This window comes from Hoplias malabaricus, chromosome 4 (genome assembly GCF_029633855.1).
Source record: "Hoplias malabaricus isolate fHopMal1 chromosome 4, fHopMal1.hap1, whole genome shotgun sequence".
Classification (NCBI taxonomy): Eukaryota; Metazoa; Chordata; class Actinopteri; order Characiformes; family Erythrinidae; genus Hoplias; species Hoplias malabaricus.
The window spans coordinates 7431575-7569477 of record NC_089803.1 but is presented as its reverse complement, the minus strand read 5'-3'; the positions used below and the strand labels follow the sequence as shown (position 1 = coordinate 7569477).

The following is a 137903-nucleotide window of genomic DNA, read 5'->3' as shown; positions in this document are numbered from 1 at the left end:
TCTGAATCAGAACTCTTCAGGTCATTCTCTCTGTAGACCCTGCTGACCACATATAACCCAGACACACGTCTGAATCAGAACTCCTCAGGTCATTCTCCCTGTAGACCCTGCTGACCACATATAACCCAGACACACGTCTGAATCAGAACTCCTCAGGTCATTCTCCCTGTAGACCCTGCTGACCACATATAACCCAGACACACACATCTGAATCAGAACTCTTCAGGTCATTCTCTCTGTAGACCCAGCAGACCACATATAACCCAGACACACACATCTGATTCAGAACTCTTCAGGTCATTCTCCCTGTAGACCCTGCTGACCACATATAACCCAGACACACACATCTAAATCAGAACTCTTCAGGTCATTCTCGCTGTAGACCCTGCTGATCGCATATAACCCAGACACACACATCTGAATCAGAACTCTTCAGGTCATTCTCCTTGTAGACCCTGCTGACCACCTATAACCCAGACACACACATCTGAATCAGAACTCTTCAGGTCATTCTCTCTGTAGACCCTGCAGACCACATATAACCCAGACACACACATCTGAATCAGAACTCTTCAGGTCATTCTCCCTGTAGACCCTGCTGACCACATATAACCCAGACACACACGTCTGAATCAGAACTCTTCAGGTCATTCTCTCTGTAGACCCTGCTGACCACATATAACCCAGACACACACATCTGAATCAGAACTCTTCAGGTCATTCTCCCTGTAGACCCTGCTGACCACATATAACCCAGACACAAACATCTGAATCAGAACTCTTCAGGTCATTCTCCCTGTAGACCCTGCTGACCACATATAACCCAGACACAAACATCTGAATCAGAACTCTTCAGGTCATTCTCCCTGTAGACCCTGCTGACCACATATAACCCAGACACACACATCTGAATCAGAACTCTTCAGGTCATTCTCCCTGTAGACCCTGCTGACCACATATAACCCAGACACACATCTGAATCAGAACTCTTCAGGTCATTCTCTCTGTAGACCCTGCAGACCACATATAACCCAGACACACACATCTGAATCAGAACTCTTCAGGTCATTCTCCCTGTAGACCCTGCTGACCACATATAACCCAGACACACACGTCTGAATCAGAACTCCTCAGGTCATTCTCCCTGTAGACCCTGCTGACCACATATAACCAACACACACATCTGAATCAGAACTCTTCAGGTCATTCTCCCTGTAGACCCTGCTGACCACATATAACCCAGACACACACATCTGAATCAGAACTCTTCAGGTCATTCTCCCTGTAGACCCTGCTGACCACATATAACCCAGACACACATCTGAATCAGAACTCTTCAGGTCATTCTCTCTGTAGACCCTGCAGACCACATATAACCCAGACACACACATCTGAATCAGAACACTTCAGGTCATTCTCCCTGTAGACCCTGCTGACCACATATAACCCAGACACACATCTGAATCAGAACTCTTCAGGTCATTCTCTCTGTAAACCCAGCAGACCACATATAACCCAGACACACACATCTGAATCAGAACTCTTCAGGTCATTCTCTCTGTAGACCCTGCTGACCACATATAACCCAGACACACGTCTGAATCAGAACTCCTCAGGTCATTCTCCCTGTAGACCCTGCTGACCACATATAACCCAGACACACGTCTGAATCAGAACTCCTCAGGTCATTCTCCCTGTAGACCCTGCTGACCACATATAACCCAGACACACACATCTGAATCAGAACTCTTCAGGTCATTCTCTCTGTAGACCCAGCAGACCACATATAACCCAGACACACACATCTGATTCAGAACTCTTCAGGTCATTCTCCCTGTAGACCCTGCTGACCACATATAACCCAGACACACACATCTAAATCAGAACTCTTCAGGTCATTCTCGCTGTAGACCCTGCTGATCGCATATAACCCAGACACACACATCTGAATCAGAACTCTTCAGGTCATTCTCCTTGTAGACCCTGCTGACCACCTATAACCCAGACACACACATCTGAATCAGAACTCTTCAGGTCATTCTCTCTGTAGACCCTGCAGACCACATATAACCCAGACACACACATCTGAATCAGAACTCTTCAGGTCATTCTCTCTGTAGACCCTGCAGACCACATATAACCCAGACACACACGTCTGAATCAGAACTCTTCAGGTCATTCTCCCTGTAGACCCTGCTGACCACATATAACCCAGACACACATGTCTGAATCAGAACTCTTCAGGTCATTCTCCCTGTAGACCCTGCTGATCGCATATAACCCAGACACACACATCTGAATCAGAACTCTTCAGGTCATTCTCCTTGTAGACCCTGCTGACCACATATAACCCAGACACACATGTCTGAATCAGAACTCTTCAGGTCATTCTCCCTGTAGACCCTGCTGATCGCATATAACCCAGACACACACATCTGAATCAGAACTCTTCAGGTCATTCTCCTTGTAGACCCTGCTGACCACCTATAACCCAGACACACACATCTGAATCAGAACTCTTCAGGTCATTCTCTCTGTAGACCCTGCAGACCACATATAACCCAGACACACACATCTGAATCAGAACTCTTCAGGTCATTCTCCCTGTAGACCCTGCTGACCACATATAACCCAGACACACACGTCTGAATCAGAACTCTTCAGGTCATTCTCCCTGTAGACCCTGCTGATCACATATAACCCAGACACACACATCTGAATCAGAACTCTTCAGGTCATTCTCCCTGTAGACCCTGCAGACCACATATAACCCAGACACACACATCTGAATCAGAACTCTTCAGGTCATTCTCTCTGTAGACCCTGCTGACCACATATAACCCAGACACAAACATCTGAATCAGAACCCTTCAGGTCGTTCCCCATTTAGACCCTGCTGACAACATATAACCCAGACGTTGATGTGTTGTTAACATCACCTAAGTGTAGATTTTGAAGGCGCTGTCAGGGTCTAGGTCTCTGTGTTGCCCAAGGCTGGTAAGTTCTGTGGGCCTGCTCTCTCTCAGCTGGAGTCAACACAGCATCTTATTACAGTCAAATTGTTAAAAGAATCAATGTATGTTTGGGAGAGTGGGGAGTACTCTGTCATAAATTAATTAATTTATGAGGCCATAACATCCTATATATAACTATACAGGTAATGTCATTAAATGTTCTTTGTGCTAAGCTGTTAGTTTATCAATATTTACCCCCTGTTCTGACTGAGACGGGAACATCTGAGGATTTCCCAGGAGGAGCTAGATGTCTTCAAATCCAGATCTTGGATCCAGGTTCCAGGCTGGGGTTTAAAATGGTCGGCTGGTATGAGTTGCACATGCTACTTCACCTGACCCACCAAGAACATAACTCTGCAGGCCAGAGACCAGCAAGAGGGAGAGACATCACAGACTATGGGCGGATATCAGCCACTGGGAGGTTAGGGTTAGGGACAGGTTTAGTGTGAATTTTACCTCCCATTTGGAGCTGCCTCTGGCAGAGATCCCCCTCTCACCAGACTGGCCAGGTGTAGGGTAACAGCAGCTGGCCATTTTTAAATCCTCTCCTGGAAGCTGGATGCACGTTCTGGATTTGAAGATCTTTGACTAGAGAAAGCTGCGGGGGACAGAGATGTCTGCTTATCTTGTTCTGTTGCTACTGCCACCCTGAGTGGATCAAGTTAAGATGATCATATGGTTGTAGACCTCCACACTTCAGTGTTTTCCTGATCTAACACCTGATTCCTATACTTAAACATTTTAACTTCACTACTTTACAATTGCTAGTTATTAAAGATACTACAACGAATCAATTTATATACATTTTATTTTCACTTTCTGAAACTTATTATAACCTTTATTTATTTATTGTAATCTGTATAATTATTGGCTGATATCTAGACCGTTGTTAACAGAGGACCCATGTCACGAGGAAGGATGTTTGTTGTTTATAAGTCATGATATTTGTTCAATTCAGTAGACACGTGAGGTACAGGATAAACCCTTAACGCATGCACAGGGCGTTTCATACTAGAACCACGCTGTGTCATACTTCTCACCCCTTGTGTTTGAGTTTGTTTTCATGAGAAGTGTATCTCTGCAGGCCGGAGGCAGCTCCAAGTGGGTGCCCCTCACCCCAGAGTTTTTAAGGCATGTAAACTGGACTGTAGGGCCCTCACCTCAATTCTTAAGGCACAGATACTAGACTGCAGGGCACCTTGTACACCACAGTTCAGACAGTGTGTATAGTCTGATACTTTTATAAAACTAGGCTGTCTGGTTCACTGTGCTTTGCGTAAAATGTCCTGCACAAAATAGGTATCCAAGTTATTTTCTTTCTTCTAACAGATTTCTATAACTGATGCAGCTCAGATTGCTCTGTTTGAGCGTTGTTTGGAAGTTTAAGAGAATGTCAGTGAGTTCTTTGGTACGTTGTGTTAGATTATTGTGTGTTTTGTAGTACAGCTGTATGCCTGGTGACCATGTAATAACTGTTCTGTTTTCAGTGTTAATATTGTACCTTGTAAACATTGAGTACATTATATGGAGTACATTTTCAGCATCATGTGACTTACAGACTTGTTTGTGTTTGGCTTAATATGTGAAATTCTTGCAATAAATAAAGAGAATAACCATTTAATTGAGACCACACTGAGAATGATAATGTTTGCTCAGATATAGGCTACTACTCACTTCCTAACAAGAGACATCACAGTAATTCCTTACCTGGCATTAGGTTCATGTTTCTCTACTCCAGAGAATCCAGTTCTATTGTCAGTGTTTCTCTACAGGGATTAGAGAGGCAGTGTGTGCACTTCTGTGATAGTAACGGTTGCAACTTAATGTAGAATACATTCATTACAAACGTGTCCTCAAATATTTGTAAATATGGTGTATTTCTGAAATAAATTAAACTGAATAAATGAACTGTATTAAAATAAATTGATAGCCCTTCGGGCGGTGCGGTGGTGCGGCAGGTAGTTTTGCAGTCACACAGCTCCAGGTTGTGGGTTTGAGCCACACTCCATGTGACGGTCTGTGAGGAGTTGAATTGGATCAGCAGTTTCAGACAATGAATGAATGATAGTCCTTCTACAAATTCACATGCACAATCCAGGTAATAATAAAGGGAGGCTTTCTGACAGTCTGAGCCAGTGTTATCCAACTCTGATCCTATTCTTCCTGTTCAAACAAACTTGATTCAACTAATTTTCTGAGTAGGATGTTCCAGGACCTGGTTCTGATGCCAAATCAAAGCATGTGTGATCATCTGAACACAAAGAGTAACACATAATACTCTACAACAAGGACATACTTCTATAAAGAATCATTTAAAACCACACAGAGGAACTAAATGAAGTACAGTGAACTCCTCTGAATGTCTGTTTATATTCTTAATTGATCCAAATTTCCTGAAAGATTGCACCAGTATCTTGGAATTCATTAAACCATAACTACATTACAGTGAATTTCCATCTTATTAAGTTCACCTCACTTGTAGCTACAGGCACTGACTCTATTGTCATATACACCCACTATGACTGAGTGCTCATGGTAGATTTACTGAATATTATGATTATTTACAAATTATTAGCACCATTTCTCCCATGTCCATTAATGGAAAGGAGCTGCTTTAAATATTTATTTCTATAGTGAGCCATAAGTGTTACTTAAGGTTTACACATTTAAACTGATGGATTTCATAAGTCTGCAGTTCACCCCATAATCAGATTACCAAAAATATATATATAAAATATCAGAAGTGCTATGTAATTCGTTTTCACTGAAACCTAATATTTTAAACTATAACTAGTAGAGGATACCTAGTTCTGTTGGAGATAAACTATGCCCTTTTTTCAAATCACAAAACATCTAGATCCCTCACTTGCTGGTTTCCGCCCACTTGCGGGCCTCCGGCCTGCAGAGATATGTACTTGGTGGGGTTTTCATAAACAAGGATCTCAGACTAACGCGCATACGCCCTTAGTTGTGAAAGGGGGAAAGGAAGGAAGTTTAACACTGAGGAAGGGCGGTGGTTTGGACTGAACTCACCACAGGACGAATAAAATATCACAATCATTAAATAAATACGGACTAATTCTACGGATTATTTAGGAGTTGACCATGGGGTTCTGTATACCGTGGAGCATTATATTTCTCCTAGTTCTCAGAGGTGAGTTTTTGCTCTGAATTAATCCACTGGAGTCAAGCTATCCGCACTTTGGAAACTGACGGTCAAGCCATCCGCGCTTCAAATCCGAATGCACGTATAGGCGCGTCATTATGGTTTTTCATTGCGGAGAACACCACATCCGCTTTGGGACAGATAGAGAGTCTGAAACCCGCGTTTGAGCAGCGATGTCTCTGTTACTAAATAAATGCACGCAATGCTAAAATGGGCTAAAATTAACAAGCCATTAGGAATATATTTACTTTTAAATCTCTTTAAAGAGGCAAAACACGCTTTGATTGTTTCATATATTTACGTATTTTTTACTTTTCTATAAACACTTAACTGGCTTTGAATAATAATCCTGGTGGACATGTAAAAATACTGATTATATTTTACTGTCATTAAACAGAGGGACCTCACTGTATAATATTCTCATGGATTTATACTGAATACCTACTGTTGTGAAAAATAATTTTATTACTTTGTATTAGTGGACAAATATCCTTAAATGATGATTAGTTAAAATTAGAAAGTATAATTACATATTCATTGTATGAAACCTTGTATTCATATGAATGATTAACCAGTATTTTAACCATGCATTTAAACAGTTTAGAATCTGCACACTAACTGACATGCTGACTCAGTGTTTACACCTTTCTAATTTCTTAGATCTTTAACAGATCTGCACTCAGGCTTTTAGCATAAATTACAACTGTTAGCCAAAAGGGGGAGTTGAACTTTAGGGCACCTGAGTGACCTTAAAGTCCATTAGTGACCTTAAGACCATGACTGACCCCTCATAATCTTGGAGACAGAAAAGGAGTGTGGGTAATAAAACCTACAGAGTCAGAAGGCCAGGATGAGTGTTTTGGGGTCATAGGTGCATGCACGCAGAAACCTGAGTACTAACATGTCTAATTATGCATATTAATATATGTTAATCAGCCAGAAACGCCTTGCTAGCAGGGTATACGTCATTTGAGGTATAAAACTATGGAGTCAGATCAGGACAGGTCAGAACTTTGCGTGGAAGTGCACTAGGTTGCGTTTCTTATGTATTAGTTCTCCTGGGTCCAGTATTAAAATAAATACTTTGATTTGCTTCGAACTTCACCCGACTGGTCTTTGTAAAACTTCCGGAACGAGCACGCCTCCCTCAGGAGAGAGGGTGTATTTGGATCTTTTGGAGATCTTCTAAATTTTAATTACTTTGGGAACGGTCCAAAAAGAACATTTAATTCTTCACTACCAATATGGATTTCTCAAAAATTACCCATAATGCCTAAACCATTCCACTGTCATTAAACAGAGGGACCTCTGGGCTATTAACTGTATAATTTTGACAAAATTTCACTGTGTACTTTTCTCATAAAATCATACTGGATACCTACCAATATGGATTTCTCAAAAATGACCAATAATGCCTAAACCATTCCACTGCCATTAAACAGAGGGGCCTCTTGGCTATCAGCTGTATGATTTTGGTAGAATTTCACTGTGTACTTTTCTCATAAACTCATACTGAATATTTACCAATATGGATTTCTCAGAAATTACCCATAATGCCTAAACCATTCCACTGTTTAATGACAGTAAAATATAATCAGTATTTCTACATGTCCACCAGGATTATTATTCAAAGCCAGTTAAGTGTTTATAGAAAAGTAAAAAATACGTAAATATATGAAACAATCAAAGCGTGTTTTGCCTCTTTAAAGTGATTTAAAAGTAAATATATTCCTAATGGCTTGTTAATTTTAGCCCATTTAGTGCATTTTAGCATTGCGTGCATTTATTTAGTAACAGAGACAATCGCTGCTCAAAAGCGGGTTTCCCCAGACGTCTGTTGAGTGTTTTAAGAAGAAGGGGGGATGCCACACAGTGGTAAAAATGGCCTTGTCCCAACTTTTTTGGGATTTGTTGACGCCATGAAATTTTGAAACAACATATCTTTTCTATGTATGTATTCTCACAAAACTTCAAAAATGACCACAGAATTCACTGCTGAAAAAAAGCCATTTTTAATTGAGATTTTTTGTTCAATTCCATTTTGAAGGAGACCTCTCACATTTTTAATGTATATATAGAAGTAGATACACATAATTAAATAAAACATGAGTACATTAATGTGTCTTTAAACACATTATACATGTTTACAGAAAGAGGAGGATCTGGAAAGTTAATTTCACTATGGGTTTGTATTGACACTGATGTTTAGCCGTATTGTCACATCTTGGCACTTTCTTGTTTGTTTTCCCCTTCCATGTGGCTCTGTCTGTTTGTTGTTATTCCTATCTCCGCCCTCGTTCCACTCTAGCTCCACCTTTGTTCCGCCTCCTTGTCATTGTCCTTCGTTATCTGTGTCAGGTGTTTCTTGTTAGTTCGTATATTTAAGTCCTCTTCCCTCACTTCCTGGGATCGGTCATTTGTGTTTGTGTTGTGTTGTTATACTCGTTCGTATTGTATTGTTTCCTTCATTCTCCCTGTATAGTTGTGCCGTAGTCATTCCTACTCATTTGTGTTTGTGTTATTGTAGTCTGCGTTTCTCTAGCTTGTTTCTCGTTTCTCGTTCCTCGTTCGGTCTCCTGCCTGTTTCCTGCCCCAGTCCTGTAGTGTTGTTTCCTGCTCTTTCCTATGTTTCTGAGTAATGTTATTTCGTGTTTCTCGTCAAGTTCGTTTGTTGTGTTATCTATATATTACACTATGTGTTGTAGCGAGTGTGTCCGCCTCCGTAATTCCACTCTTCACGTCCCAGTGACACGTATGCTATTAAAAGAATGTACATAATTTATCAACGTGAATGAATTACGCCTCAGTATGTGTCACACACACAGTGTGAGAGAATAGTGATGCTTGTTTGGAATAAAATTATGAAACATTTTAGAGCATTTTATGAAATTGTACAGTAATATACATGTTTACAAATTTTAAGGTATTAAACACCAGAATCTTTTATTGTGAAAAATTCCAGTTCTAGTACTGCTGTCTTCACACTGCTCACGTAGGGCTCAACGTAGCCATAGGTCAGCGCTCAGCTCACTATGTTATAAATAATTCAGATAAAACCTAGGTAATACTTTCACAAAGGATTTATGTTTTGTGTCAGTTACAGTGTGTGATGTAAATCCTATCATGAATATGTAAGTAGGCCCGGATTTGAGGCCTCCCATTGGCGAAAACCTTAAGAAGTGTGTAAACGTGTCATTTTTGGTCACGTTATCACGACAAAGTTTTACGTGTTAACACGCAAATTTTTAATAACGTGTTAACGCGCATGTGTTCACACGTTTAGAGCCCAATGGCGTTCTATAGAATCCAAAAAGTTTAGAGACTATGGAACGCCGTTGGTCTCTAAACGTGTTGGATTCTCTGTGTTAACACGTAGCGTATAATTTCGCTAAGGTATTTACGTGTTAATGGGTTAAGTTTGTGTATTTCGTGAATACTGCCACCTACTGGTGTATGGCGTTATTGCTGAAACAACATAAAGCCTTAACTTAAATAACGGAAAAATTCCAGTGTTTAATATTCTGAACAATGTTTTTATGAGATTTTGTATAAACATTATACATAAATAAATACGTTTAAAAGCGGACACACACACACACACACACACACACGCATATATATATATATATATATATATATAAAACACCCCTCACTTCAACCACCACTGAACTGCTGAAAAAATCCCTTTTTTTTTCAGATTTTTTTGTTCAGTTTCATTTCGAAGGAGATTTAACCTCTCTTAATGTATATATAAAAGTTGATACACATAATTAAATAAAACATGAGTAAATTAATGTATCTTCAAACATATTATATATGTTTACAGAAAGAGGAGGATCTGAAAAGTTAATTTCACTATGGGTTTGTATTGACACTGTAGTGTTTAGCAGTATGCTATTAAAAGAGTACACATAATTTATCAATGTGAATGAATTACGCCTCAGTATGTGTCACACAGTGTGAGAGAATAGTGATGTTTGTTTGATATAAAACTATGAAAAGCTTTAGAGCATGTTATGAAGTTATACAGTAATATGCATGTTTACAAATTGTAAGGTATTAAACATCAGAGATTTTTTATTGTGAAAAATAAACTTCCATTTGCCATGGGGATCAGCTTACTATTGCTGTCTTCACACTGCTCACGTAGGACTCAACGTAGCCATAGGTCAGTGCTTCGCTCACTATGTTCTGAATAATTCAGAAGAAACGTAGGGACTATGTTCACAAAGGATTTATGTTCCGTGTCAGCTACAGTGTGTGATGTAAATCCTATCATGAATATGTAAGTAGGCCCGGATTTGAGGCCTCCCATTGGCGAAAACCTTAAGCGTGTAAACGTGTCAATAATTTTTAATAATGTGTTAACGCGCATGTGTTCACACCTTTAGAGCCCAACGGCGTTCCATAAGAGACCAACGCCGTTCCATACGTATATTTGTGTTAACACTTCCAGTTGCCATGGGGATCAGCTTACTAGTATTGCTGTCTTCACACTGCTCATGTAGGGCTCAACGTAGCCATAGGTCAGCGCTTAGCTCACTTACGTTCACAAAGGATTTATGTTTCATGTCACACATTATTTTATTCATTCATTATGAAATGTACACGCAGTGTGAAGGACAGCTGCTGTGTTCAGATGATGTAGTGAACTAAACATCCACAAACACAGAGATATGTGCTTTAAATTGGACAGGGATGATATATTAATATGTATATTATAATATATAATGTAATTCAGTTAGTTCATCAGTAGAGTTATTAGTGTAATGTGTAAGATTCTGTCTAACACATTATTTCTATGTTTCTATTTTCTCTACAGTTAATACAGACAGGAGCCACAGTGCAAGGAGGGGTTCTTCTGGTGAGTCCAGTACTGACTAATATTTGTGTTTCTAGGTTATTAGAAATTGACTTGTTTACAGATGATCTGATGGGGGCCCTGTTTGTCTCTAGGCCAATCGCCACTAAACACTGTCCTTTTCTTATCCACCGTATTTAGAAACACGTTCGTAATGAGTTAAAAGAAGTGAGAAAGATCTCAATACACCACACAGACAGAAACACTGAGACTCAGCAGTCCAGGGTTTACTGAAACACTGTACACAGGTACACAAACCCTGTACACAAACCCTGCTCACGCTGTGCACTGAAACAGCTGGGTACACACACACAAACACACCCTCCTTATAGTCACTTTGGGTATGTTTAACTTGTGTGAGGACTGAGTCTGAAAAATGAATACAATAAATAAAGTCAAATTTCATTGATGGTAAAAAGAGTTTATGTAAGTTTTATTGATTTAATTTGAGGCTTAATTTTTACAGTTTCTGTCTTTATATATTTATCAGTCCTTAATTATTTATTTATTCATTTCAATTGTCTGTATTTTTAAGTTTTTTTCTGTACGTATTCATTTGTACTTTGAATATAGATTATTTATTTGATTTCAATTATGAATTTTTGGTTTTATACAAAAATAATCCTGTTTAATTATACAATATGCAGACATTTTTAAAAAATAGAAATATATAACCACAGAAATGTTTTATAACTTGTGCTTAATTCAAACTCAAATACATTTAATATAAATACAAATAACATGTATGTGCATGTGTTCCTGGTTTCAGTCTGTAGTGCAAGCAGTGTGTGTGTGTATGGTTTACAAGGACTCAACACCGTGTCACTGACCAGCATTACAAGGGCACCCCAGTATACAGGGACACCCCCAGTGTCCTCGTAATTCTGAGAGTATGTTGTTTTCTGACTCAAATATGTAAAATAAATCAATAAAAACCAGTGTGTGTGTGTGTGTGTGTGTGGGGGGGGGGGGGGTTAATTTCAGTGTGTAGTGAGTGTTTCCTCTCAGTGATTTATTTGACATTTGTCTGGTGTGTCATTTCCTTGTAGAGAGGGAAGCAGACCACAGAAAAGTATCAGCCCCTGTACAGATCTGCACTGATGCTTAATATACACCCAGTTACATTTAATATAAGGACACTGATGAGTGTATAACTAATGGCCATGTGTTTCCGGTTCTGTATTGTTTTGGTTGTTTTCCTCTCCTCCTCATGTTTCCCTTAATCACGCCCCTCCACCTGTGCGTTAAGGTCATGTGACCCAGTTCCCAGGTGATCCTTGTGGTGTAATCTTGTCTATTTAAGGTTTGTCTAGGTGTCTCTGTTCATTGTAGTTTTGTTTTGAGGTTTTACAGTAATCTGTTCCTGTGTGCATTAATGTTTACTGCTTTTGTTTGTTAAAATGGTAACTCACCTCAGCAGTAGCTTTCTATTCTCAGTGTGTCCTGCACTTGCTGTGTTCATTTTCTCTGTGTCTTTTCTCTGTTCCTGGTTTCCATGTGTTTTCTTCACTGTGTTCATTACATCATCTCTCTCTTATTCACACAGTCACTCCTTTATCAGGTAAAAACCCTCTCTTTGTCAGGAGTCTCTTCTGAGTGAATTCCAGGCCTCTGTCGTTATCTAGTGTCTTTCAAGTGTGTGTCTGGAGCTCTGTGTGTGTTGTTGTGTGTGTTAATGTGTGTAGTGTTTCTCCGTCACTGAGCACAGTCAGAATTAACAGTAAGTCCAGGGTTTCACTGGAGATTCTCCTGGAGAACCACAGCAGACCTGTTAGTCCATGTTTAAAATGAAGATGTGCAGCACACTGCAGTTAAAGTAAAACTTTGAAGAACAGTTCCTTGTTGAGCTCTGAACTCTAATGTAATCCTCCCTGGTGTCACTCGCCCTGTCTCAGGCTGTGTGTGTGTTCTGAGATGAACTGACAGAACAGTAACTACAGTCTCTGCTGGTGGTGTGTGAATGTAACACAGAGTAAGAAGAGTTTACAGTGTGTGTGAGACACTAGAGTCTCTCCTCAGTTCCTACAATAAAAATCATGTTGATACAGTCACTAGGACTAGATTTACAGGTCTCTACTTTACAGTGGATTTACACCCTTCACTTGTTCCACTCTTCATTGTGTTGTGGATTTGATTTTGAAATTCACTCTTTTAACTCATCAGTCGTGATATAAACATTGAAAATGTGTTTTTAAAATGTAATTCTCCCTTTGATCGATCTCAGAGTTGCAGTGTCAGTGAAAATAAAATAGAAATGAATTATCTAATAAAAATATAATAAAACATTCAGTTTTGTAGATAAATGGCTGTATACAATAGAGTTAGAAACTATTTTCAACTTGTACACCACAAATAACGAACTTACCTTTATTAGATGTTTTAAAATAATGAACATTTTTAAAAGAGAAGAAAGTTGAACACAAACACAATACGATGGATGGAGCTGTCCACAGCTAAAGCAGTGTTTCTTCTGAAAATGCTGCTAATCAGGAGAGTGTTTCTCTTTGCTGCAGTAAGAGCTGGTTTTATTTGTGGATCACAGACACCACTCTGATTCTCTCCAGATGTTGGAGGGAGCTCCATTTCTCCAGAAAACACAGCTCCTCATTTCATTTCCTTGTTTTCTCCAGAGGACACTTGTAGCTCAGGTGAGAAACTGATCAGATCTTTATCTCTGATTGATTTACATTCATTATCTTCTGTGTGTTTAATTTAGTCATTGTTTCATGGGTTTTATTTATTTCCCCCAGATGAACACTCTCTGGTTTTCCTCTACACCGTCCAGTCAGACCTCTCTGTGAATGACATCTACCAGTTCAGTGTAGAGACTCTGCTGGACGACACACAGTTGGACTCCTACAGCAGTCGGGACGGTATCAGGACTCCTAAACAGAGCTGGATGAAGGAGATAGAGGAGAGTGAGTGGAGAACAGGAACTGAGAAGCTGAATCATGATGGGATACTTTTGAACGAGTTCTTCATCATGCAGATGAAGTTCTCTGGCCATGATCCGTCAGGTGAGAAACTGCTGCTGTTCTCCTTTTTAAAGATGTACGTCCTCCTCTCAGAGGAAGAAGAGTCTGTAGATTTACACACACTGCTCTGAATAGAGCTCTTCATTTCTTCATCTTCATCTCAGTCAGAGAATAAACACAACACACTCCATCAGCCCACAGTCGACTAACAGTGGTCTCTCCTCCTGGAGACTGTCATCATCTTCACTGGGGATTTACTCAGAACAGACCCCTCCTCAGATTCAGTTCTGAAGTGAGTTACAGTGTAGAGTTAACAGAGATTAAATCTCTCTGTCACTACAGAACAGAACAGACCCCTCCTCAGATTCAGTTCTGAAGTGAGTTACAGAGTAGAGTTAACAGAGATTAAACCTCTCCGTCACTACAGAACAGAACAGACCTCTCCTCAGATTCAGTTCTGAAGTGAGTTACAGAGTAGAGTTAACAGAGATTACACCTCTCCGTCACTACAGAACAGAACAGACCTCTCCTCAGATTCAGTTCTGAAGTGAGTTACAGAGTAGAGTTAACAGAGATTAAACCTCTCCGTCACTACAGAACAGAACAGACCTCTCCTCAGATTCAGTTCTGAAGTGAGTTACAGAGTAGAGTTAACAGAGATTAAATCTCTCTGTCACTACAGAACAGAACAGACCCCTCCTCAGATTCAGTTTTGAAGTGAGTTACAGAGTAGAGTTAACAGAGATTAAACCTCTCCGTCACTACAGAACAGAACAGACCTCTCCTCAGATTCAGTTCTGAAGTGAGTTACAGAGTAGAGTTAACAGAGATTAAACCTCTCCGTCACTACAGAACAGAACAGACCCCTCCTCAGATTCAGTTCTGAAGTGAGTCACAGTGTAGAGTTAACAGAGATTACACCTCTCCGTCACTACAGAACAGAACAGACCTCTCCTCAGATTCAGTTCTGAAGTGAGTTACAGTGTAGAGTTAACAGAGATTACACCTCTCCGTCACTACAGAACAGAACAGACCTCTCCTCAGATTCAGTTCTGAAGTGAGTTACAGAGTAGAGTTAACAGAGATAAAACCTCTCCGTCACTACAGAACAGAACAGACCCCTCCTCAGATTCAGTTCTGAAGTGAGTTACAGAGTAGAGTTAACAGAGATTAAACCTCTCCGTCACTACAGAACAGAACAGACCCCTCCTCAGATTCAGTTCTGAAGTGAGTTACAGTGTAGAGTTAACAGAGATTAAACCTCTCCGTCACTACAGAACAGAACAGACCCCTCCTCAGATTCAGTTCTGAAGTGAGTTACAGTGTAGAGTTAACAGAGATTAAACCTCTCCGTCACTACAGAACAGAACAGACCTCTCCTCAGATTCAGTTCTGAAGTGAGTTACAGAGTAGAGTTAACAGAGATTACACCTCTCCGTCACTACAGAACAGAACAGACCTCTCCTCAGATTCAGTTCTGAAGTGAGTTACAGAGTAGAGTTAACAGAGATTAAACCTCTCCGTCACTACAGAACAGAACAGACCCCTCCTCAGATTCAGTTCTGAAGTGAGTTACAGTGTAGAGTTAACAGAGATTAAACCTCTCCGTCACTACAGAACAGAACAGACCCCTCCTCAGATTCAGTTCTGAAGTGAGTTACAGAGTAGAGTTAACAGAGATTACACCTCTCCGTCACTACAGAACAGAACAGACCCCTCCTCAGATTCAGTTCTGAAGTGAGTTACAGTGTAGAGTTAACAGAGATTACACCTCTCCGTCACTACAGAACAGAACAGACCCCTCCTCAGATTCAGTTCTGAAGTGAGTTACAGTGTAGAGTTAACAGAGATTAAACCTCTCCGTCACTACAGAACAGAACAGACCCCTCCTCAGATTCAGTTCTGAAGTGAGTTACAGTGTAGAGTTAACAGAGATTAAACCTCTCCGTCACTACAGAACAGAACAGACCTCCCCTCAGATTCAGTTCTGAAGTGAGTTAGTGTAGAGTTAACAGAGATTAAACCTCTCCGTCACTACAGAACAGAACAGACCCCTCCTCAGATTCAGTTCTGAAGTGAGTTACAGTGTAGAGTTAACAGAGATTACACCTCTCCGTCACTACAGAACAGAACAGACCTCTCCTCAGATTCAGTTCTGAAGTGTGTTACAGTGTAGAGTTAACAGAGATTAAACCTCTCCGTCACTACAGAACAGAACAGACCCCTCCTCAGATTCAGTTCTGAAGTGAGTTACAGAGTAGAGTTAACAGAGATTAAACCTCTCCGTCACTACAGAACAGAACAGACCTCTCCTCAGATTCAGTTCTGAAGTGAGTTACAGAGTAGAGTTAACAGAGATTAAACCTCTCCGTCACTACAGAACAGAACAGACCCCTCCTCAGATTCAGTTCTTAAATTATTAAATAAATTAACAGCAGTAACGGATTTGGGGAAAAAAAACCAGAACATTAATTTCACACAAAAGAAATATTTATTAACACACACACACACACTACTGTAAAACAACAGTTAAAGAGAGGGTTTCAACAAGCAACATCACATGTGAGATGCAGAAATGTGACGATGTTCATAGAGATGAATATCACATTTTAATGCAGTTTTATTGTTTGAACTTTAGAAGTCACTATTGTTTAAACTCGCATGTCCCACACCACACTCCTGCCCTTGTTAGCACTGCAGTTGCTCCTATTCTGCAGAGGAACCTGGGGGAGAAGCAACTGAGGATGCCTCGTTGTGTTTTGAAATGTGGCAACATTTAGATTTCCCAGTTTCCAGAAACAAAAAACTCTTGTTACTTCAGTTTAACTCACAACGTCCTAAAGACATTTAGTTCAGTCTGAATCGATTTGAAATGTGGAGTGTTCAAGGTTTCTAGGGATAATATTTAATATGTTTCTAGGACAACAATGCACAAATGTATTTAAATATTTTGTATTAAAAGAATCTGTTTTATCTCAGCTGCAGGAGCTCAGACTTCAGGGGGTTAGCTAACACTAGAAGCGCCATCTTCCGAAACCTAAAGGCACTGAGAGCTGATGATTTGAGCGCTGTGACTCTGAGCACTGAGCTCTCTTCCCAAACCATAACCAACACCCCACTAGGAGAAGAGAAACACAGCAATCAGATTAAATCAAATATAGTGAAGATCAAATTGTTAAGATATTACGAGAAAAGAAATTCATGAATCATGAGTGTTACATTGAATCCTGAGCATAGTGCATCGTTATAACCCTAGTTACTTACACAGAAATCATCACCTTGTTTACAATGTAAAATAAAAGGTGTGTGAGTGAGGGGAGAGTAAGAATCTTTGGTGTGAACCATTGCGCTGTGTGTATATTTTACACTGAGTGTGTATGATCAGGTGTGTGTACAGTGTAGATTCTGATGGTGATTCCTGGTGAACTGTGTTCTCCTCTGTTTCAGAGCGTCATGTTCTTCAGTGGAGACTCAGCTGTGAGGGGGAAACACTTCCTGACGGATCAGTTTCACCTTTAAACTGCTTTAATGATCTTCACTACGATGGAGAAGATTTAATCTCTTATAACTGGGTCTGGGGGAAGTGGAGAGTCTCAGCCTCTCAGAGCAGTGACCTGGAGAAGAGGTGGAATAATGAAAATAGATATTTACAGGAAGCCCTCAGTGAGAAATATAACGACTGTCTGAAGTGGCTGAGGATCTATTTGCGATATTCTACTGTAACCAAACCAAGTGAGTATTTGGATTGTTCCTTTGTTTGTGTGTGTGTGTGTGTGTGTGAGATTAAGCAAATTAAGAATTGATGCCTATAATCACACTTCCAAAAAAAAAAAAAAAGATGGGACACACATTTGCAGCAGTTGTTCTCCTCAGATCCCAAACACTTAAACAGTGTCAGTAAAGGAAGTGTGATGGAGAAGATCTGGAAACTCACCTCTGTCCCACCTCTTTTAGTGAAGTGTGCTGCTGTGTCAGATTTAGCTGTGTTTATATTCACAAACACAACAGAGTTGTTCAGTGAAAACACTGGAAACCTTTACTTTATTTTATTATCATTAAATTAAACTTCAGAAGAGTGAACACAGCACGGACTTCTGTTTTTACTGCAGTTTTTACTTCAAGATGGGTGGTTACCATGGCGGCCATTTTGAAGTCGGCCATTTTGGATCCAACTTTTGTTTTTTCAATGGGAAGAGGGTCATGTGACACATCAAACTTACTGGGAATTTCACAAGAAAAACAATGGTGTGCAACAGTCTTGGAGGGATCTATACAATGTGGGTTAGTGTCAGACCAATAGCGGTGGTTTTGTTTGTTAACTTCACCATTGACATAACCGTTTGCCTCATCACTGAACAAAATCTTCTGTGTAAACTGAGGGTTCTGTTCCAGTTTTTGTTTTGGATATTCTGCAAATTCAGTGCATCGAATGAAGCTAGGACAGGCACTGATGTTTCTTCATTAGTGGCATTTTTCATGTGTCCACATTTTGGCAAATCCAACACTGAACCAGTTTCACGAAACTTGGCAAGCAGTTTCCTAACTGTAGCATGAGAAATGTGTGGTCTCGTAGGGTGTCTTGCATTGCAATCTGCAGCAATGACCCGGTTACTGCATTCACCAGACATCAACACAATTTCTATCCGCTCCTGTTTAGTATCTGTTCCTGTTTAGTCCAGGTGGACCAAAGTATAAAAAGGCTTATTACAAACCCAAAGAAGATATTTCTCACAAAAATGCTGCTTATTCCACATGATAATCATATTATATAGCATTGTTTTTAACTTTTAACATGTTTAAATTAAAATTTTATCAATTAATTATGAGAGAAAAACGTGGAGCACCTATATGCAGTATTGAAATCTGTTGCAGGATTACAGCAGCTCAGAGGGACTAAACTAAGCAACCTGCAGTTCACTACTCACCACTATGGGGCACTCAAATAACATTGTATCATAGAAGAATCCTTAGTCCCATGAAATCTTACTGTTACATGTGCACGTTTCTCTGCAATTAATATACCATTACTAAAATCCCTGCCTTTTAATTTCAAATGACCACGTTATATGTTGGCATCCTGTTCGGCTGTGGCTGCATGGGCTTGCAACTGCTACTGCATTGTTAATCAAAATACGCCACATAATAGTTAAGAAATCAGTAAAAACAGAGCGTGTTTTGAGGTTTTACAGTCTTCTGTTCCTGTGTGCATTAATGTTTACTGCTTTTGTTTATTAAAATGGTAACTCACCTCAGCAGTAGCTTTCTATTCTCAGTGTCCTGCACTTGCTGTGTTCATTTTCTCTGTGTCTTTTCTCTGTTCCTGGTTTCCATGTGTTTCCTTCGCTGTGTTCATTACATCATCTCTCTCTTATTCACACAGTCACTCCTTTATCAGGTAAAAACCCTCTCTTTGTCAGGAGTCTGTTCTGAGTGAATTCCAGGACTCTGTCATTATCTAGTGTGTCAGGGTGGTGTGATGAATAGATTCAGGGAGGCGGACACACTCGCTATAACACAGAATTTAATAAAGATGACAAAACAAACGAATTGGAGTAGAAACACGAACTAACATTACTAATAAACATGGGAAGGAGCACGAAACAACCATATAGGAATGGAGCAAGGAAAACAAACAAGAGAGACGGGTAACGGCGAGATGAGACACGAGGAGACAGGAAACAAACGACAAAGCAAACGAAATCAAACAAGGAAACAAACAAAGAGAATGACCGATCCCAGGAAGTGAGGGAAGAGGGCTTAAATACATGAACTAACTAGACACACCTGACACAGATAACGAGGACAATTACAGAGAGGCGGAACAAGAGGTGGAGCGAGTGAACATAAACAAAGCCATGTGAGGAGAAGGAAAACAACGAACAGAGCCACATGGAAGAGGAAAACAAAGCAGAAAGTGTCAAGATGTGACAGACGCCCCCCCCAAGACGCGCAACTCCCGGAGCGCGAAAAACGAGACTCTCCAGGAGCTGGCGCAGGAGGGGGCCAGAAGAACAAGACAAAAAAAACGAAACTAGAAAAGACTCAGGATGAAGAAAGGGAACAAGGAACTAGACTTTAAACGGACATTTGACTGAACTAGAGAGAAGAGACGGAGAACGAGAGAAGACAGGAGAAAACACACGTGACTGGACCTTGGGCTGAACACTGAACGGGGACTGAGACAAAACAGGAGCAGATACACGTGACTGGACAGAGGACTGGAGAGGACTAACAGGGAATTTGACATGAGACTGGACAAAGGTTTTAACTGGGAACTGGACATGAGGCAAGGGAACAGGGACCATGACATTAACAGGAACTGAGACAAACACGGTGACAGGGACCGGAATAGAAACAAAAACAGACAAAGGCACCGGGACAAGGACAGAGACAGGAACAAAAACAACTGGGTGGTACCCAGGACTGGCATGTGTCTGTGGGACTGTCCAAGGTGCCAGCCTGGGTACAGTTCTGGGGATTGGCCTCGAAGTCCTTGGGGCCGGAGCCACAGTCACAGGCTTAGAAACGGCCGGAGCCACAGTCACTGGCTTAGAAACGGCCGGAGCCACAGTCACTGGCTTAGAAACGGCCGGAGCCACAGTCTCATGGGCAGAAACGGCCTTAGCCAAAGTCACTGGAGTAGAAACGGCCGATGCCACAGTCTCAGGGGTAGAAACGGCCATGGCCACAGTCTCAGAGATAGGAGCAGCTGAGGGAGCCGTACTCACGGAGACTGGAGACCCTGCGACGACGTCCACGAAGACAGGGGAACCTGCAGTGACGTCCAAGGAGGCAGGCGGAACTGCGACAACGTTCACAGAGGCAGACGGAACTGCGACGACGTCATCCACGGAGGCAGACGGAACTGCGACGACGTCATCCACGGAGGCAGACGGAACTGCGACGACGTCATCCACGGAGGCAGAAGGAACTGCGACGACGTCATCCACGGAGGCAGAAGGATGTGCGACGACGTCCACGGAGGGAGAAGGATGTGCGACGTCATCCAAGGAGTCAGAAGGATGTGCGACGACGTTCACGGAGGCAGACGGAACTGCGACGACGTCATCCAAGGAGTCAGGAGGATGTGCGACGACGTCCACGGAGGCAGAGGAATCTGCGCCGTCGTCCACGGAGACAGGAGAAACTGCGACGACGTCCACGAAGGCAGAGGAATCTGCGACGTCGTCCACGGAGACATGAGAACATGCGACGACGTCCACGAAGGCAGAGGAATCTGCGCCGTCGTCCACGGAGGCAGAGGAATCTGCGCCGTCGTCCACGGAGGCAGAGGAATCTGCGCCGTCGTCCACGGAGACTGGAGAACGTGCGACGACGTCCACGAAGGCAGAGGAATCTGCGCCGTCGTCCACGGAAACTGGAGACAGTGCGACGGTGTCCACGGAGGCAGAGGAATCTGCGACGTCGTCCACGGAAACAGAAGAGGCGGGCGTCGCTCCTTCGAAGACAGGAGAAGCGGACGCCGCCTTCAAGGAGAGCTCCAGGCATGCCATGAGGCCTGTAAGCTTCTCCTGGAGGTCAGGAGTGAGCGCAGAGCGGTGTTTAGGAACTGGGGTCCTAGCGACGACGTCCACGGAGGCAGAAGAATCTGCGACGTCGTCCATGGAGACAGGCGCGGCCGGATGCGCCGCGCTGAGGAAGACAGGCGCGGCCGTAGGCGCTGCGCTCAAGGAGACAGGCGCGGCCGGAGGTGTTGCGCTCAGGGAGACAGGCGCGGCCGTAGGCGTTGCGCTCAGGGAGACAGGCGCGGCCGGAGGTGTTGCGCTCAGGGAGACAGGCGCGGCCGGAGGCGCTGCGCTCAGGGAGACAGGCGCGGCCGGAGGCGCCGCGCTCAGGGAGACAGGCGCGGCCGTAGGCGCTGCTCTCAAGGAGCCAGGCGCGGCCGGAGGTGTTGCGCTCAGGGAGACAGGCGCGGCCGGAGGTGCCGCGCTCAGGAGATCAGAAGGGACTGCATCGCCGTTTCTGGAAGCAGGAGAGACGGGCGCTGCACTCACGAAGACAGGAACGGCTGGAGGTGCCGCTCTTCCAGGAACAGGAGCGGCCGGAGGTGCCGCTTTTACGGGAGCAGGAGTTGAAACGCCCAGCGAGGCAGGTGCTCGTGCTGCTCGCCGAGCACGGGTTGAGGATTTATCGGGTTTGGACGCACTCTCGAGGGACTTCTTTGAACGTAGTTCCCCCGGAGATGCGTCCCTGTTAGCCTCATCTCCCATGTCCTGTGATCTGAGGCTAACAGCCCTTGTCCATAACGCCCCCCCAAAAATCTCTCCGGACCTGAGGGGGTAATTCTCTGGAGCTGGGTTTTCAGCCTGCTTTCTCCTCCGGCTCCGTCGATTCCCGCTGGAAGAATCACTCGTTTCCTGAATCGAGTCTTCTGTTCGGGAGAAATGAACCGCACCGGAGCTGAGCTGCAGCCGTTGACTCCACTCCGCGGCTGCTCTTAAAGCCTCCTCCACGGGATCTTTGGGGCCTGTGCGGAACGGAGTCCGGCGAATTACACCTCTCCTAAAAGAGAAGTCCGTGCTAGCTGTGTCCTTGTGTTGATCGGTCATTCTGTCAGGGTGGTGTGATGAATAGATTCAGGGAGGCGGACACACTCGCTATAACACGGAATTTAATAAAGATGACAAAACAAACGAATTGGAGTAGAAACACGAACTAACATTACTAATAAACATGGGAAGGAGCACGAAACAACCATATAGGAATGGGGCAAGGAAAACAAACAAGAGAGACGGGTAACGGCGAGATGAGACACGAGGAGACAGGAAACAAACGACAAAGCAAACGAAATCAAACAAGGAAACAAACAAAGAGAATGACCGATCCCAGGAAGTGAGGGAAGAGGGCTTAAATACATGAACTAACTAGACACACCTGACACAGATAACGAGGACAATTACAGAGAGGCGGAACAAGAGGTGGAGCGAGTGAACATAAACAAAGCCATGTGAGGAGAAGGAAAACAACGAACAGAGCCACATGGAAGAGGAAAACAAAGCAGAAAGTGTCAAGATGTGACATAGTGTCCTTCAGTGTGTGTCTGGAGCTCTGTGTGTGTTGTTGTCTGTGTTGATGTGTGTAGTTTTTCTCCGTCACTGAGCACAGTCAGAATTAACAGTAAGTCCAGGGTTTCTCTGGAGATTCTCCTGGAGAACCACAGCAGATCTGTTAGTCCGTGTTTAAAATGAAGATGTGCAGCACACTGCAGTTAAAGTAAAACTTTGAAGAACAGTTCCTTGTTGAGCTCTGAACTCTAATGTAATCCTCCTTGGTGTCACTCGCCCTGTCTCAGGCTGTGTGTGTGTTCTGAGGTGAACTGACAGAACAGTAACTACAGTCTCTGCTGGTGGTGTGTGAATGTAACACAGAGTAAGAAGAGTTTACAGTGTGTGTGAGACACTAGAGTCTCTCCTCAGTCCCTACAATAAAAATCATGTTGATACAGTCACTAGGACTAGATTTACAGGTCTCTACTTTACAGTGGATTTACACCCTTCACTTGTTCCACTCTTCATTGTGTAGTGGATTTGATTTTGAAATTCACTCTTTTAACTCATCAGTCCAGATATAAACATTGAAAATGTGTTTTTAAAATGTAATTCTCCCTTTGATCGATCTCAGAGTTGCAGTGTCAGTGAAAATAAAATAGAAATGAATTATCTAATAAAAATATGATAAAACATTCAGTTTCGTAGATAAATGGCTGTATACAATAGAGTTAGAAACTATTTTCAACTTGTACACCACAAATAACGAACTTACCTTTATTAGATGTTTTAAAATAATGAACATTTTTAAATGAATAGAAAGTTGAAAAACAAACACAATACGATGGATGGAGCTGTCCACAGCTAAAGCAGTGTTTCTTCTGAAAATGCTGCTAATCAGGAGAGTGATTCTCTTTGCTGCAGTAAGAGCTGGTTTTATTTGTGGATCACAGACACCACTCTGATTCTCTCCAGATGTTGGAGGGAGCTCCATTTCTCCAGAAAACACAGCTCCTCATTTCATTTCCTTGTTTTCTCCAGAGGACACTTGTAGCTCAGGTGAGAAACTGATCAGATCTTTATCTCTGATTGATTTACATTCATTATCCTCTGTGTGTTTAATTTAGTCATTGCTTCATGGGTTTTATTTATTTCCCCCAGATGAACACTCTCTGGTTTTCCTCTACACCGTCCAGTCAGACCTCTCTGTGAATGACATCTACCAGTTCAGTGTAGAGACTCTGCTGGACGACACACAGTTGGACTCCTACAGCAGTCGGGACGGTATCAGGACTCCTAAACAGAGCTGGATGAAGGAGATAGAGGAGAGTGAGTGGAGAACAGGAACTGAGAAGCTGAATCATGATGGGATACTTTTGAACGAGTTCTTCATCATGCAGATGAAGTTCTCTGGCCATGATCCGTCAGGTGAGAAACTGCTGCTGTTCTCCTTTTTAAAGATGTACGTCCTCCTCTCAGAGGAAGAAGAGTCTGTAGATTTACACACACTGCTCTGATTAGAGCTCTTCATTTCTTCATCTTCATCTCAGTCACAGAATAAACACAACACACTCCATCAGCCCACAGTCGACTAACAGTGGTCTCTCCTCCTGGAGACTGTCATCATCTTCACTGGGGATTCACTCAGAACAGACCCCTCCTCAGATTCAGTTCTGAAGTGAGTTACAGAGTAGAGTTAACAGAGATTACACCTCTCCGTCACTACAGAACAGAACAGACCCCTCCTCAGATTCAGTTCTGAAGTGAGTTACAGTGTAGTGTTAACAGAGATTAAACCTCTCCGTCACTACAGAACAGAACAGACCTCTCCTCAGATTCAGTTCTGAAGTGAGTTACAGTGTAGAGTTAACAGAGATTAAACCTCTCCGTCACTACAGAACAGAACAGACCTCTCCTCAGATTCAGTTCTGAAGAGAGTTACAGTGTAGAGTTAACAGAGATTAAACCTCTCCGTCACTACAGAACAGAACAGACCCCTCCTTAGATTCGGTTCTGAAGTGAGTTAAAGAGTAGAGTTAACAGAGATTACACCTCTCCTTCACTACAGAACAGAACAGACCTCTCCTCAGATTCAGTTCTGAAGTGAGTTACAGAGTAGAGTTAACAGAGATTACACCTCTCCGTCACTACAGAACAGAACAGACCTCTTCTCAGATTCAGTTCTGAAGTGAGTTACAGAGTAGAGTTAACAGAGATTACACCTCTCCGTCACTACAGAACAGAACAGACCCCTCCTCAGATTCAGTTCTGAAGTGAGTTACAGAGTAGAGTTAACAGAGATTAAACCTCTCCGTCACTACAGAACAGTACAGACCTCTCCTCAGATTCAGTTCTGAAGTGAGTTACAGAGTAGAGTTAACAGAGATTAAACCTCTCCGTCACTACAGAACAGAACAGACCCCTCCTCAGATTCAGTTCTGAAGTGAGTTACAGAGTAGAGTTAACAGAGATTACACCTCTCCGTCACTACAGAACAGAACAGACCTCTCCTCAGATTCAGTTCTGAAGTGAGTTACAGAGTAGAGTTAACAGAGATTAAACCTCTCCGTCACTACAGAACAGAACAGACCCCTCCTCAGATTCAGTTCTGAAGTGAGTTACAGAGTAGAGTTAACAGAGATTAAACCTCTCCGTCACTACAGAACAGAACAGACCTCTCCTCAGATTCAGTTCTGAAGTGAGTTACAGAGTAGAGTTAACAGAGATTAAACCTCTCCGTCACTACAGAACAGAACAGACCTCCCCTCAGATTCAGTTCTGAAGTGAGTTACAGAGTAGAGTTAACAGAGATTAAACCTCTCCGTCACTACAGAACAGAACAGACCTCTCCTCAGATTCAGTTCTGAAGTGAGTTACAGTGTAGAGTTAACAGAGATTAAACCTCTCCGTCACTACAGAACAGAACAGACCCCTCCTCAGATTCAGTTCTTAAATTATTAAATAAATTAACAGCAGTAACGGATTTGGGGAAAAAAAACCAGAACATTAATTTCACACAAAAGAAATATTTATTAACACACACACACACACTACTGTAAAACAACAGTTAAAGAGAGGGTTTCAACAAGCAACATCACATGTGAGATGCAGAAATGTGACGATGTTCATAGAGATGAATATCACATTTTAATGCAGTTTTATTGTTTGAACTTTAGAAGTCACTATTGTTTAAACTCGCATGTCCCACACCACACTCCTGCCCTTGTTAGCACTGCAGTTGCTCCTATTCTGCAGAGGAACCTGGGGGAGAAGCAACTGAGGATGCCTCGTTGTGTTTTGAAATGTGGCAACATTTAGATTTCCCAGTTTCCAGAAACAAAAAACTCTTGTTACTTCAGTTTAACTCACAACGTCCTAAAGACATTTAGTTCAGTCTGAATCGATTTGAAATGTGGAGTGTTCAAGGTTTCTAGGGATATATTTAATATGTTTCTAGGACAACAATGCACAAATGTATTTAAATATTTTGTATTAAAAGAATCTGTTTTATCTCAGCTGCAGGAGCTCAGACTTCAGGGGGTTAGCTAACACTAGAAGCGCCATCTTCCGAAACCTAAAGGCACTGAGAGCTGATGATTTGAGCGCTGTGACTCTGAGCACTGAGCTCTCTTCCCAAACCATAACCAACACCCCACTAGGAGAAGAGAAACACAGCAATCAGATTAAATCAAATATAGTGAAGATCAAATTGTTAAGATATTACGAGAAAAGAAATTCATGAATCATGAGTGTTACATTGAATCCTGAGCATAGTGCATCGTTATAACCCTAGTTACTTACACAGAAATCATCACCTTGTTTACAATGTAAAATAAAAGGTGTGTGAGTGAGGGGAGAGTAAGAATCTTTGGTGTGAACCATTGCGCTGTGTGTATATTTTACACTGAGTGTGTATGATCAGGTGTGTGTACAGTGTAGATTCTGATGGTGATTCCTGGTGAACTGTGTTCTCCTCTGTTTCAGAGCGTCATTTTCTTCAGTGGAGACTCAGCTGTGAGGGGGAAACACTTCCTGACGGATCAGTTTCACCTTTAAACTGCTTTAATGATCTTCACTACGATGGAGAAGATTTAATCTCTTATAACTGGGTCTGGGGGAAGTGGAGAGTCTCAGCCTCTCAGAGCAGTGACCTGGAGAAGAGGTGGAATAATGAAAATAGATATTTACAGGAAGCCCTCAGTGAGAAATATAACGACTGTCTGAAGTGGCTGAGGATCTATTTGCGATATTCTACTGTAACCAAACCAAGTGAGTATTTGGATTGTTCCTTTGTGTGTGTGTGTGTGTGTGTGTGTGTGTGAGATTAAGCAAATTAAGAATTGATGCCTATAATCACACTTCCAAAAAAAAAAAAAAAAAAAGATGGGACACACATTTGCAGCAGTTGTTCTCCTCAGATCCCAAACACTTAAACAGTGTCAGTAAAGGAAGTGTGATGGAGAACATCTGGAATCTCACCTCTGTCCCACCTCTTTTAGTGAAGTGTGCTGCTGTGTCAGATTTAGCTGTGTTTATATTCACAAACACAACAGAGTTGTTCAGTGAAAACACTGGAAATCTTTACTTTATTTTATTATCATTAAATTAATCTTCAGAAGAGTGAACACAGCACGGACTTCTGTTTTTACTGCAGTTTTTACTTCAAGATGGTGGTGACCATGGTGGCCATTTTGAAGTCGGCCATTTTGGATCCAACTTTTGTTTTTTCAATGGGAAGAGGGTCATGTGACACATCAAACTTACTGGGAATTTCACAAGAAAAACAATGGTGTGCAACAGTCTTGGAGGTATCTATCCAATGCGGGTTAGTGTCAGACCAATAGTGGTGGTTTTATTTGTTAACTTCACCATTGACATAACCATTTGCCTCATCACTGAACAAAATCTTCTGTGTAAACTGAGGGTTCTGTTCCAGTTTTTGTTTGGGATATTCTGCAAATTCAGTGCATCGAATGAAGCTAGGACAGGCACTGATGTTTCTTCATTAGTGGCATTTTTCATGTGTCCACATTTTGGCAAATCCAACACTGAACCAGTTTCACGAAACTTGGCCAGCAGTTTCCTAACTGTAGCATGGGAAATGTGTGGTCTCGTAGGGTGTCTTGCATTGCAATCTGCAGCAATGACCCGGTTACTGCGTTCACCAGACATCAACACAATTGCTATCCGCTCCTCACGTGTTAACCTCCGTGACATGTCAATGGCTGTAAGCAAAGAGAAACTTGTAAATAACTGGTGAAACAATAAAGTTACGTTAAAACCAAGCACACCATTGTTTTTCTTGTGAAATTCCCAATAAGTTTGATGTCACATGACCCTTCTCCCATTGAAAAAACAAAAGTTGGATCCAAAATGGCCAATTTCAAAATGGCCACCATGGACACCACCCATCTTGAAAGGTTTTCCACCTCCTGTATAATAATGTGCAACAAACAGGAAGTTAATATCATCAACCATTCCCATTTTATTAAGGTGTATCCATATAAATGGCCCACCCTGTAGTTTGTGGTCTGTTTTTATAGAGCTGAATTCTGACTGAAACACATTGTGTGTTTACACTGTTCCTCTCTGCAGCTGTTCCAGATGTGTATGTGTTTGTGAAGAAATCTCAGACTGAGTCTAGCAGACTGACCCTGACCTGCCTGGCCACGGGCTTCTACCTCAAAGACCTGAAGATGAGACTGAGGATATTCACCACTTCACTCCCTGATCATCTACTAACATCCTCAGGAGTCAGACCCAATGGTGATGGAACCTACCAGCTGAGGAAGAGTGTGGACGTCCAGGAGGAAGATACAGCAGGATACAACTGTTATGTGGAACACAGCTCCTTCCCTGGATCAGTGATTAAACCCTGGGGTAAATTTATCTGTGTTTGATTATCCACAAACACTGAAGAGTAGAGAGTCCTCCATTAGACTCAGAATATCACACTGTTCTTACAGTAGTTACAGTTCTTACAGGGGTTTATTTTAATCCAGAAACACTGAAGAGTAGAGAGAGTCCTCCATTAGACTCAGAATATCCCACTGTTCTTACAGTAGTTACAGTTCTCACAGAGGTTTATTTTAATCCAGAAACACTGACGAGTGGAGTCCTCCATTAGACTCAGAATATCCCACTATTCTTACAGTAGTTACAGTTCTCACAGAGGTTTATTTTAATCCAGAAACACTGACGAGTGGAGTCCTCCATTAGACTCAGAATATCCCAGTGTTCTTACAGTAGTTACAGTTCTTACAGGGGTTTATTTTAATCCAGAAACACTGAAGAGTAGAGAGTCCTCCATTAGACTCAGAATGTCCCACTGTTCTTACAGTAGTTACAGTTCTTACAGGGGTTTATTTTAATCCAGAAACACTGAAGAGTAGAGAGTCCTTCAATAGACTCAAAATATCCCACTGTTCTTACAGTAGTTACAGTTCTTACAGGGGTTTATTTTAATCCAGAAACACTGAAGAGTAGAGAGTGCTCCATTAGACTCAGAATATCCCACTGTTCTTACAGAAGTTACAGTTCTTACAGGGGTTTCTTTTAATCCAGAGACACTGAAGAGTAGAGAGTGCTCCATTAGACTCAGAATATCCCACTGTTCTTACAGTAGTTACAGTTCTTACAGGGGTTTATTTTAATCCAGAAACACTGAAGAGTAGAGTCCTCCATTAGACTCAGAATATCTCACTGTTCTTACAGTAGTTACAGTTCTTACAGGGGTTTATTTTAATCCAGAAACACTGAAGAGTAGAGAGTGCTCCATTAGACTCAGAATATCCCACTGTTCTTACAGTAGTTACAGTTCTTACAGGGGTTTATTTTAATCCAGAAACACTGAAGAGTAGAGAGTCCTCCATTAGACTCAGAATATCCCACTGTTCTTACAGAAGTTACAGTTCTTACAGGGGTTTCTTTTAATCCAGAGACACTGAAGAGTAGAGAGTGCTCCATTAGACTCAGAATATCCCACTGTTCTTACAGTAGTTACAGTTCTTACAGGGGTTTATTTTAATCCAGAAACACTGAAGAGTAGAGAGTCCTCCATTACACTCAGAATATCCCACTGTTCTTACAGTAGTTACAGTTCTTACAGGGGTTTATTTTAATCCAGAAACACTGAAGAGTAGAGAGTCCTCCATTAGACTCAGAATATCCCACTGTTCTTACAGTAGTTACAGTTCTTACAGGGGTTTATTTTAATCCAGAAACACTGAAGAGTAAAGAGAGTCCTCCATTAGACTCAGAATATCCCACTGTTCTTACAGTAGTTACAGTTCTTACATGGGTTTATTTTAATCCAGAAACACTGAAGAGTAAAGAGAGTCCTCCATTAGACTCAGAATATCCCACTGTTCTTACAGTAATTACAGTTCTTACAGGGGTTTATTTTAATCCAGAAACACTGAAGAGTAGAGTCTTCCATTAGACTCAGAATATTCCACTGTTCTTACAGTAGTTACAGTTCTTACAGGGGTTTATTTTAATCCAGAAACACTGAAGAGTAGAGAGAGTCCTCCATTACACTCAGAATATCCCACTGTTCTTACAGTAGTTACAGTTCTTACAGGGGTTTATTTTAATCCAGAAACACTGAGGAGTAGAGTCCTCCAATAGACTCAGAATATCCCACTGTTCTTACAGTAGTTACAGTTCTTACAGGGGTTTATTTTAATCCAGAAACACTGAACAATAAAGAGTGTCCTCCATTAGACTCAGAATATCCCACTGTTCTTACAGTAGTTACAGTTCTTACAGGGGTTTATTTTAATCCAGAAACACTGAAGAGTAAAGAGAGTCCTCCATTAGACTCAGAATATCCCACTGTTCTTACAGTAGTTACAGTTCTTACAGGGGTTTATTTTAATCCAGAAACACTGAAGAGTAGAGAGAGTCCTCCATTAGACTCAGAATATCCCACTGTTCTTACTGTAGTTACAGTTCTTACAGGGGTTTATTTTAATCCAGAAACACTGAAGTTTCTTCATTAGTGGCATTTTTCATGTGTCCACATTTTGGCAAATCCAACACTGAACCAGTTTCACGAAACTTGGCAAGCAGTTTCCTAACTGTAGCATGGGAAATGTGTGGTCTCGTAGGGTGTCTTGCATTGCAATGTGCAGCAATGACCCGGTTACTGCGTTCACCAGACATCAACACAATTTCTATCCGCTCCTCACGTGTTAACCTCCGTGACATGTCAATGGCTGTAAGCAAAGAGAAACTTGTAAATAACTGGTGAAACAATAAAGTTACGTTAAAACCAAGCACACCATTGTTTTTCTTGTGAAATTCCCAATAAGTTTCGTGTGTCACATGACCCTTCTCCCATTGAAAAAACAAAAGTTGGATCCAAAATGGCCAATTTCAAAATGGCCACCATGGACACCACCCATCTTGAAAGGTTTTCCACCTCCCGTATAATAATGTGCAACAAACAGGAAGTTAATATCATCAACCATTCCCATTTTATTAAGGTGTATCCATATAAATGGCCCACCCTGTAGTTTGTGGTCTGTTTTTATAGATCTGAATTCTGACTGAAACACATTGTGTGTTTACACTGTTCCTCTCTGCAGCTGTTCCAGATGTGTATGTGTTTGTGAAGAAATCTCAGACTGAGTCTAGCAGACTGACCCTGACCTGCCTGGCCACGGGCTTCTACTTCAAAGACCTGAAGATGAGACTGAGGATATTCACCACTTCACTCCCTGATCATCTACTAACATCCTCAGGAGTCAGACCCAATGGTGATGGAACCTACCAGCTGAGGAAGAGTGTGGACGTCCAGGAGGAAGATACAGCAGGATACAACTGTTATGTGGAACACAGCTCCTTCCCTGGATCAGTGATTAAACCCTGGGGTAAATTTATCTGTGTTTGATTATCCACAAACACTGAAGAGTAGAGTCCTCCAATACACTCAGAATATCCCACTGTTCTTACAGTAGTTACAGTTCTTACAGGGGTTTATTTTAATCCAGAAACACTGAAGAGTAGAGAGAGTCCTCCATTAGACTCAGAATATCCCACTGTTCTTACAGTAGTTACAGTTCTCACAGAGGTTTATTTTAATCCAGAAACACTGACGAGTGGAGTCCTCCATTAGACTCAGAATATCCCACTATTCTTACAGTAGTTACAGTTCTCACAGAGGTTTATTTTAATCCAGAAACACTGACGAGTGGAGTCCTCCATTAGACTCAGAATATCCCACTGTTCTTACAGTAGTTACAGTTCTTACAGGGGTTTATTTTAATCCAGAGACACTGAAGAGTAGAGAGAGTCCTCCATTAGACTCAGAATATCCCACTGTTCTTACAGTAGTTACAGTTCTTACAGGGGTTTATTTTAATCCAGAAATACTGAAGAGTAGAGAGTCCTTCATTAGACTCAGAATATCCCACTGTTCTTACAGTAGTTACAGTTCTCACAGAGGTTTATTTTAATCCAGAAACACTGAAGAGTGGAGTCCTCCATTAGACTCAGAATATCCCACTATTCTTACAGTAGTTACAGTTCTTACAGGGGTTTATTTTAATCCAGAAACACTGAAGAGTAGAGAGTCCTCCATTAGACTCAGAATATCCCACTGTTCTTACAGTAGTTACAGTTCTTACAGGGGTTTATTTTAATCCAGAAACACTGAAGAGTAGAGAGTCCTCCATTAGACTCAGAATATCCCACTGTTCTTACAGTAGTTACAGTTCTTACAGGGGTTTATTTTAATCCACAAACACTGAAGAGTAGAGAGTCCTTCATTAGACTCAGAATATCCCACTGTTCTTACAGTAGTTACAGTTCTCACAGAGGTTTATTTTAATCCAGAAACACTGAAGAGTAGAGAGTCCTCCATTACACTCAGAATATCCCACTATTCTTACAGTAGTTACAGTTCTTACAGGGGTTTATTTTAATCCAGAAACACTGAGGAGTAGAGTCCTCCATTAGACTCAGAATATCCCACTGTTCTTACAGTAGTTACAGTTCTTACAGGGGTTTATTTTAATCCAGAAACACTGAAGAGTAGAGTCCTCCATTAGACTCAGAATATCCCACTATTCTTACAGTAGTTACAGTAATTACAGGGGTTTATTTTAATCCAGAAACACTGAAGAGTAGAGAGTCCTCCATTAGACTCAGAATATCCCACTGTTCTTACAGTAGTTACAGTTCTTACAGGGGTTTATTTTAATCCACTAACACTGAAGAGTAGAGTCCTCCATTAGACTCAGAATATCTCACTGTTCTTACAGTAGTTACAGTTCTTACAGGGGTTTATTTTAATCCAGAAACACTGAAGAGTAGAGAGTCCTCCATTAGACTCAGAATATCCCACTGTTCTCAGAGTAGTTACAGTTCTTACAGGGGTTTATTTTAATCCACAAACACTGAAGAGTAGAGAGTCCTCCATTAGACTCAGAATATCCCACTGTTCTTACAGTAGTTACAGTTCTTACAGGGGTTTATTTTAATCCAGAAACACTGAAGAGTAGAGAGTCCTCCATTAGACTCAGAATATCCCACTGTTCTTACAGTAGTTTCAGTTCTTACAGGGGTTTATTTTAATCCAGAAACACTGAAGAGTAGAGTCCTCCATTAGACTCAGAATATCCCACTGTTCTTACAGTAGTTACAGTTCTTACAGGGGTTTATTTTAATCCAGAAACACTGAAGAGTAGAGAGTCCTCCATTAGACTCAGAATATCCCACTGTTCTTACAGTAGTTTCAGTTCTTACAGGGGTTTATTTTAATCCAGAAACACTGAAGAGTAGAGTCCTCCATTAGACTCAGAATATCCCACTGTTCTTACAGTAGTTACAGTTCTTACAGGAGTTTATTTTAATCCAGAAACACTGAAGAGTAGAGTCCTCCATTAGACTCAGAATATCCCACTGTTCTTACAGTAGTTACAGTCCTTACAGGGGTTTATTTTAATCCAGAAACACTGAAGAGTAGAGAGAGTCCTCCATTAGACTCAGAATATCCCACTGTTCTTACAGTAGTTACAGTTCTTACAGGGGTTTATTTTAATCCAGAAACACTGAAGAGTAGAGAGTCCTCCATTAGACTCAGAATATCCCACTGTTCTTACAGTAGTTACAGTTCTTACAGGGGTTTATTCTAACCTAGAAGCATTGTGTCTGTGTTGTTCCTCACTTTTTTTTTTATACAGATGGGAAACCCAGTGACTGTTCCGGTGATCTCTTTGTGATTATTGGAATATTTGATAAAGAGGTCGTGTTGTTGGTGGCTGTAGTTGTGGTCATCTTTCTACTTATAAAGAAGTGAATGAATGGTGAGTGTTGTTCACTTTAAAGATTTTGCATATGATTTAAGACATGAGAAATTAATTGTCAATAGTATAGTCAGATAATCCTTCAAAATATATTTAATTCATACACAAATATTAATTTCCTTTATATAATTTATTTGTTTCACTGGAATGTATTGCACTGTAGTGCCAGTCCAAAAGGTGAGTTTAACAAGGAGGGTTGTGCCAGGGAGGGCATCAGGCATGAAAAACTGTGCCAAATTATTCATGCGAACCGGATGAAAAGGAACAATAACCATACTTGGAAAACAGAGAGAATCTTTGAAAATCTTCTTTCAGGTGGTGTGATGTTTGTAGTTTAGACAAAGGCTAATGAAAGAAACAAAAATATAATAGCAGTTTTTTATTATCATAGAGGAGAAAATAGCAAAGAAATATCGCTTTGTTTAGTCCAGGTGGACCAAAGTATAAAAAGGCTTATTACAAACCCAAAGAAGATATTTCTCACAAAAATGCTGCTTATTCCACATGATAATCATATTATATAGCATTGTTTTTAACTTTTAACATGTTTAAATTAAAATTTTATCAATTAATTATGAGAGAAAAACGTGGAGCACCTATATGCAGTATTGAAATCTGTTGCATGATTACAGCAGCTCAGAGGGACTAAACTAAGCAACCTGCAGTTCACTACTCACCACTATGGGGCACTCAAATAACATTGTATCATAGAAGAATCCTTAGTCCCATGAAATCTTACTGTTACATGTGCACGTTTCTCTGCAATTAATATACCATTACTAAAATCCCTGCCTTTTAATTTCAAATGACCATATTATATGTTGGCATCCTGTTCGGCTGTGGCTGCATGGGCTCGCGACTGCTACTGCATTGTTAATCAAAATACGCCACATAATAGTTAAGAAAACAGTAAAAACAGAGCGTGTGTTAGTGTACGGTCGTCAGCAGTTGCTACAATTATGTACATATACCGACTTCTACTTCGTAACCATGACTACACATAAGTGGCTGCCTAGCTTCAAAATGCTACAGCAAGACCCATGGACGTACAGAGCAGGAGACTCATCCAACAACAACTTAAAAAAAATACAGCTTCCATCAAGCTTTCTCTCCAACGTTTGCTTTCTGTAGAATAAATTGATTATTTACAGCTTAAATTCACCACAAAATGAAAAATGAGAGACTGCTGCACAATAATTCTAACAGAAACGTGTTCGGGGGGCAAAGCTGAGGGGTTTGCTTTACCCATAAGTTGAAATAAATATAAATTCAAATTAAAAGTCAAAAAATAAAGTCAAATTTACAAAATATATATGTAAAAAAACTACAAAACCCAAAGTGCCTATTTCACTCTTAAACCCCCCTGCAGCTTTACAAAAAACTTGTTCAATCGGGGGAAACAGAATTTGCCCAGCAACTCATAGACCAAATAGATTCCAATCATACAAATATTTGTTCAAAAAACATTAAAATTTTTCATTTGTATATTTCAGTCAATAAAAGAATAAAACTGTTCTCCAAACAAAATGCTAGTCCAGGGGAGGAAGAGCGAAAGAGAAAAGAAAAAAGAAAAAATAGAAACTCGTCGCGTCCACTCCGGTGCTCTAAAATACACAATAAAACAGCCGGCGGTAATTTAGAAATACTAAAATTAATTTGAATAAAATGAAGTTCCCGAGCAGGAGGCTATAACCTATAGTTAACAACTAACGACTACTATTAGCAGCTGGATAGAACTCAGGCCACATCACAACATTTAAGGCTGCAGTACTCACAGAGCTCCGAGGCTGATCATAACTAGCCTCAGAGTCTGCAGCGTCTCGCCTTTGATGTGGGCGTCTGGACACTCCCCGTCTTGCGTCTCCAAGCGTCAGCAGTTCCACTCTCGGTCAGGCAGCTGCTGCGTTGGTCACTCTCAGGGTCGCTCACAACGGCTCGATTCCCCAGCTCAATCCGCCGCTACGCCAAGTCAGGTAACAGCAGGTGGCAAGCAATATATGAAAAATAAATAAATAAACAAATAAGTAAATTTACAACCCACTACAAATAATATTCACACATTAACACAATAAAACTCAATTTAAGGGTGGCAGGGTGGCACAGCAGGTAGTCACACAGCTTCACCTGAGCCTCACACACCGGGAGGAGAAGAACACTTATGTGTGGATGCTGTTCTTCGACTTCAGTATAGCATTTAACATTATAATTCCACAGCATTTGGTGAACAAATTGGAATTACTGGGTTTCAGCACCCCCTACGCAACTAGCTGCTAGACTTACTCACTGAAAGACCACAGTCAGTAAGGGTTGGACAGAACTTCTCCAGTGTCATCACCCTCAGCACAGACTCTCCTCAAGGCTGTGTGCTGAGCCCCTTGCTTATCTCTTTGATGACACAAATTCACCTGACCTGAAAACATAGCGTTACTGGTCAAGAGGGCACAGCAGTGTCTGCACTTTCTGTGTAGGATGAGGAGAGTCCACCTCCCTCTGACAATCCTCACCACATTTTATAAGAGAAATATACAGAGCAATCTGACTGCATCACTATGCAGTGTGGAGGCTGCAGAGCCTCTGACTGAAGGAAAGTGAGGAGAGCACAGAAAATAATTGGGACTTCCCTTTCCTCCATTCAGGACCTGGCATCAGTGCGCTGCATATTCTGAGCCAATAACATCATCAGTGACCCCTCACATTCTCACTGTGGACTGTTTTTCCTGTTGGCATCTGGAAAAATGTTCCGGAGCATTCGTTGCATGACCAGCAGGTTCTGTAACCGTTTTTCTTGTGCAATCAGACTGCTGAACACATAACACTTGGATGATTTAAGGTTTAATACCGGACTCTATGGCCTTCTGTCCAATCATTTATTTACATCAATTAATATTTATGAACAATTTTAATTCCATAGGTCACTTTTTTGACTATTTTTGCTGCTGTTCATTCATCCATCCATCCATTATCTGTAACCGCTTATCCAATTTAGGGTCGCGGTGGGTCCAGAGCCTACCAGGAATCATTGGGCGCAAGGCAGGAATACACCCTGGAGGGGGCACCAGTCCTTCACAGGGCAACACAGACATTCACTCACACACTCACACCTACGGACACTTTTTGAGTCGCCAATCCACCTGCAACGTGTGTTTTTGGACTGTGGGAGGAAACCGGAGCACCCGGAGGAAACCCTCGCGAACACACCAACTCCTCACAGACAGTCACCCGGAGCGGGAATCGAACCCACAACATCCAGGCCCCTGGAGCTGTGTGACTGCGACACTACCTGCTGCACCACTGTGCCGCCCCCTTATATCAATCAAATCAATCAAATTTTATTTATATAGCACTTTTCACAACAGAAAGTCATCACAAAGCAGCTTTACAGAGATCCGGGTCCAAGCCTATTATGAGCAAACCAGGGGCAACAGAGGCAAGGAAAAACTCCCTCAGCACACGAGGAAGAAACCTTGAAAAGAACCAAGACTCATACGGTGAACCCATCCTCCTCGGGTTGACACCGGAGACACAACAGAGAATAGAACAGAAGTAAAAGTGAAATGATGACAGACGAAGGGGTTATAGTAATGTGAATGTAGTATATTACTGATGTATGGGTCTGAGGAAGGAGGAGGTGATCAGTGATTCTGTGTGAGTTAAAAGTAGGTGCAGAGGTAATCTGAGATAAAACAGCATGGCCAAGCGTTATAGTGTAGATGAGACAAAGCCAGGATCTTGTACAGGATTCACAGGGGTTGGATCAGGGCAACACCTGGAGAGCAGCAGAACATATCAAGGCATGAGAGAGACAGGAGAAAGAAAACCAGAAAAAGGGAAAAAAATAAAATACAGATATTAGTAGGTTCATGGTAAAACAGGGGCAAAATTGTCCTGCGAAAAAGCTTCCATGGGTCAGGCAAGAGAACCCACCAACAGACAGCATGTTGGCGGTTACCAGAAAACATACTACCATAGCTACAGCTTTTTTTAGTTTGACAGTGTTAATACAAAGTAGGGATAATATGGAAACCAGCTCTAACACCAATAGAGAGGGAGTAACCTGCACACTGTCTATTGTCAGTGATTTCCGGTCATTGTTTTGTTGGTAAGAGCACAACAGCTGTGAAACGACTTTTTCTAGAATCTTAGCAATAAAAGGGAGGTTTTATATTGGCCTGTAGTTTGGGATATCAAGATTGTGTTTTTTAATATTTTGTTTGATTACCGCTAGTTTCAGAGGTTTAGGTACATATCCAATGTTGAGGGATGAGTTTATTATTGTGAGCAATGGTCTGTCACGCCCGCTTCTCAGGACTCCATATCTCAGAATGCCCCAGGAGATCACATGAATCCACACCGGTCCCATTCACCTGAATTCTAATCATGCACACCTGTTTGTCGCCTACTCCTCGTCTGTCTGTTCTGTTTTCCGTCTTTTGCCTCGTCCTTTCAGTATTGTTTCTGGCTCTGGACTCTGCCTGTTTTCGACTACGCTATTTGTTACATCCCTGAGAATGAGGTCTGCTCTCTGTGTGGGACCCTTGGTTGTTTTTGACTTCGCTTTTGGACTCGTGTTAATAAACTCTATTTGTGATCCGCAAGTGTCTGCTCTCGGGGCGGCACGGTGGCGCAGCAGGTAGTGTCGCAGTCACACAGCTCCAGGGACCTCCGGGTGACTGTCTGTGAGGAGTGTGGTGTGTTCTCCCTGTGTCTGCGTGGGTTTCCTCCGGGTGACTGTCTGTGAGGAGTGTGGTGTGTTCTCCCTGTGTCTGCGTGGGTTTCCTCCGGGTGCTCCGGTTTCCTCCCACAGTCCAAAAACACACGTTGGCAGGTGGATTGGCGACTCATAAGTGTCCGTAGGTGTGAATGTGTGTGTGTGTCTGTGTTGCCCTGTGAAGGACTGGCACCCCCTCCGGGGTGTATTCCTGCCTTGCGCCCAATGATTCCAGGTAGGCTCTGGACCCACCGCGACCCTGAACTGGATAAGAGATTACAGAGGGTTACAGATATTGAATGAAGTGTCTGCTCTCTGTCTGTTCGTGACAGAATACTCGGCCACACCATGCAGCCAGCAGACACAGACGCTGTAAGAAAGGCTATAACCAGTCAGGGCCAGATGCTAGGTCAACACCAGCAAATGTTAGCCAGAGTAACTCAATCGGTTGACTCCCTCGCTCCACAGCAACAGACTCAACAGCTCCAACTTTCTCAAGTGTTGGAGAGTTTGAACGCCCTGACAGCCCGTTTTCCAGCTCCTAGCTCTAATCCTGATCCACCCACAGCAGTTTTTGCTGTTGTTTCTTCATGCTATCCTGTTATAAAACCTGAAATTTATGAGAGTAACCCAGCTAAATGTAGCGGATTTTTGCTAAAATGTTCCATATTTTTTGAGAATTCGCCTCCCAGTAATGATCAGTCAAAGATAGGTTTTCTGGTTTCCCGTCTTTCGGGCAAAGCACATTGTTTGGGACAATGTAGTCAATAAAACGTACTCTGAATTCGTTACTACATTCCGTGAGGATTTCGTTCACGCTAAAGAGAGACAATCCTATGGAGAAATTCTTCTTACTCTGATGCAGGGATCTCGCACCACCGCTGCTTATGCATTAGAATTTCAGACTATTGCGGCCGGGAGTGGGCAGAATGAACCAGCATTAAGAAATGTTTTCTGGAATGGTCTCAACCCTGAAATACTTACTGAGTTGGCCTGTAGAGATGATGCTAATCTCCTTATCAATCCGCCTAGACCAACTTCTGCAGAAGAGGCCCAATACTTTGTGTCGAGCACACAATGCTGTCAAACGTCAATCCGTTCCTGGTTTTTCTTATCACCTGGCGAAGAACCCCAGTTCCATTCCCTGTCCTAGTCCCCCTCCAGAGCCCCTGCAGTGTGATGCTCTGAGACTTTCATAAGTAGAGCAACTTCATCATCTCCACTGTGGATTGTGTTTATATTGCTGTAAAAAGCATCTCTGGAGCGAGGCTCGATGCAAAATCCGGAAAGGACTTCACACGCTAACGTGGTGTAAAGGGGTTGATGTCAAAATCTTTTCTCATTCCAATCACTGTATACTGCCAAGGAAAATTGTCTCTGGAGCTGAAGGAAATTTCATTCACCCATCCCTCGTCACCCAGATGAACATCAAGTTGGATCTTTTGTGCAAGCACGTCCAGGTCCGTGCCCTAGATGGTCTTCTCATTGGAGGAGATCCTATTTCTCAAGACTGTCCCTGTTCGGCTCCAAACCAGTTTTTTACACTATGAGTACTTTCCTGATAAATTTCCTAGTATTACCCAAAGCAGACTTTCAGATTATTCTAGGATTACCTTCACAACCCTGTTATATAATCAGGGAACCATCGTGAAATTACCTCTTGGTCCAACTTCTGTCGATACAGTTGTCTGGTCCTGGGTAAAATATCTGTCCATTCCACGTCAGTAGAGAGTCCTGATTCAGATTCTCCTATACAAATTCCCCCGATATGCTCTAAGTACTCAGAGATATTCAGTAAGTTCAAAGCTACTAAGCTGCCCCCACATGGAAGTTATGACTGTGCCATAGGGAGGGTGATGTATGGAAAACGGCTTTCAGTACCACTAAGGGTCATTATGAATACTTGGTTATGAGTTATGGACTTGCCAATGCCCCGGCAGTGTTTCAGTCGTTTATCAATGACATATTCAGGGACATGTTAGGCAGGTTTGTTATAGCTTGCATCGATGTTATCTTGATTTAGTCTACAGATATTAATGCTCAGGGCGGCACGGTGGCGCAGCAGGTAGTGTCGCAGTCACACAGCTCCAGGGGCCTGGAGGTTGTGGGTTTGATTCCCGCTCCGGGTGACTGTCTGTGAGGAGTTGGTGTGTTCTCCCCGTGTCCGTGTGGGTTTCCTCCCACAGTCCAAAAACACACGTTGGTAGGTGGATTGGTGACTCAAAAGTGTCCGTAGGTGTGAGTGAATGTGTGTGTGTCTGTGTTGCCCTGTGAAGGACTGGCGCCCCCTCCAGGGTGTATTCCGGCCTTGCGCCCAATGATTCCAGGTAGGCTCTGGACCCACCGCGACCCTGAACTGGATAAGGGTTACAGATAATGAATTAATGAATGAATATTAATGCTCATATAATTCAGGTCAGTCAGGTTCTTCAACGTCTTCAGGAGAATAATCTTTATGTTAAGGGTGAAAAATGTGAATTTCATCAGCAAACCATTTAATTCCTGGGGTATGTAATAAATGCATCTGGTATAGTTATGGATGACCAGAAAGTGGAAGCTGTTGTTAACTGGCCAATTCTGAGAAATATTAAAGATCTTCAATGTTTTTTAGGGTTCGCAAACTTTTATAGGAGATTTATCAGGAACTTTAGTTCTATTGCGGCACCACTTACAGATTTACTTAAGGGTAGTCCCCAACGATTGTGTTGGTCCTCTCAGGCGCAAGCCACATTTGATGGTCTTAAAAGTGCTTTCACTACGGCCCCCATATTAAAGCATCCGGATCCAGAACTTCCTTTTGTGGTTGAGGTTGACGGCTTGGAGATGGGTATTGGTGCGGTACTGTCTCAACGTAGCGGAGATTCTTCAAAACTAAATCCTATTGCCTTTTATTCACACAAATTATCACCAGCAGAGCGAAATAATGGCATAGGAGATAGGGAACTTCTAGCTGTAAAACTAGCTCTGGGGGAATGTAGGCACTGGCTAGAGGGTTCTTTACATTCCTTCACAGTTATAACCGATCACAAGAATCTAGAACATCTCCGTACAGCAAAAAGAATGAATTCTCGTCAGGCCAGGTGGTCGCTGTTTTTCTCACAATTTCGATTCTCCATTAAGTTCCGTCCTGGTAGCCGTAACATTAAGGCTGACGCTCTTTACCGTATAAATCAGAACGGCCGAAGGGAGAACGCTGAGCAAAACACAGACCTTATACCTCCTTCAGTTTTTGTGTCAACTATAAGATGGGAACTTGATGGACAAATAGAGCAAGAAAATAGAATTAGGAGGTGCCCAGTGAATGCCCGGAAGGGAAGATGTATGTACAGGCCACTCTCAGAGATAATTTAATTACCTGGGCTCATTCGTCCCCGTCATCTGGTCCTCCAGAAGAAAGACGCACTACACAGCTTATCCTAGCACGTTATTGGTGGAAATCCATAAGAGCGGATGTTCATAAGTTTATTGCATCCTGTTCAGTCCGTGCCCAGTCTAAAACACCCAGAACTCTTCCTGCGGGTAAATTAATGCCCCTACCAGTTCCTGCACGTCCCTGGTCACACCTAGCCCTTGACTTTTCCGACCATTTTCTGACCATTTCAGGCACTACCTAATGCCTTAGATACAACTAAGGTTATATATACACATATTTTTCTTCATTATGGAATTCCTGAGGATATCCTATTTGATCGTGGTCCTCAATTCACATAACAGGTATGGAAGGCATTCTTTGAGCACTTGGGAGTTAATGTCAGTCTTACTTCTGGATGTCATCCACAGAGTAATGGTCAATGTGAGAGAGCCAATCAAGAATTAGGCAAATTTCTATGCATGTACTGTCATAATAATCCACAGGACTGGTCACAGTACTTGGTATGGACTGAGATAGCTCAAAACTCCTTGGTAAATTCTACAACAGAAATCACCCTTTTCCAGTGTATCCTAGGTTACCAACCTCCGTTAGCACCCTGGACAGCTGTGACCTCTGGAATTCCATCCGTGGATGTGTGGATGTGACGTAGCGAGGAGGTTTGGGAAGAAACCAACCAATGCATATCAGAGGCCCTTTCCGGTATAAAGAGCAGGCTGATAAGCGCTGGTGTAGTTCTCCCTCATTCCAGATTGGGGAATGAGTGTGGTTGGCTACTAAGGATATCAGGTTTGAGGGGAGATGCAGGAAGCCCCTACCCAAGTTTATTGGTCCTTTCCGTGTTTCTGGTAAAATCAATCATGTTACTTATAAGTTGGAGCTTCCTGCTCAATATCGCATTGCTAACTCATTTCATGTCTCTCTCCTCAAACCTGTGGTTTCAGGTCCCTTGTATGAGGTACTACCCAACAAAGTTCCACCCACGGCCGTTGATATAGAGGATTCTTCTATGTACACCCTGCGTGAGGTGCTAGACTCACGTTGACGTAGGGGGGTTCTTCAGTACCTTATTGATTGGAAGGGTTACGGTCCAGAGGAGCGTTCATGGGTGCCTGCAAAGGACGTCTGTGGTTATTTCCCTGCATACAAAGCATTCTCTAGTATCTGATTTATCTTGCTATCCTGTTGCCTAGTTCTCGTCTGTCTTTTCGGTTTACGTCTTTTGCCTCATCCTTTCAGTATTGTTGATCCTCTCTGGTTCTGGACTCTGCCTGTTTGCGACTACACTCTTTGTTACATCCCTGAGGTACTGTCTGCTCTCTGTGTTGGACCCTTGCTTGTTTTTAGACTTCGCTTTTGGATTTGTGTTAATAAGCTCTATCTACAAGTGTCGGCTCTCTGTCTGACATGGTCTAATGACTTTAGGTAAGATTTGTATAAATAATTGTGTTGGTATAGGATCCAATAAGCATGAAGATGATTTAGATGGGCTAATTAAACTAAGCAAGTCATTTTCATCAACAGAATTGAAGTAGTCTAAGTGCACCCCAGAGCTGGCAGGGGGTTCATCAACAAGAGCTGATGCGACTTTGGACTGATTTTGGATTTTGGGTCAAATGCAATCAATTTTATCATTAAAAAACCTGATAAAGTCATTACTACAGAAATCAGAGGTGACAATGGGGTTGATTTCCTTTTTGTTGCCAATTAAATTTGATACAGTGCTAAAAAGGAATCTAGGGTTGTCTTTGTTGTTTTCCGTAAGAGAAGAGATGTACTGTGATTTGGCTTTAGATAAGACATGTTTGTAGTTGGTGAGGCTGTGCTGCCATGCAATTCAGAAACATTCTAGTTTTGTGTGTCTCCATTTATGTTCATGGTTACGAGAAGCCAGTTTTAAGGCGTGTGCTAGTGGGGCCCCATGTCATGCACTAGGTGCCTTTTTTTTACTTGAAAGGAGAAGTGTTAAAAAAAAATCATACTGAGGCTTAACATCACACATGAATTAACAGCTACTTCTTAAAGTTAACAACAAAATCCAAAAGTCTTGAGGCAAAAAGCATATATATATATATTTTTTTTATTATTATTATTATTATTATTATTATTATATTTTTTTTTTTTCAGATTCTAAAGATATGGACCATTGTTTATATAATTTAACAACAAACAATTCACTATTTAGGTTCCAGTGTTAGGAGTGAAACTGATGAGGATGAAGCCAAGGAGAAGCAGAAAAATGAATGACCGTACGTGATTATGCACATGAAAATACAGATTTAACACAGAAATACACTGTAAAATATAAACTTCTTTTTGAAATATGGTATTGAGAGTATGAAGCCAAGGAGGAGGCAGAGCCCAACTGAATCATTTCCCTGATGAAACGGGTGGTACTGCGATCAGAGCTGAAAGTGTGTCTCTCATAAAACAAGGCCAAAAGAAAATTTTAACTTCATCCATAAACACAGGATCCATCTTCCAGAACTTACCCAGACTGCATACATGTCTCTGTATGTTTTTTTAAACAGCATAACTCATACATGTTAATTCATTCATTGTCTGTACCCTCTTATTCAGTTCAGGGTCGCAGTGGATCTGGAGCCTACCTGGAGTCACTTGGTGCAAGGCAGGAACACCCTGGAGTGTGTGCCAGTCCATCGCAGGGCAATATTATTGTGCCACCATGCTGCCCCTGATATAATTTACTCTTTTTTCATTGTGAGAGAAGCAACTGCACATATTATTAATATGTCATTAGCTAACTCCACCCTTGATTCTGCTACTTGTATTTTTAAGTAAATACTGTTTTTGTGCTCATGAATGATATATGAATATGTAACATTTAATCAAATATTTACTATGTTGTAAAATAGTGATGAATTTTTGTGCTCATTTGATGAGCATTTGATGAGTTTTTCTAGATTAAAAACCTACCTTTTCAAACAAGCTTTTGGTTAATCACTCACTTTCAGGTTATTCCTTCTATATTGGTGTTCGAGCTGGTTTTCATATTATCACTGTTCTGCATTAACCCTGTCATATCACCATAGCTACAGCATTCTTAGTTAGCTTTGTAGTAACCGCCAACACGCTGTCTGTCGCTGGGTTCTCTTGCCTGACCAGTGGAAGCTTTTTTCGCAGGACAAATTTGCCCGTTCTTTACCATGACCCTACTAAACTCTGTATTTTTATTTGTTCCCTTTGTCTGGTTTTCTTTCTCCTGTCTCTCTCTCATGCTTTGAGATGTCCTGCTGCTCTCCAGGTGTTGCCCTGATCCAGCCCCTGTGTGTCCTGTACAAGATCCTGGCCTTGTCTCATCTACACTATCATGCTTGGCTATGCTGTTTTATCTCAAATTAACTCTGCACCTAATTTTAACTCACACAGAATCCTTGATCACCTCCTCCTTCATCAGACTCATACATCACTAATATCATCATCCTCACCATTTTCATTTCTGCTTCTCCATCATCACTAATATACTACATTTATATTACTATAACCCCTTCATCGGTCATCATTTCACTTTTACTTCTGTTCTCTGTTGTTTCTCTGGTGTCGACCCGAGGAGGATGGGTTCCCCGTATGAGTCTTGGTTCCTTCCAAGGTTTCTTCCTCGTGTGCTGAGGGAGTTTTTCCTTGCCACTGTTGCCCCTGGCTTGCTCATAGGAGGCTTGGACCCGGATCTCTGTAAAGCTGCTTTGTGACGACTTTTTGTTGTGAAAAGCGCTATATAAATAAAATTTGATTGATTGATTGATTGATTGATTGAAATACTGAACATATTGAATGCAATGTGAGAATATTGAAGTTTCATTATGTTTAAAGTAATTCTGAATATATTGTACCATATATGTACAATATATTGTAAGTTTGAGAAAATTGAATAAAATTCTATATATATTGAATGAAATTCTGAATATGTCTGAGAAAGTTTTTTGAAGTTCTGAATATATTGAATAAAGTTAGAGAATATTGAATTAAGTCTGAATATATTAAATTAAATTCTGAATATATTAAATAAGGGCGACACGGTGGCGCAGCAGGGAGTGTCGCAGTCACACAGCTCCAGGAACCTGGAGATTGTGGGTTCGATTCCCGCTCTGGGTGACTGTCTGTGAGGAGTGTGTTCTCCTCCGGTTTCCTCCCACAGTCCAAAAACACACGTTGCAGGTGGATTGGTGACTCGAAAGTGTCCGTAGGTGTGAGTGTGTGAGTGAATGTGTGTGTGTCTGTGTTGCCCTGTGAATGACTGGTGTCCCCTCCAGGGTGTATTCCCGCCTTGCGCCCGATGATTCCAGGTAGGCTCTGGACCCCCCGCGACCCTAAATTGGATAAGCGGTTACAGATAATGGATGGATGGATGGATATATTAAATAGTCTGAGAATATTGAATAAAATCTGAGAATAGTTAATGAAATTCTAAATATGAATGAAGTCTGAATATATTAACTGAATTTCTTAATATATTTAATAATTGAACCATTGTTTTTCTTCGCAAACATACCGTTACACCTTAAAAGATGCTGAGCTTCATAATGTTAACAAATTGCATTTTCTCATAATCATAGACATCCCTTTTAAGTTTGCCAACTGCCTTGTAAAATCTGTATTCCATTTGAACCGATGCAGGATGTGCTTCTCCCAACAGCAATTTTAAGATTTCTTAATCTAATCTTAACATTGCTGGCCACTTCAGAAATCTCCAGCACTTTGTTTCCATCCATCTGTGTCACAACACTCTGAGGGCGCCTGAAGCGGCCTGCCCTGTAAGTGATGACTCCTGAGCGAACCCAGCCTCAGCAGCTCCCATGGGGAGAACCGGAAGAGCCAGGCCTGGACTCTCTGATGTCACCGCAACAGAACCACTGTACCTATTGGTTGGTTGATTTGTGCCAAGAGTTAGCAAGCCCATAAAAATATAATTTTCAGAAGCTGATGTCTAATTAAGTCTCTTGATAAATGTACATATTAATTAACTGCATTTAGCAACACATCTTAGTCACAAGTCATATAGCCTAGCCAATTATTAAGTCATAAGATGGGCTTCACCTTCGTTGATCCCTGTTAAGATTTTTGATAATTATGCTATGTATCAAATAATTATTATTCTTCTTCAATAAAGTATTCTTTGATTTGAAACTCTATGTAGAGTTGAAAACTGTGTAGAGTTTAATCATAAAGTCTGAAAATCCTAAAACTCACTCCCTAGCATGAATAGTATCCCAATTTCGGATAAATTATTAATATTGTTATTATCTAATATTAGTAATAATAATAATAATTTATAATTGATAATCACAACTAAGCAGAAATAATTCAAATACTGTTACCACGCTACACTTTGAAATCACCAGAAGACAAGTTTACAACAGATGGGTCAAAAGCAGGGAAGTATTTTCCCCAAGGGGATCAATAAAGGTGATTTTTTTTCTTCTAATTGTCTGGCCTTCTCCCCTCTAACTACAAAAATGTCCTCTTGACAGAGGCTTATAGAATTTACCCATCAAATAAGGTTTTACTTACTTTTATAAAGTTCTCTTTTGAAAGGCTCATAAGGTTTAACAATATAAACAAAGTCCTCAAAGTCAATTACAAAAGTCCTTAAAACAGGCTCATAGGTTTTAACATAAAAAGAAAAATATCTTTCCTTATCAATTTCTAAATCTCCCAAAATATCAAATCCTACACCAGAGGTCCCCAATTATTTTTCAAGGGCCACATCTAACCAACATTGCAAAGGCATGGGCCAGTGTATCATTCTTATGCTATTTCATATGTTACGGGACAAGAGTTTTTATTGTGGTAATCATATTATTATTTTTATGATAATGATTATTATTAAGCCTATGTAAATATGTATGCCTGACTAACTACAGTTGTTTGATTTTACTCACCATTCAATAAGAGAAGTGAGAGCGGCAGGTTGAAAGAAGAGACCTGAAATTAGGGCACTGCTCATTGATTGGTTTGCTTTTTTTTCTTGGCACCAATAGCGTTAAGCCCCAGTCACACTGGGTTTTTGCATTTCACTCTGGCTGTTTCTCAGTACTTTAAGTTTGAACTATTGAACTTGTTTGTACAAACTTTGCGAGTTCGACTCCTGAGTACAAAGTTCTGAGGATGTGAGTGCGCTGTGGTTGTTGTGATTGGAACATCATGTACTTGATGAGTCACTGTCTCCGTGGCCCGGAAAAGCCATCACGCTGAGGTTGGTGTGAAATGCATTCTGAGATATGTGTCTCTATCAAGTCTAAATAAGTCTTAACCCAGTGCCAAGTACAATTACAACAACTTGATGTGATCTTACTTGGCCCGTGTTATAGAGAATGCAGTAGCAGTGAAAAAATTGGAATTTCACACGCAAAGCAAATGTGACTGTGGCTGTGTGGGTGGTGGGCCAAATGTTTGGCTGTATTGGGGAACCCTGTTCAATGCTTACACCATTTTGTTTTGTGTAATAAAAATTATTTACAACTGAAAATGGTGTCGGTATACAGTCTTATTCTTTACCTTCATCACAACTTTTGCAAAGATAAACTACATTTGTTTCTCCAAGTTCCCATTCAGAATGCTCTACTGTGTATCCTTACCATGAAGTGATATCAGTATGATTGTTACATAGAGTTATGTTGCTTAATGGAGGTTTTTTCTTAATACTAAAGGGAATGATTATTCTTTTATGTTGAAAGCATCAAAAAGCTTTTTTGAGGCTCAGAAAGGGGTGAGAGCAAGGTCTGACTGAACCTAACTTAGAAAAACAGGACTCTACTTGGAAGAGTATGCATATGGGTGTCTGAGTCATATGTTGATCCCTCTAGTGATACTATTTGACCCTCTGCTGGTCACAAGGGTTTCCTCTGGGGGAGAGGGGAGCTGTTTTGAAAGGCTCTGGTTATCAGTTACCATAAACCATAGTTATATGAGCCCCAGAGAGACATTTTGAGTGCTATATATGTGTGTGTGTGCAGGGGGAAACTATCTGTTGGTAAGAAATTTTCTGTGTGTAACTTAATTGAATAAAATTGTTAGTACCTATAAACTGTTATGCTTATTCATGGGGGTCAATCAGTATTGAACAAAGGGAGAGTAATTAAAATATCCAAATGTTGGCTTTTATAGGGAGAAAAAAAGGTTCATGGGTCTAATTGTCATTTTTCTTGCTGGAACCTTGAGAGCAGACGCTAGGATCCACTCCTTCAGGGGGAGAGGTGAAAGGAATTTGATTCTGTGACAAACTGAAAAAAGCCAAAAAGATTGGTTTAAAAAGAACATAAGAAATTGAGTTAGCAGATAAGGGCTAAGTAAGAAATGATATAAGAAATAATATGCACTTCTCCGGTGTGTGTTATGTGATATATTAGAAAAATCATGTTATCCCATTTGGGTCAAAGCGTAATATTGTTTAAAGGTGCCAAATATACATATATATATACCACAAGAGAGGTTTTGCATGAATGTGTAGATTTTGATGGCTGTTTTTCCTACTATGTGTTGCAGTAGGTTTGTCATGTTTGGGGAGTATGTGGCTGTTGGTCTGAGTCATGGAGGTAAATGACATGGGAGACGTGTTGTTGGGTATTGTTGCTATACAGAGTGTTGTCAGCTGTGAGGTGGTTGAAAAAGGTTGGAAAGATGTGTGTCTCTAGTGCTTGGTAATTTGATTATCCTTAGATTATTAAATATAACCAGATGTTTAAGACAGACTTGCTGGGGGTGCCCTTATCCTCTTGACCTCCTTTTCTCTCCCTCTCTAGCCCTTCCTTAATTTTCCTGTAATAAACAGGGTTCCAATATCATTCTGTCTTTACAGTTTGCACAGAAAATGGGGAGTTCTGGCCACAATTTGGCCTCAAGCCACTGAAAATATATGCTGGAGCTGTCACGCCCTCGTCCTGTCAGGTTTGTTGTCCCTGCCATGTGCTTTATCCGCACATGGCTTTGTCTGTTATTGTCCTTGTCTCCGCCCTTGTCCTGCCTTTGTTCCGCCTCCTCGTCTGTGTCATGTGTTAACCCGTCCTCCTCGTTATCTGTCCAGGTGCGTCTCGTCTGTGTTGTGTATTTAAGTCCCCTTTCCTCACTTCCTGTTGTCGTTCATTTTGTATTGTTTGTTTCCTATCCCAAGTCGTGCCGTTACCATTTCTAGTCATGTCATGTTGTTTCTTTGTTTTGTAAAGGTTTGTTGTTTTGCTACGTTCAGAGTCATGTCGTGTTGTATCTTTCCCCTCTCCTAGTCGAGTCAGGTCGTTTTGTTTCCTAGTCACGTTCCTTAGTTCGGTTTGTCTGTCTTTGTCGTTTACCTCGTTTCATTTCATATGTCTTGTTTTTTCCATAGTTGCCAGTCTTTGTTTTGTTATACAGTTTGTTTAAATAAAATCCTGTGTTCTAGAAAGTGCGTCTGCCTCCGTCAGTCCGCCCCGTGATCCATGACAGGAGCTAAGATAATCTTAAAATATTCAAAGAAGGATAACTTGGTATAATTGATCTAAAGCAGGGGTAATTAATAAAAAATCATTAAGTTCCTAATTTTTTTCAAGCCAAGGTCTGGAACATAATGTATAACCTGCATTAGGCCAATATGCCATATCCTACATATTAAAGTAGCCTTGTAGCCATAGCTAAAATTTATGTTGTTAACAACTGAATTTCAAATCAAATTACTCTCTGTTACATTTCAATATACAACAAGATTTATAAATATAAACAACAAATACTCTAAATAAAATGCCCTTTTTCCAAGTTAAATTTACAAAATAAAAAAATATATATAAATGTATACATATAATGATACACAAGATAAGATGTAAAATATTATTTGCCAATGCATTAGAGCATCACATAAGGCCCACCCCACTCTCTTCCTACCTGCAGCCACATAATTTCTATTGTTTCAATCCTAAAGCTACAACCTAAGTTAGCTGTGGCCGTTCATGATCTGATCAGCAACCAGCTACCCTTAACATCTATGGTTACATATTGAGCCCAGCCCAAGAGTACACAGACCACTCACTGAAACACTAGCTCTTCACAAGGGTAATCAGGTAGGCACCTCACTTTGTCATTGTTTTGCTGAATTAAGCCCACAACACCTCCAGAAGGCTCAACAGTGAAGTCTGGCGTCCCAGAACCACCCCCCTCCTACCTTACCCTTTACCATCAACAACCATAACTCCACACTGGTCTTCCTGGTGACTAAGGCTGTACCTAGCCCCACTGGCACCGTTAATGTGCTACACCACCAACCACCACAACAGCATCTCTATAGTGCATTTCCCCAACTAGTCTGTGTTCTCCTTATCCACAACCACTGACTAGACCTTTCAGCTGTTTCTGACAGCTCCTTCACAGCTGCCCTTAGTTTCCATGACCTGATGCCGAACTGCACAAGCAGGGATGCCGCTGGTCTAACATGTGCCTGCCACCCACGCTCCCTCACCTCAGCCGATTTTTGCTCCAGATATGATATACTGACATCTCAGATGTGATGACTTATTCTGGCCAAGAGATAAGTTTTCACCTGCCTTGATCAGCCTTTAGTAAAACGCTTTACTGGGCAATAAAAGAAAATAAAGAAATAAAATTACTCGCAACCAAATCAGACTGAGTTATTTCCTAAAAGGACTTAGATAGAAGACCAAGAACAGGCTGGAGAGGCTACATGTGAATGGCCTGGGAACACCTCGGTATAACCCCGGAGGAACTGGAAGCAGTGGCTGGGGAGAGGGAGGTCTGGGTTTCTTTACTCGGACTGCTTCGCCCAAGACCCAGACTCAGATAAGCGGTGGATAATTGTTGGATGGATGGATGGACTTCAGAACTTGAAAGAGCGTCCTCTTTACAAGTTCCCACGTATGTTCTTTTCTGAACAAGAGAGATCCTCTGAGCGAGTTAGAGCCAGCACCAGCGCCCCTTTAGAGTTGGCATGCTTCAATTATTATGGGCTGTATGTAGTTCTGCCCTCCTAAGAAGGAGCTACTCTCTGATTGGCTATGGAACCTAGAGGACACGTAATCAGCCACAGTCCAGAAGCAGTGATCTAAACACATAGATTCGTTAATACAACAAAAGGGCTCTTTAATGTTATATGAGACTATCATGAGATTTGGGTCTCGAGCTTTACGTGAATTCTATTTACTCATGTTGCTTATTGTGGTGGTTAAACTGTTTCATATTTTAGTCTCAGTTTTTTTTTTTTGAAGGAATGAATTGAGTGCATTAATACAGGTATAAAAATATTACTTTAGCTATTAGAGATTAATTCATACACATTTAGATTAAGGAAGGAATTAATCTCCTTCTTGATACATTCATTCATTCATTCATTCATTCATTCATTATCTGTAACCGCTTGACATTTGGAAATCACGCAACACAAAGCAGCACATAATTGTGAAGTGGAACGAAAATGATACATCTGAAAATGACGTGCTAAAGAATACAACCCCCCATATCAATATTTTGTAGAGCCACCTTTCGCTGCAATTACCACTGCAAGTCATTTGGGGTATGTTTCTATCAGCTTTGCACATCTAGAGACTGAGATTTTTGCCCATTCTTCTTTGCATAATAGCTCAAGCTCAGCCAGGTTGGATGGAGGACGTTACTGCTTTAAAGGAGCAGTCAGTCATTTTCTCCAGTGATTCATTATTAAACACTCATTACACTGACCCCTAGTGGCCTGAGGGAATCAGATTCTGCAGTAAACCTATTGTAAATATGAGCGCCCCCATGTGGTGAGCCCTGTCTATGAAGTGTAAACGGTTTCACAGAAAACACAAGAGCAGCACGACTCAATGATGAGGTAAAAGTCTTTTTATTCACAGTGTAAAATGCATGTTAACTATGATCAATTAATAGAAAAACTATTCTCTGAGGGTGATTCTGGACATTGACTCTACAGCCCCCCCCCCCCCCCCCACACACATCAACATCAGAATCAGGATAAACAATACACACCTGAGAAGAAAATGTTCTTCAGCAATTTGTTAATAAACAGAAGCTGAGCTCAAAATGAGAAAATTACATTCAACACAAGTACAAAAGTTTAATACAAACCAATTTTAAAATATACATCTTTACACTTATATAAAATAAAAATATTATGAACAAACAGTGTGCATTAACCCTTGTTACAAAGAAACATAGATCCAAAACTAAATATATAAAGTACATGGTGATATCTGTTGAAGAATTAATGTTCTTTTTGGACCGTTCCCAAAGTAATTAAAATTTAAAAAATATCAAAAAGTTCCAAAATAGAACCTTCCTCCTCAGGGAGGCGTGCTCGTTCCGGAAGCATTACAAAGACCAGTCGAGTGAAGTTCAAAGCAAATCAAAGTATTTATTACAATACTGGATCCAGGAGAACTAATACATAAGAAACGCAAAGTGCCCTTTCCACGCAAAGTTCTGACCTTCCCATCTGACTCCACAGTTTTATACCCCAAATGACGTATACCCTGCTGGCAAGGCGTTTCTGGCTGATTAACATATATTAATATGCATAATAAGACATGTTAGTACTCATGTTTCTCGCGTGCAGGTTTCCCATGCACCTGTGACCCCAAAACACTCATCATGCCCTTCTGACACTGTAGGTTTTGTTTCCCACACTCCTTTTCTGTCACCAAGATTCAGAGGAGTCACTAATGGACTTAAGGTCACTGAGATGCCCTAAAGTTCAACTCCCCCTTTTGGCTAACACTTGTAATTTATACTAAAAGCCTAAGTGCAGATCTGTTCAATGTTAGAGGTCTAAGAATTTAGAAAGGTGCTAATACTGAGTCAACATGCCAGTTAGTGTGCAGATTCTAAACTGTTTAAATGCATGTCTAGATACTGGTTAATCATTCATATGAGTAGATATAAGATACAAGATTTCACACAATTATAAATGCTTAATTTTAACTAATCATTTAAGGATATTTGTCCACTAACACAAAGTAATAAAATTGTTTTTTACAACAATTCCCCCTTTTGACCTGTCCAACTGACAGGTCAATACATTTATATAAATGGTAAGCAATTAATGTTAGATTGGTCTGCCTAGGTCACCCCCGGGTTGGCGAGTGACTTAGGTAGAGCTTGATGGCAGATTGTGGTGGTAGCGGGCAATTACACCGCTCCTGTTGGGAGTGGACACCTCTGTCCTACCACTCACCCTCTGGACTAAGAGATTACAATGAGCCCTATATGTGTATGTGTTAAAGTGTATTGTTCATCCGTTGGTAGGGATCTGCGCTGGGGGCAAGGATAGACTTTCCTTGTCGTGCCCCTGCCTCAGGGAATTATTCTGCCGCTTGATCAGCCTCTTTTGAGGTGTTGTTTTCCTTCAGTGAATGTTTGATGTTAGGTGTCGGTGCGGCTCTGCACTGTGTGAGGTGGTACCACTATAAGCCTTTACCCTTCAGCCGGACTGCACAACTGGTTCTGTCTGTCACCTGGTAGGGTCCTGTCCAGCGAGGTTCGTACCACTTCCGCTTGATGACCTTCAGGAGGACCCAGGGTGAGACTGTCACTTCTGGATCCTTCTCCTCCGTTTCTTCTCCTTCTCTCCTTTCCTGCACCTGTATAGAGAAATCTTTACAAACAGCTTTTAGTTCTTCATATAGCTGTCGGTATTCTGCTTGAGGTGGTTTCTGTGGGGACGCAAGCGCATTGTTGGGGCCCGGAAATGGCATGCCTCTCACTAATTCAAAAGGAGTAAATCCTATTGTTCTATTTACTGAACTACGGACACTAATTAAAGCAATTGGAAGGGCCTCAAGCCAATTCATGCCCGTGGCCAGTTTGATTTTTGCTAATTTGGTTTTCAAAGTTTGATTCATCCTCTCCACCTGACCTTGTGAGGCAGGATGATACACACAACCATAGCTATGGCACAGCCCCAACGACTGCTCCACCCACTGCAGTGTTTTACTCGTGAAATGACTCCCGTTATCTGAAAAAATGTTCCTAGGAAACCCATGGTTCGGAATCCAACAATTAATCAGAAACTTACAGACTGATTTTGCATCTTCCCTCAGAGTGGGGAATGCCTCCACCCACCCCGAGAATCGATCTACAACGACCAGGAGATATCTATATCTCCTAATGGGGTCAATCATATCTGTGTAATCCATTTGAATCTCATGTCCATGAGAATCTGGCAATGGAAACCTTCCTGGAGCTAGTTTAAATGCTTTTGCTACATTCTGAGTGTTACAAATCTGACATTTAGTGATGTAATCAACCACTAATGCTGACATGTATGGGTGCCACCATTGTTTTAGATTTTCCAGTGTTTGTTGTTTTCCTATATGTGCCACTTCTAATGCTGAAATTACTGCTAGCAGTTCTGCGTTCCCCCTTTTTCTGAAACAGTACACCATTAATCACAGTGTCTGTTTCAGAAACATCCATGTAAAAAGTAAGGAATAGTCAGGTCTGGCTAAGTCAACTGCAACAGATAAGGCTTGTTTAACATCTATAAACACCTGTTCAGACTCCACCGTCCAATTGAGCTTACCAGACAAATTTCTCATCCCTATAGATTTCACCATGTCCCTAAAAGGTTATGTTCGTCCGACAAAGTCAGTATTGTATTGTCTGCTGTAACCAGTCAGTTCTAAAAATGCTAACATGTCTTACACAGTCTCTGTTTTTTTGTTTATATTGGGCAATCCAAATTGGTTGTGTAATATTCATACAAAAAGAGACAGGTGTCTGATTAGTGTATCCTACATCATCTGGTCCTGTGGACCACAATGTGTCAGGTAGTGATGCTAATAATACCTCCGTCTGTCGATAATCACAGTCCTCACAACCATGGTGTCTAGGCAGCAATTGATGATGTAATGTGACTTGGATGGATGAGTTATCAGTGATGTGATATGTCTATGTTGACTTTGAAAACATGACACCAGGCAGCTGGGTCCGGACCCAATCCGTGGCCTCATTTGCTCTTTTTACCATAGGGCCCAACTGCTTGGCCTCGTGTCTCTGATGGAGAGCTAGTGAAATGTGTGGTGCCGCCGTGTCAGACAGTTTGTACCAATAATGTTGTTGTGGTGTTATTGAGACAGGAGATGCCACCCCTTCAGGACCCACATAAATCCCTGTGGTATCAACCGACCACTTTGTACCTTCTAATTCTGTTTGAAAAGCTTCATAGTAAGTTAAATCTCCCCCTACATCATAGAACAGGGTGACATGGAATGGGTCGGGCGGAGGGACGTAGGGTGCCATGGCTGTAATCCAAGGCGACCACTGGTGGAACAAAGCAATGAGTCGTGGTGACGGGTCCGTCTGTCCAGTCACTAAACCCCAATAAATGTCTACCGACTCATCCTGCTGAGGTCTCATCAGGTACATACCGTCAGTGTACCCCACCACTGCCACAGTTTTGTGTCCGTCACAGAATGTGACTGTGAATGTGACACAGTCTGTTTACCAGTACTGACTGGCAAATGTCTTGTTTTTGGCAGTGATGTAGATGTCCCCGGGAAGCCCCTTAGTTGCACAGTGTGTTCGCTCATCAGATGTGCAGGTAATACTGTGTTGATGGCTGACCATGTGGCTCCCGTGTCTACTAGGATAACCATTTCGGAGGTCCCCACAGTTAATGACAGCATGGGTTCCGCCCTGGCCCTGCTGTCTTGGTGCTCTTCTGGGCCCCGTCAATGTCCACCCCACGGCTCCATGCTGTATTGGCCAGCAGGAAGATGTGATGGTTCCGGTTTTGGTGCGCCTGTTGGTGTGGTGCCTGGTGTGAATAGCTGTTGTTGGTAAAAAGTGGTGCTCTACATTGTGCTGCCCAGTGGTCCAAAGCTCCACATCTTAGGCACGCCCCAGTCCGGTGGCGGACCCTGCCCCTCCACCCACCATTACCGCGCCCCCTGCCCCATCAGTAGGGCTGATATGGGAAATATGGACTTGGCCCATAATTATACGGTGGCTTTTGTGGTGGCCCTGATTGGGTAGGCATTTATGTCTGTGTGTTCATGTATGTTTGAGGTGATTGAATGTTTGGTTGTGCTACTGCAGTCATAGGCATCATGGTGTCAGACTCTGTTTGCTTTTTATTATCATTTAGCGTCAGTGAGGCGCTGCGAGTGAGCATGGAAAAAATCATAGTTAGGTTTAGTAGATGTCTCAGCCTGTCTCTCTATTTCAGCTGCTTCCATAGAAGTAGTCGATCTTTTAATAATGTTTCTAAAATCCCCCAGTGCTAAAGTCACGCCACCTGTCAGACTGTCCAGCTTTCTAATCCAAGCAGCCGCTCCACTACATAAAGGCGGAAGCTGATCGACCAAAGTCTGTGCATCAGTCAGTGATAATGGTACATATTTATATGTTCCTGTACTAGTGGCCACTAATGGAAGCATAGTGTCAACGTTAATGTCAGACGTATACCTGTCAGGCGGGTGTCGGGGTCTGGTGCTTCGTCTCAAAATGTCCGTTTTGTCTGAGGTGTGCATGTCGCATTCTAAAGTCTGTTGTTTTAAGTCCAATTGTCTCTGTTCTTCTAATATGAATTTTCCATGGCACGCAATGTTTTGTTCAAATCAGTCATCCGTCTACCACCACGTCGTCCATTCGCACTGTCCTCATCATCTGCTATGTGTCCCTCATCATGGTCAGAGTCATCCGTTGTGATATGTCCCTCTAAATCAGCTTTAATCCTGATGTTTTGTTATTTTTACGTGGCATCGGGTTCTTAAATGGTGTTGTTATTGTTTGTTTATCGACAAGGCGCGGTTTATCCTGTTCTACATGCTTTCCCGTGTCATCTATAATGTCAGAACAGTCGGTGTTAATATCTGTGTGTGGATTTAAAATTGACTCGTGTCTTTCGCAATTGGAATAGATCTTGTGTGTGTACGTTTGTGTTTCTGACTCTGTGATCTGGCTGCTCAGAAAGAGAGCCCCTCCCTTGGTGTCCATCCAAACACTCACTCTACCCGATTCTACACTGAAGACTGGTAGGATATTATCAACTGTTGTGACGAGGCCTAGGTTGTATGGCGGAGGCGGAGCTGTAGGCTCCTCCCCCTTGTGTTTCATATACTCAGTGTCCACTTCCGTGTTCTCGGCAGTGAGTGAAAAGGCGTTCGAGTGTGACTGACCTGTTGTTTTCAAAGTAAGAGCTGCGTAATGAGACTGAGGAACGCCATTTTAAAATTTAGAAGCTCCGCAATGTCTATTTTAGCTATTTTTAAACTTGTCTTTGCCTTAGGTCTTTGGAAAAGGCTAGCCTTACTAACCTCTGCTTCAGCCTGACATAATCTTTCCTCTAGCTCTCTTTTCAACTGATTAATACTGGTGATTAAAGGAGTGTTCTCCCCTGTGTGTATTTTAGCCCACGTTTCAAATCTCTGTAGCACACTTTTGTGCACAACATCCCGCTTTTTCAAATATATTTCTCCCTGTTTTAATCCCTCAGTTATTATTTCAATTTGTTTTACAAACGGTTTCCATTCCCAATTCCCCACGCCGTAAATGGCGTTTAATTCATTATGTAAATCTCTAGTAGTAGCCGTAGTGTCTGTAAGAAGCTGATTAAAAAATTGGACCTTACCTCAATTGGTCTTCGTTCTAGTTCACCCCTTAATTGCAAATTCTGCAATTAAGAATATGACTCTGCTCCGGGTGACTGTCTGAGAGGAGTGTGGTGTGTTCTCTCTGTGTTTTTTATTTATGACTCTTTACAGCACATGGAGAGTTCTCCCCACACAAAGTCAAAGGCAACCGCAGAAGAAAAGGGGGTTGATCAGTCCCCCACTTTCTCCTTTTTCTCCCAAAAAAAAAAAAAAAAAATTCTTTCAGCTGACACACACACATACACATACACAGCAAGACACTCCTCTATCGCCCTCTAGCGAGCAAAAACATACACGACAGTCATGTCACAGCCTCTAAGAATAACACAGGCTCTTAGAACAGACATAAAACATGAATACACAATCAAATTTCATTAAAATACACAACCAACTCTGGCGGGAACAACTTCCGCTCTTTTTACTTTTAATTATTTCGCGGGGACAACTTCCGCTCGCGGGTACAGCGTCTGCGAATATTAATATACTTAACCTGCGGGAACAACTTCCGCTTATAATATACTTCAGAGGGAACCACCCCTCTCGGACGGCCTCTCCGACCGGGCAATTAACTCGATACCTCGTCAGGTTCCGAGTGGAGGACACCAGTACTCAGTTTTAAAAGATGGGAAACCAACATCCATCTATTATATTTTAAATTCCATAACCAAGTAACCCCAAATGTATAAACCAATAACAAATTATAAAAATATATTTAAAATAAATTGATTTGCTCATTACCTCACTCCAGACCGCCTTCAGACCTCCGCACCACTCTGATTTAGAAATTCCAATATGCAGAATTTGAATAAAACAAGGTCTGCTCACCCACCTCAATAAATTGCGGCCGCGAGTGGAAAGGAGTCCGAAGTCGGTCTTGTTCTCAAACTTCCGCACGTCCGGGGTCACCAATTGAAGAATTAATGTTCGTTTTGGACCGTTCCCAAAGTAATTAAAATTTAGAAAATATCAAAAAGTTCCAAAATAGAACCTTCCTCCTCAGGGAGGCGTGCTCGTTCCGGAAGCATTACAAAGACCAGTCGAGTGAAGTTCAAAGCAAATCAAAGTATTTATTACAATACTGGATCCAGGAGAACTAATACATAAGAAACGCAACCTAGTGCCCTTCCACGCAGAGTTCTGACTCATCGCATCTGACTCCACAGTTTTATACCCCAAATGACGTATACCCTGGTGGCAAGGCGTTTCTGGCTGATTAACATATATTAATATGCATAATAAGACATGTTAGTACTCGTGTTTCTCGCGTGCAGGTTTCCCATGCACCTGTGACCCCAAAACACTCATCATGCCCTTCTGACACTGTAGGTTTTGTTTCCCACACTCCTTTTCTGTCACCAAGATTCAGAGGAGTCACTAATGGACTTAAGGTCACTGAGATGCCCTAAAGTTCAACTCCCCCTTTTGGCTAACACTTGTAATTTATACTAAAAGCCTAAGTGCAGATCTGTTCAATGTTAGAGGTCTAAGAATTTAGAAAGGTGCTAATACTGAGTCAACATGCCAGTTAGTGTGCAGATTCTAAACTGTTTAAATGCATGTCTAGATACTGGTTAATCATTCATATGAGTAGATATAAGATACAAGATTTCACACAATAATAAATGCTTAATTTTAACTAATCATTTAAGGATATTTGTCCACTAACACAAAGTAATAAAATTGTTTTTTACAACACTGTCCATAAATCAACACAGTTACAATGACCTTGTCACATGATCAACAGCAAATTCAAAATAAACAACACACAGACCTTTATCCTTCTTAAAAGGAGAAAAAACAATTTCACTGACTAAAGTGACACTGCTTGAATCTCTCTCTAGGAAATAAAGTCAATAAAGCAATTTAGTGAGCTGTTCACTAAGCTGTATGTCTTTTTTCTGTTTTCTCATTTAAACTTGGGCTCAGTTTTTCTCCAAAGCTACAACTGGAGAGAGCGGTGTTAATAAAACATGGATTTGGCTGATATATATATTTACTGTCATAGAACAAAGACACCAAGAGCATTTAACATATTGATGGCTGTGAACACACACACAAAATTATCTAGGGTTAGTTAAGACACAAACACAGTGAGCAGCCTGCTCAGCACCTGGGGAGCAATAGGGGGTTAGGTGCCTTGCTCAAGGGCACCTCAGTCATGGGTGTTGAGGGAGGAGACAGTGCTGTTCCTTCACTCCCCTCCACCCCCAAATTTCCTGCCCATTAAATGGTAAAATCTGTTTTGCTAACATTTAGATCATGGCTGCCCCTGTGGTTATGGCTCTTTGTTGCTAGGACTCAATAATATTTTCAGAAACACAGGCTTGTGTCCAGTTCATAAAAATCAAAACATTTGAATTGAAAACAAAAACATTTCTGTTCACAACAACACAATAAACAATAAATGTCAGACAATTCATTTAAAGAAACTCTGAAGCAATACTGTAATTATCATCAACTGAATAAAAATTACATTTATAAATCAGCTGTGACACAGAGGCGAACACTTTAAAGGAGCAGTCAGTCATTTTCTCCAGTGATTCATTATTAAACACTCATTACACTGACCCCTAGTGGCCTGAGGGAATCAGACTCTGCAGTGAACCTACTGTAAACATGAGCGCCCCCATGTGGTGAGCCCTGTCTATGAAGTGTAAACGGTTTCACAGAAAACATGAGAGCAACACGACTCAATGATGATGTAAAAGTGTTTTTATTCACAGTGTAAAATACATGTTAACTATGATCAATTAATAGAAACACTGCTCTCTGAGGGTGATTCTGGACATTGGCTCTAAAGCCCTGCCCCCACCCTCACATCACCATCAGAATTATATCAGTAAACAATAAATGTCAGACAATTCATTTAAACAAACTCTGAAGCAACACTATAATTATATCATCAACCAAATAAAAATTACATTCTATAAATCAGCTGTGACGCAGTTCAACACATTTAAAACACATTGTAATGGTCTGAGCAGTGCATTGATCTACAACAATTTATAAAGACTTGTGTGTTAGTAACATTCTGACATTGTTTTAGAGACTGTTTTTTTTTCATGAAAGTACAGGACCACAGCATGTTTCCCATGTGCAAGAATAATTATATATCTACAAACTAATGAACTGTAAATACGCTTTGGGAGGAGGGTCAGAGTGGTGATTTAAAACAAACAAACAACTAGCTGCACTATTAAACTTGACCCACTGAAAATGGAATCTCTAGTATCTCCCTGTGATACACCTAGATTAAAGACTAGAAAAACACTCATCCATTGTCTGTATCCCTTACCCAGTTCAGGGTCACGGTGGGTCCAGAGCCTACCCTTAATCATTGGGCGCAAGGTAGGAACACACTCTGGAGGGGGCGCCAGTCCTTCACAGGGCATCACACACTCACACATTAACACCTATGGGCACTTGATTCACCAATCCACCTACCAGCGTGTGTTTTTGGACCGTGGGAGGAAACTGTAGCACCTGGAGGAAACCCACGGCGACACAGAGAGAACACACCACACTCCTCTCAGACAGTCACCCGGAGCAGAGTCTGAACTTAACGCTAAAACAGACTCAGGTCTATACCCCTCCCTTGTGGCCGAGGTCAGAATATTCCCTGATCTTTGTGTTTCCCCAGTTAGCCACTCTTCACTGTGACGATAAAGAAAAGACAGCTGCCTGAAATGATTAGATTCATGGTGTAGGACGTAGAGGGAAAGACCACGAGCAACTACAGAAAAAACCTGGAATTAATGAAGAGATTAAGATGGGAGCTCTTACTCGTTTAGTTCTTCTTCTGTCTGTGTTTCCTTCAGTCCGCGGAGGTGAGTTTTATTTTCCTGAATTAATCCGCTGTTTTTGAAGTGAATCTCACTGCACAAGAACATGGAAAAAGAAAATGAAGTGTCGATCCCACATTGGATTACATTTTAACTCATGTAGTTTATTCTGTTTCACTCGTGTTAGAACTTCCATTAAATTCATTTTATACATTTGGGGCAATATTTCATCTTTTGTGGGGCACTGTGTTGCATCTGTTTTTAAAACAGTCACTGGTCATTTACGAACATGTTCATTCAGAACTATGTAAAGTTGTGTAGCCTGTTTGATCTGCTGGGACTGGTCTGAAACACAATCTCCAGACAAAGAACCTGAGCCCCTCACTTTAAGACTTTCCCTCAGACTCACAACTGCAATTGCACCTGAGTCTGCAGACTAGAGACACCCAGCACACACTGGACCTGACTGAACCCAGACTAAAGTCACGTAGCGTAACCTCAGCTTTAAAGGAAACTAACACCCTCTGCTCTCTGGTGTCAATCCAGTGATGTCTGTGGAGAGACTCATCTCCTTTTTGTTGCTGGTTCATTGACTGTAGAACCAGCCTCTGACACACACACACACACACACACACACACACACACACACACACGACTTGAGTTAACCTCAGTTATTCCAGCTTTCACCAGTGACATCTTTAATCAAATTAGCTTTAAGTAGCACTTAAAGAAACACCTAAGAGTAGTAAAACCATGGGCAAAGATAGTTATGATAATTATACATTAACATATGACATGCGCAGCTGCTTCTCTATCAATGAATATGAGCAGTTTATCAGTTAGTGTTACTGTAAACCCCTTTTACTGAGGTGTGTGAAGTGAGTGTTACACACAGACAGACAGACACTGTCCCTCTGTTTCTGCCCACTGGGGGACGTCTCTGTGGATAAACTGAGGTCTAAGCCTCGTTAGTCTAGGTCCTGGTCTGGTTTTGTAGATTCCAGTTACTGATCCTGTCTGATAGGTTTAATTCTCATTAACTACACCTTTGTCTGTTTGGTCACTGTCTGATTTGATCAGGAGTGTTTCTTTATCCCTAATATAGCTGCTCTACACTTGACTCCTGACACACTGCCTCCTGTGTTAGCGATTCTTCAGAGATCTTCTAGTAATTGTGAGAAATTTTACTTCAAAGCCTGGAGTTAATAGTTTTCCTGAACTTTAAAGTAAACATAACAGTTTACAAAGCACTAAAAGGACTCAAACTTATGAGAGGGAGCACATAATTTCTGCCCCTTTCAGAAAACACTTTAAGGGTTGTGTAATTCTAACACTCACGATCATTCATCCTGTAGGGACTAAAACTATCTGCTGTTCATCCTCCAACATCACAGTGGTTTCATCAGCTGTATTCCCAACACTGGAACCTGAAAAAACAATGGATTTGTTCAATTACAGCTGGTGTGTGATACTGAAATTTACAAAATAGAAATGAATCAGTGCTCTGTTCCAGAAACAATGTTTAAACTGGGTTCAGTTTTATTTCATTTCACAGAGATCAGAGAAAAACAGCTTCACTAATAAACTGTTACGTTAACACTGTTGTATTACGCTCAAAAATGAAGCTGGAGCTGAAACAAGGACTTTACACTTTGTAGAGTTCACTCAGAGCTCAGAGGAGAAACAAACTATAACTCAACTCACTGTTTAGTTTCATCAGTGGATCAGGAATCTGGAGAAATGTGTCACTGTTTTCAACAGACCTCAGAGGAATCTCCACCACTGAAAGAGCAGGATTTAGAGAGAGTTGAGTACAGAGGTGCAGTAACATCTGCTGTGTCCTGATTGACTGGTTCACATTCACTCATTAACCCTTCACTGACTCTAAACATGTTCAGCACAGTCTCAGTGTGAATGTGAAGGACTCTGATTGCTGAGGAAGCTCAGGCTGGAGTGGATCTCCAACACTTTGAGGGAGATGAAGAAATAGATCACAAACAACAACTTGGAGAACTGGAGAAATCTGTGTTCAGATGAGGATCAGGAGAATGAACAGACAGTGACACTCACCAGTGGAAGGAGGAGACTGCTGGGGGATTCTTTTTATTCTTCTTATAATTCCTACAAGTACTGTTTGAAAAGGAACATTGTTACCTTTTATATAACGATTAACAGAAACTGATTGTAGATTTAAAAAGAGTGATGTAATATGTAAATTATTATTCATTATTAAATATTATTATTAATTAATGTTTTAAACTATAATATCATCATACTCACTTTTCTCCCTTTGTTTATAGACAATGATGAACCCACACACTACAGCCACTACCAACAGCACTCCAACAATCACACCTTTAAAACCTGAAGAGTCACTGTATTCACCATCTGTAAACAGAAAAGTGTTTTAAAATAAACCCCTGTAAGAACTGTAACTACTGTAAGAACAGTGGGATATTCTGAGTGTAATGGAGGACTCTCTACTCTTCAGTGTTTCTGGATTAAAATAAACCCCTGTAAGAACTGTAACTACTGTAAGAACAGTGGGATATTCTGAGTCTAATGGAGGACTCTCTACTCTTCAGTGTTTCTGGATTAAAATAAACCCCTGTAAGAACTGTAACTACTGTAAGAACAGTGGGATATTCTGAGTCTAATGGAGGACTCTACTCTTCAGTGTTTCTGGATTAAAATAAACCCCTGTAAGAACTGTAACTACTGTAAGAACAGTGGGATATTCTGAGTGTAATGGAGGACTCTCTACTCTTCAGTGTTTCTGGATTAAAATAAACCCCTGTAAGAACTGTAACTACTGTAAGAACAGTGGGATATTCTGAGTGTAATGGAGGACTCTCTACTCTTCAGTGTTTCTGGATTAAAATAAACCCCTGTAAGAACTGTAACTACTGTAAGAACAGTGGGATATTCTGAGTCTAATGGAGGACTCTCTACTCTTCAGTGTTTCTGGATTAAAATAAACCCCTGTAAGAACTGTAACTACTGTAAGAACAGTGGGATATTCTGAGTCTAATGGAGGACTCTCTACTATTCAGTGTTTCTGGATTAAAATAAACCCCTGTAAGAACTGTAACTACTGTAAGAACAGTGGGATATTCTGAGTCTAATGGAGGACTCTCTACTCTTCAGTGTTTCTGGATTAAAATAAACCCCTGTAAGAACTGTAACTACTGTAAGAACAGTGGGATATTCTGAGTCTAATGGAGGACTCTCTACTCTTCAGTGTTTCTGGATTAAAATAAACCCCTGTAAGAACTGTAACTACTGTAAGAACAGTGGGATATTCTGAGTCTAATGGAGGACTCTCTCTACTCTTCAGTGTTTCTGGATTAAAATAACCCCCTGTAAGAACTGTAACTACTGTAAGAACAGTGGGATATTCTGAGTCTAATGGAGGACTCTCTACTCTTCAGTGTTTCTGGATTAAAATAAACCCCTGTAAGAACTGTAACTACTGTAAGAACAGTGGGATATTCTGAGTCTAATGGAGGACTCTGCCATTCAGTGCTTGTGGATAATTAAACACAGATATATTTACCCCAGGGTATAATCACTGGTTCCTGGAAGGAGCTGTGTTCCACAGAACAGTCGTATCCTGCTGCATCTTCCTCCTGGACGTCCACACTCTTCCTCAGCTGGTAGGTTCCATCACCATTGGGTCTGACTCCTGAGGATGTTAGTAGATGATCAGGGAGTGAAGTGGTGAATATCCTCAGTCTCATCTTCAGGTCTTTGGGGTAGAAGCCCGTGGCCAAGCAGGTCAGGGTCAGTCTGCTGGACTCAGTCTGAGATTTCTTCACAAACACATACACATCTGGAACAGCTGCAGAGAGGAAAAGTGTAAACACACAATGTGTTTCAGTCAGAATTCAGATCTAAAAACAGCTGGTGTTCTTCCAGAAGCAGCACATCCTCCTCTGATCATGAAGAAGTCACCTGTCCTCACACTCACACATTTACCCACAGATATACACTACGACTTACTATTATTTCTATTATTATTATTACTTTTATTATTATTGAGAAGAACAGACACTACACATTGTTACTTCACTTTAGTGCCTTCTGTAAATACAGTATAAACTCATTTAAAGTTCTGAAATTATCTTAAAGTGTTGCAGGGATCGAATTCTAAATTAGCTACTTTAGAGATCTATGCTAACACACACACACACACACACAATTTTCAAATACTCACTCGGAATGGTCACAGTGGGATTACATTTTAAATAAATCCTCAGCCACATCACACAGTCGTCACATTTATAATGAAGAGCTTTCTGTAAATCTCCTTTTTCATTATTCCACCTCTTCTCCAGGTCACTGCTCTGAGAGGCTGAGACTGTCCACTTCCTCAGGGTCCAGTTATAAGAGATTAAATCTTCTCCATCGTAGTGAAGATCATTAATGCAGTTTAAAGGTGAAACTGATCCGTCAGGAAGTGTTTCCCCCTCACAGCCGAGTCTCCACTGAAGAACATGACGCTCTGAAACAGAGGAGAACACAGTTCACCAGGAATCACCATCAGAATCTACACTGTACACACACCTGATCACATACACACACACACAGTCCTGTAATCATCATATACAGTGATTGTTAATAGTGAGAGCAGTGATGGAGTGTGTTGTGTTTATTCTGTGACTGAGATGAAGATGAAGAAATGAAGAGCTCTAATCAGAGCAGTGTGTGTAAATCTACAGACTCTTCTTCCTCTGAGAGGAGGACGTACATCTTTAAAAAGGAGAACAGCAGCAGTTTCTCACCTGATGGATCATGGCCAGTGAACTTCATCTGAGTGACGAGGAACTCGTGTAAAAGATACCCATCATCCTTCAACTTCTCAGTGCCATCTTTCCACTCACTCTCCTCTATCTCCTTCACCCAGCTCTGTTTAGGAGTCCTGATACCGTCCCGACTGCTGTAGGAGTCCAACTGTGTGTCGTCCAGCAGAGTCTCTACACTGAACTGGTAGATGTTATTCACAGAGAGGTTTGACTGGACGGTGAAGAGGTAAAACAGAGAGTGTTTATCTGTGGGGAAATTAAAAACAAAAATTACACTGGAAAATTAATATAAATCACATCATGGCAAGTGCAGGACAAACTGAGAATAGAAAGCTACTGCTGAGGTGAGTCAACATTTTAATGAACAAACGCAGTAAACACTAATGCACACAGGAACAGAAGACTGTAAAACCTCAAAACAAAACTACAATGAACAGAGACACCTAGACAAACCTTAAATAGACAAGATACACCATAAAGATCACCTGGGAACCAGGTCAGATGACCTTAACGCACACATGGTACACACACACACAGCTTGCACTTTTTTAGACTGAAATTATACACACACATTCATGTAACTACTAGTCCACCCCCTCACTGATCTCCGGTCTGCAGAGATATGTAGTTGGCCTACAACTACTAGTCCCCACCCCCAGGAAAAACACTCAGACTGAACAGGAACCCCCAAGAGCCTGATTGAGGCACATTTTGTCCTAACTTTATTTAAAGGGAATAAACTCTATATGAACTAAGATTTCAATTAGTTTAAATGTAACCTCTATAGGATATACTTCATTAATTTTTAACATTTTCAACTCTTTTTGCTGGTTCAGTTTCACTTTAGAAACCGCGGATTAATTCAGAGATAAACTCACCTCCAGGAACAGTGAGAAATCTAAAGAGCAGGAAAACCCACAGTGAAACAGACCCCATGTCAATTCCTAAATAATCCACAGATTTAATCCATATCTATAGGATGATGGCGATTCATCCTGTCACCAGTTCAGTCTGAAACCCCTTTCATCCTCAGTGTTAAACGTCTGTCTGGTTGCCCTTTCAGACCGAACAGCACAGGCGTGTCAGCCTTAGATCTGTTTCTGATACCGAAACTAACTCAAACGTAAAAAGCAAGCTAGGGGCCCTATAATGTCCCACATTACATTTTATTACAGATTTCAGGAAGAACATGGTGGATGATGCCCTAGTTAATATGGCCATCTAAGACTCCCAACCCTTTTCCATTGTGGAAGATGTGGGTATTGAAGAGCTCATTCATGTACTGGATCTGACATACGTTCTACCAACCAGACCGGTGCGTATGGTAGGGATATGGATTAAGGGTTTCATTGCTACTTGATCATGAAATGAATAGTAGACTAACTACTAATATTCGTGTTTACAGACTCTAAAGGCAATAGTGGACAAGCAGTATGAGGAGGCTAAGGAGAAGGCCAATGAGAAACTGCAACATCTTGTATTTGTCAGCCTCACATCAGACATGTGGACTTCCATCAACATGGAAGCATACCTTGCCGTGACCTGTCATTTGGGGAGGACCAGCTTGGGACAGTTTTGCTTGGGGTAGAGCATTTTCCAAGCCCCCATACTGCTGAGAACTTGGCACTGGCTCATACAAGGTTCATGGTGGAGTGGGACATACAGGACAAAGCTAAACAAACTGAATGTTACACATGCTCTGTGTATTGCACATTCTTTAAATTCCATAGTCAAAAAGCCCTTTGGTGAAGTACCAGGTCTGTCTGATCTGAGAGCAAAATGCCACAAGATAGTTACTTATTTCAGATGGGCTAAAGCCTGTACCTGTAGAAATACAAAGTGATTTAAATATCATTATTAAAATATTGTTAATGTCCTCTGGCCATGATTGCAGCCTTTGTACATCTTTAATAAAGCGCTACGTGAAGATGGTGGGTTTAAACACATTTCTCACAAAGTTGGAATCTGCACGATGAGCTCAGTTTCAGTATTCTTCATGTTCTCGTCATTCTCATACATCTGTCATCACAGCTTGTTATTTGTGTGTGTGTGTGTGTTAAGTCCAAATAAAGTACTGAACTATGTGTGATTTCTTACAGTATCAGAAGGAAAAGATGCTTGTCTTAAATTGAGACTTCAGTTCACCTTAGAATTCCTTGTTGGACTGATATTTCAACCTAATTATTAAAGGGAAAAGGCTAATTGTTATTATTTATGAGGTGCAATCAACAAATGTGCAAAGTGCGGTGGACTGGACAATGATGGCTAAATACAATCTACTGTTATACATTAATATTTAATATTGTCTATCATAGATTAGAATGGTCGTACAAAGCCAAACGTTAAATAGAAAGCAACGCCATTCAAAAAAGGAACTGGATACAATTTGATTATCTCCTTTATCTGCCCAAGGCTAATGATGATCCTCCAGCCTCTGCGTCTCAGCATTGACTCCCAGTGCAGCACAGAACCCAGATTCGGATGGTGATTGGTTTTAAAACATGTCATGGTCCTGCACTGTCATATATTACAGACATGTTCTGAGTTTACACTGCTTCTAGGTCTGAAGAGCTTTTAATCTTTCAGTCTTTCAGCTGTTGACCAGGTTCCTCTCTGCATTTCTCCTCAGTGGGCCTCACTTCCGGCTCAGATCCAGAATTCTAAAAGGGTACATTTTTGACTCCAGTGATGAATAGCGACTTGTGAATAGAGTTTTTCCTGTGACTATGAAACAGTTCACCAACATGAGATTTTATATTCAAAATACCTACCGTACTAAAATTATTTTCGACATGCAGTGCACTGTGTGAGTGCACAGACCATTATTTTATGACCGACTGTGCCTACAGAGGGTGTAGAGAGGTGATTCAGCCTTGGCTTCGCTGTGGTGTCGTAACCTCTATCACTGATCACTCACACTTTCAGAAAAGCAGAGCTACTTCATTAACTTTAGGAAAAGACTGACAGTCACGATCCAAGATTCTGTTCCGCTCTCAGAGCGCAGGGACAGACGGATCAGATTATTTACCTGTAAACAGGGGGAACAGACTGAGACGGAGGAATACAGGGCTTCTGTCTGTCCTCTCTTACACACTACAGCAACATAGGAGTGAAATAAGAATATTACTGAAGCCTGTGTGTGATCTGTGTGTGAATAACTCACTCCCATTCAGACACAAGAGAAGAGAAATGCATCAGAGTCTAACAGTTTTTTATTAGGTCCAATGATGAAAGTGCTAATGTGGCTAACACATCTTACCATTTAATTTATTTATTTATATATATTTTTAGTTTTTGTTCTTCATCATTATTCTACACAGTGCAAACTTTTAGCTCTCTGACACAAAGAGGTGTGTTTCTCTGATTCTGAGTGTTGTAAAACTCTCTCCAGCACAGTGAGAAGAGCTGTGTATGAGATAAATATATCTATTTTTCCCCATTGGTTTACATTATTTCTGTGCTCTGAACCCAGACAATCTCTCCCCAATACGGTGCCTACGCCAAAAACATTACGCCACTGCAACCCATGAATACTGTCAGAACAAATGTGACTGTGGGGCTACCTCTTGCTGTCTCTGTGAAGGTACCTCCAAAGGAAAGTATTGTGTTGTTTTGTACTGGATGGTATAATGTGGATGTGTTTATATGTGAAAGGTATTGATGGTGTACATGGGCAGTGGTGGATTTAGGTGACCAAGGTCTCCTAGGCTACACTTTAAATGGATTCACCAAACTACACCACCCAACCGACAAATATCCTGTCTATACACTACCACAAGCACACCCATGAAATTGCCACTGTCAGATTGCCCAAACGTCTCACTTTGCCCACAAAATGGCAACCCTCGTTCTGCTAAAAACATCACCATGGCAACCACTCTTTTCAAAACGTTTGGTCCAGTATTCACATTCACTATAAAATTATAATCGGTAGAGCGGCATTGACTTTCTGTGGTTTTCAGAAGTTTCATGCTCAGTCAAGTGTGTGGAGGCATTTTTTCAATCACTGTATAAAAGCAGACTCACTGCCTCCAAACAATTGACATGAAAAACAAAGCACAGTACCTTTGGCTGGAGACAACAGCAGCCATTTTCTTCATACAAACTCACCAAGTTTTCTTTTGAAAAGTGTTTTAGAGAAGTACCTTTTCTGGTGTTTCAGATCAGATTGTGCAACATTCACATCTTTGTTCTGACAGTACGCTGGGCCCATGTTAGTCCTGTACGTCCTTGTTTGCTCATCAATTTTAGTCCTGCGTGCTGGGTCCGATCTGTAGGTAGGATGATCTGCTGCTTCTGTCACCATCTCTTTAGTCCATTCTTCTTTTGCGTCTGTTAACTGCTGTGGCGGAGCCACCATTGTGTTTGTAAATGCCGTGGCAGCTGCTGGTAGAGTTTCAGGTGGCTGCTCTCTCTCTCTCTAACACTACCTCATTTGGAACAGTTAGGTACAGCTAATCTTCTTGACGTTTCCTCTTGTGCAGGGTCTGTCTCGGCTACTGTTGGGTCCCAGTCATGAAATACTTGGTCAATTTGGGGATCTTTTTAAGCAGCTCCTTTTCACGTAGTTCCTTTAGTAGACTTGCTTTTCTTTTCTGGGTGCCACTACTGCACTATTTATCACACATGTTTAAGGTTATATAGCCACTATCTATATATGCCTCACAGGCAGCAGCAGCAAATTAACCGTGACATAGGGTCCACCCAAATTAGACGTTAATGAACCTTTTCAAACCAACCAATCCAGAGCTTGCAAAGTGTTTCTCATTATAAAGGACCAATGGCAGTTCAATGTTTTGTAAAAAAAAAAAAAAAAAAAAAAAATCAATTGGCCAATCAACAGTCCCCAATTTTTCCGTGGGCCCATAGGCTGCAGCCTGGGGTAGTCTGTGTATTAGTCAGGCCCTGTACATGGGATAAACCCTGTCATACATTACCCTTAATTTTTGCCACACCGCCTACAGGGCCGGCCTAGAAGGGGCATTTTTATAATGAAACTGATTAACCATATACCCATAATAATAAACATTGTAGTTCAACTGTACATAAAAATGATGATGAAGATGATGAGACTAGAAACTTGTAACAACACCCTGCTTCTCAGGAGAACCACACATACAGACTTTAAAGGTAACTGAGATTATGCAAATGTTGAAGGAGAAATCAGAAAATGACTGATCACTCATTTAATGGTGACTTCTTTAAGGGGGGCCTGCTGTGAACTGAAAATAAGTGGTGATCTTTGGAGAATGTTTCAGTTATCATAATGTGTACATGAAGTTGATGTAATGTTTATACCGGTATGATTTACTAAAAAGGAAATGTATGATAATTTATTGAAATTTCTGTCTAATTGTTGTGTGCTGTACTTTGTCTGAAAGGCTGAAGGGTTTTCTTCTCTGTGGAGTGTATTGTTGATGTCAGGTGATGGAACTTAGCCTCGACACTAGTCGAGTTACTCAGAGAAAACTGACTTTGTTGATTTCTACACACTGTAAATATTTATGTTTTTATTTTCATTAAAACATTTTAGTATCATCATCATCCTGCTCTTTTAATTTATGTTTCCCCAGAAATATCTTCCAAATACTTTTTAATCAAACAGAGTACACAGTCTGACAATAACCACACAGGTGCAGTTTTTATTTCTGTAACTGACAGACTGTAGTCCTGTGTCTGTTTGTTCTTCCTCCTGTGAAGATAGTTTGGAGATACGGGTTTTGGTTTCAATGTACTTTACTCACTTGTCAGACATGTCAGAGTCTGGAGTTTGCTCCTGTAGTTTCACACTGAAATTGTCCACAGGTGTGTGTGTGTGTGTGTGTGTGTTTGTGAGACTGGGCGAGTGTGTGAAACTGTCCAGCCTGCTCTCAAATCTCACACGCATTTCAAAAGTTCACATGCTCCCACATGATTTGGACTTGAGCAGGACTTGAGAGCCCTTTCTATCCAGTGGTGTGTGATAGTTTCTGGGTGAATAATGTGTGTTACATTGCCATGCACTGACACCCTGTTGAGGGGGTGTTCCTGCCTAAACAAATTAGTGATTGAACTAAATCCAGTGTCCAAATAAGATTCAGAAATATGAAACGTTTCTAGAAGAGCACAGACTGCGTGGAGAACACTGCCCTCTAGTGAACAACACCAGGTCACTGAAGAAATGAATGTTAACTGGTTTGTTGAATAATGAATGGATGAGTGAACATCTTCTTCAGAAAACAACTATTAAATATTCCTCACCTTTATTCTATTTTTATACATTTTTAACGCCCTATGGATGAAGCATGTTTTAGGAAAGAGATTAAAATAATTTAAGATATTGTCCTGTTGTTCATTTTTTACCGTTTCACCAGTGAATGTTGATGAAGGAGAAGAAGAACCTCGGAGTCATTACAGAACAGCCTTGAACACAAGACACCTACAAAATGGCGGTGAAAACAAAGTTCAGTTTATCTGTTCAAACTCGGCCACGGCTCGTTTAAACTGAACTGTGATTTCTGCCTAGAAACAGGTGACAGGATATAAATAAAATCCTGATTTCCTATTGGACACTTCCTCGGGTCTCCGGAGACTTGATCCACTCAGGAGTGAACTTCCACTAAAGCTGTGGATAACGGTGACACGGTGACAATGGGAGCTCGGGTGATTCGGATCTTTTTGCTGATTGAAGCGGTCAGTTCGTCGGGTTTAAAAGGTAAGTTTGTCTAGGAATTAAATGAGTCCGTTTTCTCAGTGTGAGAGTAATTCTGTGTGTGTGAGAGAGTAATTCATTACAGTAAAGTAGAATAAAGAGGTTCATCGTCTTGATTAATCTACAGAAGTGTGAGGAGGATTATTAATCTCTGCCTCTGTGTTGTTTACAGCAGGATTTCTCACTAAAGTCGATGTTAGAACAAACTTTACAGTAAAGACTTTTCAATCCACCGCACTCTCTCAGACACACACTGGGAACACACTCGGGAGCGTGTCCAGGGGAATAATCTCACCCCGTCACCTCCACTCGTTTTGCCGTTTAATAAATCAATCCTGTTTAATGTGGTTTTATACGTTTTTAATCTTTGATCGATACAGACCCCTGTCTGTTCCCAAAAAAAAACCACTGTCATCAGATTTAGACAGAAAACAGCTGAATGTGGAACCAAAAGAAAACCACGGTCATCTTCATTTCACGAAATAACCGTCACTCCGTCCACACCGCGGTCACGCGCACTGGGAAACCTTAGCACATATTTAACATCAGCAAAAATGTAACCGTAAAACTGAACTATTCATAATTTAGAGGGCTTTAATAACAAACGAACATGATATAACACGAATAATGAAATAATAATACAAGCCTTAAACAATCCACAACATACAGGACATTCACTCTTTTCCTGTTAATAAATATTTAAATTAAATACCATTGCACTTGACATTTCATACACAAGGGCAATTCAAATCGCTTTACAGAGTCAAAAGAAACCATAAAAACTGCTACATTAAAAGTCAGAAATGAAAAAATATATATTAAAAGTATTTATATCAGTTAAAATTGTTCAATAAAAGAAGGCACATGATTAAAATGATATAAAAAAATAATAAAAAATAGAGTAATGGCAAACCAAAATCAAGCAAAATAAAAGTCCTTTTCTGTAAACAGAATGTAAACATTTAAGTTCAATTCAATAAAATTTTATAAATTAAGCACTTTTTACAGCTGGAGTTGTTACAAAGCAGCGTTACAACATTAAGCGTCTGAGCCCAATGTGAGCACCGCTGAATCAGCAGTGATGGACAAAACTCCCTCAGATCATGAGGAGAATCTAAGAGGAACCAAAAGTGAAAATGGAAATATCTGTCCTCCTCTGGACGGACAAAGAAAAACAATGAATAAAAAAAAAGTGTGTAGACCAAAGGCAGTGTACAGAGAGAGACTAGAATGAAGACTTATAGAATTTTACTGAGTGTACAACGGTCTAGATGTTCTCAATGTGTTAATAACTGTGATAATGAAAAACAGTCTGAAGCAGGTACAAGGACACGGCTCTAGTTAAATCCCAGTCACAGCATTGATGGTCAGAGGTGGCTGGACAACAGTTAAGTGAGGACACCACTCTGACCATTTTTCCTCAGCATCTGGCCAGATGGGACGTGCAGTTTTTCCGCTCTGCAGAGAACAAAACAGACTGTGATTCTGGGTCACTGAACACTATAAGAATAAACAGACTGTGATTCTGGGAGACCTCATTAGAACAGTGTGAAATAAAAACTTTAATAAAAGATTGTGTGAGAGCAGGGTGTTGACAGCACTGATATCTCAGATTACTACAATTCTCCAAACGTCGATGGACACCTGGTGACGATGGTGAAGTTTTCATGTGTTTTTACTGTAGGAATTTGGGGTAATAGCACAACAATAAATACTTGAACATGACAGTACAGTTCTATATGGAACAATGTTAAAAACCCATAAAAGGATGCAATTCAATTGTTAATAAAGAACTCTACTGTAGTCTTGAGGAATATCTCCTGAGGTACACAGGGTGTAATTTTAAAATTCAGCTGGGGACCAGCCATTGCCTGAGGGGAGTGGGAGCTGTGACCTAATGGTTATAGAAGACATCTTGGGACTGGCATGTTGTTGCTCTTTAATAACACTAACAAATCCGTCATCGCCTGCATTCAAAATGAATGAGAAGTCAGCAGTGGTGGACAAAGTACACAGACCATATTACTCCATTAAAAGTAGAAATCCTCATTGTATATCTCCATTTAAGTAAAAGTACAAAATAATTACCTTCAAATGTATTTAAATATTAAAAAGTAAAAGTATTGTGGCTCTAATATCCTATTATCACTTTTGTAACAAGGCTCATGTTTAACACATTGTAGGTGAAATGACTCGTGTCACTCTTGGTTCCTCAGTCTTTTAATTGATTATCATTAATTAGTCTGACACTGAACACAGCAGAAATGGCCAAAGATTAAATACAGTGAACTGTTATATATACAGGTGCTGGTTATAAAATTAGAATATCATGAAAATTTGATTTATTTCTGTAATTCCATTCAAAAAGTGAAACTTGTACATTATACCCATCCATTACACACATACTGACATATGTCAAGTGTTTATTTCTTTTAATTTAATGATTATAACTGACAACTAATGAAAACCCCAAATTCAGTGTCTCAGAAAATTAGAATATTGCGAAAAGGTTCAATATTGAAGAGACCTGGTGCCACACTCTGATCAGTGAATTAACTCAAAACACCTGCAAAGACCTTTAAATGGTCTCTCAGTCTAGTTCTGTAGGCTACACACTCATGGGGAAGACTGATGACTGGACATTTGTACAAAAGACGACCACTGACACCTTACACAAGCAGGGCAAGACACAAAAGGTCATTGTAAAGAGGCTGGCTGTTCACAGACCTCTGTGTCCAAGCACAATTAATAGATAGGAGAAGGCAAGGAAAAGATCGGGTAGAAAAAGTTTAAAACCAATAGGGATAACCACACCCTGGAGAGGATTGTGAAACAAAACCTATTAAAAAATGTGGGGGAGATTCACAAAGGCTGGAGTCAGTGCTTCAAGAACCACCACCACACAGACGTATGCAGGACATGGGTTACAGCGTCGCATTCCTTGTGTCAAGCCACTCTTGGACAAGAGACAGCATCAGAAGCGTCTCGCTTCCAAAAAGGACTGGACTGCTGCTGAGTGGTCCACAGTTATGTTCTCTGATGAAAGTAAATTTTGCATTTCCTTTGGAGATCAAGGTCTGGATGAAGAGAGGCACAGAGTGCACATTGCTTGAGGTCCAGTGTAAAGTTTCCACAGTCAGTGATGGTTTGGGTTGCCATGTCATCTTCTGGTGTTGGTCCACTGTGTTTTCTGGGGTCCAAGGTCAACGCAGTTGTCTACCAGGAACTTTTAGTGCACTACATGCTTCCTGCTGCTGACCAAATTTATGGAGATGCAGATTTCATTTTCAAACAGGACGTGGCACCTGCACACAGTGCCAAAGATACCAATACCTGGTTTAAGGATCATGTTATCCCTGTTCTTGATTGGCCAGAAAACTCACCTGACCTTAACCCCATAGAAAATTTGATTTTCTATGGTGTATTGTGAAGAGGAAAATGCAATACTCCAGACCCAACAATGTAGAAGAGCTGGCTATTATCAGAGCAACCTGGGCTCTCATATAACACCTGAGCAGTGCCACAGAGTGATCGACTCCATGCCACACTGCATTGCTGCAGTAATTCAGGCAAAAGGAGCCCCAACTAAGTACTGAGTGCTGTACATGCTCATACTTTTCATTTTCATACTTTTCAGTTGGCCAGCATTTTAATTTTTTTTTTAATTTTTAATTTTCTGAGATACTGAGGACCCACCGCGACCCTGAACTGAATAAGCGGTTACAGATAATGAATGAATGAATATATATATATATATATATATTTTTTTTTTTTACAATATATATTATATATTATAACTGGCCAAAACCAAACCAACAGAGGTTGCTCCAATTAAGAAGTCCAAAAATATTGCTCCCTAAATAGAGCACTTTAAAGATTCACAAAACTAATACAACTACACCATTACATTGTGTACTACATAGGATTGAATAAGATGTTTGAAATTCAGCCCTAGTTGTGATGCAGACACAAGTATAAACATTTACAATGGCATAGGACACTCCTGCATTACATAGTTTTTTACTCATTTAGGAACACTAGGCAAAATTGTTTTTTTTCTGCTCCTGGGTCTCCCCCTAGTGCAATTAACATTTACAGCACTGTACTGAAATTATTAGTGGGGGTAGTTTCCTACCAAAAGTTACATAGTGCAGTTTCTGCAGTGCTGAGCCCAGAGTAGCAAGGAAAATGACTCTATTTTCCATATTATAGGTCAGTGAAGCACCACAATGATTTTGAAGCAGTAATTTTAAGGTAAAAATATTATAGTGTTCCTTTAAGCTCTCTGTTTTGTTTACACAGTTGCAGAGTATAGTTCAAGTTATTTCTGCTATTGTGAGACACCTCTTTTTAAACAGGCTGCTGTTTTGTTTTCCTGACTTTTTGCCTGATACTTGTTTTTGTCTTTTAGACTTGTTTATCTTTCTGTATTGAATTTGGAGTTTTGGAATATTTCTTCTGGTTTTAACCTTGCTTTACGTATTTTGTTTAATAAACCTTCAACTGACTCTCGCCCTCGGTGAGTGATTTGTGACCCCTACAGGTCTGTAAACTGTATATATGAATGAACAGTAGTTACCCAGATAGTAAAATCTAGAGTAAAAGAGGTACAGTTCTTCTAAAGATATCAATTAAATTGTTAAATCAGTTAAAATAACATTTTATTTCTGCATTACACATTTAATTAATGCATGCTAATATTAAATGCTATAAATGTTATTACTACTGTATATATACACAACTATATATATTAGAACATTAATCTTATACACCAATACAAATTTAAAATCTAAATGAATAACAAAAGAAAAAGATAATGGGCTGTACATTCGTTTTGTACAGTGCTTTTCCAAAAATGTAATCTTTAAAATTAAATTAAATTAATTTAATTTCAGGGAAAATGAAGCATTATTTACACATTTATGTCCACACAGATACTTTAATTTAACAAAACAAAGAAACTTTAACAGAAAGCTAACACAGTGAGCTAACAGAGACAGACACAGGGAGGTAAGCAGACTAAACTTAAATACAAAGAACTAGACAGACTAAACCTAAAACGGAGAACTAAAGCAAACATGAAAGACAGACAGACTAAAGACCTTGACAGAGATACTAAACAGAGACCTAGAAAGGGATGCTTTACAAAGACCTAGAATGCTAAATAAACACAAAGAGCTAAAGCTAAACCTAAACACAGAGCTAAATATGAAACTTATAAAAACACAGAGGGCTAGAGAAAACACAACAGACAGACTTAATAACATGACACAGGAAACGACTGAGACCGACAGACCAGACTTGGTAACGTGACACGGCAACAATGGAAAAGGACCAACATGACTTGGGGAGAGAAACGAAACGACATGACTAGGAAACAAAACGACTTGACTGGGAATGGGAAAGAAACAACACGACATGAATAGGAAACAAAACGAAACGACTAGAAAACAAAACTACTTGACTTGGAATAGGTGAGAAACAACACGACATGACTAGGAATGAGAAAGAATCAACACGAATGACCGATACACGGAAGTGACACAAGGGAGCTTAAACACATGAACAGACGAGGCACACCTGAAACAGATAATGAGGCTTAAGGAGAAGGAGGCGGAACAAAGGCGGGACAAGTGCGGAGACATGGACAATAACAGACAAAGCCATGTGCTGAGAGAGCACATGGCAGGGAAAACAGACATGACAGGATGAGGGCGTGACATACAACAATCTGTTGTATGCAAACAAATATGACATACAACAATCTGAGTCTGTACACTCTCCATCACCTCATAAAAACACCTTACTGTTAATAATGAAATTTTAATTGACATTTAATTATCGCAAAACATCCACACTAACTACCAATTTCTTTTGTAAAATCCAAGCAAATCATTAGTTCCTTGTCCCTAAACAGCCACCTGCAGTCTGGGTTCTGAACTAATCAAAGCAAGACAGATCTAATTAAGGTAATTAATGACATTCTATACAGAGGATGGATGGAAATGTATTACAGCTCGATCTCAATTCTGCCTTTGATATCACTGACCAAGAATTTCTTATAGACAAATTCACAAACTGGGACTTTAGTTGTAAAGTGGTTCAGTTCTTGGTCCACTTCTATTTAATTTATACATGCTTCCTCTGTAGTTTCCTCCTGGTCTTGACTTGTGTAAGGACCTTAAACACGTCGCTAACTGGATGGGATTTGCCAGATTTATTACTGTAATGGTCTCTTAACATGACAGCTGATTCAAAATGCAGCTGCCAGAGTCTCACTCGGAGTGAAAGAAGAGATCGCCCCCCATCCTCAAAACCTTACACTTGACACCCAAGCGCCATGCTTTGTATAGCTCTGTAGTCTTGTCTTCTACTCCTGGTACCACAGCTGGTCCAGGAAATTCAGCTGCTAAACCTAACACTACTGCTGAGAGGTCACAGATCTGAACCACTGCATGCCCTTCGTGAGAATCACAAATGCAGTGAACACAACACAGAAAGTGCCAGAAGTGTCAGTCGGTCACAAAACCCTAATAAACCTACAGCAGACACCCTGATCTTTGGACATGACACTGTTAATGGGGTAACAAACCCAAAACTCATAGTGCGATGTGAACTTACTGCAAAGCTTCCAGCTGTACTGGCTGGGTACACAAATGTGAAGAGGATTATTGTACACATTGGAAAGAATGACACTGTCAAGCAGGAGTCTCAAGTTTTAAAAAGAGACTTTAATGACCTCCTTAACACGCTCAGTAAGTTCAACATACAATTTTTCATCAGTGGACCTCTACCTGCAGGAGGCACCAATGTGTTCTCAAGGTTACTGGGATTAAACACCTGGCTACAGAACAGCTGCAGGTCAGATGGACTGAACTTCACTGTCAATTTGAAGTTGTTTTTTGGGAAGAGAGAACTTTTAGGAGAGATGGACTGCACACAAACAAGAGGGGTGTTAAACTTCTGACAGACCACCTCATTTTCTCAGTGTGTAATCTATCCACTTCTCTTGGTCGTAGCACATCAGCACCAACATCTAGGAACTCTGCTGTACAAGCTGATGACACCATGTCAGAGCCAGAACATCTTCCCCCCACTGAGGATGACCTGAGGGAGCAGCAGACACTGGACATGAGTGGCAATGACTAATTCAATTAGCTGCCAGAGACACCAAAACCCCAAGAGGAATTCTCCATGTCCTCTATTTTCCCCCAACATCACCCCACCTGAATCTCCCAGCAGCCATGGAGAAGCTGGTATCAGCTGGGACAAGGATGTCACTTTCCCTGTCAGCCAGCCCTCAGGTGCAAAGAAGAACCACCCCAACTTCTACTCTACCCTCATTTACTGCCACTTCCCCACTGCAGTCCCTTAGACTGTCTCCTAAGAAAAATCACGCTCCATCACCACCTAGAGCACCTCAATGGAAGAGACAAGCTCCTCGACCCCCGGAAAGACAGCTTCACTCACGGCCCCATCGCCAGCAGGAGCTTCACACGGCTTTGTCAGCTGATAAGGGCTAGGAAAAGTGATGTTTTTCGGGTCCTGGCTGCTGCAGTGATGATGTCAGCAGTAACATCATCAAAAAAAGCTTGGAGATTTGGTGCCTGTAATCTCTCCCATTCCAGTACTTATCAGAGAGAGAAAGAACAGGGAGTTCAGGTCAAATTCTGTGAATGTAGCCAATCTACAGCATATAAAATGTGAGACAGAGATTCTGTGTCAAAGTGCACGAGTTACTAAGTTAGCTCTTCTAAATATCAGATCTCTCACAAACAAATCACACTTAATTAATGATTTTATTACAGCACACGGGCTTGATTTTATACTTTTAACTGAGACTTGGCTAAATTAATGTAGTGCTGCAACTGTTTTAGTAGAGTCGGCTCCTCCTTTCATTTTTTAAATGTATCTCGTGCCAGTAGAAAAGGTAGAGGTGTTCCATGTTTCATTTCAGTGCAAGCAGTTATCATTTGGTGACTTTACAACTTATGATTATGTCTGTATAGTTCTGAAAGGGACACTACCGATATTACTAGTAACTGTCTACAGGCCTCCGAAGTACAGTGCTAATTTTATTGATGAATTTACAGAGATGCTGTCTTTTATTTCTATAGACTTTGACCATTTTGTTATTGCTGGTGACTTTAACATACATATTGACAATCCCAAGGACTGTTTTGCCAAGGAACTACACACCATATTAGACTCTCTTGGCATTTCACAGCATGTTACAGGGAGTACACTTTGTCATGGTCACACGCTGGATATTGTTATCTCAAAGAGTCTCAACATATCAATGACTGTGAAGGACGTTGCGTTGTCAGATCACTACTGTGTGTTCTTTGATATGTGGGCCTCACCAGTCATCAGGGACAGAAGAGTTTGTGTCAAGAAAATAATTATAAAGGACTGCACAGCTACACTTTTCATGAGTAAAAGGTGCACTACACCATGTGAACGATCCAACTCTGTTGATGAATAGTTTTAATTTAAGAATTGTCAGTGTTATGGATGAGATTGCACCAGTTAAAGTGATGGCTTTGTCTTGCAAACAGAAAGCACCATAAAGAAATGCCTCTGTTGTTCAAATCCAAAAGAGGGAATGTCGCAAAGGCAGAATGCGGATGGTATAAAACAAGTCTTCCTATTCACAAAAAAAATCTACAAAGATAGGCTATGTGAATACAACACGATAATATGCAAAACACGACAATTCCTCTAGCATCATCAATAATAACATTTACAATAGCAAAATCCTCTTCACTGTGGTCAACAGATTTACTAACTCACCCACACAAATGGCACTTGAATTATTAACTGACAGATGTAATGAGTTTGCATTATTTTTTTAACACTAAAAAAGAATATCAGACAAGTGATTAATACATCTGTATCCAGTAATGAGTCTGTACCCTCTCCATCACCTTATAGAGACACCTTAGTTAAAATGTCAGGGTTCAGTACTGTTACATAATGACACTTTAATTGACACAGTTAATCATTTCAAACCATTCCCTAGCAGTCTTGACTCACTACCAACCGGGGTCGTTTGGGTGCAAGGGCAGTGAGTGTACCAGTGTTCTATGTAGGAGATAGTGGTGATTGTGACAATACGTTTTGAAGCAAGAGTAGAAACAAACTCCAAATATAACATACCAAATTCTTTTTTGGAAACGAAAATCAAAGGGAACAAACTGACAAACAGATGACAAAAGATGAAGACGTAAAGGAAATACTCAAACACAAAAACCTGCAAGTAACAATTGTGAGAGAAGCAGCTAACAAACCCGTTGTGCCATCAGGAACCTTACAGCTGCTTTAACAACAGAAGAGGAGAAGAAGATAACCCAATAAAGGTGAAAGAAAAAGAATTATTATTATTATTTTTTTTTTTTTTTAACAACAAAGAAAAAAGCAAGGCAGTGAGACAAAAGTCCCAACAGGAAAACTCTCTTCAGACTGCTGGAGAAACAAGAGAAAAAAAGTCCCATGAGTTGATTCAAAGGGTAGCAAGTTCAAAAGGAACCTGAAAGACTCCTTTTGCAGAAAAAACACCAAATTACCAGCATGGTCTGGTTTAGTACAAACTCAAGACTCTGCACTGAGAGAGCCACACGGAGGTCTTATGAAGTGTCAGCACCAGCTGTTTTCACTTGGGCTGATTACTAGGCATCCTGGAGCATTGTCTCCATCTCAGTTTTAGTCTCATATTAAAGCGGTTAGATCAGCATTTTACCATCTTAAGGACATCAGTAAGATTAGAAATTTTTCTGACTAAACCAGACCTGGAGAAACTTATCCATGCCTTTATTTCTAGCATTGATTACTGTAATGGTCTCTTAACAGGACTTCCAAAAAAATAACCATTAAACAGCTTCCACTGATTCAAAATGCAACAGCCAGAGTTCTCACTTGGAGCAAAAGAAGAGATTACATCATCAAATCCTTAGACTGAATTCCAGTCTGTTACATAATAGACTTTAAGGTGTTATTACTGGTGTATAAATGTCTTATGTATTTAAATGTATTCATCAGATCTGCTACAGAGATATGAGCCGAGCATAGCTGTCAGATCTTTTTGAACTAGTCAGTTAGTCCTGCCTCAGGTCAAAACTAAACATGGAGAAGCAGAGTTTAGCTACTATGCTGCTAATAAATGGAACCAGCTGACTAAGAATATTAGAAGAGCCCTGACTTTAGACACTTTTAAATTTAGACTTAAAACATTCCTGTTTGAGCAGCTACAGCTCAGTTTAAAATACTCTGCACTTTAATTTCTGTAACTGCATTTTATTTAATTTCTTTGATTGTATAATTTTAAATTGTTTTAATAATTTTTAATCATTTAATCATTTTATTCTTTTTGTGTAATTGTTTTATTGGACTTTTATGATTTTATTCTGGCTTTTAATTTAACTGTTTTTTTCTGTAAAGTACTTTGAATTGCTTCTGTATGGAAGGTGCTCTATAAATAAACTTGCCTTGCCTTGCATTATCAGTCTGTTACAGAATATACTTTAAGGTGTTATTACTGGTCTATAAATGTCTTAATGGAGTAGGACCAGTGTATTTATCCGATCTGCTACAGAGATATGAGCCGAGCAAAGCTCTCAGATCTTTAGGAACCAGAGTTAGTCCTGCCTCAGGTCAAAAGTAAACATGGGGAGGCAGAGTTTAGCTCCTGTGCTGCTCTTAAACAGAACCAAACTGAGAACATTAGAATAGCTCTGAATTCAGACACTTTTACATCTAAATTGAAAACATTTCTGTTTGAACAGCTACAGCTCGGCTCAAAATACTCCTCACTTTTTATTCTAGAATAACACTTTTTTTTCTATTGTAACATTTTAATTGTTTGAATCATTTTAATCCTGTGGGTTTTTTTTCCACCAAAATATAAGTAATCCAAATGTCTGCTTTTTTATTTCACTATTTTTAATTGTGTTAAATGCCTTTTAAGTTTTTTCATTCTTGCTCTTAATTTAACTGCTTTTTCCTGTTTTGACTCTGTAAAGCAATTTAACTTGCCCTTGTGTATTGCTCTATAAATAAACTTGTCTTGCCTAAAATAAGACTCTGCCTACCTCTAAATTCTAACTGATTTCACGTTGGTGACACCACACTCTGTCTCAAGTTCTGGCAGCATGTCCAGTTCACAGGCAAATCCTGGGTGGCATTTTTACCCCGATGTCTATTGTACCATAATATGTGCAGTTCCTCCCGAGTATTTCATTTCATGAAATATTCTTTTTTATATTAAACACACTGTAATTATTTATTTTTGGTCAGGACATTATTTCAGATTGGTGAAAATCAATTCCTCTGTTTATTGCAATCAAACCATTGTTTAATATCTTTGTATTCCTTTATTTCTTGCAGACAAACACTCTCTGGTTTACCTCTACACCGCCGAATCAAATCTCATTTTGGAGGATTATGTCTATGAGTTCTGGGCAGTGACTCTGCTGGATGACAAACAGGTCGACTCGTATGTTTTTAGGACTATTATCAAGACCCTTAAACAGAACGGGACAAAGGAAAATGAGACTGAGTGGACAGATAGCACTGAGAAGCTGAAGTATGATGGGAAAATTTTACAGTCTATCTATTTCAGACAGATGGAGTTCTCTGGACATAAACGGTCAGGTGAGAAACTGCTGCTGTTCTCCTTTTTAAAGATGTACGTCCTCCTCTCTGAGGAAGAGGAGTCTGTAGATTTACACACACTGCTCTGAATAGAGCTCTTCATTTCTTCATCTTCATCTCAGTCACAGAATAAACACAACACACTCCATCAGCCCACAGTCGACTAACAGTGGTCTCTCCTCCTGGAGACTCATCTTCACTGGGGAGTCGTCATCTTCACATATTCACTGGGGATTTACTCAGAACTAACAGTCCTCTCCTCACAATTAAACTTGAAATTAGCTGTAGTTTAGCATTAGAGTAAGAGTGTACCATCACTTTATTGTGGTGGAGGGGTTTCTGTGCAGGAATGAGCCTAGCAGCACTAGTAGGTTTTCCCTAAGCTGAACTGGCACATTCGTGAAGTCAGACCGGGCTTAGCTCAGAGCAGCAAGTGGGTTGATTCTCCCATGGGCCCACCACCTGTGGGAGAGGTAGTAATCATGTTCCAGTACATTGTGGATCAGGTAGCAGCCGAGGGCAGGGACTCCGGTGTTACTGAAACTGGCTCTTGGAACATTGAATGTGACCTCTATGGTTGGAAAGGAGCCTAAGCTGGTGTGCAAAGTTGAAACATACCAGCTAGATATAGTTGGGCTAATCTTGACACACAGCATAGGCTCTGGAACCAACCTCCTTGAGAGGGGCTGGATGCTCTTTCAACATAGGGTTGCCCAGAGTGAGAGATTTATTGTAGGAGTGGGCTTATTCATAGCCCCCTGACTTAATGCCTGTACATTTATCTGAGAAGACAAGAGGGTAGTTTCCCTGTACCTTTGTGTTGGGAAACAAGCTCTGACTGTTCTTTGTGCTTATGTACTGAACAGCAGCTCTGAGTACCAGGACTTTTTGAAGACACTGGTTTGGGGGCTGTTAAAAAGCACTAATTCTGGGGACCACTGTTGTCATGCTGTGGGAATTACATGCTCATGTGTACAATGTCTGTGAGACCTGGAGAGGCGTGATTGGGAGGATCAGCCTCCCCACTCTGAACCTGAGTGGTTTTCAGTTGTTGTATTTCTGTGCTTGTCTGTTTATCCATAACAAACACCATATTTGAGCATAAGGGTGTCCATCAATACATGTGCCATCAAAATACCTTACCTTCGTAGTCTTGCAGCCATATGTTCTGGATACTAGGGTAAAGAGAGGTGTTGAGGTGTCAGCTCATCACCACCTAGAAGTATGTTGGATCAGATGGCGAGGAGAAAGCAAGACAGACCAGGTAGGCCCAAATGTGTGCTGAGGGTTTGCTGGTAAAATTGGGCAGAGGAACCTGTCAGAAAGATCTTTAACTTCCAACGTTTGGCAGAGATTTGACTGCATTCTGGGGGAGGCTGGTGACTTTAAGTCTGGACATTTGGCTGTTGGCACAGAGATAATTTTAGCAAATTCCGGTGGCTCAGGAGGGGAAGGTATATTTATCACCAACACTGTATATTGTAGAAGTGGGGAGTTATTGACCTCGACTGAGGACATCATTGGACAATGGAGGTAATACTTTGAGAATCTTCTCAATCCCACCATCACTTCTACAGTGGAAGCTGAGGTTGGAGACCCTGGGGATGGCTCGGCAATCACCCAAGCCGTGGCAGAGGTGGTCAGAAAACTCCTTGGTAGTAGGGCCCCAGGGGTGGATGAGATCTGCCCCCAAGGTCCTAAATGCTCTGGATGTTGTGGGGCTGTCCTGGCTGAAATATCTTGCAAAATCCAAGGATATCAGGAGCAGTGCCTCTGGAGTTGCAGTCAGGGGTGGTGGCTCTCCTTTTTAAGATGGAGGACTGGAGGGTATCCAGGTTGGATTTCTTAAGTAACCTCTCAAGTTGGTGACCAGTCTTCTTCAATTCATGGAGCTTAGCAGTGTACTATGAAGAATAAAAAAAAACTGTTTTTGGTTTTAAAGGAGTTAGAAAATGTTTAGAGAGTCTGAAATAACCGTAATAAGCATTGTAGTATGATCCTCAGAAAAGGAAGTAGCAGTATCTAAAGGAAAGACAGGAGTGTTTACATGCATATTGAAACCACTGAAAAGCAACAAGTAAGGCAAAGATGAACTGGCGAGAGTAAGTAACTCCGATAATTTTGTCAGTTATATGTGGTCAAGAGCTGTAATTCTCTTTAACCTCCCTATGAAATTTCCCCTAGTTGGGGACGGCCCCTTCCTGTTCCAACATGACTGTGCACAGTTCACCAGCGAGTTTGGTGTGGAAGAACTTGACTGTCCTTAATAGAGTCCTGACCCCCATCTGATAGACCACTTTAGGGATGTATTAAAGCAGAGATTGTGAGACAGGCCTCATCCAACAACAGTTTCTGACATCACTAATTTGCTTCTGGAAGAATGATCAAAAATTCCCATTAAAACACTCCTAAACCTTGTGGGAACCTCTTATAGCTCCAATAGGTGCGCTGACATCATATTAAACCCTCTGCATTAAGTGTCACTCAAGTTCATGTAAAGGCAGTCAAGCAAATTCTTTTAGCAATATAGTGTATGTTCCAGCTGCCGGGGAAAGCCTAAGCATCTCCTAGGAGGAGCTTGTGGAGGTTGCAGGGGGACATGGATGCCTGGGCTAGTTGCCCCTATGACTCTGAAATGGAGCGAGCAGGGTGAATATGATGATGTTGATGATGATGATTTTTTTTTTTAATTAAAGAGCACATTGAAAAACAAGCATTGCATTAAATCTCACAGATATATAAAGGGGACTCACACTTTATGTGGGAAATTTACCTGCATTCAAATAAATTATTCAGTTGGAAAATAAGAAGTTATTCAGCAATGCAAATAAATCCCAGAGATTTCAGAGTAAAATATTCCTATTATTCCAATAATATTATTTCAGTCCACTTACTTTTAAATTTAGTATTTCAATTATTCCCTCTTTAAAATATCAACCGCAAAACTTTTACAAACAGCATAAAACAGCATAAAAAGTGCAGCATGGCAGCACAACAACTCCAGGGTCCAGGGTACTAACCACTGAGTGCTCTCCCACAGTACAAAATCACATGGTAAGTAGATTGGCTACTCAAAATGACCACAAGTGTGAGTGTGTGTGTGTGAGAGAGTGTGTCACCCTGTGAAGGACTGGTGCCCCCTCCAGGGTGTATTCCCGCCTTGTGCCCAGTGATTCTGGGTAGGCTCCGGACTCACCGCGACCCTGAACTGGAGAAGGGTTACAGACAATGAATGAGTGAATGAGTTGTGTAAACAAAATCAGATCAAAAAGAACTAACAGAACTTTAGAAATATCATAACTATATTTGACCCAGTGTTTGTGAGACTGTAAATGCAGTACTGTGTTTAGGGTGTGTGTAAAGATATTCGTGTGTGTGTGTGTGTGTGTGTGTGTGTGTTTGTGTGGTTGTCTCTCTCCTTCTTCTGTTTCAGATGGCCATGTTTTTCAGTGGAGACATGGCTGTGTGGGGGAAAAGATATCTAATGGTTCTGTGTTAACTTTAAACCATGTTAATGAATTTGGCTACGATGGAGAAGATTTACTCTCTTATAACTGGACCTTGAAGACTTGGTTAGCCTCAGCTGCTCAGGGCAGTGAACTGGAGAAGTGGTTAAATCATGAGCATGGACATTTACACAAAGCTCTTGATCATGCTTTTAAGGAAAGTGAGAAGTGGCTTAAGATTTATCTGAAAAACAATACCACAAAAAACAGAACAGGTGAGTATATGTTTATTTGATTTAGTGTCAGAGTCACACAGCTCCAGGCTCATAGGGTTGTGGGTTAGAGCCTAGCTCCAGGTCTCTGTATGCGAGTCGGTTTCTTTTGGGTACTCACCCAATCCACACGCATTTGTAGGGGTGAGTGTGTGAAACTGTTCACAGGTGTGTGTGTGTGTGTGTGTGTGTCGTACACAGTGATGGACTGGTGCTCTGTCCAGGGTGTGTTCCTGCCTTGAGCCCAGAGAAGGTTCTGTGTAGGCTCCAGATCAACTGCAACCCTGATCTGGATGAATCCCTTACAGACGGGTGAAAAATGAATGATTTGTGTGTGTTATTTGACTGCTGTCGTTTGTTAATTAGTACTAGTAATCGCCAGTTTATTATTTTATAGATATTGTTATTTGATATTATTTTTAATTACTTAAAATAATATGAAAGGGAGGGCGGCACGGTGGTGCAGCAGGTAGCCCTGTGAAGGACTGGCGCCCCCTCCAGGGTGTGTTCCCACCTTGTGCCCAGTGATTCTGGGTAGGCTCCGGACCCACCATGATCTGTATAAATGGTAACGAATATAATGAATACGACATAATGAATTAATTAATTTAATTGAATATTGGAAAGTATTTCCACACAATATAATTGCTTTTTTTAAACAAGGTTATTTTGTTAAACAAATGTAATTTATTTCAATTGGATAAAATTAAAATTCTCAAATTTCCAACTTAACTGATGTTATCTGGAATTGATTTACATGTGTTAATGAAACTTATTTTACTTATGTAAGCTAAACTTGATCTAAAGCTAATGTCTCATGTTGGTTTAACTTATTTTACTTAGGTTGGTCCAACTTACTGCAAAAAAAATATGTAATAGGGTTAATTGTGTTGATTTAACTACTTTTATTTACTCTGGTCCACCTTATTTTAAAGTTATTATAATTTAATGTGACAGATTAAATCTACATTGAAATTGTTGTTGTTAGCGGAAAATTAAAATTAGCAAGAAATGTTGCAGAACCTAGGAAGAAACATGACAGACTGGAGCTGCTGATATAAAACTGACTAAAACTATTTTATACAGGGTGGGCCATTTATTTGGATACACCTTAATAAAACGGGAATGGTTGGTGATATTAACTTCCTGTTTGTGGCACATTAGTATATGGGAGGAGGGAAACTTTTCAAGATGGGTGGTGACCATGGTGGCCATTTTGAAGTCAACCATTTTGGATCCAACTTTTGTTTTTTCAATGGGAAGAAGGTCATGGGACACATCAAACATATTGGGAATTTCACAAGAAAAACAATGGTGTGCTTGGTTTTAACTTTATTCTTTCATGAGTTATTTACAAATTTCTGACCACTTATAAAATGTGTTCAAAGTGCTGCCCATTGTGTTGGATTGTCAATGCAACCCTCTTCTCCCACTCTTCACACACTGATAGCGACACCACAGGAGAAATGCTAGCACAGGCTTCCAATATCTGTAGTTTCAAAGGCCCAAAAATGTTTTAACACCCACAAAATCTCTAGAAGATTTGAAGAGTAATTTCTGTTGTTCTGTACAGTCATTTCTGTACTACACAAATCTGAACAATTTGCCTGAAGTCAGGAAGTCCACTTGTTGATTCATGGGCAAATATCATGTCCTCTTTGAAATCGACAACATACTTCAAATGTCAGGGACGCGCGGAGGGCGGACTGACTGAGGCGGACGCACTCGCTAAAACACAATACTTTATTTACAAAAAGGAATAACAAAACAGACTAGGATTGGGGCAAAAACCAAAATGAGGGAAAGTAGAAACAAACAGACGTGAGACTAAATGACGACAGGAAATACACAAAACGACAAAACTAGGAAACAAACATGACCTGACTAGAAACAGGAGATAAACAACACAACATGACTGGGAACAAACGAAGGTGAAATGTCCAACAAACAGGAAAGACACAAGGGAACTTAAATACAAGACACAAACAAGATGCACCTGGACAGATAAAGAGGGGGCAGGGTAACAAATGACACAGACGAGGAGGAGGAACAAAGGCAGGACTAGAATAACAACTAACATAGCCATGTGCTAAAAGTGCACATGGCCGGAAAAACAGACTTAAAAGAGACGAGGGCGTGACATCAAAACAGATTTGGTTAATCAACTTCAGATGTACCAGGGAATTTCTCACCTATTTTAATGGAAAAATGTTCATGGGATCACATGATTTATTTTTCTTTTCTCCAAACGTATAAGGGAAAGTAAGGATTGCTGTTTTGAGCTGCTCATGGGTGAAGAAATTCTTGGTAATCAACAATATTAAGCAATGGGGAAGCTCTACGGGTACTATGCCCTTAAAAGATCCTTCTTGCTCAAGACTTTTCAAAGCTTGAAGAAGAGGATCCAAGACAGTGTCATAACCATATCTCTCCACATCCTCACTCTTACACAAAACTGCCAAACATATAGAAGACAGCACTGAATATGACCTTGGAGTTAAGTGACTCAAAACTGCAGACTGTAGAAAGTTTGTTTTTTTGTATGAGATTCCTAGAGGATTGCAAACTTCAAGCTCATCTACATACAGAGTTAACAAAGTTCTCAACTCTGTGCCTGACAAAAACTTGTTTTCAAACAAGCTTGCAAAATCCTGAAAAGGTCTGTAAGTCTGCTGCTGATCAGTCACCCTATTACTCGTCTGTGATCTGTAGAAATCACCACTTTGTCCACAACATCTCTTCTATCAAAAGGTTCCACAGTTACCTTAAAATTGGCGCATACATCAAGGATATACTCAGCAGGCTCAAGAATGCTAAAATTATCCTCATAGTAGCATTTACGAAGATAAGCTGTACTAAGGAGACCTCCAGTTTAAGCACAGGGTTAGACATGGTGATGGAGGTGGCTATTTTGTTTATCTCTGACTAATCACACTCCATTCTTTCAGCCCTCATTCCAAAGCCACTCCCCCAATTTGACCATGAATGATTTCACAGAGATTAGTAAACGACACTGCACATAGATTTATCTTTGTCATACCTATAAATAAACACAAATAGGCCAGCAAGCTACATCACTTTAACTCGTCATGTTTAAAGCAGATATATATCCACTAATGTGAAAAACTGTTTGCCCCTTCACGATTTCTAATTTTTTGCATGTTTTTCTCTCTTAAATGTTTCAGATTATCGAACAAATTTAAATATTAGTCAAAGACAACACAAGTAAACACAAAATGCAGTTTTTAAATGAAGGTTTTTATTATTAAAGGACAAAAAAAATAATCAGGATACTTTAATTGTGTAGTGGTCGAAACAGCAGATGGGTCCCCTGTATTCAGAAAAAGCAGAAGGTCAAGTGCGACTTGCTAAACTGCGATATTATGAGTATGGATCAAGAGCAAGTTGTCTGCTCACATTTCAGTTAAGAAAAGAACAGTCATCTCAGGTGGTGACAAAAGTAAAGTCAGACACACCAGGACAGTTTCTGATTAAACCAGAACAAATTTCTGAATCATTTGCTGAATTTTACAGATCCTTTTATAAAAACACAGGGACTGCTTCCTGTGAAGCCAAAATCGGATCATTCCTGTATCAAATTATTATGACAAATCTTCCAGAAATTGCAGTGTAGGAATTGGATAGCTTAGTTACTGAATGTGAAGTATGACAGTCTATAGCTTAAACTTACTTAAAATGTAATATAAGTCCAGGTCCAGATGAATACACAAATTAATTTTATTAATTTTAAAAAATGTATAGATATAATGCCTCCTATGTTGACACAAACGTATAACCGTGTTCTAGAGACAGGACATCTGACTCCTTCCTGGATAGATGCCTTCATTATTGTAATTCATAAAGAAGGGAAGGATCCTACAGACTGCAGTTCATATAGATCTATCTCTCTTCTTAAAGGTGACCAAAAACTAATAACATTTATTTTCTCAAGACGACTAGATAAATATATCAAACAAATAGTACATCGGACAAAACGGGATTCATAACTGGCCAATACTCTGGTAATAATGCCCGCAGACTTTTAAATATGAACCGCTGGTGATGAAGAAGCAATCATATTATCTTTAGATGTGGAGAAAGCATTCGAACGCCTTTCTTGGAAATTTCTTTACCAAACTTTAATCAGTATGGGATTTGGCCAACATTTCATAAAATGGATTTGTACACTTTATTCAGAACCAAGAGCAGCAGTTAGAGTTAATGGGTGCACATGAAATTATTTTGCTCCTGAGAGAGGAAAACAACAATGGGACCCATTGTCACCTCCCCTCTTAGCCATTTGCACTGATACAGTATAATTTGCATTGGGAAAATAAAAACATATCAGGAATCTGGGTGAGCGAGGAGGAACATAAGATATACCTTTATGGAGGCAATGTGCTTTTTTTATCATATCCATCTTACTCTATACCATCTTTAATGGACTGCATAGAAAAATTTACTCTGGGTATAAAGTTGATGTGAATAAAACTGAGGCACTGGACATTAATGTTAAAGTCCCACAAAAAATGAAAGATGACAGTGGCTTCAGATGGCCAGGAGAAGGCATGAAATATCTATAATATATATATTCCACTCTGTCTGGGTAAACAGTACTACGTTAACTATGACAAGATAATTCACAATATTAAAAGTGATTTAAGCCAGTGGTCAAAACTATCTTTGTCTATGTTAGGACGAACAGAATCTATATGTATAAATATTCCCCCAAGACTATTATATTTGTGCTAAATGCTTCCAGTTCCAATTCCACTGTCAAACTTCCATATGTTTGAATGAGTTATCTCTCGCATTTTCTGGTAGGATAAAAAGTCTAGGATTCATTTCCATACACTTCAGTTAAATAAATCTGATGGAGGGCTGGCCCTCTGAGATCTAAAGCTGTATTTCTGGGCTGCTCAACTAAGATCTATGGTAGACTTTACTGCCAATGATACAACAAATAGATGGTTGGATATTTAAGTTAAGTTTAAGCTGTGAATACACGATGGCGGACCTGCTATTTACTGATACACCCCTGACAGCTATCAAGATAAGCACGAACGGACAAAAAAGACACACTCTTAGTTTGGAGGAAAACTTTTTAAATATATAGTCTCCCTACCACTCTCTCTGCATTAACTCCAATTACATCCATGTGTATTTTCCCCCCATGCATATAGACTCAGGATTTGAAAACTGGTCAAGACAGGGCATATACCCATCAACTATTTGAATAAAAAAAAATCCTCAAATCTTTTGTCCAACTCCCTGAGACAGATTTCTTTATGTATTGACAGATAATGCATTTTTTAAATAAGAATGACCTTTTTGTCAAAATAAATTACCATCCTCGATACAACACTATTTATGAAAATTCAATTAGGTGATACTCCCTGCAATGTCATTTCAAATTTATATCAACTTATAATTCACATAATTCCTTGTATGTTAAATGTAAGTGGGAAACAGAATTAAAGATGGAGTGTAATGATGAACACATTTCTGTGTAAATATGTTGATTACGGCACATTCTTTTTACATATTATATCCCAAGTTCTTAAATTCATCTCTTGCTTGTTTGTTCAGTTTTCCTCAAACTGGCACCCAGCTCGAGCTTCACACTTGGGGAGGAGAATTGAAACTGTATTATAATTCCAATTTGAAACGCTTGGTGTCAGTGTTACATATTGCTCCTTTAAGAATAAAGGATGTGAAGGTTATTCATCATTATGTTATCTGATTTGAAATGTTAGGTTTATATATTGGTGTTAGGTTTAAATGTTGGTAGAAAATTGAGTTTGTTGTGTTAAAAACAAAGAAACATTCATTCATTCATGGTCCAATGACCCTTATCCAGTTCAGGGTAGTGGTGAGCTCAGGTAGTCCAAAGCCTACCTGAAATCACTGGGCGCAAGGCGGGAATACACCCTGAAGGGGGCGCCAGTCCTTCACAGGGCGAAACACACTCACTCACACCTACGGACACTTGGAGTCGCCAATCCACCTACCAACTTGTGTTTTTGGAGCGTGGGAGGAAACCTGAGCACCCGGAGGAAACCCATGCAGACACAGGGAGGACACACCACACTCCTCACAGACAGTCACCCGGAGGAAACCCACGCAGACACAAGGAAAACACACCACACTCCTCACAGACAGTCACACGGAGGAAACCCATGCAGACACAGGGAGAACACACCACACTCCTCACAGACAGTTACCTGGAAGAAACCCACGCAGACACAGGGGGAACACACCACACTCCTCACAGAAAGTCACCTGGAGGAAACCCACACAGACACAGGGAGAACACACCACACTCATCACAGACAGTCACCCGGAAGAAACCCACGCAGACACAAGGAGAACACACCACACTCCTCACAGACAGTCACGTGGAGCGGGACTCGAACCAACAACATGTAGTGTCTCTGTGACAGAGACACTACATGCTGCACCACCGTGCCACTCAACAAAGAAACAAAACAAATAAGGCAGGTGTAATTTGTAAGGAAAGAAAGAAGAATGAAAATGATATTGCTGTCCAGTTCTGATTTTATTTTTTTTCCAGGATTGCACACTCCTCACCCTTGTCTCATGATAGATTTCTGTCTGTCTATTGAATTCATGTTCTTTTGGAATCTGTCTCCATGTAGTTCTTTGTTTCTGTTTACTGTTCCACATGCTCATTTCATTCTTTTAGCCATGCGACTGTCTTTATCACTACTCACAAGCGTTATATTATCTTTATGTTATAGGTTCATTGTCTTAGTATTTGTTTGTTATTTCTCATGGTTCTTTATTCTTGTATGCGATTCATTTTTTTAAACAAACTCCGCATCCCAGCACTTACTCCTGTGGCTTGTTCCTGGCATTCACCATGACAGTGTCTGAGTATTTGTGTTGTTACACAGACAGACAAGTTCCAGTACTGTAAAATATAAAGCATAAAGTGAAAGGCTTGTGTGTCACAGAAACACCTCCACACATGAAGACGAGACTATGATAACCTTAACCACTTTCAACACATTTATATTTATGACTCTAGTAAAACACTGAGCTGCTCGAGGAGATCAGTCTTTCTTACAGTGTTCATGAACATTACAGACTTAAATTTTGAATGAAAGACATAGAGTTTTTACACTGTTCCTCTCTGCAGCTGTTCCAGATGTGTATGTGTTTGTGAAGAAATCTCAGACTGAGTCCAGCAGACTGAACCTGACCTGCCTGGCCACGGGCTTCTACCCCAAAGACCTGAAGATGAGACTGAGGAGATTCACCACTTCACTCCCTGATCATCTACTAACATCCTCAGGAGTCAGACACAATGGTGATGGAACCTACCAGCTGAGGAAGAGTGTGGACGTCCAGGAGGAAGATACAGCAGGATATGATTGTTATGTGGAACACAGCTCCCTCCAGGAACCAATAATTAAACCCTGGGGTAAATATATCTGTTTGATGGTGTTTGTGGCACATTAAAGTTCAGTCTAGTTTAGATTTCACACGATGATTTCTGTTACTGTTTGACATTATTTTAGACACTGCTGAACAGAACAAGAAGTCAGAAATTAGGATTAATTCTGATTAAAACAAGGACTTCCAGAATATGAAACCACGACGTTTAATCACTTTCTCAATAGTCTAACATTGCTTATATAACTAGATGTAAACTGGGAGATAATATCATATACCAGGGGTATTCTGGTATAATCTAGAAATGATGAGGGGCCACAATTTTTTTTTCAATGACTTAAGGGGCCATTTATTGGGACCGTGTATGATAACGTATCATAACAATATAACGTATAACATTTATAACATTTCATTTTTATTCAAAATAAAAATATTACCTAAAATAAAAATATAATTTGCATTTGGGCATAAATTAAAATTGATAACTAAATAAAACCAAACATAACCATGTTCAAGATCCAAAGCAAAGAGCCTTCAGGCAGCTCATTTCTTGTGCTTTGTTTAACAAACTATGCATCGCTGTGTCAAGAACTATTTCACATTTCTCAGCTTAATGTGAGAAATGGCCTCTTGTGTCTTTGGCCAATGTTTGGATGAACTTGTGTGTGATGGCCAGGCAGACACACTGATGCACATGCTCATTTGTGAGTCAACTGCGGTACTGATTTTTAACAATGTTCATGGTTGAGAACGCAGATTCACAGCGGTAGGTTGACCCGAACATTGTCAGGATGTGAATTGCCATCTTCTGCAGCAGAGGGAAACTGGCTGCAGTTACCGTTTTTGACCAGAAGGTGATGATGTCACACTGAGTCTCGCTCAGTGCAACGCTTTCTTGCAGGTTAATGAGCTGACTTTGCAATGCAGCAGCTGGCATCCATGGGAAGATCTGGTTTGCCTCTGAAGAGAACTCGCTCACATTTCTTACCAGAAATGTGTTTCCAATGCAGAGAAGGATTTGTTTTCCAAGTTTGAAGTCATCACATCTTGTTTAGAAATTCTCAATCATCTTCTCCACAAATGGAATATGTTGCAGATGGGCTTCTTTTTCTTTGGTCTGCTCCAAATGTTTGGGGAAATGGAGCAATTCCTTCTGTGACATTTTAAAAAATAAAAATAAGATAAAGATGTGTTTGGCAGACAATGTTAAACAGCCTACCTGTAAGTCGAACAGTTTTGCTTTTGCACTTTTTTGTTGTGACAGAAATAGTTGTAGTTCATTCCTAATGGCCCAAAACCGCTCCAGGACCTTGACCTTGCTCAGCCATCTGACGTTGTTGTGCAAAAGCAATTCATCAAATTCAGCATTGACCTCAGTCAGGAATGACGGCAGCAAGCGATGCTGTAGTGCAGATAATGCTCTCAAGAAATTCACAAGCTTCATCATTGTGTTCATGACTTAAGCGTAGTTTTCTCCAAGTCTTGCACAAGTGAATTATACAGTGGTAAGATATTGAGGGTGAAGAAGCTTCAGGCGCTGAACTAGTCCCTTCTCTCTGCCCATCATACATGGCGCTCCCTCAGTAGCCACTGACACAATTTTCTTCGCATCATTTCCTTTTTCATTCAGCACTCCCATTATTGCATTGTAAATGTCTTCACCCCTCGTCTGCCCAGAAAGGTTTGCCATGCCCAGCACATCTTCAATAAACTCCCTTTTTGACTCATCAAAGTATCCCACAAACACCATCAACTGAGCATTATCAGTAGTGTCAGTGGATTCATCCACAGCTAGGGAAATGCACTCTGCATTTTTATTCCATCACACAGCTGCTTTACAACATCATCAGGCAACATTTCGGTATGTTTGCATGCTGTGGAGTCAGACAGTGGGATTTGTTGGATTTTGGCGTTCATTTCCTCTTTTCCTTTGCCTTCAAGCAACGTGTCCATCACATCAATCATGCATTCTTTCATTATCTCTGAATCCGTGAATGACTTCATGTGCTTCGCCAAAAGCCACGCTACTCTAAGGGGGCATTGTGTTGTCTTTTGTTGTTTTGTCAAAGAAGTGTGGAGGATTCGGTTAGATGTTTCATATGATGCTTTAAGAGCATTTAATTTTGTTGTTCTGATCTGGGAGTTTTGCGTAAATGTCTCTTCAAAATGCTTGTTGTTACTGTTGCCACTTTAAGGTTAACAAAAATGACTTGTTTTGTCACTTCCGCTGGGATTTAGTTGGGCGTGAATGAAAAAAAAAAAGGGAAGAAGGGAAAAAAGGTGCAGGCTGGCTCCATTAGGTGCAGGGGAGTGATGTTCTCGTGAAGGTTATAATATATAAGTCATAGGATATTTTGGAATTAAGAAAAGTAATGTTTAAGAAGATTTCTTTTCCCAGCATGCAGCCAACAAGGTATTTGTACAGTTTGTATTTTTGTTTTATATCATTTATCATCACGTATGCTAACATGGTGGTTTTTATGTTTAATACTGTGTATTATTAGTTTTCACGGTTTGATAAGAAGAAGAAGACTTCAGTAAACCAGTTAAAGAAAACCACTTGTGTCTGACCGTGCTTCGGGGAGGGAATAACAGTGAAAACTCGTACTGTCCATCGACTCGAGTGGCCGACACAGTAAGACGATAGCTAGCAAGCTCACCTCAACGCAGTCGCGACGGAGCAGCGAGCGTTTATCCGGACTGGCAGATGAGTGAAAGTCGTGCACATATACGTGGTTGAAGGCGTAAACACACGAACTGTATAAGCAACATGAAAAAGGGCCATTAATTACTTGTACACTGATGAGAATAGGCTAAGAAGAGGGCTTTATAAGAGTTGCTTGAAGGATTTATGTGAATGCTTGAAAACTGTGGGTGATGAATGCAACTTATTTGCTAAGTTAAGGTGAACTAAATCTTGCCATGAAGGTTGCTATAAGCTTAGTTTAAAGATTTAAGTCAAAGGGTGAAATTTCCCACTGTGTTTAAGGTTCCAATGTAAAGTGTGTTTTGATAACAAGTGAAGGCTATCTGCTATTTTGGTTAAGAATATGTGTATGAAGGGGACAGATGCTTATTTACATTTCTGAGGTGAAATCTGAGTTTTAAGATTTTGATCATTTTTTGCTAATGATAATTTCTGTTAAACTGATATACACATGCAAGAAACACAAATATATGAAGAAATATTTATTTTTGCTAGAATTAGTTATTAGAGCTTATGACATTATTTTCTGAGCAAACAAATTCACTTATAAGACATTCAAGACTAGTAATTCATACAGGGATATATTCACACTTCAGATTTATTTTCATTTCACATTCAGCCATTCCATTAAAGGTAATTTGTTGATAATGACCGAGTCAAGCATGTCCACACCCAAGGTAAAGGACAATGTTAGGGATAGTGAAAATAAAGACCCTTTAGAAGATCAAATGGAAGAAGATGCTGATGTGCCACAAGAGAAGGAGCAGCAAGATGAAGTGCCACATCCAAAACGTGGTGAACGAATTCGCAAACTAACAGAGAAGGGCAAAGAAATGCAAGATAACAAAATCAAGGCACTTCAGCAGCGATTCAATTACATTTATCAAAAATGGCGAATACAAGCCAAATTCGCCAAGAAGCAATTGTCACAGTCCTTCTTAGAGCCCTTATCTGACAATCTTCTGAACGATATCATGGGTGATGTCAGAGGCCTATGTGCTGACCTCCAGTGCATTTATGAAGCTCTACGTGGCATCATAGCTCTAGACCAAGACACACGCCGCAAGGTAGACCGGTGTGTAGAGATTTCAAGCTTCATAGTATCCAGAGCATTTTGCCACCTGAGTGGAAACGTTTCAGAAGGAGAACAAGAAGACTGGCCAGATTCAAGTTCTCTTTGGAACTTAGGCAAGAGTGAATTCACTTCCGTCACTTCTATCCCAAAAGCCTCAGAGCATTCAAGCAAGTCTTCTGTGAAACGCCAAGAAGCTGCCACTGATGCTGCTGCAAGCCAAGCTGTTCTAAAAGTGTTACAAGAACAAGAAAGAGAACAACTGGAAATACAGCATCTAGAGGCAGAAGCAAAAAGGAGGCTTGCTGCTCAGGAGGCAGCTGCCATGAAGTGTCAGCTAGAACAAGAAGCTGAAGAGATGAAAAGGAGAATAAGGAGAGAAGAAGAGGAAGCTGAGCTGAAAGCTAAATTTGAAGAAGAGCACAACGCTCTACAAAGGACTTTGGAGGAAAAACGGAGATGGATACAGCATTTGGAGATAGTGAAGGAACTAAATGCTGCACAGGCAAGAATGCAAGCGTATGATCAAGAATTGGATGGAAATGAAGGACATCCTAACCCAAGGGACATCCTAACTCATGAGTTGGGCCCCACAAAGCATTTACCCCTGCCTATATTTCCTGCCCCTCAAGCTGTAATAACCTCCACAAATCAAAGCACACTTGAGCTGGTCAAGGTCTTTACAGATGCCTTAAGCACTAACAGAATCCCAGTTCCTGAAAAATCAGTATTTAATGGGGATCCACTGAAGTACAGTGATTGGAAGCTCTCCTTTAAAACACTTATTGATAAAAAAAATATTCAAAACAAAGAGAAGATATACTACCTTCGTAGATATGTATGTGGTCAAGCTAAGAATGCACTTGAAGGAAACTTTCTGCTTGGAACTTAATCTGCTTATGCTTCAGCATGGGAGATCTTGGAGGAGAGATATGGAAATCCATTCACAGTTGCAAAGGCATACAGAGACAAACTCCAAACATGGCTAAAGATTGGTCCAAAAGACAGCTTTGAGCTCAGAGAGTTTGTCGACTTCCTCCGCAGTTGTGAGGCTGCCATGGTCCATATTAAGGCAATGGAGATTTTAAATGACTGTAATGAAAACAGTAAAATTCTGTCAAAGTTACCAGATTGGCTTATTGCAAGATGGAGTAGGAAAGTCCTTGAAATTGAAGAAAAAAACAGTGAATTCCCCTCCTATAGTCAGTTTGTTGAATTCCTCACAAGAGAATCAAAAATTGCCTGTAACCCAGTGACATCGTTGCAATCATTAAAGCAAGGTGAACCTGACAAGCTAAAGACATATAGACATCAAAACATCAAAGCAAAGACACTGACAACAAGTTCTAATGAAGAGACTGGGAAGACATGCACTTTCTGCAAGATGAATGGGCACACTTTGCACAAATGCAGAAGGTTCCTAGAAAAGACAGTCTCTGACAGAATAAGGTTTGTCCAAACTGAAAGGCTCTGCTTTGGATGCCTCAAGCCAGGTCACATCTCTAAGAGCTGCAGCAGTAGGAGTGTTTGTGATACCTGCAACAAGCGGCACCCTACTTGTTTGCATGAAGACAAAGACAAGGAAAAACAAAAACAACCACAAGTTAAAATCCAAGTCAAGAAAAGTCAAGTTCAAGTCAAGAAAAGAATAAAGAATGGCTTCAAGAAACGCAACTCAAGGACACGACCATAGTTGCTTCTTCAAACAGAGTAATCCTTGAAGAAGCCAATACACAGACATCTGCAATATTTCCTGTCTGGCTGTCATCAGTCAAGCAGCCAGCACAAGAGGTACTGGTATATGCTCTGTTGGACACTCAAAGTGATACAACCTTTGTTTTGAGAGAAGTAGCTGATGCTCTAGAAACTGATAAAGAACTGATAAAGTCAAGATGAAGCTCTCTACTATGACCTCAAGAACTACAGTAATAAGCTCTCAACGAATGAAAGACCTACAAGTCCGCGGCTTTAACTCCAATAAGAAGATCTCTTTACCACCAGCCTACACACGTGACTTTATTTCAGTCAACCAAACTCACATCCCAACTGGTGAAACTGCCAAAGCCTGGCCCCATCTAGAACACCTCCAAGAAGATGTGGCGCCTTTACAAGACTGCGAAGTGGGTCTGCTCATCGGGTACAATTGCTCTCAAGCCTTACTCCCACGAGAAGTTGTCTTTGGCAAAGAAAATGAGCCCTACGCACAGCGCACAGATTTGGGGTCGAGTATAGTTGGCTATAGAAACCCCTTTGTAAACTATGGAGATGCCATTGGGATCAGTCATCGTATAGTGGTAAGGCAAGTGACTCCACATACTGCGCCCTGTATCAATCTAAAAACAGAAGTGCCCTATGTGAACAGATACAAAATCATAGAAATTACTCCTTCAGACATCTTAAAAGTTTTTTCGAATCAGACTTCACAGAAAGAGTTGGAGAAGAAGATTCTGTGTCCCAAGATGATCTCAAGTTTCTGTCAAAGATAAGAGAAAACATCAAGCAGAAGGACGATGGTCATTATGAAATGCCATTACCGTTCAAAGAGGAAAGACCAAAACTACCAAACAATTACTTGTGTGCAATACACCATCTAAATTGTCTTGAAAGGAGACTAAGGAAGAATGAAACATACTTCAAAGATTATGTGAATTTTATGGATGACATAATCTCACGTGGTGATGCAGAGAAAGTCCCCAAGCAAGAAATAAATAACAGTCCTGTATGGTATATTCCACACCATGGAGTTTACCATCCGTAGAAACCAGGGAAAATTCAGGTAGTATTTGAATGTTCTGCCAAGTTTCAAGAAACTTCTCTCAATGACCATCTGCTTACCGGGCCCGATCTGACAAACACATTGGTGGGAGTCCTGTGCAGATTCCGAAAAGGATTTATTGCTGTGACTTGTGACATTGAAAGGATGTTTCACCAGGTTCACTTTAAAAGGGAAGACCAGGATTACTTACGATTCCTATGGTGGGAATACGGCAATCTGGAAACCTCACCCTCAACCTACAGAATGAAAGTCCACCTATTTGGAGCAGCTTTGTCACTTGGCTGCGCCAACTTTGGCCTGAAACATTTGGCAGCAAAAGGACAAGGTCAATACAGCGAAGACACCATACACTTCATTCAGAGAAAGTTCTATGTAGACGATGGTCTGGCAAGTGTTCACACTTAGAGGAAAGCCATTCAGCTTGTCAGTGAATCAAGGTAACTTTGTTCGACCGGAAAGTTAAGGCTCCACAAGTTCGTCTCCAATAACAGGAATGTGATGGCATCCATCCCAGAAGAAGAACGTGCCACTGTCAAGGATCAAGACATGACCTTGAGCCTACCTCATATGGAGAGAGTGCTTGGCGTAGAGTGGTGCATCATCTCCGATTCGTTCAAGTTCAGAGTGCAAGTGAAGATCAATCCACTCACGAGAAGAGGCATACTCTCTACAATTGCCTCTGTGTATGATCCATTAGGATTCATGGCACCTTTTGTACTTCTTGGAAAGCAAGTTCTCCAACAAATGTGTAGAGAAAAAATTGGCTGGGACAATGAACTTCCAGAAAGACTAAGACCTCAGTGGGAGTCCTGGATTAGAGACCTTCCCATGCTGTCTGAAATGGAGATTAAAGATGCTACTTACCCTCAACTTTCCATGACGTCAAGCGATATCAATCAATCAATCAAATTTTATTTATATAGCGCTTTTCACAACAAAAAGTCGTCACAAAGCAGCTTTACAGAGATCCGGGTCCAAGCCTCCTATGAGCAAGCCAGGGGCAACAGTGGCAAGGAAAAACTCCCTCAGCACACGAGGAAGAAACCTTGGAAGGAACCAAAACTCATACGGGGAACCCATCCTCCTCGGGTCGAACAGAAGTAAAAGTGAAATGATGACAGATGAAGGGGTTATAGTAATGTGAGTGATGTATGAGTCTGATGAAGGAGAAGGTGATCAGGGATTCTGTGTGAGTTAATATTAGGTGCAGAGTTAATCTGAGATAAAACAGCATGGCCAAGCATGATAGTGTAGATGAGACAAGGCCAGGATCTTGTACAGGATACACAGGGGCTGGATCAGGGCAACACCTGGAGAGCAGCAGGACATCTCAAAGCATGAGAGAGACAGGAGAAAGAAAACCAGACAAAGGGAACAAATAAAAATACAGAGGTTAGTAGGGTCATGGTAAAGAACGGGCAAATTTGTCCTGCGAAAAAAGCTTCCACAGGTCAGGCAAAAGAACCCAGCGACAGACAGCGTGTTGGCGGTTACTAGAGAGCTAAAAAGTGCTGTAGCTATGGTGATATGACAGGGTTAATACAGAACAGTGATAGTATGAAAACCAGCCCGAACACCAATAGAGAAGGAGTAAATAGAGAAAGTGAATGATTACCCAAAAGCTTGTTTGAAAAGGTAGGTTTTTAGTCTAGATTTAAAGATTGAGAGTGTGTCTGAGCCCCGAACAGTAACCGGAAGTCTATTCCAGAGTTGAGGAGCTTTGTGAAAAAAGACTCTTCCTCCTGCAGTGTTTTTCTTAAAGCGAGGAACAAAGAGTAGATGGGCATCCTGTGAACGAAGTGTACGTGTCGGGCGATAAGGTATGAGAAGTTCAGTAAGATACTGCGGGCCTAAACCATTTAGAGATTTATAAGCTAAGAGGAGTATTTTATAGTCAATGCGAAATTTTACAGGTAGCCAGTGTAGAGACGAGAGAACTGGGGTGATATGTTCGAATTTTCTAGCTCTAGTGAGCACCCTGGCTGCTACATTTTGAACTAACTGAAGCTTGTGTAACGCTTTGCACGAGCTCCCTGCCAGGAGCGCATTGCAGTAGTCTAGACGTGAAGTTATAAAAGCATGCACTAGTTTCTCTGCATGTTTTAAGGATAAAATATGCCGAATTTTGGCAATATTGCGTAGGTGGAAGAAGGCGGTTTTGACTGTATTGGATATGTGAGTATCAAATGTGAGAGTCGAATCAAAGGCTACCCCTAAGTTTTTAATGATGGTATTGTGTTTTACTGTTGATTTATCAAGATTAATAGCAGCATTTCTGAGTGAATGTATCTGAGTATCTGTACCTAGTAACAAGACTTCAGTTTTATCAGAATTTAACATGAGAAAATTTTGCATCATCCAGTCTTTAATTTCAGTTAGACATTCTGTTATTTTACGTAGACAAGCAACATCATTAGGTTTGGCTGATATATACAGTTGTGTGTCATCAGCATAACAGTGGAATTGAATCCCATGCTTACGGATTAGTCGACCCAGTGGCAGCATGTAGAGTGTGAACAATACAGGGCCAAGCACTGATCCTTGTGGAATACCATATTTAACTAAAGTATGATTTGAGGATTTATTATTCAGATAAACAAATTGATAACGATCAGACAAATAGGATCTGAACCAAGAGAGGGCAGATCCTTTTATTCCTACCAGATTTTCCAGCCTATCAAGAAGCATCACATGATCTATGGTATCAAACGCTGCACTAAGGTCAAGCAGCACCAGAATAGAGATATAGCCCTTATCATGTGAAAGGAGTAAGTCATTAGTTACTCTTGTTAGAGCCGTTTCTGTGCTGTGATTTGGTCTAAATCCAGACTGAAAAATGTCATGAATGTCATTGTTTTGTAGGTAAGAGCACAACTGCTGTGACACGACTTTTTCTAGAATCTTAGCAATAAAAGGGAGGTTTGATATTGGCCTGTAGTTTGCGAGTACAAGAGGGTCAAGATTGGACTTTTTAATAATTGGTTTGATTACCGCTAGTTTCAGAGGTTTTGGTACATATCCAATGTTGAGGGATGAGTTTATTATTGTGAGCAATGGTCTAATGACTTTAGGTAAAATTTGTTTAAATAATTGTGTTGGTACAGGATCCAGTAAGCATGAAGTTGATTTAGATGAGCTAATTAAACTAAGCAAATCATTTTCATCGACAGAATTCAAGTAGTCTAAATTCACCTCAGAGCTGGCGGGGGGTTCATCAACAAAAGCCGATGTGACTTTGGACTGATTTTGGATTTTGAGGCGAATGCAATCAATTTTATCATTAAAAAACCTCATAAAGTCATTGCTACAGAAATCAGAGGGGACAATGGGGTTGATTTCCTTTTTGTTGCCAATTAGATGTGATACAGTGTTAAAAAGGAATCTAGGGTTGTCTTTGTTGTTTTCTATAAGGGAAGAGATGTACTGTGATTTGGCTTTAGATAAGGCATGTTTGTAGTCGGCGAGGCTGTGCTGCCATGCAGTTCGGAAACATTCTAGTTTTGTGTGTCTCCATTTACGTTCATGGTTACGAGCAGCCAGTTTTAAGGCACGCGTGCTGTCACTGTACCATGGAGCAAGCCTTTTCTCTCTAAATTGTTTGGTCTTGACTGGTGCAACACTATCTAGGTTTGTACACAATAAGTGGTTTAGGTTGTTTGTAATGATCTCAAGGTCATTTGGGTGAGTAGGAAAAGAAATGGTGGTAAGGTCTGGAAGGTTGTTGATAAAATCACTAACTGTTGAGGATGTTATAGTGCACTTTCTAATATAGCGTGGCTGTGGACAAATATCAAAGTTTAACGCAATTTCATATGTGATTAGATGGTGATCAGAGATGGTCTCATGTAGCGAGAGATTGGATAGATTCTTTATCTCAATGCCCCGTGTTAACACTAGGTCCAATGTGTGTTTGCATTGATGAGTGGGCCCAGTAACATTCTGAGTGAACCCTAGTGCATCCAAAATTGATTCAAATGCAATTTTAAGTGGATCATGATCCTTCTCAAAGTGAATATTGAAATCACCAACAATTAAGGCCTTTTCTGAAACAATATATACACTTGAGAGAAAATCAGCAAATTCACAAAGAAATTCTGTATAAGGGCCAGGAGGACGATAGATTGTGATGAGCATAAAAGAGTGCTTCCTTTTTGATGCAGTGACTTTAAGAGTAAGTACTTCAAAGGATTTAGTATCATAACTAGATTTTTGTGTTGTGTCAATGGTAGGGTCATAAATTGTGGCTACACCACCACTACGACCAGATGTTCGTGGGCAACTGTAATAGCTGAAGCCAGGGGGAGTGGACTCATTTAGGGAAATGTATTCATTGGGTTTAGCCCATGTTTCGCAGAGACATAATGCATAGAGTTTGTTATCAATAATAATATAACAGACAGTGAGTGCTTTAGATGTTAGAGATCGTATATTTAAAAGCCCTAATTTAATGCTGGAAGTGCTGAAATATTGCGTTCGCTGCAGTGCCTTGGTGTTAATTCTAATTAGGTTGTTAAAACTGATTTTTGGGCGTTTGTGATAACAGGCTTTGCGGGGGAACAGACACAGTCTCAATGCTGAAAAATTTATTAGCGTTAATCAGAGTGGGTGATATGGACATGCTACTCATCATACTAGCAGTAGAGAGCTGGTCAGGAGGAACATTAGGAATTTTAATATTACTTACCTGCTTGCTATCCATTCCACGTACCTGACTGATGTGACTGGGAATGACCAGTCAGTTCTGGCGCAGAACCACCTCAATGTTCTCAGAGAGAACTACGGATCCTAGATGGCTCGGATGAAGCCCATCCCAACGATACAGGGCCGGACGCTCACGAAAGCACTCCCAGTTGTCGACGTAGTCCACGCCGACAGTGCCGCACCAATCCAGGAGCCAGGAGTGGAGCCCGAAGAGCCTGCTAAACGCCTCGCATCCTCGACGGTAGGTGGGCAGGGGGCCAGAGACGATGATCCTAGCATCCGCCTTCTTCCGAGCGGTATCCAGAAGCGAACGGTAGTGCTCCTTCAGGACCTCACTGCGGCGGGTGGAGATGTCGTTCGTTCCCACGTGGAGAACGACGGTGCAGAAGTCCTCACGCTGCCGAAGTGCCGACGGAAGCCGCCTGGCAACGTCCAGGACACGTGCGCTTGGGAGACAAGACACGGTTGCATTACTCTTTATCCCCGGCACTTTTAAATGTCTAACTATTGAATCACCAATAATTAGAAAACCGTCCTGTTTAGTCTTCGGTGCTGGAGCAGGTGCAGGTGAAGGCCAGGAGCTGAGCACCTCAAACCGGTTGGCAGAAGTGAAGACTGGCTGCGGTGGAGGGGGGGACGGCCTCGGCTTCCCACTCCCATGCTGGCGCTCCCATCCCGGTGCAGGCGTGTAGATAGGTACCCCCGCGAACCGCCGCGGCAGAGGAGCCGGAGAGGCGACGGCCACGTAGGAGGTGTCGCGGGCTGCCTCGAGTCTCGTCTTCTCCCGCTGGAGCTCTGTCTGCTTCTCCAAGAGATGCTGAATCCGGCGACCGAGCTGCTCAAGCTCCGCGCCGAGCTCAGAAAGGGCTCGTTCCTCGGCAGGCACCATGAAAAGAGAAAAATAAACAATGAGAAATAATATGTACGAAAAAAAATTAAGTTAAGAAGCACAGTGGGTTAGGAACGATGAATACAGCACACTAGGATAAGCAATGCCAAAAAAAATATGCAATAGAGATTGTAAATAAATGTCTAGAGGACTAAAACAGTGACAAACAGCAAACAATTTCAAATCAAGCACGCGAGCAGTCAGCCGGAAGTGACGTACCTGTGACGTCAACTGATCGATATGAGCTTCATCATTTTTCTGATGCAAGCGTCTCAGGATACGGTGAATATGATGTGAGTTATTAGTGAGTCCAACAAAGTCCATTGCTCTCTTGTGATGGGGAAATCAAGAGTTACACCAACCAAAGTGACAACAATACCAAGACTGGAGCTCACTGCAGCAGTAGTGGCAGTTCGAACCAGTGACATGCTCCTCAACGAATTAGAAATTCAAGATTTGCAAGAATACTTTTGGACGGATTGCACGGTTGTTCTCAGCTACATAAATAATGATGTTAGAAGGTTTCAAGTGTTCGTGGCAAATCGAATCCAAAGAATCAAGGCAAGCACGAAGCCTGAACAATGGGCTAATGTTGCATCTGAGGAAAATCCGGCAGATTACACCTCTCGTGGATTAACAGCAGAACAATTTACAACCTCCAGTTGGTTTACTGGACCAAAGTTTCTCTGGCAAAGGGAATTGCCTGACAGAGAACAGAAGGTGGGAGAAGTTAAAGATGATGACCCTGAATTCAGCACCAAATCAAAGGAGAACAGATCATTATTGGACCGCCTTAAGAAGTTTTCTGACTGGTCTAGAGTAGTTCAAGCAGTGGCCAGATTAAAATGACTAGTTAAAGAACACAAAGGTGAAAAACAAAAAAACAATGAAAGTACGAGCTTAGAAGAAAGGAAAGAAGCAGCAATTGCTATTGTCAAGTTAGTTCAGGAAGAAGAATTTCCAAATGAGATAAAGAGCTTGAAGGCAAACAATGTTATCTCCAAATTCAAGAACAGTAAGCTGTACAAGTTAAGTCCATTTTTAGACAAAGAAGGGATCCTGAGAGTAGGGGGACGTCTAAGTCAAGCTTCTTTACATCCACATGTGAAGCATCCAGCAATAATTCCAAAGGGTGATCACATATCCAGCTTACTTGTCAAGCACTTCCACGAGCAAGTATATCATCAAGGACGTGGAATGACAGTCAGTGAACTGCGAGCTAATGGATGGTGGATACTAGGATGCAGCAGTGTAGTATCATCGCACATATTCAAATGTGTCAAGTGCAGAAAGTACAGAAGACGTACTGAAGACCAGAAAATGGGCAATTTACCTAAAGACAGAATGGAAATAACTCCTCCATTCACATACACCGGAATAGACTGCTTTGGTCCTATGTAAAAGAAGGAAGAAAAGATGTTAAAAGATACGGACTTTTACTTACCTGTCTGTGTTCACGAGCTATACACATTGAGATGCTTGATGATATGACAGCAGATGCATTCATCAATGCCCTAAGAGCATTCATTGCCATAAGAGGTAATGTTCGTCAGCTTAGAAGTGACCAAGGAACCAATTTCATTAGTGCAAGACGTGAATTTGCAGAACTCATGCAAGGAATGGATGAAGAAAAGGTGAAGGCTTTAGGATGCGAATTTCTAATGAATCCTCCAGCGGCAAGTCATATGGGTGGCATCTGGGAGAGACAAATTAGAACCATTAGGAGCAAAGACTTGATAGCTCATCCCTAAGAACTTTCTTTTATGAAGTGATGATGGTCATCAATAGCAGACCACTTACCGCTGAACCTCTGAATGACCCATCCTCACCTGAACCATTGACTCCGAATCATATCCTTACAATGAAGTCCACTATAATCTTACCTCCACCCGGACAGTTTATCAGAGAGGATCTTTATCTTAAGAAGAGGTGGTGGCGAGTACAGTATTTAGCCAACGAGTTTTGGATTCGATGGAAAAAGGAATATCTATTTAGTTTGCAATCAAGACAAAAATGGCAGAACACCAGAAGAAATTTGAAGGTGAATGATATTGTGCTGTTACAAGATGACCAAGCCCCACACAATGACTGGAAGCTGGCCCGAATAACAGAAGTATACCCAGGGTCAGATGACAGGGTGAGAAAGGTCAGGTTGATTGTTAATGACACCACATTTGATGCCATGTGTAAATTCACTACGAAAACAGTGCTCCTAGAGAGACCTGTACACAAGTTAGTCACTTTACTTGAAGCAGATCAAGATGCTTAATATTTTATTGGCATTCTATCCTGAATGTTTCATTTTGTTTTGTTTTTATTTGCATTTAATGCAAGGTTTAATTTTTATGTACACAAGGTTTCTGTGTAATAGTCATTGAAGTAATGTTTGAAGTTTAAAGGGTTCAAGTTTACTTGCAACAGTCAGCAAGTGTTAGAAATCCTACAATAAGATTGTGATATTTTGTGGGAGTGTTACTGTTGCCACTTTAAGGTTAACAAAAATGACTTGTTTTGTCACTTCCACTGGGATTTGGTTGGGCGTGAATGAAAAAAAAGGGAAGGGAAAAAAGGTGCAGGCTGGCTCCATTAGGTGCAGGGGAGAGATGTTCTTGTGAAGGTAATAATATATAAGTCATAGGATATTTTGGAATTAAGAAAAGTAATGTTTAAGAAGATTTCTTTTCCCAGCATGCAGCCTACGAGGTATTTGTACAGTTTGTATTTTTGTTTTATATCATTTATTATCACGTATGCTAACATGGTGGTTTTTATGTTTAATACTGTGTATTATTAGTTTTCACGGTTTGATAAGAAGAAGAAAACTTCAGTAAACCAGTTAAAGAAAACCACTTGTGTCTGACCGTGCTTCGGGGAGGGAATAACAGTTGTGTTTTGATTCATAGGGCGAGTACTGGACGGTGGTAGAAAGAACGCAAATCTTTCTGTCCATTCTGGCTGGAACTGGCGGTTTTCGCTGTCCAGTTTCCCTTTTGGGGCAAATTTCAGGCATGTCATTATTGCTCCGGTCGGTAAACATGTTGCTGCTGCTGAGCGAGAGAGTGACTGTCTCGTTTCCGAGGGCTTTACTGTTTAATCTGTTTATTGTTGCCATGGAGGCTATTCCCAGCCTCATCTTGAGATCGCGGTGATTCAAAATTTTACAGTGTCAACAAATCCCAAAATAGTTGGGACAAGTAGCAATAAGTGGCTGGAAAAAGGAAATTGAGAATATAACAAACAGCTGGAAGACCAATTAACACTAATTAGGTCAACTGACAACATGATTGGGTATAAATCTTCATTTGAGTCTGTGACACAAAGTAAGCTATTATGTTCATTCTTTGAGAATAGATTAATTCTAATTGTAGGCTAGGTCTGTAGAAATGTAGCTTCATTATCGATTTGTATTTCCTTTAATATTCATAGGTTTGGTAATATTTTCTAATATATTTTACAACATCGAGCTGTTCCACATTACTATTGATGGTGTAACTTGGTGGAAATGCGCAAAATCCGTGTTTTTAGTCGATTTCATTGGCGTATAATTAGTTACTGCTCAGACTTTTGCTACTCTTTTTTTTTTTTTTGTCCACATGGGAGCGCTAAAATCCCATTGTTTAAGCTGTGTGTCCGTTAAGGTGATGATATAGCTTGTGCTCTGGTATGATATTAATGGGTGTTGCATGTATTAGCCTTGTTTATCCCACCATTTATGTGTATGTGTATATATACTTCTTCTACTAGTTAATACTGTACCTGTCTGTTGTTCATTTCAGACTCAATTACTTTTCCTCATTCTTCTGTGCCTTTGTCCTCCAAGTGTACTGCTTAATATTCTCTGATTTAACTACAATGTCAAACCAATCCACTTAATACAACAACATCCAGAATATCATCTTGTGTCTCCGTGTCTTTGATGTCTTGACCGACGCACAGGAGTATTTGCTGCTAAAATCTTACTGTCTCAGTGCATTCAATAATAAAGCTTCATTATAGTTTCTCTCTGAAGCCAAGATGGTAAGAGGATCACCAATTCCACCATTGTTGCCCAGAAAGATAGTATTTATTTTAATCCTGAAACACTGAAGAGTACAGAGTCCTCCATTAGACTCAGAATATCCCACTGTTCTTACAGTAGTTACAGTTCTTACAGGGGTTTATTTTATTACAAACACTTTTCTGTTTACAGAAGGGAAACACAGTGACTCTTCAGGTGTTAAAGGTGTGATTATTGGAGCAGTGGTGGTGTTGGTGGTGGCTGTAGTGTGTGGGTTCATTGTCTATAAACAGTGGGAGAAAAGTGAGTATGATGATATTCCTAATATACTTCATAAATCACTCGATATATATTTTAAATCTATACTAAGTTAATAATGTATCGTTGTTTAAACTGTATTTGAAGGAAGAAAAACTCCTCCCCCGTCTCCTCCGTCCATAGGTGAGTGTCATTGTCTGTTCATTCTCCTGATCCTCATCTGAACATAGATTTCTCCAGTTCTCCAAGTTGTTGTTTGTGATCTATTTCTTCATCTCCCTCAAAGTGCTGGAGATCCACTCCAGCCTGAGCTTCCTCAGCAATCAGAGTCCTTCACATTCACACTGAGACTGTGCTGAACATGTTTAGAGTCAGTGAAGGGTTAATGAGTGAATGTGGAACCAGTCAATCAGGACACAGCAGATGTTACTGCACATCTGTACTCAACTCTCTCTAAATTCTGCTTTTTCAGGTGAGGGGACTCCTCTGAGGCCTGTGGAAAATGGTGAGTTGAGTTATAGTTTGTTTCTCCTCTGAGCTCTGAGTGAACTCTACAAAGTGTAAAGTCCTTGTTTCAGCCCCAGCTTCATTTTTGAGCGTAATACAACAGTGTTAACGTAACAGTTTATTAGTGAAGCTGTTTTTCTCTGTTCTCTGTGTAATGAAATAAAACCCAGTTTAAACTTTGAACATCGTTACTGGAGCAGAGCAGGGAAGCTCTTTTCCCCTCTGTGTCCTGATCTTCTTTTTCTTTTTTAATCTGTATACTTCTTTGGTTTCTTTGGCTGGTAATTCTGACTCTGGTAATAATTCATATTGGATTATTATAACATGTGATGAATATTTGAATTGATTTAGTGGTTGTTTGCTGTAACTTAGTTCTGATGTGGCTGTTTCCAGGGATGGGAAGCACTTATATGTCTCAGTGGAGCAGCGGTGTGATTACATCTTCAGACTCCGGTAAAGTTTCTCCTAATCTGTTTTAGTTTCTAATTGCTTTGATTTATGTTTTATTTGTAAGAGTCTGTATTGTCCTAGAGAAAAGCCACTTTACTTCTGATCTCAGGTCAAGAAATGGCAGATGATAAATGCACAGTATGCAGAGAGAACAGAAAACAGAACTTCACAATGAAAATCACTCTCATACCTCATAAAACTCATAGGGATTGCACATTATCAGAATTCTGGTGATGATAATTGGTTCTGGCATCTGTGACTGGAGTGTATATTAAAGGCAGTATAGCAAGATGTCACTGATGTACTCAATGACATACCGTCCCATCCTTTCTCTGAGGACATAGTCAATAGATGCTAAGGGGGCACTAGAGGGGACAAAGGACATTTCCATATATATTTTTTAGCTCCGATGTGGTGCCAACTTCAGTCTTCTCCTTCCCTCATTCTGATTAAAATATAAGTATTCCTATATTGGAACTTAAATTGAAAACAATAAAATTTAATTGCAAATACCCTATTGCACAAATACCCACTGCTTCATCTGCTACAAATTCTGCAGCGCAGACTTCCACTATGAGCAGCGTTGAGTGTAACCCCAGCTACTATCTCTGCTGTCAGCACAGCTCCAAATCTCCCATTTCCTCTTTCTTCGGTGATAACAGCTACGGGACTGCTTGAGTTTGGGGAACACGATCAGCCTTCTTCATGCCTGCTTCCTTACTGCTCCCAGTGCTAAAAGCTTAAGAGCAACTGCTCCCGCACCGACTGTCCTTCTGCTTCTCCTTCTGCAGTGATATGCCTGAAACCCCTCCTCTACCTCCACCGATGGCACGTGACCTCAAGCCTCCCATTTCCTGCTCTCCGGCTGTTCCAGTAACATGCTCCGAAACAATTGTGTCCCCTTTGCTCATTCAGATAATGAAATGAACTTCCTCGTCTCTTGCCTTCGCTGCCAGGTGAAGGAGCCCCTGTGCAGCAATGCGATGGCATTACAGCCTCCTTTCTCCTGCTGGAGGTTTCCTCATCTTCCTATTATTCTTCCTGCTTGTTACAGAACTCCCTGCTCCGCACAGTGTCTCTGCGCTGCGTCTCTAAGACTCACACAGTCAGAGTCTAACACAAGCAAAACATAATGATTCTCCGCATAAAACCAAGAAACGACAAATACTTAGAGACTGTTCTGTTATGAATTAACAAAACAATTTGTACAATTTACTACCGATCTTTATTAGAGTGAGAAGTAACTGGCAGTGTTACCGAGCTGAAATGTACTATTCATTCCTATTGTACAATTGTTTTATGCCTAGTATTTCTCTATAAATAATAGTTTCTGTGTGACACCCACATTTCAGACCTGTTTTTGTGCATAGGAACCCTTTATAAATGAAGCCCATGGTGATGGTCTTTGGCCTCTCTAATACCCTCTAATTCCCTCCAGATTTACCAAGCTCTGTGCGTGTGTCTGGGTGTGTCTGTGTGTGATTGTGTGTGTGTGTGTGTGTGTGTGCTTGATTCTTGCAGTATGAGATGGAAATGGTTCTGCAGTGGAAGAAAACTCAACAGCAGCAAAAGAAGATCCTCACAATCTTTGTCTTAAAGCCACTAATCAATCTCCAAATCTCTGGAAATCAATTTCTGAATCTTATTTATGTTTCAGTGAAATGTTCAAACTGTGTTATAAAGATTTTTATAAAATATGTATGAACGGTTACAGAAGAGACAGAAATGTTTATCTCCAGATTCAGACCTTACACTGCTGCTGGTTTAGAAGAAAGCACTGTATCTTGTGGTCAGTGAGATATCTTTGGGGTCATTGAGATTCCTGATGTTCACAGCTGCAGGAATCCTCCAGTCTCAGCCTCTGCATCGACTTCCAGTGCAGCACAAAACCCAGATTAAGATGATGATTGTTTTAAAGTGTTTCATGTTACAAATATTACAGACATGTTCTGAGTTTACACTCTTTCAGTCTGGTGTGGACCAGAGGAGGTTGTTCTCCTATTTGAGTCTTGGTTCTTCTCAGTGGTTCTTCCTCTGGTTCTAAGTGAGTGTTTCCTGCCACTGTTGCCTCAGTGGGCCTCACTTTTGGGTCAGACTCAGAAATCTATAAAACTGCTTTTTAACTTCAATTACAGATAGCACTTTATAAATATAATGTAATTGTAACACATTAACATCAACTAATCTTTTTTCTGTGACTTGAAACTGTTCACCACCAGAAAGACCTCAAGGACTGATTTTATATTCCTGCACTTGTGTGTTGATTGATATTGTGTTTTATATGTAACTAATGACGGGGGTCATTTATTTCCAAACCATTTTGGATTGAAATATATGCTAGATACCTGCTTACAGTGGATACTGCGCACAAAGATGATGGAGATGAAGACAGTGACAATAGAAACCTGCATCAACAACCCAGCTGCTGAGCAAAGCCACGCACAAAAACTTTAGATTCCCAATGAAGTTATATAAATGTTAAAGGAGCAATCAGTAATTTTTACATCAGAAAGGAAATATCTATTGATGGTTTTACATATTTTAAGATTTTATTTTCTGCACGTTGATGGATTGCAGGAACAGTACAGTTTAATCTTTTTATTGTGCTCTATGAGAGTTTGATGTACTGTAGCTGTGTGGGTTCTCTGTGGTGTTTACTGTTTATTCCAGGGCTCTTGTGGATGTCAGGTCAGTCTGGTGAAGGGGGAAGGTTCTCCTAGAAGCCAAAGTCACTCATTTTCTGCAAACTTTGAATATATGTTGTTGTTTTTTAATGAAAATTAAAACACTGTTGCATCATCATCATGCTGCTCTTATCTATTATTTTATGTTTCACCAGAAAAACTTTGCAAATACTTTCCGTCATTTTAAACAAGCTAATAGAGAGGGTGTGACAGAAACACACAGGAGCACTTAGTAGTTATACAATTGCAGACTGTATACAGCTGTTGCTCTGCATACCTTCTTAGTCCCCTTTGACACACTATCCTTCAATCATCAGGCAGTGGATTCTGGGAATTTAGACATCAAGGTGATATCTTCTCCCGGGAAGTCCATGGTTATTTCAGCAGGACAGTGTCTGGCCTGATTCTGTATGTGCTCCGACAGTGTATCTCCACAGTGTTGAATGTATGTTCTATTACTAATGTTTACACCTGACAACCCACTCCTACCCCCTGTTTATTTCTCTCCCAGTGGCCAGTCCAGCTGTGTCCTGAAGGTAGAAGAAGTAGCCTCAATGCTGGGGTCTCCCATTTATCTGCGACAGCAGCAGAAAAAATGGAGGCAGGATGAAGGGTCAGCGCTGTCCACACAGATGTGTGAAATCTGTATTGGAACAAATGAATACTGTACAATTAGTAAACTACAGACTAGCGTTCTCCATATGTAACCTATGTTTAAAAACGTTATACAATAGGCTAAGGCAGTACGCGGACAAATGACCTAAAAGGTGTTTGTTCTGATAAAAGGGACAGACTTGAGAGAAGTTAAACAATACTTTGTGGTCAAATAAATAATCCATCCATCCATTATCTGTAACCGCTTATCCAATTTAGGGTCGCGGGGGGTCCAGAGCCTACCTGGAATCATCGGGCGCAAGGCTCAAATAAATAATGAAGATCTAAAAACAGCAGAAATAGCCCAAGACTAAATACAGTGAATGATGTTGTATCTACAGATCTGTCAACAGTGTAATAGGAATGAATAGTACATTTCAGCTCGGTAACACTGCCAGTTACTTCTCACTCTAATAGAGATCAGTAGTAAATTGTATAAATTGTTTTGTTAATTCATAACAGAACAGTCTCTAAGTATTTGTCGTTTCTTGGTTTTAGGCGGAGAATCGTTATGTTTTGCTTGTGTTAGACTCTGACTGTATGAGTCTTGGAGACGCAGCGCAGAGACACTGTGCAGAGCAGGGAGTTTTACCACATCAGGAATGACAGGTTTTCATAATGTAGTGAAGGTGAAAGGTAAAAAGATACAATGTTTGAACTAAATAATTCCTTACTTTCCACCATTGGAAACATCCCAATATTAACCTAATTTTCAAAACATTTATTGATTTATCATACCGTTTATTTGAGTCTGATTTTTTTAAATATTACCACACACCAGGCGCAGCATGTAGTGTCGCACTCACACATCTCCAGGGACCTGGAGGTTGTGGGTTCGGTTCCCACTCCGGATAATGAATGAATAAAGTATAAATTGCTGTTAGCATTATATGTTAGCTTAGTTCACTATGGTCGGTTATGTTTAAATGTTTAATATAACACCACAAACAGTGTAAATCAGAAACATGCAAGTATCTGTCAGACAAAGTTTAAATACAGCAGATTTTCCAGGAGCACCTGGGTCAAACACCTCTAGTTTAGAGTCTTCAATTTGGGTTTATCATCTGACGAATCCAAAGGTAACATTTCTAGAACAGCTATTCATCTTCCAAATATTACTGACACAGTCTCTTTGAGTCTGAAATGTCAGATATCTTCAGTCCTCAGATCATTACACTGGCTCCAAAATGAGTTATACATACTGATAACCTATAGGCCTGTGAGGAACCTCAGATCCAGGTCCATGTCATCCCCATAAGATGAACTCTTTATTGACCCCTGCAGGGAAATGTTTGTGCTGCAGCTTCTTACATGCAGATGAACACAAAGAACAAAGACAAGCACAACAGCGTTAAACGTAAGAATATATTGTAGCCCAGGTGTGCAGCAGTGTGTACAGATGCTTGGACGAGGTAGATCCAGATCAGAGGAGGACAGGCTGAGCAAGGAGCAGGGATTCAGTGCTCTTTTCTGCCTAGAAAGTTACGAGAGATAAGATTTCCTGATTTTCTATTGGACACTAAACTTCCTTAACTGTTTACCAGCTGCCAGACCTATGGAATTTCAGGAATGGACTCACTCTAAAATCTCAGAATAAATGACGAGCAAAAGATGGGAGAGTGTAGGATTTGGCTCTGTGTGCTGCTTGAAGTGGCCATTTTGTCGATTTTAAAAGGTAAGTTTTTTCTCTGAATGAAGCAATAACCATTGTTACTAAAGAGAAAGTAAAAACTGACTAAAAACCTGCAGGAGATGTATGTATTAAAATAAAGTGGAAACTTAATTGTACACTGCATCGTTTTTTTTTTTTTTTTTTCAGATTGTGCGCCTTCATCCAACTCAACTTAAAGAAATATGAGGAAATGTTCTCTAAGGAGAATGTTTTTGTGTGTGTGTGTGTGTGTGTCAGCTTTAATCTCAATTCATGACAAGTTGAGTAATTTATATGAATTAAAGCATGGGTAGTAGTGCAAAACTTTGAATACACAAACTGTGTTTGAGAAAGTTTTCACAAATCGAGCACTGTTTGGTCAAACACAATTTCATGGATTTTGGATATCATTTGTCATGAGCATCACCTGCCAAAGTAAAAACTGTGTGTATTCTACACTTTGTTTCACTTTCCCTGCTCAGGACAGGGCCAGAGACAGATACAGTCAGTAAAATGTCATGGTTTAACCATTGCCCAGATAGCAAGAAGACAGTGGACCACCCTGGGTCCACTGAGGGCCAAGTTGGAGGTCCATTGGCATTTTGCACAGCATTTTCTGGGTGGACCACCACCCATTAAAAAGAATAAATATCACATTTCCATTCACAGTATTATTTTTCCTTCATTATTTTATTTTTGTTATTCTTTATGAATTAGAATAGTAAATAATTTTAATCAGCACAGTGTCAACATTTTTAGCATAATCATTTTATATCAGGCTTATACTCATTAGTATATCTCTCATAGTTTTTGGTAATATTCGTAATAGTATATATTCCAGAATAAAAGTTTCTGTGAATTTAAAATCAGTTTGTGGAGATTAAAACTAATTAGATGTAGTGTTGAGGTCTCGAAACGGGAATAAGGGAGGTGAATAACCAAACTGGCACTCAAAAAGGTATATACCCAGAGATGAGTGCTAGAGAGTGTTGTGGGCTAGCAGAAGCCCCCAGAAATGAGCAGAAGGCTGGAATTGGGGGCTTCTGTCTGACACCACGTCTTCAGGCACCTCATGATAACTTACCATGTTAGAGGATCAGTTGGGCAGTTTCACTGGCTGAGGGAAGTTTCAGGGATAAAACAAGCCGTTTTGGAAAATCAATCCACGGCAGTTAGTATAATGGTGTACCCTCCAGAGTTGGGTAGACCTGTTATGAAGTCCAGGGCCAAGTGTGACCAGGGATAGGGAGAGGGTGGAGCAATCCCGTTTGACCCATGTTCCTTATTGCGAGCACACGTGTCACAAACTGCCATGTTCAGCCACCAGAATCGTCTTTGCAGGAATTCCAAGATGAGTGTGCTTCCTGGGTGTCCTGAGACAGTACTGGTATATCCCCTAAGCATGATTTGACCTCTAAGTGCAGAGGGTACATACAACCTGCTTGTAGGACCTCCACCTGGGTCTGGTTCAGTTTGTAGGGCGGTTTTTATCACTCCTTTGCTCTCCCACCATAGTGGCGCAATGATTTGTTCAGGAGGGAGAAGAGGAGTGTGTGATGAAACAGAAGGTTCTTCCAACTGTCTGGAGAGTGCATCTGGTTAGACCTTCTTAGAGTCTGGATAGTAAGATAGGGTAAAGTCTAAACGACTAAAAAACAAGGCCCACCGAGCTTGTCTAGGATTCAGATGTTTGGCTCCCTGGGGATATGGAAGGTTTTTGTGGTCAGTCCAGAAAGGGATGTTTGCCCCCCTCCTGCCATTTTGAAATCCAGAAGATCTCTGTCCTGTACATCAAAATTTCGCTCAGTGGTGGTCAGATGGTGAGACAAGAACATGCAAGGGTGGAGTTTGTTGTTTGAACCTGTGAAAACAAGTGATTCTATTATAGGATTGCCTGGTTAGGTTAATGGTAACACTACAGGAAGACTGATTAGAACTTATACAGAAGATGAAATGATGCCAGAAAAGGAAATATCTTCTCTTCTCTATATTAGAGCAATACTGTATAAGGAGATACAGCACACTGAAAATAAATAACCAAATGTAAAGTATCAATAGTTACTGCTAAATTGGGTAAACAAAATTTAGCTATAGCATGTTAACAGGTGCACACAAGCAGCAGTAGTCTATTAACATGATGTGACTACCTACCATCCTAACATTCAACATTAGCTAAGCATCATCACAGTGCTCAACATGAATGTGTAGCCTAAAGTTATCACTATGCTAATACAATGACCATCAGTACAATGTTACACAGTACTCTCAGGTTCTGAAATAGAAAAATAAAAGAGCTCTCTCTGTCTCTCTCTGCTACTGAGAAACTGGTAACTGCAGCTGTGGCTGATTAATTGTCCTTGTGTCTTCTAATTTGGTGCAAGGTAATGAGCTATCTGATAGGAGGAAATAGGAGGGAGGTACTCCACAGGCCTTTTGCACAACCTGAGCACACCCCTATGTTGGAGGCATCAACTTCCACTACAAAGAGGCCGTTAGGATCAGGGAGACGCAAGACAAGGAATGTGTTTAGCCTGTACTTGCTCTCCTCAAATGCTCTCTGGGCTTCATCAGTCCATCTGAAGGGGCCTGGTTGCTTGCAAGTCACAGCCATGAGAGGGGCTGCCACTGAACCGAAGTTTCTGATCAAGCAACAGTAGAAATTAGCGAAGCCCAGAAAGCATTGGACAAAACCGAGAGTTGCAGGACAAAACCGAGAGTTGCAGGGCAAAGCCACTTGGCCGCCGCCTTCAATTTGGCCGAATCCATGGCTAGACTATCCTTGGAGATGACAAACCCCAAGAAGTGTACCACTGGTACATGAAACTCAGACTTCTCAAGTTTGACATAAAGATGGTTCTCCAAGAGTAGCTGCAGAATGTGGTGGACATGGTTAACATGTCCCTTCAAGGTTTTGCTAAAAATGAGTATGTCATCCAGGTAGACAAAAGCATATAGGCCAAAGGCCTTGAGCAGAACCTCATGGCTGGGCCATTGAAAGACAGCTGCAGCATTCATCAACCGAAATGGCATCACTAGATACTCACAGTGGCCATTAAGGGTGATGAAACCATCTCTGGGGAGGGATAGTGGTCCTTGATGGTAATCTTATTGAGCCCTCTATAATCTATGTGTGGCAGATTTTGTTTTATTTATTTCCATTTGATACTGATGTAAGGATAATGTCAATGGTTAATTGGGGGATGTCACTGTAGCCCTATAAGAAGTGGGAATAGGAGGACTTAGTGATTCATTTGACCTGCTTGGCTCCCCCCCCGCGCCTTTTCCGGTGAACCTGACCTTCCTGTTGTTGGCTTGGCGTGTGGTTTGGTGTGGTGGATTCAGGTACAACTGCAACGATTTGTGTATTTTAATTATTTTAGGTAGGACCATGGGTGTCGGTATATTTTTCCTTATTTGTGTGGGTTTACAATGTGTGGAGTAACGAGGTGATTTGTGTGTATTTAGTAGTGATTGCTGTGGGTGTTGTGCCGTGGTCTGAGGCCTTCAATCATTCTCTGCTTCGCATCGTTGCTGCTCTGTGCTTTGCATCTTCACTATTTTACTGCTTCACAGCTTAATTCCAGGTAGACATGTTTCCTAGAATATTTCCAGTCGTCTTTTGTATTTACATTCTATGTTTCGTTAGAACCGTCACACTGCCAGCTGCTCCGCCTCTTCTATCGGTTGTCGCACCTCCGTGCCGACAGAGTTAGATAAACTCCTTTTAAACGAAGTTTAAACATTCTCCTAGTTGCTCCTCCTCTCGTCGTGCTGCTGTTTTTCTCCATGTCTTCGCAAAGTCATGCTGCTGCGCTGTATAGATTCGTATCACTTGCGGGTCTGTTAAATTGTTGGTTTGTTTTTGGTCATTTTCTTTTTTTTGTTTCGTTTTCAAGGTGCAGTTTCTGCGACAGTTGTATTTCTTTTGGAAATTGTTGATTTTCTTTTGTGTTAAGTTTTCGTTCCTAGTTTGTTAGATTATTTGTGTCAATTTTTGGGTTTAGTTAGCGGGTTATATCCCAATTTCGGGCTTGCTCACTTTCTTTTCTTTTTATTTTTTTTTTGTCTTATTCTTTGAGTGTATACTATCCTTATTGATTTTCATTTGTTTATTTTGGTTTTGTTGTAGTTGGTTATTTGGAGCAGTGATGGTGGTGGTGTTGGTGGCTGTAGTGTGTGGGTTCATTGTCTATAAACAGGGGGAGAAAAGTGAGTATGATGATATTCCTAATATACTTCATAAATCACTCAGTATATATATATACTCAAATATATACACAAATATTTTAAATCTATACTATTATATAAAAGTTAATAATGTATCGTTGTTTAAACTGTAATTGAAGGGAGAAGAACTCCTCCCCCGTCTCCTCAGGTCACTGGTGAGTGTCACTGTCTGTTCATTCTCCTGATCCTCATCTGAACACAGAGATTTCTCCAGTTCTCCAAGTTGTTGTTTGTGATCTATTTCTTCATCTCCCTCAAAGTGCTGGAGATCCACTCCAGCCTGAGCTTCCTCAGCAATCAGAGTCCTTCACATTCACACTGAGACTGTGCTGAACATGTTTAGAGTCAGTGAAGGGTTAATGAGTGAATGTGGAACCAGTCAATCAGGACACAGCAGATGTTACTGCACATCTGTACTCAACTCTCTAAATCCTGCTCTTTCAGGTGAGAAGATTCCTCTGAGTCCTGTTCCTCCCTGGCTCGAGGAAAACGGTGAGTTGAGTTATAGTTTATTTCTCCTCTGAGCTCTGAGTGAAGTTTATTAGAGTTTATTAGTGAAGCTGTTTTTCTCTGTTCTCTGTGAAATGAAATAAAACTGAACCCAGTTTAAACATTGTTTCTGGAACAGAGCCCTGATTAATAAACAGATGGGGTTCATTTCTACTCTTCAGCTAATGTTTTTATTTCTTATTTTAATCTTTTACGTGTGTTTAATATTGTTTTGTGTTATAATTTGTTTCTGGAGCCAATGTTATACTGTTATAATGTTATCGCTGTGAGAAGGGTTTCTCTTGTTTAAACACAAAGTGCTGAAGGAGATTTTATATTTTATTTTGTGTATTATTAAATCCAAGGGTGCTGCTAATGTCAGGGAGGTCAGGGTCCAGAAACGTACCCTCAGTGTGTTGTTCTTTTTCTCCTGAAATTCTTTGTACTGGAAATAAAAGCTGTTACAGCCTCATCATCGTTTTCATCACTGTCCTTGTGTCTGTTTCACTTTTTCCTGAATGAATAAACTCACCTGAATCACAGGATAATCAGTGTTCACCACACGGGGCGATCATGTGCAGAACAGGTTTAGTCCAGAATCTCTGATCCATTCAGGTCTCTGTCAGTGTAATGAGAACGAAGAAAACCATCCATTGTTCCTTTAAATCAACAGGTCAGATTTTGATCTACTCTCTGTGTAATCAGCTCTGCTCTGTTTTCTTTAGCACTGATCAGATTTACGTCCACAGCTTGGAGGATATAGAAATGGATTCATTTAAAATTATTACTGTCCAAACGGAGCTTGTTTTTCTTTGTTCTTTTCCATCCGTTTTCTTTTGTCTTTACTCTCAAAGAGAGGAGTGTATTCAACATTGAAGCCTATGTACAAACAATGGACCACACACACACACACACACAAGAAAAAGTTTCTGAAGAACATGTTCACATCTGTGAACTGACAAGCACACAGAATAAGGTTTCAGTAAACTTACCTGCTCTTGTCACAGGGATAAAGAATATATACCATACATACATATACATATATATACACAGACACACACATCACATCGTTCAAACATATTGTTATAACCACCTCCTTGTTTCTAAACTCACTGTCCATTCTCTCTGCGCCACTGTCCACACAGGAGCACTGTGTAGTTTTATAATCACAGACTATGGTCAGGACCCCCACAGAGCAGGTGTGATGTGGTGGTGGATCATTCTGCAGTGACACTGACGTGGTGGTGGTGTGTTAGTGTGTGTTGTGCTGGTGTAGAGTGGATCAGACACATGTCTACTTTCTACAACTACAATGTCCACTGTCACAGGAGGTCAGTCTTTTGCCCCTAACTTATCTCCATATTTACTTCTGCTCTACATTTTTAGTTTCACTTTGTCACAGTCTGAGGCAGATGGTGAAGAAGTACGTTTCTGCACATTTGAGTGAAGACTGCTGCCTCTGAAGAACCTGCAGAATATTATAGAGTGCTCTGAAGTGTCTGAGGCTGGTACTGAGACAAAGTTGAATATCACATTTCTCATGATTCACACTTGTAATGAACTGGATGGAGAGAAAACACTGAGGAACACAGCCTTTATTTACTAAACTGTACTTGCTGAGAAACGCAGAAAAGCAGCTGGTTTTGCCCCTGCGTCCAGCTCCCATCGCACAATTACCAGAAGAATAACGTTCAATGTCAATATCCAAATTAATCTATTAATCTGTTACTTTATTGTACCTAATAATGTCACACCAATTTAATAATGTACAGTTTTATTCCTTACACGTATTTGTGCGAAAAACTGTTGTTATTTTTTTTTTAATGAATTCTAGATCCAAATAAATGTGTTAAACTCTCAGGAGGTTATGGGACCAAATGATATCAAAACAACTTATAAAAGTACAAATATATGTTCTTTAAATACTACAAGGCATATTTAGCGAATAGTGAAGTCATTTATTTTATAATTATTTTAATATTCAAATAAAACTTTTACACTTTGTAATTAATGCCCCTAATGAAGTGAAACACATTCAATGAAGTCAATACAGAAATGTATTCCTTACACACTACAAGGCTTATGTAGGTGAATGTGGAATATGAAACTAACTTTACCTCAGTGAGCTGCGGTGGGGGCGGGACTTCTCTGCACAAAGTTTACATTGTTCTTAGGACATGTCAGACTGAGTCTTGTTTACAAGATGATGTCACCTGTCGAGAACCATGAACAGTGAAGAGCAGGAACAGAACACTTTACTGGATATAGATTATAGTCTGCAACACCCTGGTGTTTTGAAAGTGTTAGTCTAATAAAGACGTTTTTAAAAAGTGAGAGTTGCACCGTTCTGAGATTTTTGTGACAAACTGTACACGGACCTTCATCAGCGAATTGTGAAGTAAACTCTGGACCAGTGACCAGTTCACGATGGGAGCAGCTGGACTTTGGGTTTTTGTGCTGTTTGTAGTTCTTCACCTTTCTCTCGGCGGTGAGTTATTCTCCAAAGTTAAAATTAATGTGAGCAGTAGGTTAAATAAATACAGAGAGAGAGGTTAAACCCCAGGAGTCTGCTGTATTTAAACCCCAAACCCTGAAGAGGTGAGTACAAAATGGTTGGTGCTGGATACTTAGTGAATATAGTGGTTGTATTTTACATTAACTGAAATAAAAAGGAGGGGTAACAAGATCTAACTACTATACAGAACAGAGAGGAGGGAAATCAGCTCAGCTCTTTATCTGAGACAGTTTTACTGCATCTGGAAAACAGAGTCAGCGTCACTTATTTTACAGCTGCCACAGAATATTTTTTATTCTGCTGCTGTCAGCAATGCACATCTGTTGGCAACATCTTCCTGTTCTGTGGTCCAGTTTTAGTCAGAGAGCTCACTGTCCAGTTTTCTATCGCCTTAAACCAAACGTACCATTACAGTTCAGTCTTATTTTCAAAGACATATAACTTCAGAAGGCGACCTCTTTAAACCTGGATAATATTTAAAACTGAAGTGAAAAATGTCTGCCTTGATTTAGACTGTGACCACGAGCAGAAAAAGGGAAAAACGTAAAGACACATTTGAATATTTAGTTTTTAAGGAAACTGTCCCTGTACTGGACATAATTTCAATATTTAACTGATTGGGGTTGTGGGGGGGTGGGCTGTCATATGACAATATGAATTTTATCTCACTTGTTTGCTACTTATTTTCTGAATTATATAAAGTGTTGTAAGTTTCACATATTCTGACATTACCTTACACAAAATAACACAAACATTTTCATCTCTGTACATGGTCTGTTTCTGTATTATTCACTTTTATTTACTGTTTATGAGCGCTTCTGTAAAATCTATTCCACTTTATTGCCCTAAGCTCTACCTTGAAGCGTGAAGAGTAGAGAGTCCTGCATTAGACTCAGAATATCCCACTGTTCTTACAGTAGTTACAGTTCTTACAGGGGTTTATTTTAATCCAGAAACACTGAAGAGTAGAGAGTCCTCCATTAGACTCAGAAAATCCCACTGTTCTTACAGTAGTTACAGTTCTTACAGGGGTTTATTTTAATCCAGAAACACTGAAGAGTAGAGAGTCCTCCATTAGACTCAGAATATCCCACTGTTCTTACAGTAGTTACAGTTCTTACAGGGGTTTATTTTAATCCAGAAACACTGAAGAGTAGAGTCCTCCATTAGACTCAGAATATCCCACTGTTCTTACAGTAGTTACAGTTCTTACAGGGGTTTATTTTAATCCAGAAACACTGAAGAGTAGAGAGAGTCCTCCATTAGACTCAGAATATCCCACTGTTCTTAAAGTAGTTACAGTTCAAGTTCAAGAAGTTTATTGTCATTTCAGCAGTATACAGTGTTTACCGTACACAGTGAAACGAAAGAGCGTTCATCCAGGACCAAGGTGCTACATAAGACAATACACAACATTAAAGTGCAACTAGTGCAAAGCTAGTGCAAACATAAAACAGTGCACACACATTAAAGTGCAAAAGACATGGCTAAGAAATACAAAACAATGTCCATACAGTACAATACAATACAATGCATTACAAAACAATGCAAAACCATAAGTACGGAGGGGGTGAGGGAAAGAGACACTTCAATTTAAAGTGTATTTGTGCTGTAAACGGTAACTGGATGTAGCCATGATGTAAACAGGATATGTGTAAACAGTACACTCATTTTCAGTCCAACAGACCAGTGTTTGCGTGAAGAAGTCTGTGTGTGTGTGTGTGTGTGTGTGTGTGTGCTTCTTCAGTCCAGTCTCAGTGTGTTCAGGAGTCTGATAGCATGTGGGAAGAAGCTGTTACGGAGTCTGGATGTGAGGGCTCGAATGCTTCGATACCTTTTTCCAGACGGCAGTAGGTTGAGGAGTGTGTGTGAAGGGTGTGTGTGATCTCCCACAATGCTGAGTGCTTTGCGGGTGCAGCGAGTGGTGTAGATGTCTGTGATGGAGGGAAGAGACACACCGATAATCTTCTCAGCTGTCCTCACGATCCGCTGGAGGGACTTGCGATCTGCCACCGTGTAGTTTCCAAACCAGACAGTGATGCAGCTGGTCATGATGCTCTCGATGACTCCTCTGTAGAAAGTGGTGAGAATTGGAGGTGGGAGATGAACCTTCTTCAGCCTTCGCCGAAAGTAGAGGCGTTGCTGGGCTATATTTTTGATGTTACTGGTGTTAGTGGACCAGGTGAGATCATCCGCTAGGTGAACACCAAGGAATTTGGTATTCCTGACAATCTCCACAGCAGAGTTGTCGATGTTCAGTGGCGAGTGCTCACCTCTTGTTTTTCTGAAGTCTACAACCATCTCTTTGGTTTTGTCCACGTTCAGAGACAGGTTGTTGACTTCACACCAGTCAGTTAGCCGCTGCACCTTCTCTCTGTATGCTGACTCGTTGTTCTTACTGATGAGACCCACCACAGTCGTGTCATCAGCGAACTTGATGATATGATTTGAGTCATGGGTCAGCCATGTAAACAGCAGTGGACTGAGCACACAGCCCTGGGGGGCTCCAGTGTTCAGTGTGATGGTGCTGGAGGTGTTCCTACCGATCCGGACTGACTGAGGTCTCCCAGTCAGGAAGTCCAGGATCCAGTTGCAGAGAGAAGTGTTAAGGCCCAGTATATTCAGCTTCCCGATCAGGTGCTGAGGAATGATGGTGTTGAATGCTGAGCTGAAGTCTATGAACAGCATTCGGGCATATGTGTCTTTCTTGTCCAGGTGGGTGAGTGCCAGGTGGAGCGTGGTGGATATGGCATCGTCCGTTGAACGGTTAGGAAGATACGCAAACTGTAGAGGCTCCAGTGTGGGGGTAGTAGGGTTTTGATGTGGCTCATGACGAGCCTCTCGAAGCACTTTGCGATGACAGGTGTGAGTGCAACGGGACGATAGTCATTGAGGCAGGACACAGAAGAATTCTTAGGCACCGGGATGATGGTGGTGTTCTTGAAGCATGTTGGAACAACGGCGCTGCTAAGAGAGATGTTGAAGATATCAGTGAAGACACCAGCAAGCTGGTCTGCACATTCTCTGAGCACTCTGCCAGGAATGTTGTCTGGTCCAGCAGCTTTCCGCAAGTCGACTCTGCATAGAGTTTTCCTCACGCCGGCTGCAGTAAAAGACAGCACCTGGTCACTGGGAGAATGGGTGGACATTCCCGCCGTTACGTTGTTCTGTGCCTCAAACCGTGCGTAGAAATGGTTCAGCAAGTCTGGTAGGGAAGCATCTCCGTCACAAGCAGGTGATGTAGTCTTGTAGCTGGTGATGCTCTGGATGCCCTGCCACCTGCGCCGAGTGTCTCTACTGCTCTGGAAGTGGCTGTGAATGATCTGGCCGTGTGCACGCTTTGCCTCTCTGATAGCTCAGGAGAGTTTGGCCCTCGCTGTTCTCGGGGCCGCCTTATCGCCTCATTTGAAAGCAACGTCTCTAGCCTTCAGCAGCGCACGTACCTCTGCATTCATCCACGGCTTCTGGTTGGAGCGGATGGTGATGGTCTTGGTGATGGTCACATCATCGATGCACTTCTCTATGTAGCTGGTCATTGATGATGCATACTCCTAAAGGTTGATTGTGTTGCTGTAAGTTGCAGCCTCTCTGAACATGTCCCAGTCAGTGCACTCGAAACAGTCCTGAAGAGTTTTTACAGGGGTTTATTTTAATCCAGAAACACTGAAGAGTAGAGAGTTCTCCATTGGACTCAGAATATCCTACTGTGCTTACAGTAGTTACAGTTCTTACAGGGGTTTATTTTAATCCAGAAACACTGAAGAGTAGAGTTCTCCATTAGACTCAGAAAATCCCACCGTTCTTACAGTAGTTACAGTTCTTACAGGGGTTTATTTTAATCCAGAAACACTGAAGAGTAGAGTCCTCCATTAGACTCAGAATATCCCACTGTTCTTACAGTAGTTACAGGGGTTTATTTTAATCCAGAAACACTGAAGAGTAGAGAGTCCTCCATTAGACTCAGAATATCCCACTATTCTTACAGTAGTTACAGGGGTTTATTTTAATCCAGAAACACTGAAGAGTAGAGAGTCCTCCATTAGACTCAGAATATCCTACTGTTCTTACAGTAGTTACAGTTCTTACAGGGGTTTATTTTAATCCAGAAACACTGAAGAGTAGAGAGTCCTCCATTAGACTCAGAATATCCCACTGTTCTTACAGTAGTTACAGTTCTTACAAGGGTTTATTTTAATCCAGAAACACTGAAGAGTAGAGAGTCCTCCATTAGACTCAGAATATCCCACTGTTCTTACAGTAGTTACAGTTCTTACAGGGTTTATTTTAATCCAGAAACACTGAAGAGTAGAGTCCTCCATCAGACTCAGAATATCCCACTGTTCTTACAGTAGTTACAGTTCTTACAGGGGTTTATTTTAATCCAGAAACACTGAAGAGTAGAGTCCTCCATTAGACTCAGAATATCCCACTGTTCTTACAGTAGTTACAGTTCTTACAGGGGTTTATTTTAATCCAGAAACACTGAAGAGTAGAGTCCTCCATTAGACTCAGAATATCCCACTGTTCTTACAGTAGTTACAGTTCTTACAGGGGTTTATTTTAATCCAGAAACACTGAAGAGTAGAGTTCTCCATTAGACTCAGAAAATCCCACCGTTCTTACAGTAGTTACAGTTCTTACAGGGGTTTATTTTAATCCAGAAACACTGAAGAGTAGAGTCCTCCATTAGACTCAGAATATCCCACTGTTCTTACAGTAGTTACAGGGGTTTATTTTAATCCAGAAACACTGAAGAGTAGAGAGTCCTCCATTAGACTCAGAATATCCCACTATTCTTACAGTAGTTACAGGGGTTTATTTTAATCCAGAAACACTGAAGAGTAGAGAGTCCTCCATTAGACTCAGAATATCCTACTGTTCTTACAGTAGTTACAGTTCTTACAGGGGTTTATTTTAATCCAGAAACACTGAAGAGTAGAGAGTCCTCCATTAGACTCAGAATATCCCACTGTTCTTACAGTAGTTACAGTTCTTACAAGGGTTTATTTTAATCCAGAAACACTGAAGAGTAGAGAGTCCTCCATTAGACTCAGAATATCCCACTGTTCTTACAGTAGTTACAGTTCTTACAGGGTTTATTTTAATCCAGAAACACTGAAGAGTAGAGTCCTCCATCAGACTCAGAATATCCCACTGTTCTTACAGTAGTTACAGTTCTTACAGGGGTTTATTTTAATCCAGAAACACTGAAGAGTAGAGTCCTCCATTAGACTCAGAATATCCCACTGTTCTTACAGTAGTTACAGTTCTTACAGGGGTTTATTTTAATCCAGAAACACTGAAGAGTAGAGAGAGTCCTCCATTAGACTCAGAATATCCCACTGTTCTTACAGTAGTTACAGTTCTTACAGGGGTTTATTTTAATCCAGAAACACTGAAGAGTAGAGTCCTCCATCAGACTCAGAATATCCCACTGTTCTTACAGTAGTTACAGTTCTTACAGGGGTTTATTTTAATCCAGAAACACTGAAGAGTAGAGTCCTCCATTAGACTCAGAATATCCCACTGTTCTTACAGTAGTTACAGTTCTTACAGGGGTTTATTTTAATCCAGAAACACTGAAGAGTAGAGTCCTCCATTAGACTCAGAATATCCCACTGTTCTTACAGTAGTTACAGTTCTTACAGGGGTTTATTTTAATCCAGAAACACTGAAGAGTAGAGAGTCCTCCATTAGACTCAGAATATCCCACTGTTCTTACAGTAGTTACAGTTCTTACAGGGGTTTATTTTAATCCAGAAACACTGAAGAGTAGAGAGAGTCCTCCATTAGACTCAGAATATCCCACTGTTCGTACAGTAGTTACAGTTCTTACAGGGGTTTATTTTAATCCAGAAACACTGAAGAGTAGAGAGTCCTCCATTAGACTCAGAATATCCCACTGTTCTTACAGTAGTTACAGTTCTTACAGGGGTTTATTTTAATCCAGAAACACTGTAGAGTAGAGAGAGTCCTCCATTAGACTCAGAATATCCCACTGTTCTTACAGTAGTTACAGTTCTTACAGGGGTTTATTTTAATCCAGAAACACTGTAGAGTAGAGAGAGTCCTCCATTAGACTCAGAATATCCCACTGTTCTTACAGTAGTTACAGTTCTTACAGGGGTTTATTTTAATCCAGAAACACTGAAGAGTAGAGAGAGTCCTCCATTAGACTCAGAATATCCCACTGTTCTTACAGTAGTTACAGTTCTTACAGGGGTTTATTTTAATCCAGAAACACTGAAGAGTAGAGTCCTCCATTAGACTCAGAATATCCCACTGTTCTTACAGTAGTTACAGTTCTTACAGGGGTTTATTTTAATCCAGAAACACTGAAGAGTAGAGTCCTCCATTAGATTCAGAATATCCCACTGTTCTTACAGTAGTTACAGTTCTTACAGGGGTTTATTTTAATTCAGAAACACTTTGTCTCTGTTGTTCCTCACTTGTTTACAGACAGGAAACACAGTGACCCTTCAAGTGATCGACCTGTGATTGTTGGAGCACTACTTGGAGTGGTGTTTTTGGCAGTGGCTGTGCTCATCTTTGATGTTATAAAGAAGAAGAGAAATGGTGAGTGTAGATTCTGTGCAAGGTTTAAAACATACGGCATACTCTATTTAAATATTTACTTATTGTTGTTATTATTATTTCTTTCCCGAATATAATATTGTCATGTTTTATTTAGTAACTCAAGGAAGAAGATCAGTAAATCCCCACCAGTTTCCTCAGTCCACTGGTGAGTGTCACTGTCCGTTCTTTCTCCTGATCCTCATCTGAACACAGAGATTTCTCCAGTTCTCCAAGTTGTTGTTTGTGATCTATTTCTTCATCCCCCTCAAAGTGCTGGAGATCCACTACAGCCTGAGCTTCCTCAGCAATCAGAGTCCTTCACATTCACACTGAGACTGTGCTGAACATGTTTAGAGTCAGTGAAGGGTTAATGAGTGAATGTGGAACCAGTCAATCAGGACACAGCAGATGTTACTGCACATCTGTACTCAACTCTCTCTAAATCCTGCTCTTTCAGGTGAGGGGACTCCTCTGAGTCCTGTTCTTCTGAAGCCTGTGGTAAACAGTGAGTTGAGTTATAGTTTGTTTCTCCTCTGAGCTCTGAGTGAACTCTACAAAGTGTAAAGTCCTTGTTTCAGCTCCAGCTTCATTTTTGAGCGTAATACAACAGTGTTAACGTAACAGTTTATTAGTGAAGCTGTTTTTCTCTGTTCTCTGTGAAATGAAATAAAACTGAACCCAGTTTAAACATTGTTTCTGGAACAGAGCACTGATTAATAAACAGATGGGGTTCATTTCCACTCTTCAGCTAATGTTTTTATTTCTTATTTTAATCTGTGTTTTCTTTGGTTCTCCTTTAGAGAAGAAGGACAGTTCAGACTCTGGTAATGATCCATATTTAACATTTTTAAATCTCTGTAAATGGTGGTTGTTCACTGTAACTCAGCTCTAATCAGGTTCATGTGTTTTCTCTTTTTCAGGACGAGGAAGTGATGGTAAAAGTAGTGACTCATCACTCGACTCTGGTAAAGTTTCTCCTGAACACATCTGACTCCTGTTTAGTTTTTAAAGTCAGTGAAGAGTGTGTAATCTGTAAATGTGTGCAGTGTCTTTGAGGAAATGCAGTTTAATCCTGATCTCTGAGATTATAAACAGACGAGTGGAGAGAGGGAGGCATCTGCAGAGATTTATTTAAAATGATGAACATTCACAGCTCAAACTCCACTGAACTCCTCCACACAGACGCTGGAGTAAAACTAGAATCAAACACTGAGAGAAAATGAGGAAAAACACACCACACACCAGCAACAGACACGTCTTAAAGATTAATGACACGGTCCAAAAGTCCTGAGGAAATACAGCAACACGTCTTTAAACTTTAGAGAGGCTTCTCCTTTATTTTAGATTTATTTTAGATTCTACACCAATGAAGGATCTGGAGACTTTTAATGAACTTTGTATTTTTTAAGGTTTAAGATTTAGGAATATAACTGATGAAGACACTGAGATGCTGGAGGAGGAACAGCAGGAAGAGGAATGATCTGATGATGTAAGTGTTTATTCACCTGAAGATACAGACACACACTAAACTCTAAACTAACTTTCAGAAAGTGGACCGGACGGGAACGGTGGGATTCACACACACTGACCTTCAACAGTTTGAGTTTATTCACTGCTCTTTAACCTGGGAGGGGTTCACTTCACTTAGAAAAGTCAGGACAGTGATTTCCCTCAGACTCTGGAGCAGGTGATTAGTGTTGAGTTGATGAACTTCACAGATCTCTGTGTTAGAGACTAATGACAGTAAAAGTGCTGCTGTTAGACACTAATCTGGAAGATAAGAAAACAGGTTTAATTCTGTGTTCAGTAACTAGTCAGAACAACGTTACTGTAGTACACACACACACACACACACACACACCTGTCTTACAGTGTCAGTGCAGGTGTAGAGTTAGAGATTCAGCTGAAGTCAGTTGATCTGTAAACACTGGTTTAATTCAGTAACTTTTATTGACAAATAATTTGTGTCTGTGTGTGTGTGTGTGTGTGTGTGTAACTAGGTTCCTCATTGACTAGAAGCTCCACTCAAACCATTTCTTCTAAAAACACTGTAATAATGCACTGTTCTGTGGTTTTATTTACTTTATTATGGTTTATTTCATTATTTGTTATCTTAAAGACACTATGTACAGTGATAATGCACTGTTCTATTTATATTATTACTTTATTGTATTTCATTATGAAAAGTTGAGGTCTGTCAGAGCTCCTATGAGCTGCAGGTGACTACTGTCTGCCTTCTACCCTCCCCTCCACACTGCAGCCAGATACTTTCACTGACCACCAGGGGGAGACTCATTTCAAGACTAATGACCTATTCCTCCTTTAATGTTGTGTGCACTCTGTCTTTTTCTTTTTTTTTTTTTTCTTGATCTTTGGTGTATGTTTTAAATGCTGTTGAATGATATTTTTGTACAGAATGTAAATATCTTAAGGTATATTTGAATTAAAAATAAAACATTTCTATCAACAGCACTCTGCTCTTGTGTTTATTGAAAGATTTTCTAAATGTTTACTGTAAATAGAGCATTTTTTATTCTTTAAATGAGCAGTAAGTCATGACATCAATTTCATCAGCTAAAGGGAAATCCCAATCACAGTCTCTAAACTGGACCCCTCTGATGCTGTACTGAGGTATTACACTGTCCCCTGCTCCTACAGAACAGTCTGACTGTGTTCCTGCCCCCGCCCCCTCGGTCACAGTCTCTAAACTGGACCCTCTGATGGTGTACTGAGGTATTACAGTGTCCCCTGCTCCTACAGAACAGTCTGACTGTGTTCCTGCCCCCGCCCCCTCGGTCACAGTCTCTAAACTGGACCCTCTGATGGTGTACTGAGGTATTACAGTGTCCCCTGCTCCTACAGAACCGTCTGACTGTGTTCCTGCCCCCACCCCCTCGGTCACAGTCTCTAAACTGGACCCTCTGATGGTGTACTGAGGTATTACAGTGTCCCCTGCTCCTACAGAACAGTCTGACTGTGCTCCTGCCCCCACCCCCTCGGTCACAGTCTCTAAACTGGACCCTCTGATGGTGTACTGAGGTATTACAGTGTCCCCTGCTCCTACAGAACAGTCTGACTGTGTTCCTGCCACCACCTCCTCGGTCACAGTCTGTAAACTGGACCCTCTGATGGTGTACTGAGGTATTACAGTGTCCCCTGCTCCTACAGAACAGTCTGACTGTGCTCCTGCCCCCACCCCCTCGGTCACAGACTCTAAACTGGACCCTCTGATGGTGTACTGAGGTATTACAGTGTCCCCTGCTCCTACAGAACAGTCTGACTGTGTTCCTGCCACCACCTCCTCGGTCACAGTCTCTAAACTGGACCCTCTGATGGTGTACTGAGGTATTACAGTGTCCCCTGCTCCTACAGAACAGTCTGACTGTGTTCCTGCCCCCACCCCCTCGGTCACAGTCTCTAAACTGGACCCTCTGATGGTGTACGGAGGTATTACAGTGTCCCCTGCTCCTACAGAACAGTCTGACTGTGTTCCTGCCCCCACCCCCTCGGTCACAGTCTCTAAACTGGACCCTCTGATGGTGTACTGAGGTATTACAGTGTCCCCTGCTCCTACAGAACAGTCTGACTGTGTTCCTGTCGTCTGTTTGAGGACTGTCCTAGACGGTCTACACCGACAGTGGTGTGTTATCATTCTGTAGACCACAGAGGTCGAGTCTTCCTTCTGTAGCCCCCTAGTGGACTCCTCAGACCTCCCATTCCACAGTGTTTCTCCCACTGTTTACAAATATATTACACACTGAGATAGATTACCTGTTGAAGGGGTGGATATGATACTAGGTAATGACCTTGCTGGTGGAAAAGTGTTCCTTCTGTTTTTCCTGTGTGTCACAACTCGATCCCAATGCTCTAACCAGGATGTACTTGATCTTAGCAAATTATTTAGAAGCAGTCAGGAAATGAATGGAGATTCCTCTGTTCCTTTATTGGCAAACAACTCTGTTTGTAAAAGGGACTTAGCATTGGCTGATTGTCGTGTGTTGTCTCTTCCTGTTAATCAAGCTGAGTTGGTATCTGCCCAGGAATTAGATCCCTCTTTGGCTAAATGCAGGTCTGCAGTTGTAGCCCCTGATCAAATATGGGTATCTTCTGTTGCTTACTTTCTACAAGACAGTTTTAATGAGAAAATGGTCCCCACCTTCAGAGATTACCGATTGGAATACTGTGTTCCATGTGGTAGTACCTGAACAGTTTAGGTCCCATGTGTTAAACCTTGCCCATAATCATATAATGGCAGGGCCTATAAGCGTGTTCTGCAGCTTTTCTTTTGTCCAGGACTTAGGGCTGATATAGTGATATTTTGTAATTATTGCCATGTTTGTCAAGGTGCAGGAAAACCTAATCAAAGCATTTCCCCGGCACCTCTGTGTCCTGTACCTGCCGTGGGAGAGCCTTTTGAAAATTTATTGTTGGACTGTGTTGGTCCTCTTCCTAAGACAATAAGTGGTAACCAGTATTTACTGACTATCATGTGTTTGTCCACTCATTTTCCAGATGCTTTCCCACTGCGTACTATAACTGCTAAGTCTATATCTAGAGCCGTTGTATGTTTTTGCTCCATTTTTTTTCTCTCTACTTTATTTTTTTTAGGAAATTTGGGACTAAACCGAGACGTAACAGTGAGTGACAGGGTGAGTGTGTCCACAGGTTGAGTGTGTGAGTGAGAAGGTA

General features: G+C 40.8%; 3 protein-coding genes and 1 long non-coding RNA gene across 6 annotated transcripts; 3 read left to right on the top strand and 1 right to left on the bottom strand.

Moving 5' to 3' along the window:
• The first annotated feature begins 6119 nt into the window (after positions 1–6119).
• On the top strand, positions 6120–31278 carry LOC136694883 (uncharacterized). The gene is made up of 10 exons (XM_066668711.1): positions 6120–6168; positions 11003–11044; positions 13606–13689; positions 13792–14058; positions 17464–17748; positions 24000–24083; positions 24186–24452; positions 27009–27293; positions 28620–28904; positions 31160–31278. The coding sequence occupies exons 1-10, from the start codon at positions 6120–6122 to the stop codon at positions 31276–31278; spliced, it is 1767 nt and encodes a 588-aa protein (XP_066524808.1).
• A 450-nt stretch (positions 31279–31728) lies between these two features.
• On the top strand, positions 31729–46140 carry LOC136693953 (uncharacterized). The gene is made up of 3 exons (XR_010802134.1): positions 31729–31900; positions 34214–34336; positions 44995–46140. It is a non-coding gene; the product is annotated as an uncharacterized lncRNA (long non-coding RNA).
• Positions 46141–64684: 18544 nt separating this feature from the next.
• On the bottom strand, positions 64685–71944 carry LOC136694882 (H-2 class I histocompatibility antigen, alpha chain-like). Its single transcript, XM_066668709.1, has 7 exons — positions 71695–71944; positions 67564–67830; positions 66996–67283; positions 66336–66620; positions 65060–65167; positions 64850–64909; positions 64685–64746 (listed from the first exon to the last, which is right to left on the bottom strand). Exons 1-7 carry the CDS (start codon positions 71942–71944, stop codon positions 64685–64687), a joined length of 1320 nt encoding a protein of 439 aa, XP_066524806.1.
• A 2252-nt stretch (positions 71945–74196) lies between these two features.
• Positions 74197–117209, top strand: LOC136693951 (H-2 class I histocompatibility antigen, alpha chain-like). 3 transcript variants are annotated; one of them, XM_066667237.1, is made up of 9 exons: positions 74197–74278; positions 85658–85924; positions 89358–89645; positions 96805–97089; positions 113396–113506; positions 113609–113644; positions 113934–113966; positions 114362–114421; positions 115940–117209. In XM_066667237.1, exons 1-9 carry the CDS (start codon positions 74215–74217, stop codon positions 115942–115944), a joined length of 1149 nt encoding a protein of 382 aa, XP_066523334.1. In that variant the 5' UTR covers positions 74197–74214; the 3' UTR covers positions 115945–117209. The 3 variants fall into 3 exon arrangements, with proteins under 3 accessions (XP_066523334.1, XP_066523336.1, XP_066523335.1); XM_066667239.1 differs by lacking the exon at positions 89358–89645; XM_066667238.1 differs by lacking the exons at positions 113934–113966; positions 114362–114421; positions 115940–117209 and adding an exon at positions 113748–113903.
• The last annotated feature ends 20694 nt before the right edge of the window (positions 117210–137903 follow it).

Bases quoted from the DNA above. Each gene is read 5' to 3' on its own strand.
- LOC136694882 (XM_066668709.1), bottom strand. From the start codon at position 71,944: ATGGTGGCTCCGCCACAGCAGTTAACAGACGCAAAAGAAGAATGGACT. The intron at 67,831-71,694 runs GTGAGTTTGTAT...ATTTCCCCACAG, and splicing joins ACTTTTCAAAAGAAAACTTG to ATAAACACTCTCTGTTTTAC. The intron at 64,910-65,059 runs GTGAGTATGATG...CTTTTCAAACAG, and splicing joins CTATAAACAAAGGGAGAAAA to TACTTGTAGGAATTATAAGA.
- LOC136693951 (XM_066667237.1), top strand. From the start codon at position 74,215: ATGGGAGCTCGGGTGATTCGGATCTTTTTGCTGATTGAAGCGGTCAGT. The intron at 74,279-85,657 runs GTAAGTTTGTCT...TATTTCTTGCAG, and splicing joins CAGTTCGTCGGGTTTAAAAG to ACAAACACTCTCTGGTTTAC. The intron at 97,090-113,395 runs GTAAATATATCT...TTCTGTTTACAG, and splicing joins ACCAATAATTAAACCCTGGG to AAGGGAAACACAGTGACTCT.
- LOC136694883 (XM_066668711.1), top strand. From the start codon at position 6,120: ATGGGGTTCTGTATACCGTGGAGCATTATATTTCTCCTAGTTCTCAGA. The intron at 6,169-11,002 runs GTGAGTTTTTGC...TTTTCTCTACAG, and splicing joins ATTTCTCCTAGTTCTCAGAG to TTAATACAGACAGGAGCCAC. The intron at 14,059-17,463 runs GTGAGAAACTGC...CCTCTGTTTCAG, and splicing joins CTCTGGCCATGATCCGTCAG to AGCGTCATGTTCTTCAGTGG.